The sequence below is a fragment of the Triticum aestivum genome, chromosome 7A, assembly GCF_018294505.1.
Source record: "Triticum aestivum cultivar Chinese Spring chromosome 7A, IWGSC CS RefSeq v2.1, whole genome shotgun sequence".
NCBI classification, from domain to species: Eukaryota; Viridiplantae; Streptophyta; class Magnoliopsida; order Poales; family Poaceae; genus Triticum; species Triticum aestivum.
The window spans coordinates 340,833,615-340,977,793 of NC_057812.1; positions in this window are offsets into that span (position 1 = coordinate 340,833,615).

The window sequence follows — 144,179 nt, forward strand, 5'->3', positions numbered from 1 at the left end:
TGCAATACAATGCTCAAGCTTGTGATATTCTCTTCAACGGATTGTGCCCCGAAGAATTCAACAAAATCAGCCGTCTTGAGAATGCGAAGGAAATTTGGGACACTTTGATTGATATGCACGAAGGTACTGACTCCGTCAAGGAATCCAAGTTGGATGTGCTTCAAAGCCAACTTGACAAGTACGGGATGAAGGATGGTGAAGGTGTCGCTGAAATGTACTCTAGGCTTGCTCTCATCACAAATGAGATTGCCGGCTTAGGAAGTGAAGAGATGACCGACAGATTCATCATCAAGAATATTCTAAGAGCCTTGGATGGGAAATATGATACCGTGTGCACATTGATCCAAATGATGCCCAATTACAAAGAGCTCAAGCCAACAGAGGTGATTGGAAGAATTATTGCTCATGAGATGTCACTTAAGGATAAAGAGGAACTTCACAACAAATCAAGTGGTGCCTATAAAGCCTCATGTGAAGCCCCTACATCATCAAGTGAGAAACAAGACTTCAATGAAGAATTGAGCTTAATGGTGAAGAACTTCAACAAGTTCTACAAGAGTAGAAGCAAAGATAGAAGCTTCAAGTCAAGGTCCTATAATGACAAAAGATCTTCTAGTCGAGAGCAAAACTGCTACAGTTGTGGAAGACCCGGACACTATTCCAATGAGTGTAGGGCTCCCTACAAGAGTAGAGAAGATTCTCCAAAAAGAAGAAGCAAAGAATCACCACCAAGAGAGAGGAGGAGTAGAGATGATCGTTATGAACGAAGATACTCACGGAGAAGCAAGGATTCGGAAAGGAAGGAAAAATAATCAAGGAGCTACACAAGACGAAGACATCAAGATCATGTTGGTGAATGGGTATCCGGCTCCGACTCCGACAGCCACTCCGAGAGAAGTTATCACTCCGACTCCGAAGATAGTCAAGATGAAGGTGTTGCCGGTCTAGCACTTGTGTCAACCAACTCCTACGACATATTTGACTCACCAAATGAAGGAATTGGAAGATGCTTCATGGCCAAAGGTCCTAAGGTAACACACCCCGACTATGTTGATTTCAGTAGTGATGAAGATGACTTGTTAGGTGATGATTTGCTTGTTGACAACTCTAGTGATGAATACTATGATGAAAAGTCAATTAAACATGCCAATCAAGATAAAATGAATGACAATGATAAGGAGAAGATTGAGGCTCTAACTAAAGAACTAAACACTCTTAAGTTAGCTCATGAAACTATCTTCGAAGATCATCGAGAACTTTTAAGAGCTCATGAGAAATTACGCTTTGAAAAGCTCAATCTTGAGCAAGAGCATGAGTTCTTAAAAGCAATCAATGATGATCTCCGCAAGAAAAGCTCTTCTTACATTGCCAAGCGTTTACTCTTATCCACTTACATGCCTCAAGTCAAGTCTAGTAACAAGACAAGAAAGATTCTTCCTCTAGCAGTAACAATGATCATGCTAAATCCAATATTGTTGCTTCTAGTAGTTCTCTTGATTCCACCAATGATTCTCTTAGCCAAGTTACACTTGAGCAAGAAAATAGCTTATTGAAGGGAATTATAGAGAAAGGAGTGTACAAAAGCCTTGCCGGGAGTAAGCAATTCGAGGAAATTGGGTGCAAGCAAGGAATGCACCGGAAGAATCAAGGTGTTGGTTTTGAACGAAAGTTCAATGCCAATGGAGTTGAGTGGGAAGAAGATCAATACCCCAAGACAAAGTTTGTTCCTCAACAAGAGAAGTATGATACTTCTTTCAAGGGAACACAAGCTCAAGATGATCTTCCACCACAAGACTACGAGCAAAAAGGCAAGGACAAGCTTCAAGAGGAAATTGATGCATTTGAAGAAGCTCCTAAGACCTTAGTCAAGTGGATTCCCAAGACTACTTCAAGTTCCACTTCATCAAGTACGACTACAACTCCTAGGATTCCCATCAAGATGGTGTGGATCCAAAATAAGAAGAACTAGAAGAGTTCTTAAGGGTGACTCCGCCAACATACTTCACTCTTATCATTTTGGCAATAAAAAGTGCAATCAACTTCCACATCTTGCACTAGTTCAAGGAGTCACAAACCCTCTTGTTGGTAAGACAAGGGACAAGGTAACCTAAAAGTTTTCATGGACATCATCTTGTGTGTGCATCACTCTATGTCTATGGATATCCTTGTTTGTTCCTTGTGGGACTAATCCATGTAGGTATTGAAAGTGCAATTCACTCAAATGGATAGCTCCAAGTGATCTACATCAACATTGAGCATCCACATCTTCAACATCTACATGAAGTCATCATCGACCAAAACCCAAGGTTAGTTCATCCCTCTTAGGGGGGATATCACATCTAGGGGGAGCTTTACTCTAAGACTGAGCTAAAGCAACTCTAAATATGTGTACACAACAATGCTTTATGTAAAAGTGGTAACCCTACTTAAGCTTAAACGATGAGTATGACCTATGATCAAGTGCTCTCACTTGACTCCTAAGTCAATATACTCATATACAGATGACCTTGTCATCGCAAATTGCTTGATAGATGCTAGAATTGGCTGTGCATGCCTTGCCACATATTTCATTTGCCATCTTATTGTGTGAGCATGCTGGTTGCATATTTTACTCATTCAAGGACATCCACTTGTTGTTTTGATTGTTTGGTTTTATTTTCTTTTGCCAGGTGGATGGATAAGAATGCCTAAGTACCTCCTCTAGCTATCTATGCTTTTCTCGTCTCAAACTCTATTCATGCTGCATCACAAAATTTGATCAAGTCAGATTCAAACCACTCTATGTGAGGAGCGCTCTGAGTCCCCGATTCGTCATAGACTTAAACTTCCAAAACCTCTTTATGATTCTCGGTCTGACCGATACCCCACTTTCGGTCCTACCGAGATCATTAAGTTGATCTAGGTTTTCGATCTCGGTGCAACCGATTTGAACATTTCGGTCCCACCGAGTTTCAGTAATTGCCTGCAGTTATGAATCTCGGTGCCACCGAGTTGTTCCACTCGGTCACACCGACAGGGTCGGGCTATATATAGTCACGGGCAAAATTTGGAAATTTCTCCGAACCCCTTCGCCCGCGCGATAGCCTGCTCTGCCAACGTGGTCTCCGGATCGTCTTCTCGCCGCCAGCCGCCTCCAGTCGCTGGTCTCCGTCGCCGTCAACGGGAATTCGGCCCCGCCGTTGCCGCCGTAGCGAGTCTCCATCGAACTAGGGTATGGACTCGATCACAGTGCTATTCCCCGTCCGATTCCTAGCACATTGTGTTCTTCATGATTCTTGCCACGATTGAAACACTCCTATCCAGTCAACACGCCCGTAGATTAGCTTTGATTCGAAAATTTTAGGGTTAGGTTTCCGCCGAAACCATCTCGGACCTACCGAGTTGAAAAACTCGGTCCCACCGATTTGGCTTATGCTATTGCACAAGTGAGACTCGGTCTGATCGAGAATTACTTATCGGTGTGACCGATTTTGGAACTCTATGAAACCCTAGCAGTCTCGGTGCCACCGAACTGTGACTCAGTCCTACTGAGTTCACTAGTTTAGGTTCCAAAACTGCTTCGGTATCACCGAGTTTGAAAATCGGTAGATCCGAGATGATTTCAGTGGGAAACTAAAACTAAGTTTTTGGATCATTCTTTTTGCAAAAATCTCTGCATCTTGTGATGCTCATCTATTCTACCTCATCTATAAACTATTCACAGGGTCAGAAGTCAGAGCTTGCAGCATGTCTGATCAAAGTGACAGCGAGAACATGTCAAAGCAGCAGGTGCACATGAGTGAGGGCACTAGTCCCTCCAGCTCTTCAGATGAGGGCAGCAGAAGTACCCCAAGCAATCTGCCAAAAGCCGCCACCAGACAGAAGAAGAAGAGAACTTCACACTCCGAAGATGAAGATTATGTGGCAGAGGAAGAGGCCACATCAAAGAGAGTTGAGCCAGCTCAAGGCACAAAGCCAGGTCTAAAGATCAAAAGGCCAGCAGGCAGGCAGCCTATGTCAAAGGCAAGAGCTTCAACTGACAAGCCTGCACCCAAAGAGCCAGTTGCTGCTGAGGGAAAGAAAAGAAAGGAAAGGGTCAAGAAGACCGTAGCCAGAGTGCTAGGAAAGGCTTCCATCATGGAAGAGGAAGAGGAAGAAGAGGTAGTTGCACCAGCACCCAAGGCACCCAAGCTGATGGGTGATGCCATAAGATCAGGGGCTACTACATCTAAGCCCAAAGCTGCCTCCAAGCCAAAACCAAAGAGGAATACAAGGAGACTTCCTGCAGCTGAGAAGAACAAGGCCCCAGTGCCTGAGACTGTTGCTGAAGAAGAGGATGAAGAGCAAGTTCTGAGAAAGCTCAAGCCCAAGATCCCAGACCACAACGATGCGCATCCTGTGGCTGAGGACATGAAGCTCAGGAGAGATTCAGGGCTGAGGAAGTGGAGAGAAGCAGACCCGTATGCTTCAAGGAGGAGGACTGCTATTGACTATAGGTTCCACACTAAGGAACAGCAGGACTTCTATGAGACAGTACTGCTTGATAAGAAGCCAATAGTCTGTGATATGAGATGGGTTGACTAGCAGTACATCAAGGACAATGAGGAGCACTATCCTGGAGTGCAAGACAGCTTCATAGCTTGTGGAGTAGCTGACTTTGTTGGGCAGAAGCTCACAAAGTGGAATGAGGATCTTATAATGCAGTTCTACTCCACAACACATTTTTATTCAGATGGGAGGATCACATGGATGTCTGAGGGTACAAGGTACCAATCCACAATTGCTGAGTGGGCACAGATCATTAATGCCCCAGAGGAGCATGATAATGATTTGGACATATATGCCAAGAAGAAGATGGACCATAACTCTATGTCCAATATGTACAAGGAAATTCCAAATGAAGCACTTGACGTGTTCAAATTTGGGTCTATGCATTACGTTCTGTCAGGGATGCCAACTATCAATTGGATCTTGAGGCACACCTTATTGCCCAAGTCTGGAGATCACAAGATGATCAGAGGCCATGCTATCAACTTGCTACATGTATTTGATGTGCCTCAGAAGTTCAAGGTGATGAGCCTCATAGTGGAAACTATCAAAAGGACTGCAGCAGATCAGAAGAGGAGTTGCGGACATGCCCCTCAGATCAAGGAGCTCATTAACTCCAAGATGGGCACGGGCATATATTTATTGGACAAGGAACACCTGCCCATCCGTCTAGATTTTGAGGACAATCAAGTTGTCATGACTGAGAACGAGCCATCATCTGCCCAAGCATACACAAAGAAGGAGAAGGCAAGGAAGGAGAAAGCTGCCAAGATGCCAACTCAAGAGGAGGCATCTGAGTATTTCTTGAAGACCAAACAAGAGCAGCTTGGTTACCTGATTGCATCCACCCTGCGGATTGAGCAAGGACTAGCCACCCTAACTCAAAACCAGGCAAGCCTAGAGAGAATCATGGAACAAAAGTTCTATGACTTGGATGTCAAGGTAACGGAGATTCAGTCTGCACTGGAGCAGCTCCAAGATGATATGCAGGAGAGGAGAGGCATGACTACCACTCATGCCTTTGCCAGAGTGCCACGAGGTCCGAGGTCGTCTGCCGTGCCAGTTGCTGACACAAGAGCCACCACCTCAGCACCAGCTACAGCCTCAGTTCCACCAGCTCCAGCATCCACTTCTGCTCCAACTCCAGCGTCTACTTTAGCGTCTACAGAAGCCTTCGTCCTTGGAGTGATCCGGACTCCACCACCACCAGAAGATCAAGCCTGAGCGTCGATCTAGCACTATGCATTTTCTAGGAACTTTTTGGTAACTTGTTGCCAAAGGGGGAGAAAAATGTATAGATCATAGGCTTCGAGAGAGAGAGTGTTGCTTTTCCCTCTTGCTTTATTTGGTTGTTTTTCGAACTTGTTTGATTTTGAGTGCTTGAGATACTACGTCATTATTTGTGAGACATTGATGAGCATGTGTTTGATCATAAGCTACACTTAATGCTTGCTTAATACTATTATATTATCTATCTTATGTGATCTTCACTATTCTTGGTGATGAGTTCATGTATTTAATTCTTATCATTTTAAGCGCTCCACCAAGATGTATGTGACATGGAAGAGTAACCCATGACTCTAACTCCTTGTGCATTTGCATTCCAAAGCAAATTTTAAATATGCACAAATTTAGGGGGAGCTCTTACTTATCACATACTTCTCAAAGCGACGATATATTTCATGATTATTATCAGTTGTCGAAGCTTTGATCTATATGTTGTCATCAATTACCAAAAAGGGGGAGATTGAAAGTGCAACTATGGTTTTGGTAATTCATAACAACATATAGCTCATTGAGCTAATGCTATTCCAAGATGATTATTTCAGGAAAGCTCAATGATTGGCATGGCATGGATGTGAAAGTGGAACCCTCAAAATGCTAAGGAAAAAGGATTGGCTCAAGCTCAAAAGCTCAAGACTCTTCATTTTATATTTTAGTGATCCAAGATCACATTGAGTCTTTAGGAAAAGCCAATACTATCAAGGAGGGATGAGGTGTTGCTTAATGAGCCTCTTGCTTCATGTGCTTAGTGATATGCTCCAAAAACCCTCAACTACTTTCCCATATCCACATTTGACCTAAACCCTAAGCCAAACTCGGTCCTACCGATTCTTCCTATCCGGCGCCACCGAGTTTCACTTGTCATTAGCCACTGCCAAACCCTAGCAATTCGGTTCTACCGATAGGGATCTCGGTCTCACCGAGATGGGATTGCAAACTCTCTGTTTCCCTTTCGTAACTTTTCGGTCTCACCGAAAGAGCGAATCGGTCCCACCGAGATTGCAATGTAAATTTAGTGTTTCCCCTTTGTAACTTTTCGGTCTCACCGAAAGAGAAAATCGGTCCCGCCGAGTTTGCCTGACCAACTTTCTGGTCAGCTTATTACAAAATTCGGTCTCACCGAGTTTGTGTAATCGGTCTCACCGAGATTACGTTATGCCCAAACCCTAACCATATCGGTACTACCGAGTTGCATGTCAGTCCCACCGAAAATCTCTAATGGTCACTAGGTTTACATTTTCGGTCTGACCGAGTTTGTGATTCGGTCCCATCGGGATTGGAGAACTGTGTAACGGTTGGATTTTGTGTGGAGGCTATATATACCCCTCCACCCCCTCTTCATTCGAAGAGAGAGCCATCAGAACACATACACTATTCCAACTCACATGTTCTGAGAGAGAACCACCTACTCATGTGTTGAGACGAAGAAATTCCATTCCGACCATATGAATCTTGATCTCTAGGCTCTCCAAGTTGCTTTCCACGCAAATCTTCTTTCCACCAAATCCAAATCCTATGAGAGAGAGTTGAGTGTTGGGGAGACTATCATTTGAAGCACAAGAGCAAGGAGTTCATTACCTAAACACCATTTGTTACTTCTTGGAGAGTGGTGTCTCCTAGATTGACTAGGTGTCACTTGGGAGCCTCCGACAAGATTGTGGAGTAGAACCAAGAAGTTTGTAAGGCAAGGAGATCGCCTACTTCGTGAAGATCTACCGCTAGTGAGGCAAGTCCTGTGTGGGCGATGGCCATGGTGGGATAGACAAGGTTGCTTCTTCGTGGACCCTTTGTGGGTGGTTGCTTCTTCATGGACCCTTCGTGGGTGGAGCCCTGTGTGGACTCGCGCAACCGTTACCCTTTGTGGGTGGAGCCCTCCGTGGACTCTCGCAATCGTTACCCTTTGTGGGTTGAAGTCTCCATCAACGTGGATGTAGGATAGCACCACCTATCCGAACCACGGGAAAAACATCCGTGTCTCCAATTGCGTTTGAATTCTCCAAACCCTTCCCTTTACATTTTTGCAAGTTGCATGCTTTACTTTCCGCTGCCAATATACTCTTTGCATGCTTGCTTGAATTATGTGATGATTGCTTGACTTGTCCTAAAATAGCTAAAATCTGCCAAGAACTAAAATTGGGAAAAGGTCAAGTTTTTATTTGGTAAAGTAGTCTAATCACCCCCCTCTAGACATACTTTCGATCCTACACACGGGCTTGCCAATGATCTTACCAAACACCATCATGAACTCCATAGATCGAAGCCCAACTGGCACGCCCAAATCTTGCTGAGAGGGCCCACCGCCTTGGCACCACAAGTAGCCACTTTGACAGATACCACAAGCTGGTTCAGGGGGATGGTAAAACTGGTGCACGAGGAGATCATCCTTAGACAGTCCTTGGAGGGGAAAACCACTGCATATTCATACTCTGAAAGCTGGCGTACCTGCCAGTCCTAGCCACCATCGTCCCATATTTTCAAACCATCCAGGAGGGTCTGCGGAGAAATCAACTGGCCACACACTGTGATGATGGCCGTGTTAGAGAGGGACGACGCAGCCATCACCACAGGAACATTAGCATCTAGAGCGAAGAATGAGCATCCGGGAAGACCCAAGCCAAACTGTATGAAGGAGGGCCTCTTGGTACGGTTACGGCAGTCCACATTGAGATGACCATTGGAGCGAAAAATGAGGCAGAAGGGTGTGTTAGTGCATCTAGATTGGAAGTGGTTCAGGCGGTGGCAAGCAAAACAAGTCAAGGTCGGAGAAGGGACCGAGGGAACTGGATGTTGTCGAGGAGGGGGAGGCGGTGGCGGCAGGATGCCATCGCCACGGGTCGCAGAAGGGGCACCCGAAGCCGAGGGAGGAGGACGCCGGTCCCCAGCCTGCGAAGAGGAAGAGCCAGGCCCGAAGCGCGGCCCTGAGCGAGAGGCAGCGCCCGCCACAAACGAGTGAGGGGGTGGCCGAGGCGGAGGGACCGGGCCCCTGGCCGGAGCAGGACGCGACGCCGACGAGGAGGAGCCACCACCAGCCGAAGCAGCAACGGCCTCCTACGGATCCAGCCTCGACCCCGACGCACCTCCAGATCTAGGGAGCGCCGTCCCAGATCTGGCCGCGGGGCACTCCGTCCCCGCCTCCCAATCCTCCCGCTCACCCGACAGCACGCGCACTGCCCGCTCAGATTCGAGCTTCGACCACAACACCGCCTCATAGGCCAGATCAACACCATCGCCCGACGAAGTTTCACGGGCCCTCTTGCTACCCGAAAGGGCCTTGGAGGAGGAGCCCCTAGACTTGTCCATGGTGATCACTTCAGCGAAGGAGAGGAGGAGAGGGGGTGGGGTGGAAGCGGGTCTAGAGAAGTGGCGGATAGGGTGATGCGCCCTTCGGATATCAGCGACGGAAGCAAGAAACCCTAGGAAGGGGGAGAGGCACCACGACGCACCGATAAATAGCCACAACAGGCCAGGCCAGAGAGGGCCGAATGGGCCGAAACGGGGCCGCAGGCCCGGGAAGGGGACAGACGCGAAGCAGTGGCCACAACCAGCTGCCCCGGGCCCACAGACGGGAGGGGGGGAAAAGACTCGAGGGACGATAGAACCAGGGGCCCGGGCGGCCCAGCCCGGGATGGACCAGGCGCCGCGAGGCCCATGTGCCCAACAAGGCCCACCTCGACCGCAGGGCAAACCGGATCTAGGGTCTGGCCACCAACCGCCCCTGCACCAGCCAGCGCGACAGCCGCCACCATCGCCAGCCCTGGCCGGAGAGGAAGACGACGAACAGGACCAGCGACCGGAGACGCCACATCAACCAAATCCAACATCACAGTGGATGGGGAAGGACCGAGGAGACCACGATCAGGGGAAGGAGCCGGGCCCCGACCCGCACGCCGCCGACGCCGACCAACGCACCACCACCCCGATGACCTAGAGGGAAACGACACCGGTTGGCCCCGGCCACCTAGAGCAAACTTCCGAGCGCGGCTCGCCGCAGGCACGGACGGCACCACCGGCACCACCACCGACGGAGCACACACCTCCGAATCATCATCCAACTCCACTGAGTCGCCCAGCGCCCAAAAATGCGAACCGGGGAAGGGCGTCGACGTAGAAGAGCAAGGAGAGCCAACCCAACCCGCAGAAAACGGGGGGGCGGCAGGAGAGAGGGGAAGGCGGGGGAGCCATGGGCAGCGGCAAGGGCAGGGGAGGAGGAGGGGAGCGGGAGGGGGGGCAAAGGGAGAGAAGAGAGAGGAGCCATCCTCAGTTCGATGCTGCTCAGGCGACCAGCGCAATCGCGAGCACCCTCGCCTAGTTTAAGCTCTCTTCACCTTGGTGCCGACGACGAACACCACATTCGGCCATGCTCACCATGATCGCTGCGGCGACAACTTGACAATGTCCTCACGCATGAAGTGAGGCACCCCGCGCAAGATCTGGCGAGGAGGAGGCCCTTCCTCGTGAGATCCGACAGAGCAAGGCAGCATCCAGGCCGTCGCCCTTCTCCAGCGCGGCGGAGGCTTGAACTGGCACCCCGCCCAGTCTGTCTCCTTTCTTTTGGGCCTCGAGGATGTCGTAGAAGGCTCGTGCCCCGTCGTCCACAACTCGCTACTTTTCCGGCAACTTGGAGGCCAAAGAAGTGGGGAGTGAGTGCTAAGCCTCAACACTGACACGTGACCACCAGGTGGTTAGTGATAAGTGGTCAATGCTATTCACGCTTGTAGTTGTTCATACACGCTCATAAATTGTTGGAACTAGCAAACTTAGTGAGATTGACTACCTCGTCGGAATTATTGAAGATACAAATGAAATTCTAAATTGTGTTGAAAAACTGGTCATTGAACTACAAATTGTGATTTACAAATTGACAACCTTGGTTTTTTTTTACAAAAAAGCCTTTATTGCTGCTCTATTAACTCAAATCAAACTTACATCATTTGCTAATGCATTGAGAATAAAAGTGGGAAGTGCATCCGACCACACTGTCGGTGGGTTACCCCTCCCATAGCTAGCTAACTCTTGAGCAATCATATTTGTCTCTCTAAAACAATGTTCTATAATGACCTTCCCAAAATCTTGCAGATGGCGACAATCATCTAAAATTGGTGCTGATAAATCCTCGTGTAATAATTGGAGCAACGAGCAAGGGCCTACCAACCTTACCATTAGCACCTTGAAACACTAGTATAAATGGCCGTGCGTTGCACCCAGCAAAAAAGAGGTACAACCTGCTTCATGTGCTACAAATAAAAAAACGTGTATTCCTCAAAACATAATTGAGCAATAAATAAAGTGTGTGGTTAGGCTAAAAAACATACCTTCTTCATGTGCCATTGTGCATCTTTTTTATATCTAATTTAATAAATGTTAATTATAAGGTTAAACCTGGAAATTTTCTTATTTTTATAAAAGTTAATGTTTACATAAAAATTGGAACACCTTTTAAAGAATTGTTAACATTTTTACTAAATTGGAATATTTCTCTAAAAAGAACATATTTAACAGATGTTTTTTTAGAATGGTTTTTCAATTATCCTTTTCTGTAATTGTTTTTTTGTACTATTCGGGCTTGGCCGAAACGCAAGGCTTGCCGTTCTCAGAAAAAGAAGACACTGTCGTTGCGAGATGAACTACAAGCACTGTCTCTCTTCCCGTTCCACATCTCACCATCCCTAGTAAACGAATAGTTGTCCCTTTGTATTTAATTTACCGTCGCATAATTTGCATGTTTGAAAAGCCGCCTGAATTAACTTATCTTGGATAAAGCAAATGCATTACTGGCATAGTTGGTCATCAATTACCGGCTGCTAAGGACATTATTGGCATAGTTGGTCATCAATTACATGCTGCTAAGTGAACAATTGATCAACTGAAGCAAACATGCCAGTGCACTGCATTTTTACATGCCAAAAGACTAAAAGCGTTCTCTCTCGGGTAAAGGTTTTCTATTAGAACATGGTACCCCATTCATATCGTTGTTTCTCATCCTTCTAAGTCTTGTAAATTGTGGTGGTTGGTGTTCACCTAATTACAAGTACGTCTAAACATGTGCAATGCCAAGGCGACGAACTTGACCACTTAACCGCGATTCGCGACCCTTGAGGCACAGACACCCTGTGTTCTCAAGGGTGGGTGTGTGACGCCCCGAGACCAATGCGCCCGATGTCTTCCGGTTATTCGCCGTCGTTGCCATGTCATTCGTTGGCGTGTTGCACTTTGCAATGTCATCATGTGCATTTCATCTGCATGTTTTCAAAAGTTGCATCCGTTCGGGTCTCCAAGTTCTCTCTATTGTCTGTTCCGAACCCATTCACACTCGCATGCACCCGCGACACTTTTGAAATATTATTTTATAAGTGGGATAATTTTTTTTCTTGGAATGGTATGAAAGTTGGCGTGCGGTCTTTTTTATTGTAGGTAGACCGCCTGCCAAATTTCATCGCATTTAGAGTTCATTTGTTACCCCAACGGATAACTGTAACGACATTATAGCCTGTCCAACGTCAGACATTTTCGGTCTTCGAAAACTGTTGCCGGGCCTATCTATCTTATCTCCTCTCATCCCAACCCCTTCCACATAGCCCACAAGTAGCTCACTAACCTCCCCTCCGACCGGAACCGTTGGATCGCGACTGGAGGGCTCCGAAACTCCCTCAAACCCCTAACCCTAGACCCCTGCCTATTTAAGCAGCCCCCTCTCCATTTTGAGCAGCCTAGCCTGTTGGGGATATAGCTACTGAGTTAACCCACCCAGGAGGGGCCGAGTTATACTCCTGGCGACTCACAAGACAACGCATGAAGGAATTGAAGATGGCGGTTCATGAGGATGACTTATGAAGAGCCAAAGGCCCAAAGACGGTTCAAGGCCCATAGGTATAAACCGCCATATGTATATGACGTGTATTATAAGGCAGTTGTAATTAAGTCACCAAGCCGGATACGTTTATAAGCCGGTCGGGACTCTGTAAGCCACCGGGTGTCAACCTGAGTATATAAAGGTACGATCCGGTGGCGAGTTAAGGACAACAGACAACAAACCGAGAACTAGGTCAAGCGTATTCGCTCACTTGTAATCAAGATCAAGCAATACCACCTCCAACTAGATTAGGCTTTTACATTCACCGCAAGGGGCCGAACCAGTATAAAACTCCCATGTCCTTTGTCCCGTTTAACCCCTTTAAGCTAACCTAGTGCGATGGCTCCACGACTAAGTCCTCACACTAGGACATCTGCCGTGTCAATCCCACGACAGTTGGCGCCCACCATGGGACCAGCGCACGGTGGTTTCGAGTTCTTGAAAGGCAACTTCGAAGGGATCCAGGGATACGCTGTGGGCCGGATGACAAAGAGTCGTTGCGGCAAGCTCTACATCAATGATGCAGGCTAGGGCCCCGAGGCTGGCTCAATTGAGTACGGGTACCGAGTCCCCTTCAGCGGAATCCACTTCTTCATCGGCAAGATCGGCGAGCCGGGCCCCGAGCCAGACATCTGCACCGACATCATCGAGATAGCTCAGCGTGCGAGACCCACCCGAGTTCAGCCTGCTGTGAAGTGTGCCTTCGTGGGATTCATCCATGGAGCGGAACCTGAGGATAAATCTATGTCTGGCGGTGAGACGGTCGTTTACTTGGATGGTGAGTCATCTAGGGAAACTGAATCACTATACCAGCTGCAAGATGGCTGGCTTGGGGGCTATTTCGACGGCGACAGTATTCCGGACCCATATGAGCCGCCGAACAGAGTTGCAATCTTTATGGCCGGTACGCAACTAGTGTCGAACTCCTCGACTGCGGCAACAATAATCTCCAGGTCAGTAGCGGTAACGGCTGCCGGGGCAGGAGGCCCAGAGCGCCTACCAGCTCAAGTCGTAACCGACCTGCTGGATAAGCTAACAACATTGTTGACAGTGGTTGTTAACCCGGCAGATCAAGATCAGCATAATGCGGAAATTGCGAAATTGCGTGATGAGATAGCACATGCCGAGGAGCTGAATGTGGAGAATACTAGGATGGCTGCGGAGCGGGCCACTTTGGATACTCAGGCGCAGCGGATTTAGTCGGAGTCTTTCCGGCTCATGATGGATCAGAACGCCTCGAATGAGGTCATGAGGAGGAGGCATCAGACTCGTTTGCCTTTGGTTTACGAGGCAAGGAACCTCTTTAACACGCCTGGAGCAGGGACCAGTAACCCGCCAGAGGTAAACCGGGGTGAAGCACCTGGGTTACAAGCACTGGTTCAGCCGCGTACGACAGAGCCACCATGTCTGAATATTACTCCGCCTCAATAGTGTCAACGCCGCTGGGTCATTATTCTAACCCTTTGGATAATATAATTGTTGCGGCGACATGACTGGCCGCTCTACCAGCTAAGGGTGAGTCGCTGGCGGCAATGGAGATACGACGGGCCGGAGAATTACTTCAGACGGCTTTGGCCCAACAGGCAGCTTATTCTCACAGTCATGAGAGGATCCATTCACCCCCCGCCTGAGTCGGACTTATAGCAGGCATATCGAGGAGCTAGTTGTATCAAGCAGTGGGCGGTACAATAACCCGCCCCATGGACATAACCCGGCAGACGGCGGGGCTAATGCCTAGAACGTAGTGGATCAAGGAAGAGCGCGTCGTCAGGCTGAGCTAGCGGATCAGTATGCAGCTCATTAGCATTCCCTGGCTCGTTCAACAACTTCAGTGGAGATAGGTGTGACCTTCAGGACTTTGGGTGTGCCGTGTTTGGTGCCGGCTCTGCGTAATGAGCGTTTGCCCAAGGACTTCAAGGTCCCTCGCAAAGTACCTAACTATACAACTGACATACCCCCTAAGGCATGGGTCGAGAGTTATGAGATGGCCATGGAATTGCTGGATGTTAGTGCTGTTGCGTGTGCTAAATATTTCACCATGAAGTTGGACAGAACAGCTCGCACCTGGTTGAAGGGGCTACCGGCTAACTCCAACGGGTCATGGTCCGAGTTAAAGGCACGTTTTATTCAGAATGATACATGCAAGTAGCCTATGTCAATTGTGGATCTGGATACTTGCGTCTAGGAAGAGGGCGAGTCAACAACCCGTTGGGTACGAGAGGTCTCAACTATTTTTCATTCCTTGGATCAAATCAACGCCGGCTCAGCAGTCTTGATGTTGGAGAAGAATTGTCGTTTTTTGCCCCCCAAGTAGAAGTTGGGGCGGCTCAAGCGCCACTGCAGTAATATGGGGGAGCTGATGGCAGTCCTGGTTAAGTATGCTGACTCAGGTGGTACCAAGGACCCCAAGTCTGATAATGAAAAGCCGGGGAAGGGAAAGAAGAGCAGCAACACGAGAGGGCAGCAGCATAACCCGGCGAACCAGGGAGGCAATGGACCTGGGAACGGGGGTCCCCAGACTTTCCTGCCTACGGCCCGTGGCGTGGCTAAGCCTGCAGGCCGTATGGTCCATCTTCACCAACAAAGCATCCAACTCGCGAGGCGGACGACGCAAGACCTCCTCGGGAGTAGCCTAGCTAGGCAGGCTCATGAGGAGTGGAGATATCAAGGCAGGGCAAACATCATGAGACCCTCATGACGTGAGCCATGACGCACGACACCAGGCGGGCGCCAGGCAGGCGCCAGTGCGCGCAGCGTCCTTGTTTCCTCTTTGGTGCTAAGGAGGCCAGCGCAGGAGAATGAGTACCAAGGCATGAGGCAAAGGTTGCTATATTGGTGCAACGAGACCAAGACCAGGAGGATGCCAAGACGGAGGCCATCATGGAGCCCAAGACGGCGTCACCACAGAGCTTTTGGCAGGCGAAGACCACTTTTGTAAGGATAGCTTGTACTAGCTGCCCCCCTTCGAATTAGCCCTCCATTGTTTGCTTCCTTCCCGCTCGATATTTGGGAAGAGGACCAGGGCCTATATAAGTAGGACTAGCCACCACCTTGGAGGGAGATAGAGAGAAGAGATGATGGAAGAAGAGAGAACAGAGGACGGATCATTCAGACCATCCTCACACACACCAGCTCACCGAGCTCAAGAACACCTCAACCTCAGGAGGCCGTTCTTCCCTTGTACTGTTCATCATCACCCCTAGAGGCAATCCACCACCACCACACTGGAGTAGGCTATTACACCACAACGGTGGTCCGAACCAGTATAAATCTTGTGTCTTTCTGTGTTGCGAGTTCGCCGAGTTCGTCCGCGAAATCTTAGCGAGCTAGGGCGTAGATTGGTGGGAAGGAAAGACTTCGCACGCACCCCAGTGTTCGAACCTTAAGGGTTTGCCGGAACCCCACGTCCGACATTTCGTGCGCCAGGTAGGGGTGTGCCGTAGCCTTCGTTCCATCAGTTCGTCGCTCCGTCGTCTCCACGGCGGACGCTTGCCGTGCTTGAGCTGAGCGTCGGGCTGCCCTCACCGCCCGCATCGCTCAAACGGCTCCCGTTGGCGGGCCACATCGTCGTTCTCCGTCCCTTGCCGCCAACGCTTCTACCGGCCCGGCGGGGAAGGAGCTGCAGGCGTCCTCGCTGCATCCTTCGGTGCGGCAGGATGGCCACACCGCCACTCCATCGCTGACCCCTGCCGGTTCTTCGTCTCACGCGCGCCGCGCTCCCATGGAGGCACGGGCCGTGCTCCTTGCAGCGAACGAGCTCCTGTGCTACCGCCCCATCGACGACCTCTACGAGGAGTGGCTCAAATGCATCGCCGAGCTCGTCCGCCATCCCACTCTCTGTCTCCCCCTCAACCAGCCGTGGGCGACGGGGCTCATGGTGCGCCTCCACCACCTCAGCCCCAAGATGTCTCCTTAGCACCAAGGCGCACGGCTCCGCGACGTGATCCGCCGCGCTCGGCGCCCGCGCGTCAAGTGAGAAGCTTCCAAGAAATTCCGCGGCTGTGAGAAGCTGCACCTGCGCTCCCCGTGCCACCTCGTCAAGACCGCGCACCTGCGCTCCCCGCTGGCTGCCGCGCCTTCACTCCCGAGCTGCATAGCGTCGCCTGGCCGGGCAAGTTCAAGCCGGATCTGCCTCCTCGCTATGATGGTACCGCCGACCCCGCGGAGTTCCTGCAGCTCTATGAGCTGAGCATCAAAGCGGCCAACGACGACGAAAAGGTCATGGCGAACTGGTGTCCCATGGCTCTCAAGCATGGACCTCGCTCCTGGCTCCTGAACCTGCAGCACGGCTCGATCTCCTCCTGCGACGAGATGCGCGACTGCTTGGTCGCCAACTTCCAGGGCACGCGCGACCGTCCATCGGCCGTGGGTGACCCGCGCCGCATCAGGCAGTAGCCAAGAGAGACCCTCTAGAAGTACATCCAGCGCTTTAACAACACCCGCCTCATGATCCCCAAGGTCACGGACGAGGCCATCATCTCCGCGTTCTCCGACGGTGTCCGTGACGTCAAGATGAAGGAAGAGCTCGCCATCCACGAGGAGCTCTGCACATCTCAGGAGCTGTTCAACCTGGCGAATAGGTGCACAAGAGCTGAGGAGGGGCGCCTCTCTCTCCTTGAGCTGCCAGCCGTGGGCGCGGAGGAGAAGAAGACCAAGGCCAAGGACGTAAAGCGCAAGGAGGTAGCTGTGCTCGCAGTGGAGCCCGACATCAAGCGGGGCAGAGATCAGCCCGAGTCATCCAAGAACGGCCGACCATTCTACGCCTTCCACAACCTGAACACCCACAACACCAGTGACTGTCAAGAGCTCAGAGCCATATGAGAAGGACGCTACAGTCGATGCCCTGAGCGCAACGACCGGGGCTACGGCCGCGGAGGCGGACACTGGGACGACCGTGGCCCGCGCCAGGAGTGGCGCGACCGACCTCGTGAGGACCCCTGGCAGGACCAGCCTCGTGAGGGCGCCTAGAGGGACCCGCCTCGTGAGGATCGCCCCCAGGGCAACGCCGGTCTTCCCCCGCTGCAGCCACTAAGAAGGAACGACGACCACCACCAGGACGAGGGGGCTGGGGGCTTCCAGGAGCCGCGTGCAATCGCCTGCATCTTGAGCGGCGCCTAGGCCCCAGCCTCTGAGCGCGTCTTCAAGCAGTTTGCTCATGAGGTGAATGCGGTGCTCCCCAAGCTCGAGGCCACGTGCCCACTCAGGTGGTCCCAATGCGCCATCACTTTCAGCTCGACGGATCAGCTCAGGTGCGCAGCCACCGCTGGCACCCTCCCTATGTTGTGTTCCCCAGTCATCAGCAAGGTGCAGGTCACCAAGACCCTCATCGATGGCAGCGCAGGGCTCAACGTCCTGTCCGTCCACATGTTCGACAACCTCCAAGTGCCATATGCGTAGCACCAGCCACCAAGCCTTTCTCAGGAGTGACCGACGGCTCCTCCACGCCGATAGGGCAGGTCCGCCTGCCTGTCACCTTCGGGGAGCGCAAGGACTACCGCACCGAGCTCATCGACTTCGACATCGCGCACATCCGCCTGCCGTACAATGCCATCCTCGGGTATCCAGCCCTGACCAAGTTCATGGCAGTCACTCATCACGGCTACAACATTCTCAAGATGCTAGGAAGCGGAGGAATCAGCACGGTCCCGTGTGAAGAGAGAGATGCAGTGTGCTCCCTTGAGCGCGCCTTTCAAGCCACTGCAATTGACGACCCCGATAGTAGAAGTGAAGGCCCTCTGGAGACCATCCCCAAGAAGAAGAAGCCACGCCACGTAGGACCTCAGGAGGACGACATCGCGGCAGAAGCCACGTCAGGACCGGCGCCCGCTCTAGGGGCGCCTCCCTCTGTCGCATAGGAAGGCGTGCCTGGCGCCCTCCTCAGGTAGGGCTTGGGGGCTCTTTTCTGGAGGGCCTCAGACCTTGCCAAACTCACGAGGGAGGAGCTTGGGCACCACTTGGAAGCATGCTTCACCGCACGTGACCCTCAGGAGAGCACAGGGCAAGGAGTGCCCACCACTCACGAGTTCATCACCAACACCATCCAGGAACTGCAAGAAGCAAGAGCCATGCGCGGCGACGGCCGCCCACAAGGTGCAGCTCCACATCCTAGCGAGGATGCTGGGCTGCGTGTCTGCATCGACATCCCAGGGCTCAACAGGGCCATGTCTCAGGAGCATTTCTGGCCTTCGTGTGTGGGCCGCTGCGAGGGCCCGCCGCACAGCTACGTTCGTATGCCCTTTGGCTTGCCGAGTGTGGCGTCGGCCTATCAGCACAACATGCGATGTGTCCTGGCGGCTCAGGAAGCTAGGTACCATGCCGTTCTGGAGGAGATGGAGACGGTCTTCAGGGAACCTCCCGAGCCCCCAGAGCCTCCCGAGGCTCAGGGTCCTGGCGGGTCATGAGGAGTCATTTCTCTAACGCACGCCTTTAGCTACACCAACTCTGCTTCGCCTACAGAACTAGGTGACATTTTCCAAGCTCGTTTAGCTGGGAGCGCCCCTCGGGCTGCATTATTCCCAGGCCGTGTGGGTCCGTCCCTGCGGCATGTATCCCTTTTGCTTATGTCTTCAGCTTACCTTGTTGGGGGTGCCCCTCGGGCTGCATCATCCCCATGCTGCTCGGGCCGGACCCGGTGGCATGTACCTTCCTGCATTTATCCAAGTTGATCTGCTCTCCATGCTTAACCTGCCAACTGTTGTCACCTGATCGATTGCTGCCCACCACGGGTCTGTTCATCCTATGCAATCTGCTTGCACATTAAGGGGGGCTCCTGAGCATCGCGACTCAGGAGCTCTTACTGGCTCTCCAGCCCTCACCCCCTAGCCTTGACCACAACATCGCGACCTGGCATACCAGCGGCGGCTGAGCTCGCTCGAGGGCCGGGACATGAGGACGTAGAGTTCTTGCATCTAACCGCCTTGCAGGGACATACAATCACCAAGACTCAAGACCAGGCGCAGCCCGCCTTGAGGTAGGGCCTCGTGAGTCTTGCGCTGGCTCACGAGTGCCCGGATACACCTCGCAGCCCTGCCGTGCAAGCCCCGTGTCAGGGTGGGGCTGTACACGCCCCGGGGGCTCCCCCCGGAGGGGGCCCCAATCCCACGCCCAAGTGGAAGCACCATGCTGCGTGCTGGCTGACGACACTACCGAGGAGTGGCTATGCCCATGCACAAGCGTAAGCACTATGCTCTGCGCTGGTGATAAACAACTGAGGGCGGCCCCACAGTCGTACCAACCTCAGGGAGCCCAGAGCTCAGCGCCGAGCCTCACCACAACGCCTCCCCTCGGAAGAGCCGCACGAGGGGGCTGGGCATGGGGGCTGCGCTCGGGTCACTCCCAAGCGCACGCCACCCAACCAGGTCCCCTAGACCTGGGCATCGCACGCCCCTCTCGAGGCCTCGGCGAGGGAAAGTATGGAAATTGTTTGCATGTCAAGGGGGACTCCTGAGCACCGCGACTCAGGAGCCTAACTGGTCACGTAGCCCCTCACTCCTTGGTTCGTCTTGGTCTCCGGTCGGCCCAATGGCGGTTGAGGTATGTGCGGGGCCGGGCTCTGCCGACGTAGAATATTAGTCTATCCTCACGAACTCTCCCTATATGTTGTTTGTGCGTCAAGGGGGACTCTTGAGCATCGCGACTCAAGAGCCTAACTAGTCACGTAGCCCCTCACTCCTTGGTCCGTCCTGGTCTCCGGTTGGCCCAATGGCGGTTGAGGTATGCGCGGGGCCAGGCTCTGCCGACGCAGAATGCAAAGCAAATAGGAAGGAATTCACCAAATCTCGAAGCAAATATTACAAGCATATTGTTCTCACAACACCAAATGAAAAGTCTAAACGCCTGCACGAGGCCTGATACATGTCGCAGGAATGAAATGGGAAGAGTAGCCGCAGGTCACCCCTGGATATCGCCATCGCCTGCCGAAGGTGCTCCCCCGTGGGCGACAATGTTCTCACCTTCAGCCGCAGGATCCGCGGCGTCGCCAGACAGAGGATCGGAGACAAACCCGTGGAACTTCCCCAACAAAGCCTCCACTTGACCTTCAATAGCTGCAGCGGCGGCTTCATAGTGATCTTCAGCCACAGGCTCCAGCAGCTAGTCAAGGCGGGCGTTAGGGTCGCGGAGGTATTGATGGCTGAGGACGTGAGTCAGTGCAGCTAAAGACATGACGCGAGCTTCTGTTTCCTCCATGGGACCGAGACCATCGATGACCTCCTCAAGTGCCTTCACCACGAGAGGAAGCAGCTAGGTGGGGCCGTCCTCGTCGGTGTCCAGTGATATGTCTCCAACGTATCTATAATTTTTGATTGTTCCATGCTATTATATTATCAACCATGGATGTTTTATATGCCGTTATATGCTATTTTATATGATTTTTGGGACTAACCTATTAACCTAGAGCCCAGTGCCAGTTTCTGTTTTTTCCTTGTTTTAGAGTATCGCAGAAAAGGAAAATCAAATGGAGTCCAATTGACTTGAAACTTCACGGAACTTATTTTGGAAGGAAAGCAACCTGGGAGACTTGGAGTCCGCATAAGGGAAGCAACGAGGAAGCCACGAGGCAGGAGGGCGCGCCCACCCCCTGGGCGCGTCCTCCACCCTCGTGGGCCCCTCGTGGCGCCCCTGACGTACTTCATCTGCCTATATATCTCCATATACCCTAAAAACATCCGGGAGCACAAATAGATCGGGAGTTCCGCCGCCAGAAGCCTCCGTAGCCACCGAAAGCCAATCTAGACCCGTTCTGGCACACTGCCGGAGGGGGAATCCTTCTCTGGTGGCTATCTTCATCATCCGGTGCTATCCATGACGAGGAGGGAGTAGTTCTCCCTCTGGGCTGAGGGTATGTACCAGTAGCTATGTGTTTGATCTCTCTCTCTCTCTCTCTCGTGTTCTTGAGGTGATACGATCTTGACGTATCGCGAGCTTTGCTATTATATTTGGATCCTATGATGTTTTCTCCCCCCTCTACTCTCTTGTAATTGATTGAGTTTCCCCTTCGAAGTAATCTTATCGGATGGAGTCTTTAAAGATTTGAGAACACTTGATGTATGTCTTGCCGTGCGTATCTGTGGTGACAATGGGATATCACGTGATTCACTTGATGTATGTTTTGGTGATCAACTTGCGGGTTCTGCCCATGAACCTATGCATAGGGGTTGGCACGCGTTTTCATCGTGAATCTCCGGTAGAAACTTTGGGGCACTCTTTGAGGTTCTATGTGTTGGCTGAACAGATGAATCTGAGATTGTGTGATGCATATCATATAATGATACCCATGGATACTTGAGGTGACATTGGAGTATCTAGGTGACATTAGGGTTTTGGTTGATTTGTGTGTTTAGGTGTTATTCTAGTACGAACTCTAGGTCTGTTTGTGACACTTATAGGAATAGCCCAACAGATTGATTGGAAAGAATAACTTTGAGGTGGTTTCGTACCCTACCATGGTTTCGTACCCTACCATAATCTCTTCGTTTGTTCTCCGCTATTAGTGACTTTGGAGTGACTCTTTGTCGCATGTTGAGCGATAGTTATGTGATACCGTTGCAGTACCGTTTACACTCAATTTTATCATCAGTTACCTTGCTGTTTTTATATTTTCAGATTACAAAAACCCATATCTACTATCCATATACCACTTGTATCACCATCTCTTCGCCGAACTAGTGCACCTATACAATTTACCATTGTATTGGGTGTGTTGGGGACACAAGAGACTCTTTCTTATTTGGTTGTAGGGTTGCTTGAGAGACACCATTTTCATCCTATGCCTCCTACGGATTGATAAACCTTAGGTCACCCACTTGAGGGAAATTTGCTACTGTCCTACAAACCTCTGCACTTGGAGGCCCAACAACGTCTACAAGAAGAACGTTGTGTAGTAGACATCATCCAGCAGCCTCTATAGGCCGTGCTCGTAGAGTGTCTTCAGCGCCTTGCGAGACCTCTTCTCGAGATCGGCAAAGGCCATGCGGTCTTCGGCCAAGACTCGCGCCTTGGCATTCAGATTGGCCTCCCGCGTCCCCATCTTCCGCTCCAACTCTTCCAACTGGTTGCGCTCGGCGGCTTGCTTCCTCCCCAGCTCCGCCAGCTCAGCATCACGGTTCTTGACGGCTTCCTCCCGGGCCTTCATCTCCTCCTCCTTCGCCTGGCGGCAACGTACCTCTTTGGCGTGCTTGTCACGCAGGCTCTGCCACTTGCCCTCTAGCACTTGGCAGAGGTCACGGGCGACCTTGTCGTCTTTTAGCACTGCCTCACGATCGGCTGCAGCACTGGCGGCTCCTCGCTTCTCCTCATCAGAAGCCGCAGCAGCCTGGCTCAACGCTGCATGAACCGCCAGGTCGGAGTGAAGCCAGCCAGAGGCCAGCTCTAGACGGCCGGCCAACAGGCGCGGGTCCGCGCTCAGGAGATCCACCTACAGCCGGGTCATCTCCGAAAGGGCACGCCCCAAGACAGCAGCAAGAGCAGAGGAACCAAGGAGTGGAGGTGCTGCAGAGGGAGGAAGCGGCACCATCACCAGGGCTCGGGAGACCACAGGTTTCGGAGCAGCTGGGATCTCGTCAGCTGTGCCAAGCGCCGGCACCTCTGGAACCGGCGGGGCCATGGGGGCTGACTCCACGCGGCGATGTTCTTCTTGGCCTTGCGAGGATGACCGGGCTGGGGAGATGTGGGCGCTGCTGCCTTCTTTCTCCGCGGAGGGAGGCACGGCCGCCGTACGCTCCTTCCTCTTCTTAGCCAAAGATGCCGGCCCGATCAACCAAGGGCGAGCGTCAGGAAATAACAAGTACCGGCAGGGATAAAGCAAAGCTCAAAACACCTACCGGTTCACCGCCAAGTACTCCACCTTTCGCTTATGAAGCTTGAGGCCTGACGGCATCGGGACCTGAGGGGCAGGCGTTCGGGCTCCCGCGGCGCCAGGCGGTGCGGAGGCGGAACCAGATCCAGCCCCAGGAGGCGCCGGGGTGGAGGCGGCACCACGGACCACCAGCGACGACCTACCCTTCGTCGGGATGAGGGGTTGCTCCCTCTCCCCTTGGTAGGCATCGGCTTCGGCATCATCAGGAAGGGTGCGGAGAATCTCGGCCTTTCTAAGAGGGGAGGTCTCCCCACCTCTTCTGGGGTCTTCTCCGAGTCCACCTCCTCCTCCTCCTCTCCGCGGGACTCGCCGGAAGACACCTCCACCTGTTTCTGCGCCATAGGAGCTCCTGAAAACACCGGCAGCACCAGTCCGTGCGCATCAAAGGTCGGCCTGGAGGCGACGAACTCGTCCCGGTCCATGCGTTGGATAGGGGAATGAAGGCGCTAGGTGGGTACTCCTGGTTGTCTCTGACTATGAGACGCAGGACGGCGTCCAGTTCGTCGTTAGGCAGGTCCCCCGGCCTTAGACGTGCCTTGTTTTCCCCTCCTTTAAGCTCCCAGAAGGGGCGTGCACGCCTTGAGTGGGGCAACCCGCAGTGTCAGGAACTCCCTCAAGAGCATCGCTCCCGTTATCTTGGCCGCCCTCGCATTGCCCGGCTTCAGGTCAGTCATCATCTGTCCCAACACTGACAATGCCCGTCTATCGACAAGCTCCGCCCTGGGCCACTCCTTGCCCTGCCGGGGCGCCTCCGTCGGCAACATCATGCGCGGATGGGCGAGCTTGGCATGAATCATGACCCATTTGGACCGAATATTATCGGCCCTCTTCCCGGTGCTCGAGATCGAGTTGGCCTTGCCGGATGCAACGAAGTTGGCGCATCCGGAGATGTGACCCTCACTGACACGGAGGAAGAAGAAATGGCGCAGGAGCGCCACTGACGTCATCACGCCTAGGTACGCCTCACAGTGGTAGGCGAAGATGGACATGAGGAGGACAGAGTTGGGATGGAGGTGCAACGCCTGCAGCCTGAAGTGGTCAAGGACTTCATAAAAGAAATCAGAGAAGGGAGGAACCAACCGAACATCGACGCTGCTCGAGAAGAAGGGGAAGAAGGTGCTCCCCTTAGGCTCCGGCTCGTTGGACGCAAGCCGAAGCTCCGTCTTCCCCCACTCCTTGCTCTCCCCCGCTGTCAGCAGGCACACGGAGGCGAGGCTCTTCTCCGTGACGGTGGGCTCCTCGAGAGAGGGCTCGTACCAAGCCGGTGCCGAGGAAGTCTTGACCTTGCGCGGTGCCATGAGCGGCGGATGCAGAGCAAGGCTGGGGTAGATCTGGAGGTAGCGGCGGTGAAGAGCAAGAAAGGGGATCTGGAGCGAGGCAAGGAAGAAGCAACGAAGGCAAGTGCTGCCTGCGCTAGCCTTTTTGTCAGGTCAAGCAGTTGTCGAGGAAGCGTGGGGAAGTGGAGGCGCCCATGTCCAATCAACCGCCACACGTCAATCAAGGCCACATGCTTTGGGGGCCCGCGGCGCTCCGCACTTGGCCCTTGGCTTCGCTGCGAAGCCAAGCCTGAGCACACCTTGGGCCCGGGGGCTACTGTCGGCATCCTGGGAACGGGGGTCCCTAGACTTGCCTGCCTATGGCCCGCGGCGTGGCTAAGCCTGCAGACCGTACGGCCCATCTTCACCAACAAAACATCCAAGACCCTCGCGAGGGTCCAAGCCTCGCAAGGCGGATGACGCAAGACCTCCTCGGGAGTAGCCTAGCTAGGCAGGCTCACAACGAGCGGAGATATCAAGGCGGGGCAAACCTCACGAGACCCTCGTGACGTGAGCCACATGACGCATGACACCATGCGGGTGCCAGGAAGGCGCCAGCGCACGCAACGTCCTTGTTTCCTCTTTGGTGCTAAGGAGGCCAGCGCAGGCGAAGAGTACCGAGGCATCAGGCAAAGGTTTCTATATTGGTGCAACGAGGCCAAGACCAGGAGGACGGGAAGATGGAGGTCATCGTGGAGCCCAAAACGGCGTCACCACAGAGCTTTTAGCGGGCGAAGACCACTTTTGTCAGGATAGCTTGTACTAGCTGTCCCCCTTCGAATTAGCCCGCCATTATTGGCTCCCTTCCCGCTCGATATTTGGGAAGAGGACCAGGACCTATATAAGTAGGACTAGCCACCACCATGGAGGGAGACAGAGAGAAGAGAGGACGGAAGAAGAGAGAACAGAGGACGGATCATTCAGACCATCCTCACACACACACCAGCTCGCCGAGCTCAAGAACACCTCAACCTCAGGAGGCCGTTCTTCCCTTGTACTGTTCATCATCAGCCCTAGAGGCAATCCACCACCATCACCACACTAGAGTAGGGTATTACACCACAACGGTGGCCCGAACCAGTATAAATCTTGTGTCTTTCTATGTTGCGAGTTCGTTGAGTTCGTCCGCGAGATCTTAGCGAGCTAGGGCTTAGATTGGTGGGAAGGAATGACTTCGCGCGCACCCCAGTGTTCAAACCTTAAGGGTTTGCTGGAACCCCACATCTGACAATATCTCCCACGTGTCGGAGCACGACTAAGAGGTATAACCGCATGGTAGGCATGTCGCAAGAGGGGTAATCTTTACACATCCCATGTACTGAATAAGAAAGGGATAAAGAGTTGGCTTACAATCACCACTTCACACAAATAGATAAATATATCATACATCATCAAGAATACAATCAACGTCCGACTATGGAACCAAAATAAATAAAGACAACCCCAAATGATAGATCCCCGATCGTCCCAACTAGGCACCACTATGGATCAACAGGAAATGAAACAACACAACAAACAAGATCTTCATCGAGCTCCCACCTGAGCTGGGTTGTGTCACCTACACTGGTGTCTTCGGCACCTGCAACTGTTTGGAAGTATCTGTGAGCCACGAGGACTCAGCAATCTCACACCCTCGCGATCAAGACTATTTAAGCATAAAGGTACGAAAGGATAGTGAGGTGGAGCTGCAGCAAGCACTAGCATATATGGTGGATAACTTACGCAAAAGAGAGCGAGAAGAGAAGCAAAGCACGATCGAGAAGCTATAAATGATCAAGAAGTGATCCTGAAACTACTCACGTTCAAGCATAACACAAGAACCGTGTTCACTTCCCGGAATCCGCCGGAAAGAGACCATCACGGCTACAAATGCGGTTGATGCATTTTAATTAAGTCAAGTGTCAAGTTCTCTACAACCGGATATTAATAAATTCCCATCTGCCACATAACCGCGGGCACGGCTCTTGAAAGTTTATACCCTGCAGGGGTGTCCCAACTTAGCCCATCACAATCTCTCACGGTCAACGAAGGATATTCCTTCTCCCGGGAAGACCCGATCAGTCTCGGGTTCCCGGTTACAAGACATTTCGACAATGGTAAAACAAGACCAGCAAAGCCACCCGATGTGCCGACAAATCCCGATAGGAGTCGCACATATCTCGTTCTCAGGGCACACCAGACGGGCAAGACGTCGGGTTGGCATAGACCCTGGTTGCCCAGGGGGGCGCCGAACATCGCCAGTTTGGACCAACACTCGGAGGAGCACTGGCCCGGGGTTTAAAAGAAAGATGACCCTTGAGTCTGCAGAACCCAAGGGAAAAAGGCTTAGGTGGCAAATGGTAAAACCAAGGTTGGGCCTTGCTAGAGGAGCTTTATTCAAAGCGAACTGTCAAGGGGTTCCCATAACACCCAACCACGTAAGGAACGCAAAATCAAGGAACATAACACCGGTATGACGGAAACTAGGGCGGCAAGTGTGGAACAAAACACCAGGCATAAGGCCGAGCCTTCCACCCTTTACCAAGTATATAGATGCATTAATTAAATAAGAGATATTGTGATATCCCAACAATAACCATGTTCCAACATGGAACAAACTTCATCTTCACCTGCAACTAGCAATGCTATAAGAGGGGCTGAGCAAAGCGGTAACATAGCCAAACAACGATTTGCTAGGAAAAGGTGGGTTAGAGGCTTGACATGGCAACATGGGAGGCATGATATAGCAAGTGGTAGGTAGCGTGGCATAGCAATAGAGCGAGCAACTAGCAAGCAAAGATAGAAGTGAGTTCGAGGGTATGGTCATCTTGCCTGAGATCCCACAAAAAAGAAGAACGAGTCCATGAAGAAGACAAACAGACGTAGTCGAACGGATCCTCACAACTCCGGAATGGAACCGAAGCTAACGAGAGAAGCTACCTAGAAATAAGAAAGAAACATAGTAAACAACCATCATGTAAACATGGCATGATGCACAACCAAGTATGATGCATGTCCGGTTTAAAGAAGCATTGCATGGAAAAGTGCAACGAACAATACTACAAATTAAGTGGCGCTCGATATGAAACGAGTTGCATATTGACGAAACACCACATCAATTATTTAGTTCTCTCCCGTTTAGGTACTCAACAATATTAAATGTTGGTTAGCATGGCAAGAGGTGAACCATGAGTAAAAAAACAGAGTTAGGCATTTTAAATGAGGCCGGAAACATCAAACAACAATTTCGGTAAATCCTCGTGTGCGTTTAGCAATTTAATGCAAACAACATTTTTACCCATTTTTGATGTTGTTATCATGATGCGGATGACATGTGCAAGTTTATGCATTTTTTTATTAAAAGTTGACATGAGCATATTATGAAGCATTAGTCATCGTGGCGGAAATGAAAGGGGTGCCACGGCAACGAATCCGAAAATGGTGCCACGACAACATATCGGTGTCGGTAGCTCATGCAGATACCGGGGCAAAAAGAAAAATGACATGAGTGTGTCATGCAAGATGGTGGGGTGATCCTGGTAACCGGGTTCCCACGGGTTAGCGGCAAACGAGGAGGACCAAGCAAGCATCGATTCGACCATGGTGCAAACATGGATATCTCATACAATACATCACATGCATACGGTCCACGGGTATCGTTCCGACAGTTATACCTTCCCAAAAGTGCAATTACGGTGTGGTTCGTGTCCAGTAAAGTAAGTAGGCATTCTCGCGACGTTAGTGGTACATGGACGTCGTGGAAGTGGTTGTTCACGGGTCGTTGTGGGAAGTTGTCCTTCTTGTGGCGATGGTAGTGTAAGTAGTTGTACTATCGATCCTCGGTGATGGTAGTGGTACTAGCGATCTTGGCGATGTTAGTCATTCACGTTCTTAGTCGCACAAGTTTCCGTAGATGCTCAGGGTCATGGCGAGGGACTTGACGTCCACGGGGTCTTCGGTGATGGTGTTTGTACTTGTCGAAATCCACAAAGGGGTCTTGGCGTTCTTGGCGATTCCGAAGATGGCGGTAAAGGTACTTGGCGCATCACCACATAGACGGACTTGAGGGTCATCGACGTCGGGGTACATTGGGGTCTTCAGACTTGCCGGCTTGATGTGGTCGATGTGGACGACTAGAAGGAGGTGCTCCTGGACGTCGGTGTTGCGTGTACGTTCATCGGAACGGGACTTGACGAAAACCTCGAAGATGTCCTTGGCGTCTCCCGGTTCGGTGGTTGTCGAGTCGGCATCCATGTAGTCAATCTTTCCGGTCATGATGGTCCGAAACGAAGCAACACAAGGACCTGGGTGGGTAGCAGCAAGGAGGCGATGGCAGAGCAGCGGGTCTCGGTGGCCGGCAGGACTTGCAGACGTGACAAGGGGCTCTGGGAAGACGTGGTAACTCGCAGGGCTTGTGAGGCAGAGAAGGTGAGCGGAGAGGTCAACTCGGGCGTGCGAGCTGCTCCTTCTCGATATGAAGCATAGCAGCGGTGATGGCTGTCAGCGCCGGGGCAACAATAGGCAGCGGTAGCGGACAAGCGGGGCCAGGCGGAGGTCCGGTAGGGTGTGAGGACGCGGAGGAAACCAGCGGCTTGGCGTCCATGGAGGCCCTACTGTCCAAGAGAGAGAGAGAGAGAGAGAGAGAGAGAGAGAGAGAGCTCAGGGAAGGGGACGGGATGGAGAAGAAACGAACGGGGCTGAGGAAGCGGCCTGGTGGTGCGGTGTTCGAAGCAGTGGAGGCAGGTGGTGTCGGGGATGAGGGGCGAAGGAATCGCAGGAGATAGGTGGGGGTCGAGCATGGTGCATCGCTGCTCTCTCCCTGTCTCTCTCTAACGGTGAACGCATAGGAGGGAGGAAGAGATCGAGCAGGGGAGATGGCTTCTGGCGGCAGTGAGGGAACGAGGGAAAGGGAGAGAGCAATGCGGGAGTGCTATGGTTAGGAAGGGGTCGGCTGGGCCGAGAAGTAGATGGGCCAGCGCGCGAGTTGGGAGGCCCAGCTGGGCTCTCTTCTTTGTCTAGAAAAAAATAAAAAAATAAAAAAAAACAGGGATAGGAAGAAAAGAAAGAGAGGTTAGGGGTGGATCTTGCGCGGGAGGGTATTTTCTCGGTGTCACAAAAATGAGTTTGACCCAAGAAAATTAGAAGTGGCATAAATGAAAGGTATAAATTCAAACCAAATGGGTTTGAACTCGGACTAGGTAAAAGGAAGGTCCAAAAAATGTTCGGATTTTTAGAGGAGCCTCGATAAAAGAGATAAAAAAATTGTTGCCAAGTTTTGGAGGTGAAACTTGAAGTACAAAAGGCATGGGATTATTTTTGCAAGTGTGTTGTGATAAATTCCAAATTAAATGAATATTTGATATATCTCCCTAATATCGGGAGGATGAGTTATAAAGAGAATCACCATGTGAATTCCCTTGGTTTAAATGGCCCAAAGATCCATGCAATTTAATTAGTTGAGTTTTAAAACGGGATGCATGATGACATGATGCAATGCACATGATGCAATGATGAAATGCAACGGACCAAACAAATCACACGACAAAACCCGAAAATCATGGAAGGCACCCGAAGCTCCGGTCTTGGGGCGTCACAACACTCCACCACTACGAGAGGATCTCGTCCCGAGATCTAGTGATAGCACCGGAGGAAACGGAAGAGGAAGAGGAGAGGTAAAACTAAGTTGCTTCTTTGACAAATGAGTGAAACCACGAACCTTGAGAGTTTAAACAATTTCGAGAAAAGAATACAATGGAGATGAACAAAGTTGAAAACACTCTGTTAGAAAAGGGGAACAAGGAACCTTACTAGAACCTTGTAGGTTGAAAGACATAAGAAAAGGGTGCAATGGATAAGAAGTACATGCAAGCACTCCGGTTGAGACGAGATGTATAAGGAACGATAAAGATCAATTACGACAACACTCTGGTTAAAACAAGATAGAAAAGGAAAAAAGAATGATATAGTTTGGGCAGCACTATGACTGTAAATGGAAGGAATTGAACATGAACTTGACAAGATGAGAGGATACTTGATGAAATCAACAACACAATGCCTCTGAAACTATCAAAAAATGGCACAAGGGTTAAGAAAGATTTCAGACAACAGTCTGGTTGAGAAGGGAGGCAAAACTTGAAAAGATGAGAGAACTTGAATGAAGAACACGACACTCCAGTTGAATGGATAAGCAAAAGAAAGAACATGATCTTCACAAAAATGGGATGATGGGTGAAGAGAGCAACAACACAATGCCTCCTACGGAACGAAAGAATAGAAGTTGGATCGTTGGAAAGGAAAGAATTTAGAAGAAAATGACAACTCCTGCCACAAATGAGCTTGGAAGGCACCCTTCCAAGAAGGTTATAATGGAGTTGTTGGAAAACCAACCACGAAAAAAATAAGCTTGTAGTGGGCTCATGGAAAATGTCTCCAAATTCTGAGGTGAAATTCTGCGACTAACGAAAGCAATAGATTGGATTGAGGTCAACAAGGAGACGAGAAACTTATTTCACCGGGAGGATAAATGAAGAACTTGGGTCATTTATGAGCACCATAGATAGCAACAATCCTTAGGGAAGGCTTTAGGTGAAATATAACCCAAGATAATTCCAATGAAGAGATTGGTGTATTTAAAATATCTCATTCTTGACAAGATGTGAATCATGAAACACGAACTCAAATTGTCAAGAGTGACATAAAACCACCTCAAAAGATAATATAGGAAGAACTGCACTTAGCGACGCAAGGTGAAGAATGCTTGAACTCCTCAAAATAAGACATGTGTTGAGCACCTTGTTTATTTGAGAGTATAGCTTGGCGGAACATAACTTCGAGAGAAATCTTGAGGACAATTGAAGAATGAAAGGAATCCTTAATGAACCACCATGTAACCTCCATGAAGAACTCCGGTAATAAAAGAATGATCAAATGAAACGTAAGTTGAAAGGAAGTCCGGTAGGAGCCTTGCAATGATTTAGATGGAGCTTCGTGGTGATATAATTGAGAGATCTTGGAACTCTGGGAAAAGAAAGATGAACAATTGAAACCGAGAATTTTGATGAACCTCCAGAATAAGGAGTTGAATATACTCGATGAAACAAGAGTAAGAATTACATTATGCTTATCCTTCATCAAATAAATTGATGGCACACAATGGATTTGGCATACTACTCATTCTCATTGGAAAGGATTGCGGAAAGATATAGAGCAAACTTGAGAAGGCCTTCGACGAACCACCGGTAGGATTGAAACAACAAATAAATTGATATGAAAACAAAGGAAGAGAAATCTTGAACAAACCACCGTAAGAATTGAAAATGAACGAACAAAAGATAAGGAAACACCGAGAAGAATTAGAAAAATGAATGAAGATACTTGAGAGAATTTAGACTCAAGTGAAACGAAGAGATCATGAGCTGCTTAGATCATACTCGAAAGATGCACCGGTATGATTTTGAGAACGAGAGTTGAAAGTTGGAATGAATAAATCTTCTGAAATGATGGCCTCCGGAGAATCAAACTGAAAGGACTCCTGAATTGCTCCAGATGGGTGAAAAGAATTCTCACAATCAAAAACAATTTTGAGAGGATGGCATCAAGCTAGAACCACGCATCTGTTTGAGAACGAACCAAGATTTGAGAGAAACTCTTCTTCGGTCTTCAAATGTTGAGAATGATGATGATATACACCACCATGAATTGTTGAGGCACTCCGGGATGATGAATAGAAAGGTTGAGCCAACGATGAAAAGAATTTCACAAATCTTGGAGAAATCCATATGACTGATGATAATTCATTCTTACGTCAAACATACCAATGAATTTGAGAATAACTCCAGGAAAATTAGAAGAGTCAGGTAAGATTCTGGGAAAAGACCTGTGGGTTAGGGGCCACTCAAAAGAAACATCGTTGAAAGATTTGAAAGAGAGATTGCACCGGTTGAATTAAATTGCTTGAATGAGATAACAATCTCGGAAAGGCTTAAACAAATACAGAGTGGAAGCACGAATCTTCGAGATATCTTCAGCACTCCAGAACAAATGAATAGCGAGGAGTGGATGATTAAGAGATGAACCAGCATGAGAAAGCATTTGAAACGAGGAAAAGGGATATGATCAACACCAAAAGCTTGATTTGAATCCACCGGAGAAGATAAAAGAAACGAAGAATGATGAACTTGAAGCTCCGTTAGTATCTTCCTGGGAATCACCGGATAAGAATATTGACCGAAAAGAATGGAGAGACTTCACATCAATAAGATGGATACTTGATTAAGAAATCTGAGTCCTTGAAGAAAAGGGATGGGGGGGTGGGAAACAAAGGCAGCTTGGGACGAATGAAATGAACATGGTTGAGAAGAACTGATAATTGATCTTGCTGATGTTGAAATGATCGGATCCACTTGAAGAGAAGCACACCGGTTGGAAAGAATTGACATGACAATCTCGATGATGACGAAGGATTAGCATCCACATAGAAATATGAGAACAACGCTTAGGGAAGGTATGGAATCAACACTTGACATTGAAGCAACTCAAATAGCACATCAAAAAACAAAAACAAAGGATTGACTTAGGAAATAAGCCGGAAACAAACATATGATAGATCCCATATCGTATCATGTGTCTGTTGGAAAGATATCCTACGTGATACTTGAATTCCCACTTATAAACTCCCAAAACTTTCTAGTTATGCAATCAGGTGTTGGGGATACAGGGGAAGCATAATATCTCAACCAAACTAACAATACCTACATCCAATTGTATCCATCCTTCAACACATAACAAAGAAACCTTCAGAAATCATTTACCTCAACCTTCGAAAAGCATCCGTTATACGAGTTATGGAAATACTCCCGAACTCCCACCCCAGTACTGGGTGGCGTCGAGGTTATCTCACCAACAACTACATAAAAGAGATTTTTGATGTCGGCGAACTCAGGTACTCCAGAACCGCAACGATAAAATTGTGACGATAACACCTCGGAGCTCAACTCCTCAGGACAGTGCCACAACCCCTAAATGTCAGGAGTCACCAAGAACAATGTTATCGTCACAAAACCATCGGAACGATTCCAAGATACCCGCGTGATCCTAAAAAAATTCCATGAAATTTGAGGAGAGAAGAGTCAAAACTTCTACATCAGGATGCCTCACCAGAGTGACGAAGGTACCAAGGAGTAAAAAGAATTCTACCCTTTGATATATATAATCATATGACTCAAAACATTTTTTCTAGACTCAACAATGTCAGTGATTCGATCAAGCAGGGGGCTCCTAAGTCGGGGAAGGCTCTGATTACCAACTTGTAACACCCACGATGTGGCTATATCTCCCACATGTCGGAGCACGACTTAGAGGCATAACAGCATGGTAGGCATGTCACAAGAGGGGTAATCTTTACACATCCCATGTACTGAATAAGAAAGGGATAAAGAGTTGGCTTACAATCGCCACTTCACACAATACATAAATATATCATACATCATCCAGAATACAATCAAGGTCCGACTACGGAACCAAAATAAATAAAGATAACCCCAAATGCTAGATCCCCGATCGTCCCAACTGGGCACCACTACTTATCAATAGGAAACGAAACAACACAACGAACAAGATCTTCATCAAGCTCCCACCTGAGCTGGGTTGCGTCACCTGGACTAGTGTCATCGGCACCTGCAACTGTTTGGAAGTATCTGTGAGCCACGAGGACTCAGCAATCTCACACCCTCGTGATCAAGACTATTTAAGCTTAAAGGTAGGAAAGGATAGTGAGGAGGAGCTGCAACAAGCACTAGCATATATGGTGGCTGACTTACGCAAAAGAGAGCGAGAAGAGAAGCAAAGCACGATCGAGAAGCTATAAATGATCAAGAAGTGATCCTGAAACTACTTACGTTCAAGCATAACACAAGAACCGTGTTCACTTCCCGGACTCCACTGGAAAAGGCCATCACGGCTACACACGCGGTTGATGCATTTTAATAAAGTTAAGTGTCAAGTTCTCTAGAACTAGATATTAACAAATTCCCATCTGCCACATAACCGCAGGCATGGCTCTCAAAAGTTTATACCCTGCAGGGGTGTCCCAACTTAGCCCATCACAAGCTCTCACGATCAACGAAGGATATTCCTTCTCACGGGAAGACCCGATTAGTCTCGGAATCCCGGTTACAAGACATTTTGACAATGGTAAAAGAAGACTAGCAAAGCCACCTGATGTGCCGACAAATCCCGATAGGAGTCGCACGTATCTCGTTCTCAGGGCACACCGGATGGGCAAGACGTTGGGTTGGCATAGACCCTGGTTGCCCAGGGGGAGCCGGACATCGCCCAGTTTGGACCAACACTCGGAGGAGCACTGGCCCAGGGGTTTAAAATAAAGATGACCCTTGAGTCTGCAGAACCCAAGGGAAAAAGGCTTAGGTGGCAAATGGTAAAACCAAGGTTTGGCCTTGCTGGAGGAGTTTTATTCAAAGCGAACTATCAAGGGGTTCCCATAACACCCAACCGCATAAGGAACAAAAATATCAAGGAACATAACACCGGCATGACGGAAACTAGGGTGGCAAGAGTGGAACAAAACACCAGGCATAAGGCCGAGCCTTCCACCCTTTAGCAAGTATATAGATGCATTAATTAAATAAGAGATATTGTGATATCTCAACAATTACCATGTTCCAACATGGAACAAACTTCATCTTCACCTGCAACTAGCAATGCTATAAGAGGGGCTGAGCAAAGCGGTAACATAGCCAAACAACGGTTTGCTAGGAAAAGGTGGGTTAGAGGCTTGACATGGCAACATGGGAGGCATGATATAGCAAGTGGTAGGTAGCGCGGCATAGCAATAGTGCGAGCAACTAGCAAGCAAAGATAGAAGTGATTTCGAGGGTATGGTCATCTTGCTTGAGATCCCCACAACTCCGGAACGGAACCGAAGCTAACGAGAGAAGCTACCCGGAAAGAAGCAAGCAACATAGTAAACAACCATCACATAAACATGGCATGATGAACAACCAAGTATGATGCATGTTCGGTTTAAAGAAGCATGGCATGGCAAAGTGCAGCAAACAATACTACAAATTAAGTGGAGCTCCATATGCAACGAGTTGCATATTGACGAAACACCACATCAATTATTTAGTTCTCTCCCGTTTAGGTACTCAACAATATTAAATGTTGGTTAGCATGGCAAGAGGTGAAGCATGAGTAAAAAACCACAGTTAGGCATTTTAAATGGGGCCGGAAACATCAAACAACAATTCCGGTAAATCCTCATGTGCATTTAGCAATTTAATGCAAACAACAATTTTACCCATTTTTGATGTTGTTATCATGATGCGGATGACATGTGCAAGTTTATGCATTTTTTATTAAAAGTTGACATGAGCATATTATGAAGCATTAGTCATCGTGGCAGAAGCGAAAGGGGTGCCACAGCAACGAATCCAAAAATGGTGCCACGACAACATATTGGTTCCGGTAGCTCAAGGAGATACTGGGGCAAAAGGAAAAATGACATGAGCGTGTCATGCAAGATGGTGGGGTGATCCCGGTAACCGGGTTCCCACGGGTTAGCTGCAAATGAGGAGGACCGAGCAAGCATCGATTCAACCATGGTGCAAACACTACAAAAAAATACACTTCCATGATGATACATGTTTGTCACAGTAGGTCGCATTTTCTAACAGAATCAAGATAGTCATACCTGTGCTGTCGTAGAAGTGTTCCATGACATTACCAAAATTATCATCACGGAAGTGTCCACTTCCATGACGATAAATCCCGCGTCACAGAAGTGCTTTCGTCAAGGGTGACCGACACGTGGCATCCATCGTAACGGAACATTGTTAAGCTATCGGGTCGGGTTTTGGATCCGATAACCTGTTAACAGCCCCGACCAATGGGGATTTTCCACGTGTAAAATCATCATTGGCTAGAGGAAACATGTGTCGGCTCATTGTTGGGACAGATGTCATCCACTCATTGGACAGAAGGCGCCTATGATACGTCGACATGTGGCACGGCCCAACAGAGGCCCATTCCTGTGAAAAGGCCAACCCATTTGACTTGGTCAAAAGGTGGCGGGCCGGCCCATGTAAAGCCTGTTAACGACATGTTCGCTTATAGCCCATTTACAGTCGGCTAACCCAAGGCTCGTTACGCCCTATCCGAATTAGGCCCAGTAGCGTCATCTGGGCCACCCAATATGATTCCAGCCCGTTTTCACTTCTGGCCCATGTATGGCCCATGACGTCTTTCGGCCCATATGAGGCCCTATGTAACTCTTGGCCTATTAACGGCCCGTGGTGAAACTGGCCCGTAATGAACAGTGTATCACTTTACACCCATTAACGGCCCGTGGTGAAACTGGCCCGTAATGAACAGTGTATCACTTTATACCCATTAACGGCCCGTTATTCCGTTGGGCCGTTTCCAGCCCATGTTATCTTTCGGCCTTCTCAGAGCCCATTTATTCTTGGGCTCATTTCCAGCATTCGTTTACTTACGGCCCGTTACTGTCATTTTCTGCTTGTGGGCCAAATTCAGCCCGTGGTTACAGTCGGCCCGTTTGTGGTCCGTTAATACGTTGGGCCGTTTTCATAGCGTCATCAAATACGGCCTATTAACGATGGCCCGTTATGGTCGGCCCATGAACGGACGATTCCAACTCTAGCCCGTTTACGGCCATAATGCGGTCTGTTTGGCCCATGTTTGGCCAATCGATCATACGGCCCGTATAAGGCCCATTGATGATACGGCCCGCAGAAGGCCCATTGTTTCTACGGCCCGTAGAAGGCCCATTGTTTCTACGGCCCGTAGAAGGCCCACTGTTTCTACGGCCAGTAGGAGGCCCAGTGTCACTACAGTAAATATTAGCCCATGGTTATTGTGGCCTAGTTTTAAAAAATAGGTTATTGCAGCCACTAGCTAACCGCGGAAAAAGAACTGCAATGACTACAAGCAAACAAATAAACAAGACAACAAGGAAATAAATAAGCAAGCAACTAACGCTAGGCTATCACGGCTATTACACATATTACATCCACTGGGCATCAAAGTTCGCCACCAGTGCAAATATAGGGAACAAAGCAGCATATCATATACACTGGTTGTCAAAGTTGGCGACCAGCGCAAATAAACGCCGCAGCAAAACAAATCCAGAACTGAAACCACTTCAGAAGATCTCAAGAAACAATATCCTGGGTACCCATAATGCTGGCAAGATGCTTAGCAAGCTTATTAACTTTCTCTTGTTTGGCGCTTAAATCCTCCAGCGCTTGCTGTTGCACCAGAAAATATGCATCTGAATTCTGCAGGGACTTCCTCAGTCCTTCAGCTTCCTGTCGCAGCACATCTGATCGATGTCTTTCAACTTGAAGTTGAGACTCAAGAAGACGAACTGATTCAGGCAGCGAGTTCGAAGAGCTTGTGCCAGCAGTAGTGGCCAGTAACTCGAACACTACATCAAGACAGGACTTTTGGGTTCCCTCACTGTCGTCAAGATAGTTTTTATCAGCTTTCTTGGAGACCAACAGGGATGTCTCACTATCTTGAACCTTATCTGCATTACTTCCTTTACCATTGGATAACGCGGTACTGTTCTCCAATATTTTGTCCGCATTCTAAAAGAGAAACAAGCAGACACATCACATGTTTACCATGTTGTATATGAAACTCATTTTGGTAAATGAGTTCAGTAGTAAAGTGGACAGGATAACAGCATGAAACAAACATATATCTATGTACCATGGTCACTTTATGGTCTATATCATTCTAGTTTTTGTTGCCAAATCAAGATAGAGACACAGTTCAAATAATATTTGTTCAAGACAAAGCAGAATAGACAGAATATAAGTGTGGGTAACTATAGAGCAATAACAACACTTGTAATGTGCATGACATGAGAACATAACTGTTTATTCAATTGAAACTGAAATCAACATAGAGCAGGTTACAACAGCAAACCAGTTAAAGAAACAGGTTTAAAACATACCTGTTGCGCCATTGGAGTTTCAATTCCATCCTTCAAATTTGAAAATAGTTGGTATGAGTAAATACAGTAATGCAAGAGCAAAGGAGTATGAACCATAGCTACAGAACCTGACCTGAGAACAAATCTTCTTCTCCTTTAAGCGTTGAGTTGGGATTCGGAGTGGTGGTCCTCGTGCTTTGGGCACTGCAGTTCCCTTACTAACTGCTCGTGTTTGGGTGCTCTGTGGTGGAGACGGTGCTGTGTCAACTGGAACTGGGTTACTATCTGCCGGGGTTGGGGTTAGAAGGGGTGTAGCTGGTTCTCTGTCCAACTGGGTAGGGGTACAATCTGCGAGAGTCTGGGTTATGTGTGGTGGATCTGGTCCTTGGGCAAGTACAACCGTGGTTCTATCTGCATCAACTGGTAGCACTATCTTTTCTGAAGACCGTGTTGTTACTCCCTTAGATACTGCCATCACGCTCTCCAATTCAAATGGCTGATAAACAAGAAAAGTAATTGAAAGTATAGACATTGTATGATAGACAGGTGCAATGGATAGTGGGGAATAAAAGAGGGCATGAAATAATTCATATTTATGTTGTCTAACCAAACAGGATAGCATGACACAATTTCACATATATGATGGCTAACTAAACAGGATAGCATGACACAATTTCACATTATGATGGCTAACTAAAAAAGATGGAAAGACATAGTTCAAAATATGAGACTATGTAAACAGGATGACATGACATAACTATATAATGTGTTTATTAAATAGGTTGGCATGCCATAATTCACATACATTCACGGATAGAATGCCATAATTCAAAATATGATGACTGTAAACACTAAACAGGATGAGATGATATAACTATATGATGTCTTTATTAAATGGGTTGCCATGCCATAATTCAGATAGATGATGTGTATGTACTATGTAAACATGATGGCATGATATAATTCAAATATATGATTTATATAGTAAGCAAGTAAGCAGATGGCAATCCATATATGATGTAAAAACTAAGCAATGCAAGACAACATGCATGACATGGGTAATATAACCCTGCCAAGTTTGAGCATAGACCTCAGGGGGGAAATAGGACTGGTCATCAGTCTCTGAATCCTCCTCTGAGGAGCTCTCTGTAACCAGCAAGATGTCTGCTTCAGCAGGTAGCATTGTCTGCTCTGAATACCTTGTTTTCACTCCAGATACTTCCATCACCGCTTCAAATGGCTGATGCACAGGAAGAGTAGTTGAATATACAAACGTTGTCGACAAATGGAACACGTAATACAAAAAATGATAGCATGATATAATTCACATACATGATGATTGGCTAAACAGCATGGCATTGCATAATTCACATATATAATGCCTTTGCAACAAGATAGCATTGTATAATTCACATATATAATGTCTTGCAACAAGATGGCAATGCATAATTCACATATATGGTAATTAGACACTGAACAGGTGGCATTCACACAAAGCATGTCTAAACTAATCAAATGACATAGCAATGCGAGACACCATACGCACGATATGAGCAACATAACCCTGCCAAGTTAGAGCATACACCTCGGGGGGGGGGATAGGACTGGTCATCTGTCTCTGAATCCTCCTCTGAGGAGCTATCCGTAACCAGCGAGATATGCGCTTCGTCAGATAGCATAGTCTGCTCTGAAGACCTTGTTTTCACTCCAGAATTTGCCATCACCGTGTCAAATGGCTGATGCACACGAAGAGCAGTTGAATGTACTAACATTGTTGACAAATGTAATATGTAACGAAAAAAAGGATGGCCTGATATAATTTACATATAAGATGACTGGCTAAGCAGGATGGCATTGCAAAATTCACATATATGATGCCTGGCTAAACAAGATGGCGTTGCATAATTCACATAAACGATGAATAAACTAAACAGATGGCATTCGCACAAAGGATGTCTAAACTAAGCAGATGACATATTTGATGTATAAAGTAAGCAATGCAAGACACCATATGCATGATATAACCAACATCAGCATGCCAAGTTAGAGCGAAGACCTCAGGGGGTAAATAGGAGTTGTCTTCTCCTTCTGAATCCCCCTCAGAACAGATATCTTCCTCTCGATTACAATCCGAAATGCGTGGAGGGGGGCTGCCTTTGCGCCTACCATGGAGCGACGTCTGCATGAAATTTTATTGCCACGCAAGGCTCGTCTCTTTTGCTCTACATGTTCAGTTCCATTGTTTACAATAACTGTCATGCATAGGAATAAAACATAGTGAGATTATGTAAGGAGTGCATGCAGAAATCCAGAGTGATGGTAGCAACCTGTGGATAGACCCAAAACCAATAATAGCAGGCAGATAATGGCTTCAGTTAAAAAATACAGATAATGGCTTCTTTACTGTTTGTTTCCCACCCAACATGAAACTCATAGTAGACACCGGAGATTAACCAGATAGTAGATAGATACTATTGATAGCGGCCCCGATATGTACCCCACAACCATTTAAAAACTCAAGTTTGACCATTAGTTTGGAGCTGACTCAGAGTCTAATCGGTGAACAGGACGATAAAGTAGCATGTAATATTAAGCGATGCATAACGTAAGCAGACACGAAAGAGTGCGACCTCTCTTGCGGACCCGTGTAGTCCTCGAGGTCATCTGCTCGGTTGATGATGGTAATGCAGTTTTCATGGCTGCCAGCGGCGGGGAAGAAGATCTGAGGCGGCGAAAGACAGTCTGGAGGCCGGATCCCTGCTGTGCTGGACCCTTCTGTCGTTGGAGCAGCTGAGCTGGGGTGGACGACGGCGCAGCAGGAGCGGGACAAACCACGCAAGGTTTTCTTTGACAACTATCTGTAAGAGAAGTAATTCTGTAAGGGCTCGTTTGAATTGGAGGATTCCAACAATGCAGGGATAGGAAATAGACAGGAATAGGATAGGAATGCACGTGCAAAACAGAGAATTTAAAAACACAGGATTTCTGCCAATCTGGGTGTTTGATTCACAACAATTGGAAGATCACAGGATGCAAAGAAGCATGGTGAGATTAAGTCAAACCACAAGAAAATGTACGGTTATAATGCTATTATGCTACTATCTCTTAGTCTTGTGCTTCATGAATAGGAATTTGAAAAGGAGGACAAGTGAAAATTAAAATTCCTACGTTTTTTCTTTCAAGGAGACACTAAAGGAACAAATCCGTGTGCTCAGTGGACAATATATATAACATGTAGAGTAAAAAAGAGATGCAACAAGTGTACAACCTCTTTGGCGAAGCCATGTCGATCTCAGCGTGATTGGGTTGGCCGGTGAGGATGCTCCGGCTGACTTTGCTGTCGGAGGAGGGGAAGAAGATCTTAGGCGTCTGGAGATGGAGCCCGAGGTACTGCTCCGCTGTGATGGAGGGTTTCGTCGTTGGAGCAGCTCCGGTGAGTTGTACGACGCCGAGGCTGAAGCAGGACAAGAGAGACAACGAATAACGTTAACCTGAGTGGAATTCTAATAGCATCTCCAATACATGACGTAAAATACATAACCACAAAGTGCTAGATGTAAAATACATCAGCCGCTCATCTCTGAACTTAACTGTCGAAACTGAACTTAACTGTCGAAACTGAATTTTGTCGAAACTGAATTTGCTGTCGAAACTGACGCACTAGCAAGGTGAGGCTACACGTCGGTCGACTGACTTTTCATCTCTGGTCAGTCGATTTTGCAGCCGTTGGATACGAAATCAAGGGCCTGCGGTTTCATCTTCAACCTCCACCCCCGAGAGCCGCCAGCCACCACCGGCCAAACAGCAGCCCCTCGCCGCCCGCGGCCGGCGGTGCGCCGCCCCGCCCGCCCCGAAAACACTCCCCACCGCCGGTCCGCTGCCGCCCCGGCCATCCTCTAGGCCCCCCGTGACGGCTTTTTCTCCGGCGATCCCCACGCCACCGCCCGCCAACGCCCCCACCGCCGGCGACCACCGCCCCCATCCTGAACCCTAAGATAGATAGTGGGGTACCTCTCCGGCGATCCCCCCTCCCTGCTGTGGCTGGTTCTTCCTTCACCCCGGCGAGCCCCCCCACCCCCTGAAAATCGACTGACCCAAAAGTCGATTCAGTCGACTGAAGTGTAGCTAAATCGGAGCAGCATCGCAAGCAAGAGCAAGAGCGAGAGCAGCAGCGCGAGCAAGAGCAATAGCAAGAGCAGACCAGGCAGGGGACCGAGAGCAAGAGCAGAGCAGCAGCGCGAGCGAGAGCTAAAGCAGCAGCAGCTCCTACTGATGTGGACGTCGCCGCCGAGGGAGCGACGCCGTGGAGGAAGTGGCCGGCGACGCCGCCGTGGATGGAGCCGCGCCGTGTCGGCTCGGGACCGAGCGCCGGCAGCACCGTGAGATCGAATCAAGAAGAAAATGCGGCGATTAGTGTACAACCTCTTTGGTGGCGCCGATTAGGCCGCAGCTTCATCCGAGGAAACGGTGATGATGATGCTCTTCCGGTGGTGCAGGTGAAGACGGCGGTGTGGGAATGGAGGTGGCGCGAAAGACGAGGGGAACGTCGGGGCAGCTCCTTGGAGGTGGAGGACGGGGTGGCTGAACCGGCGGGACGATGAGATCGACGACGGATCCTCATCCGGTACGGTGGATGAGGGACGTCGAGGTGTTGCTGTGGACGACGTCGTCGGGGAAGAGGCTCCGGCTGGGTGGCGGACGGAGCAGGGTGTGGGGTTTCGTCGCGGGTTTTCGCGGCCTCGGTGTACGAATGGGTGGGCGGATGGGATGGCAGTGGGGAACCATGGCTTAGAGACGCGCTTGTCCGAAATGTGGGGTAAGTTACGAAAGTACCCCCACCGATTTGAGGCGGTTCTTTCGGTTCAGGGGTACCACGGGCATTTCGCGTGTCGGGATTTCACAGGAGGTGGGAGTTTTCGCGCGCGTTGTAATTTCGGAATAGCAAGGCGCGGGTTGAGATGGAGGGAGTTGTCGGAGCACAACGAGACAAAGATATATCTTAAATATTTCGGGCTAACAAGGCGCGGGTTGAAATTTCCGGACAAGCCTAACGTGTACTGTACCAAATCAATGCGCACTACAAATGTCATTCAAAACTTTGAATTCATGTTATGTTCAATTAAAATATTTCGCTACGTGTATAATGCATGCAACCTACTACTCAAATGAACGTTTTAGTGCATTCCAAACGTATATACTACCGCTTCAATATGAACTAAATTTGAATTCGTTTCTCTATTTGAATAAGATCTACAGTAATGATTGTTGTGAAGTCAAAGCATTTGAATTCGTTTCTCTGTTTTAATAAGATCTACAATCATCATTATTGTCAAGTTAAACCATCGTTTGTGTATTATCTTCACAGCACACCACATGATTAGTCTCGAGTTACATATGAACTATGTGTACTATATGAACTCGAACTAGATTTTTTGAATCCACTTTATTTTGATTTCAAATCACATTACATTTCTAGCTCTAGCTAGATCTTCATAATCTAAACCATGTCTCATATGTATAATGTGTTTATCACATTATGTATGGTGCCCCGCCCCCTACGCCTACAAGTATTTAGATGTGAGTTGCAAACACCACACATTACCACAAATTCAAATAAAATGTGAGAATGTTCGATATATAGTATTGTTTAGATTGTTCGATATTTAGTTGTAAGCTGCAAACGCCACACATTATCACAAATTCAAATAAAATGTGAGATTGTTTGATGTATAGTATGGTTTAGATTGTTCGGCATTTAGCTGTGAGTTGCAAACGCCATGCATTATCACATTATGGTATAACATGTGCACAGCACGTGTATCACCGCTATATTCATGCATGCAATGTTTAAAACACTATGATCTCCTATTCAAATATATGAATCCGCTTTCATATCAAATTATGATCTTTGTTAGTCTCTTACACCCACACAATCCTCTAACCTTTGTAGCTACCACTAACTTTCTCTCGTGCATGCACACGCCCTCCTCGCCCTCCCCCTCCCTCGGCATTCTATACACCGGGCACATTCATTTTTTTCTTTAGGTCGTTCTCCCAGAGTCTCCACAACTCCTTTCCGACACACACCGATCGATAAACCTCTCCAGCGATGCCTGCCTACAACATACACACACACCTTCAATCTCCTCCTTTATGTGTCCTTGCCTCGTGTCTCTCATACGGTCAGACACACGTGTAAACTCTCGCCCCTCTTTTCATCGATCTCACAACCGCACACTCCTCCCCCTATCTAGCTAGTAGTTGGGCCTCTCGCACCACCTCCTAGCTCCATTCTCTCTGTCTATCCGTCTCGCTGGGCCTTATTTGCCTCTAACAAATGGACGTACACCGACCGATCTCTCGCTATACATATAGCTAGCTAGGTCCTTATAACTCGTTTTTACCCACACGTCAATCGATCTACCTCATTAGTTGTGTCTCTCCCTTCCTCCGACAAACAACAATTGATCTACCGATCTAGTTAGGTTTGCTTACCAAACACATGGTTCCCCTTCATCATCCATGGATGCGTCCCGACAGATCTATCACGCACAGGCACACACAGAAACACATCCCCACTCTTATTGATAACATTGCAGTTCCACCCTCAGTTTGTCTAGTAGGCCTCTCCCACCATCTTCGAGAAGCAACTCCATCACCCATCCAGCACTCTACCCCTCTCCCTCCCTCTCCCTCCCTCTCTCTCTCTCTCTCTCTCTCTGTCCCATCATATTTCCCGTCCTTCAGTTATGTATGGATGTCGACCGATCTCCCTCAAGACATAGCTGGGTCTCTCCTTCTCAACACATATACGAGTCGTTCTACCTCTATAGTTAGGCCTCTGCCTACCCCTCCCCCACCCCCTCCCCCCACACACACCGATACATCGAGCGCTCTAGTCATGTCTCCCTGCCACACACAAACTTGACATGTGCCCTCTAACGTTCCGGTAGGCCAGTCGCCCTATATCTTTGACTTGCACACACACACAATTTCGATGGCTCTCTTCATCGATCTCGCACCCACCCACTTGATCCTCTCTTCGACTCTATCGATAGCTATGACCCCTCCCTCTCTTCTCGTGGATTGCCCGACCCTCTATGTATGATATGGATAGGCCTCCATTTCACACACATTGCATGCAAAATTTTGTTTGAGATGTCATCGACACATATTCCCACAAATAATTCACGAAATCAACCCCCACCCACCCCACCCCAAAACAAAAAACACTCACGAACGCGGTTTGTATCTCTCACACACACCCACGTAGGTGGGGGACGTGCACGAAGAGAAGAGGTGCATGCACGGCGCACGTACTCCCGTCTCTTTCCCAACCACACCCGCGCGGGTACACGGTGGAGCTCATTTCTGTACGAAAAAGGCAGCCCACGTGGTAATTTGGCACGTGTACTGGTTGTCCACTTGGTGGAGGGAGGATCGTCTACCACGGGTGAACAAACAAATTGCGACTTGACGTGTTATGTTAAAAAAAGAGGCAAACCATGTGGGGCCTACCTTAGAGGCAAGGCTCTATACACTGGAGTACTTTTGATGTGTCCCGTCAACTCGCAGAACGAGGAGAAGCTTGCTTAGTACGCCGTCTCCCCCGTTCCTAAATATAAGTCTTTGTAGAGATTTCACCATGAACCACATGCGGATGTATATAGATGCATTTTAAGTGTAGATTCATTCATTTTGTTCCGTATGTAGTGGAATCTCTACAAAGACTTATCTACTAGTAATAGCTAGCCCCCACTACTAGGAATTCTCTATCCTCTCCTTGAGCCACATCATCAAAATTGATGTAGCCGTTAGATGAAGTAAATCAGTCCATAATAGCCGTCTGATCTAGACGTTGAGAGGCTCCGCACTAAGCCACATGCAAGCATGCAGAAATACCGTGGCACATGCATGTGAGTGGGTTTTAAATCACATCAACATGTCTGCATGCAAGCATGCACCGGTAGCATGCATGTAAGTGAGCTTTTAAGTCCCATTAACATGTCAAAAAGAAAAATATAATCCCATTATGCAGTAGGAGTTGGCTGATCTTTTTTCCTTACGTGGGATGATCTAAATGATGATGGGAGTTTATTTAGTTTGGCTACCACATTTGTCATGCGGTTATAGAGTTTTTTTAGTTCTATGAAATCGATAATTTTGCGCAGAGAGATATACCGCTGTTCCGCGGCAACGCGCGGGGACTCATCTAGTAATATTTAGGAACGGAGGGAGTACTATGTAAAGAGTTAGGTGTCGCACGGTGATAGTGTGAGGTGGGCCATGTAATCACTGAGCCTGCGTGTTTTCACTGCTCTTGCACGCCTCCGCTGTAAGAATGGAGAAAATTGTAATCTAGTAGTAGTACCTCCTTTCGCCGAAAGCGTGGGACATCCAGCAGTCCTACCACCTCAGTAATAAAGACCAATGAGCCGTCAAATCACATAGACCCAGCAGTAAGTTGGACGGACGAAGCAACCATCACTCTTGCGCCAGTGAGAGGTCGCGTCCGCTCGGCCTGGGCATGAATGCGGCACCGATTCTTTGGAGCGGCGCTGACCGTTTCGGGCGGGAAGCGCGCGCGGGCGATGGAGGGGCTTTGGGTGGGCCAGGCTGGTCAGGAGAGGGTGTGGCATCTGTCCGCATGTCCCAACCGGACATGCCCGAAAACAAGAGGATGCACCGACTCTCGCGGCTAAAATCATACACTACACAACATCTCTCTGTAGGAGTAGGTCGATCTGTCGCTCTCTCTAACACACACATGCTGTTAAACACACCACACACACACACACACACACACACACACGCACGCACCTTGGTCCCGTTGCACCTTCTAACATGAATTATTACACCTAGACGGAGGGAGTAGTAAGTATACAAGATATGGTGGCACACTGACTTAAGTCGAATACAAGTGCCCAAAATTTGTGTACATGTTATAATAAGGATTCACTTAAAATAGTACGTGAGCGAACAGAGGGATCAATTGGACAGTGTTCCCGAGCAGTAGCGAGATGTGTGAGGTAAGAAACACCTGCTGGCGCTTTTAATTTTTCTTATTAATTTGTTTGTTTCACCCTCTGACTGGTGGGACCCAACGTACTACGTGGAGAGATGTAAGGTGACTAAGGCTGCATTATTTCTACACCACTGTGGATAGTTTTACCACCAAAGCCACATGACACGATTATGATTGAAATCCCAATGACTCCCACACACACAAAAAACACGGCATGCTTGTCACACGAATGCAGGAATGTATAAAAGGTTATTTCCCTCTCGTTGAACATAACGGGAGGGTTGTGTAGCTGGTTAGCCTGTTCGCTCATCAAACTTGAGGTCTCGGGTTCGATAACTACACTTGAGCATAATTTGTGCCAGGAGGATTCTTTGACTGGTCAAAATGTTTTCTAGGGTTTGCACGCTTCACACTCTCTCTCCAGTATATATATACACGCTGGAGCCTCAGCGCTTGTAGTTGCTCTCTTCACACTCTCTCGCCCTCTCCCGCTGGAGCCTCAGCGCTTGTAGTTGCTCTCTTCACACTCTCTCGCCCTCTCCAGATCTAAACAAGACTTCGTTGGCCTCTCTCTCCCCTCACTGCTGCTCAAAGAGCCGGCAGGATCCGTCCGCCGGGAAGGGAAGGAGGCTTAACGCTGTCGCCGTCGGCGAGGGACTACCGGCGCAGCTGTTCACTTTCCACCCAGCGGCGGCGCGGGAGGGCCTCCGACCCCTTCTTCTTCGCCGTCGTCCCGTCGCCCACCGAACCACGCCCCAAGAACCTTAAGGTATAATTTACTTACTCCACATGCATTGCTCTAGCTGCATGTATACCATGAATCTAGGACGTGGTTCAAAGAGGAAAGGAGTGGGGGAAAGTAGTGGGAAAAGTTGTATATAGCATGAATCTAGGACGTGGTTCAAAGAGGAAATGAAGGGGGAAAGTTGTATAGCATGAATCTAGGACGTGGTTCAAAGAGGAAAGGAATGGGGGAAAGTAGTGGGGAAAGTTGTATCGCATAAATCTAGGACGTGGTTCAAAGAGGAAAGGAAGGGGCGAAAGTACTAGTTCAAAAAGGAAAGGAAGGGACAAGGCTGTAGAGTTTGAGCAGGACTAGATTTGCTGCGCTCACATAGGGAAAGGTGTCTAAAGATAACAAAACTGGGACCAACACAAATATGCTCCTTGGTTGTTTGTTCTTTGTTGCAACAGACTGTGCATGACCACAGTACATCGGTAGATGCACATGGTGCTGGTGCGTCCACTGTCCCGTGCAACTCATTAGCTGTTGTTAATCTAAGGCCCTGTTTGGTTAAAAACTCCCTAGTCCCTACCTGCTTGGTTCCAGGGACTAAACATGGACTAGAGGTTATTAAATGACATGCTAAAAGACCATGTTACCCCTAGTAATGAACTAATAGAGACAAGGTGCGATGCGTGGCAGGGGCAACTGTTGGAAAAAGTCCCAAAAAGACTCCCTCGGGGTCTTCTTTCTTTAGTCCCAAATGCCCACTTTTAGTCCCTAAAAGTCCCTCCTGTTTGGTTTAGATGGGACTGACACGGAGTTTTTTTAGTCCCTACACCAAAATGTCCCTGTAAGCAAACACCCTCTAATAATGCCGCTGGAAAATTGATGCAATGCCACAGTTAAAAGCAAATTACATGTTTAACGAATTTTATTGTTAATATAATCTCTATGTTAATATTAATCAATGCCACCGTTTGAGAAATGCTACTGTCTTGCTTTCTTTCCCATTTAGATAAGGTAGATGCTTCTTTTTGTTGGCTTCTGTGTCATCCACCGTTATTGACCACTATTTTTTTCCTTTGCACCTCTGTGTAAACAGGGTTATCTACTTCACCTCGTTGCCATTGTGACCTTTTGTTGCACTGCACAAAACACTTTTCGTTTTAAGAGTGTTTTGCGCAGTTCAACCAAAATGTCACACCGACAACGTTGCTTGATTGCTTGATCTTAGTGGAACTGCACAAGAGGAGATCTTACTTCCTATCTGTTAAGGCGAATTTCATTCAGATCATCTTCTTGTGAGTTGTTTGAATTCCGCATCATGAGAGGTCAATACTAGCCTTCTTTCACATGATTCTGTAGTGTGCTTTCATATCTTCCAATCTGTATGCTACTTGTACAATCTGTATGCTACTTGTACAATAATGAGAGGTCAACACTAGTTATGCTACTTGTACAATAATGTTGCTTGATTTTAGTGAACTGCACAAATGGAGACAAGACTTCCAATCTGTATGTGCACCGTAATATCCCATTGAGGTAAGATAAGGATATTTCACAACTGCTGGCTTGTATTTTGCCACATTCATCAGAAAATTAAGTTTACTACTATACTTGTGCTCCCTAATTGACATGCCAAATCTTACATTGAAGGCGAAGCTTGTCTGTTATTGAACCAAGTGATGAAGGGGAATAACAAGCGGAAGAAAAACAAAAATCAACTCCCGGTGCTATAATGAAGCACTGGAACTGTGATGACACAAGTAATGATATAGTTTTGCATCTTAATTTATTGCTATGGCTGGAACGAGCAATTGTTTTGCCACTGATTTGATGCCACTCTTAATTTAATATGTAATTATCTCTACTTGTGCAAACAGGGATCTTCTTTGAAGATACCATATATTTTAGTGAAACTGAACAAGAAGATGTTGGAAACATTAAACTAATTGAGGAGTATATAGTAAGCATGGCCACCACCGTAGATAGCAATAGATGGTTCCGGAGAAGTGCTTCATCTGTATGCTCTACACAATAAGCCTCCTGACAAAGGTTGGTACTCGCCCACTGATTTCATCCATATGATTGAGCTTTGTCATCTCTATTTGTGTTGTGCTACTGCTTAGATACTGTCATGAAAAAGTGGTATTGTCCTTGAGAAGTGCTTCATCTGTGTTGTTTTAAATATTTCCTTTCCTGTTTTTCGAGCAAACAGGGATCCGAGCATTTAGTAGTCCTCTTGTCTTTGCACAGTAGGATCATCTTCCTCTGAAGAAGAATATGGAGTACGTGAAGTGACTAGTTCCGATTATGCCAGGATGAAGAAGCCCTGTCTATCTTCTCATCAGAAGGAGCAGTTGAAGGATGGTTACATTACTCCCCACAAGACCAAACTAACTTCAGCTCAGAAGGACTGACAAATCTCCATTTTTTGCTGTGATGCGCGAGTACAATGTTGTTCTAGGATTCTTTCTGGTGAGTTCCATTTTTCTAAAAGTGTGCTCTACATGGACCATGTATGTGCCTGTTGAAACTGTCAATTCATAGTACAGTTTGCTTTATACTAATCACTTTTTTGTATTTGTGCAAACAGGGGTGCTCAGCTTGATTTCAATGGGAACTGCACAAAATGTTCATGAATACATCGAATCATTCATTTCCACCACAAGAAAGGAGGTGCCGATAAGTTCAAGGCGTTGCAACATATAAGGGCGAAATCATACAAGCTACGCGCGAATTTGGTTGATTTTGGTGGAACTGCACAAAAAGAACAGCTGGTTTATTTAGCACGAGGTGCCATGTCAATGTCCGAACTGATGGCAAACCCTGCCCATTCCACAATCGTAGGCATTTGATATTTTGGAATGGGACAACCTTGTCAAATTTTGCTCATTGATTTTAGCAAGACATGCGTTTGATATTTTCGAATGGGACGCCCTTTGCTGTCAGCAGCGTCGATCAATTTTTTCTTTATTCTTTAGTTGTGAAGTAAATATTGCCTCTGACATGTGAGTCGCTGAGATGCATAATCATCAATTGTTTTGAATGTTCTCTATGAATTGCCAGGCCTGTGTGTTTGATTGCAATGTACAGAAACGCTAGAAAGCTGATAAAACTATTTGTACTCCTTCCATTCCTTTTTACTTCGCACATTGTAAAAGTGCATACTTTTTTGTATAAGATTGGTCAAAGTAGAGATACTTTGACTGCAGACAAAACTTGTATGCAGACTAGACATGACCGAAGGGAGTACATGTGAAACTGCTGCAAACGAGGTGATCACCCTGGGAATAATGCTAGTACGTATTGTTTTGCATGTTCATTCAATGCCAATGATACAGGAATTCGAACTAATCGAAATAAATTCATTCATACACGGTCAGATTTCATATAAACATGCCGGATTTCATTACATGTCATACATTGTTCAACTAAAAAGGGGTGCGCTGGAGGTATAATTATAACCGAAGCTACCCACCTGTGTCCCGCTGAGCCGAACAGAAGCTTCAGTGACTTAACTGCAGGTGCACTTGTGTAACTCACATGTGGCCTGTTGGGCCCACGTGTCAGTCAGCAAACTACACCAACAGTTAAGTATAAGCAGCGTTCTTCTCCAGCGTAGCTCTCCGACTCCATGTCGCCGCCAAGAAGCTAACCGGCCGTCAATGGTCAACCTGCCTAGCTTGGCTTCAACCGGAGGGTAGCAGAGGTGGCCTTACTTGGACCCGAGTGGCGGCGACCTACCGTGTTCTACTCTTCCTTGTTTTCTGTGTGGCGCGGCCTCGTTGGCAGCGGGGCGGGGCCTCGGCGGAGCCAGCGATGTCCTGTGTCTCGTTTCCAGCAGGGTGGGGCCTCGGCTAAGCCAGCGATGGCCTCTCCCTCGTTGTTGGCGGGGCGGGGCCTCGGCGGAGCCGGCGGTGTCCTCTGCCTTGTTGTTGGCGCCGCGGGGCCTCGGCAGAGTAGGGCCTCGTCGACGCCAGCGGAGCGGGGACTCGTCGGAGCCGTCATTGTCCTCGGTCTCGCCAAACAGCGCCTCGCCCGCTTCATCGCCCTCTTTGCTAGCCTCTTTGTAGGCGGCCGCAGCCTCTGCCACCTGCATGCGGTACCGCCAGCACTCGAGGCGGCCCTTGCGGGCGGAGCGGTATGAGTCGAGCAGCGCCTCCTGCTCCGCCCGCTCTGTGGCGATCTGCTCCTCCGCCTGCAGGTGCTCCTGGAGGAGATGGTGGTTGTAGGCGGCGTCGGCCTGCGCCTCCTGGAACTGCTCCTCACGCATCTTCCTCACCCTGTCCATGTATTGGGCACGAGCCTCGCCGATGGTCATGGTGCAATGCACCAGCGAGGATGGCGCAGAGGAGGGGGTTGGCGTCGGATCGTCGACTACTATGTTCTCCATTGGGACGTCGTCGTCCTCCGGCTGCCTGCCGGCCAGCCGGTCGGCAGGAATGGCTACCATCTCCTTGTGGTCTATCGTCTGCCTGCCCCGAAGAGTGGTGGAGCGTGGGGAAGCCATGGTGGGCAGTAGCGGTGTGGACATGAGAAAGGGAACGTATGCGGATGACTGCGGCTACGGCCAGCGCAGCAGTTTATATAGCAATGGTGGGCGGGCGGAGGGACGGACGTGGGGCACCGGAGTAGCTGCTTCGGCAATCGCGTATCATTAATGTGGGCGACAAATGGATGGACGGACGGTACTTGTGTCGTTTGAAGGCGGAGCAATCGCCTGCACCGGGAAGCGGGGCGGGCGGCGCTGACTGTTTCGGGCGGAAAGCACGCGCGGGCGAGGAGATGACTTTACTTGGAGAGGATGACAATGGGGACCCACCAGGTCCATAGCCTCACGTACGCAAGTGCCTCCTTGTTATATATATATAACTATAATTTATTTTGCTTCCTCTTGGTTTCCTGACAACACGGTCCCACACCATTGTCAACCTATGTAGTACTCCCTCCTTTCCGGTTTATAGGGCTTATCTCAAAATTTTAGTTTTTTCCATTTTATAAGACTCAATTTGGTTGTTCCCCATCACATGTTCAGACTTCAAGGTGCATTAAATCATTCCATTCAAGTATTAAGAGAAAACTGACCAATGCATGCACTTTATGCATGCATGCATTGCAAGTAATGTATTCGTAAACATACTTTTTTGAGGAAAACAAGAGCATTAATTGGGTGCTTTTGCAAACTACAAAAAATATTCCACCACTCATCATCTACCTTAGTTGGTGAGATTTTTGAATTGCGCCTTATAAACCGGAAAGGAGGGAGTTGTCAATAAATGAGAGAATTGCACAAGAAGCGACCGACAGCTAGGACCAAGCAGCTCGAGCAGTATTTGTCTTTTTGAGGTGTGAGCACTGCAGAGTTTTTCGATGTTTAGCCCAGATATTAATTTTTCTCCTCTGAACAACAACTAAAACATCGCTGCAGGTATTAAGTGGGCGGGTTGTGGCCCGTCTAGCCCAGGCCAAATATCTAGCCCAGATATTAATTTTTTTCAAGCTGAAAATGGCTAGCCCAGCTATACTTTTTTTAGGAATACCCAGGCAAGGTCAAGTTGTTATTCTCCGCCCCGCTGGGCTGCAAATCTTTCCTAGGAGGGATGCATTAGGCTTAACAAGAAAATGGGCTTTAAGAAATAATAAATGGGATGTAATTATAAAAACTGGGCAGTAACTATAAAAAATGCACCAAACACGTGATTACTTTATAAAATATTATTTTTGGATATTGAAAATTTTAATTTCATTAATTGTTGCGAGCGCAATGTTTCGTTGGATTTTTACGTAATATAAATTTATATTGAAATTGTATTTAATCTGACTAGAAATTTCGGGATAAAAATATTTCGGATCCCATCAAAATGTGGGAAATTTTATTGAATTCTGTTTTGAACGGTTGGTTGAAATGGGCTGTACTTTTAACAAACTGTAAATGGGCTGTAGTAAATTCCATTAGAATTCAAAAATGGGCTACACATTCTTACAAATCTCAAATGGGCTATAAGTTCTCTGCCACACACTTCTGGCCTTACTAAGTTGACGCGTCCCCTAAAAAAACAGAGTTGACGTGTATGCAAGGCTTTGTCAACTTATAGTCAACACACGGTTCTAGCAGCAGTGGCCGTTGGATGTCCATCCAATGGATGCTGTGCTTCTTCTTCAATCTCGGATATTCTAGCTTCACCCGCCAAAAAAATGATTCCTCCCCCTGACATCTGGGCTCAACGTTTCGGAAGCTGGCATGTGGGCCTACTAAGTTGACGTACCAAGGGCTTTGTCAACTTAGTCAATATAAACGATTCTAGCTGCATTGACCGTAGGATGTCCATCCAACAGCCGTCGTGCTTCTTCAACCTCTGGTCTTCTTGCTCCAGCCGCCCAAAGCAGCGCCGGTCATGCCGCCCGCTCCTGCCTCCCATGGCCGGCTGTGCTGCCGCGGAGGCCTCACCTCCCCCTACTACTCCCATAGCTGGCCAGGCCATCCCTCCACTCACCCACACCCCCTGTTATTCTGCTGCGACGGCAGCGCAGCCGAACCAGTGAACGCTCGTACTCCTCTCCACGTGTGCATCCACTGTCGCGTCTTCCCCGGCTCCGCGTCGTCCCCTTCCTGGGCCTCGCCGTCGTCCACCGCCCTGGTGCTCTCGGCGCGGCGTGGTCAATGTGGTCAAGGAATGACTTCCATCGGACGTGGACTGTATGTGGACAGGCTGACAGCTGGGTCCACGGCAGCCGCAAGGAAGTGCCTCCTTATTACGTGCAAAATAATTATTCCTCCACCTGACAGCGGGGACCCACCAGACGGGCCACCGTATTTTGCAAAAAAATAATTCGCCCCCAGACTCCTGGGACCCACGAGCTACATCTTCGCACGCAAGGAAGTGCGTCCAGGAAAAAAAAGATTCGCCCCCCTGACTGCTGGGACCCACCAGCTACATCTTCGCACGCAAGGAAGTGCGTTCGAAAAAAAAACGATTTGCCCCCCCTGGGACCCACCAGCTACACCTTCGCACGCAAGGAAGTGCGTCCGGGCACAAAAGAAAAGATTCACCCCCTGACTGCTGGGACCCAGCAGCTACACCTTCGCATGCAAGGAAGTGCGTCCGGGCAAAAAAAAACAAAACGATTCGCCCCCTGACTGCTGGGACCCACCGGCTACACCTTCGCAGGAAAGGAAGTGCCTGACAGTCGAGACCCACCTGGTCGAAGCATACGTAGCGTTCTCATTCTGGTCGCGAACGTGTACGTACATACTGGTCGATGTAGAGGTGCGCACGTGTCGTAGTAGAGGCGCGCACGCGTCGTAGTAGCGGCGTGCATGTACCATGTACACGTACGTACAGCGGCCAGGGTGCAAGAAAGAAAATACGACCACGTATGTGTACATACAGGCAGGGTCTCGAACACCTACTCGCGCGTACGTACGGCCAGGGCTCGTGGTCATGGCTGGGTCGGAACGGAGAAACAGCGTCGTCGTCGTGTTCATGGGGAGGCAACGGAATGCGTTGTGTTCATGGGGAGGCAACGGAATGCATCGTGTTCATGGGGAGGCAACGAAATGCGTCGTGTTCATCGGGAGGCAACAGAACGCGTGGGAGCCAACCGGCTGGGTCAGAACGGAATGCGTGGTCGTGTTCATCGGGAGGGCTTGGACGGAACAGGTGATGGAAACGAGGCCTGGCATACCGCAAAACGGAGGAAACAGACCTCCTACATTCGAAACGGGATTCTGTTGATCGGGAGGGGTCTGGCATACCGCAAAACGGAGGAAATGGACCTCCTACGGTCGAAACATGGGTCCTGTTGATTGGAGGGGTGTGGTGTACCGCAAAACGGAGGAAACGGACCTCCTACAGTCGAAACAGGGGTCCTGTTGATCGGGAGGGGTGCGGCGTACCGCAAAACAGACGAAACGGACCTCGTACGGTCGAAACGGGGGTCCTATTCATCAGGAGGGGTGTGGCGTACCGCAAAATGGGACTCCACGAGATACTGTTCATCTCCACCGTCGACCTCCTCCAGCCTCCACGGGCTCCTGTTCATCCAGCCTCCACCGTGCGCTACTCCACCGGCTACTGTTCAACCACCCCTCTAGTGTCTACTGTTCATCCATCCCTCCACACCACTGGGTCATGTTCAACCACCCCTCCACGGGCACCCCTCCACTGTCTACTGTTCATCCAGCCCTCCACACCACGGGGTCCTGTTCATCCAGAGGCAACGCCACCACTCACTGTTCATCCAACCCCCCCCCCCACCCCCCCCTCCCGCAACACTCACTATTCATCCAATCGATCGGCTTCAGTTAGCAGGAGTAGCGAAGGAATCGCTTGATCGGGTTCAGTGAACAGCTGTCGATCGATCGCTCGGGTTCAGTAACGCATAGCCTGCAGTGCAATTGCTCGGGTTTAGTTAGAGCCCAACGCCTCGCTCGGGTTCAGTTAGAGCCAACGCCTCGCACACACGCGCGTACGTTTACGAGAGAAACGCGCATCGCTCGGCCCCCGACCTCCCACCGTAACCTGGAACTCCCCGAAATTTTCCTCGCCCTCGCTTCTACCACGGTTTTTTCCGTCATGGATGGCCCAAAGAATGTCATGCAGCTGCGTCTCCGGCCCGCCCAGGACGAAAAGCTGATTTTCTGTCATGATTTTTTGTCATAGAAGTAGGAGCCCACCACATCTATGATGATACCGGGTTTTGTCACAATTATCGTCATAGAAGTGTCATACGTATGACAGAAAAAAAATTCGTTCGGCCCAAAATGTCACGGATGTGTCTTTTTTTTGTAGTGAAACATGGGTATCTCATACAATACATCACATGCATACGGTCCACGGGCATCGTTCCGGCGGTTATACCTTCCCAAAAGTGCAATTACGGAGTGGTTCGAGTCCAGTAAAGGAAGTAGGCGTTCTCGCCATGGTAGTGGTACACGGACATCGTGGAAGTAGTTGTTCACGGGTCGTTGTGGGAAGTTGTCCTTCTCGTGGCGACGGTAGTGGAAGTAGTTGTACTATCGATCCTCGGCGATGGTAGTGGTACTAGCGATCTTGGCGACGTTAGTCATTCACATTCTTAGTCGCACAAGTTTCCGTCGATGTTCAGGGTCACAACGATGGACTTGACGTCCACGGGGTCTACGGCGACGGTGTTCGTACTTGTCGAAATCCACAAAGGGGTCTTGCCGTTCTTGGCGATTCCGAAGATGGCGGTAAAGGTACTTGGCGCATCACCACGTAGACGGACTTGAGGGTCATCGACGTCGGGGTACATTGGGGTCTTCGGACTTGCCGGGTTGATGTGGTCGGTGTGGACGGCTAGCATGAGGTGCTCGTGGACGTCGGTCTTGCGTGTACGTTCATCGGAACGAGACTTGACAAAAACCCCGAAGATTTCCTTGGCATCTCCTTGTTTGGTGGTTGTGGAGTCGGCGTCCATGTAGTCGATCTTGCCGGTCTTCATGGTCCGAAACGAAGCAACACAAGGACCTGGGTGGGCAGCAGCAAGGAGGCGATGGCAGAGCAGCGGCTCTCGGTGGCCGGCATGACTTGTAGACGTGACAATGGGCTCCGAGAAGACGTGGTAGCTCGCAGGGCTTGTGAGGCGGAGAAGGCGAGGGGAAAGTTCAACTCGGGCGTGCGAGCTGCTCCTTCTCGACACGAAGCAGAGCAGCGGTGATGGCTGTCAGCGCCGGGGCAACAACAGGCAGCGGTAGCGGACAAGCGGGGCCAGGCAGAGGTCCGGAAGGGTGTGAGGACGCGGAGGAAACCGGCGGCTTGGCGTCCATGGAGGCCTTGCTATCCAAGAGAGAGAGAGAGCGAGAGCTCAGGGAAGGGAACTGGAGAAGAAAGGAACGGGGCTGAGGAAGCGGCCTGGTGGTGGAGTGTTCGAAGCAGTGGAGGCAGGTGGCGTCGGGGATGAGGGGCGAAGGAATCGCATGCGAGAGGTGGGGGTCGAGCATGGTGCAGCGCCGCTATCTCCGTGTCTCTCCCTGACGGCGAACACACAGGAGGGAGTAAGGGATCAAGCAGGGGAGATGGCTTCTGGCGGCCGTGAGGGAACGAGGGAAAGGGAGAGAGCGATGTGGGAGTGCTAGGGTTAGGAAGGGGTCGGCTGGGCCGGGAAGTAGATGGGCCGGCGCGCGAGTTGGGAGGCCAAGCTGGGCTCTCTTCTTTGTCTAGAAAAAAGTAAAAAAAATAGGGATAGGAAGAAAAGAAAGAGTGGTTAGGGGGTGGAGCTTGCGCAGGAGGGTATTTTCTCGGTGTCACAAAAATGAGTTTGACCCATGAAAATTAGAAGTGACAGAAATGAAAGGTATAAATTCAAACTCATTTGAATTTAATTCAAATGGGTTTGAACTCAGACTAGGTTAAAGGAAGGTCCAGAAAATGTTCGGATTTTTAGAGGAGCCTCGATAAAAGAGATAAAGAATTGTTGCCAAGGTTTGGAGGTGAAACTTGAAGTAGAAAAGGCATGGGGTTATTTTTGCAAGTGTGGTGTGATAAATTCCAAATTAAATGAATATTTGATATAGCTCCCTAATATTGGGAGGATAAGTTATAAAGAGAATCACCATGTGAATTCCCTCGGTTTAAATGGCACAAAGATCCATGCAATTTATTTAGTTGAGTTTTAAAACGGGTTGCATGATGACATGATGCAATGGACATGATGCAATCATGAAATGCAACGAACCAAACAAATCACATGACAAAACCCAGAAATCATGAAAGGCACCCGAAGCTCCAGTCTTGGGGCGTCACAAAACACCAATGCATAGAATAATGGTCAGCGTCATAAGGGCAAATCGCCCCCACGGCTTGGGGGGATCAGGCTTCAGTCTTGAGCAAATGCTGAATCAACCCTGTCCAAGGCATGGTACACGTGAAATACCGTCCAATCACCTTTGGAAGGATTGTTTCATCATGAAGGAGTACAAAAATTCCAATCTCTTTCAAGACAATCATGGGCCAGGTGGCGGCTCAGGATCCGGCTCTCATGGTTCGGGTTATGGTGGTGGCGGCTCTAATTCTGGATTCCAAGGTAATCAAAGCAATCACGGCAATCAAGGCGGTTTTCATCAACAGTCTGGCCAGGGCAACCAGTAGCAACATCAGTCTGGTTATCAGAATAACCCGAAGTAGCTGAGTAGTGGGCAATACCTCTTCTTCACCACAAGTTTATGCAAGCGGGATCAGAAGCTCCATAAAAGGGCTTTGAATACCATTGAGCCGGCAATTCCCCGTTACTTGCGTTGGTCTGAGCAACCCATTGTGTGGAGTCGAGAGGATCACCCACCCCGGGTTGATAATCTGGGTAATCTGGCTTTGGTTGTGGCACCTCAGGTTGGAGGGTACAAGTTCACTAAGGTGCTCATGGATGGAGGTAGTAGCATCAATATACTTTATTATGATACTTTCCGTCGGATGGGGTTGACTGATAAAAATCTTAAGCCATCCAATACTATTTTCCATGGGGTAGTGCCTGGTAAGTTGGCGTACCCTGTAGGCAAGATTGCTTTGGAGGTCGCCTTTGGGGATGAATATGATTCCTGGGCTGAGACATTAACCTTTGAAGTGGTCAAGATTCAGAGCCCTTATCATGCTCTGTTTGGGCGGCTGGCTTATGCTAAGTTCATGGAACGGCCTTGTTATGTTTATCTGCAGCTCAAGATGCCAGGTTACAAGGGAACTATCACAGTGCATGGAAGCCGGAAGATAACTCTGGAATGTGAAGAAGGGGATGTGGCTTATGCTGACTCCGTTTGTGCCACGGAAGAATTAAAGTTCTATAAGGACAATGTTGACCCGGCTGGCATGATATCTCTTAAAAACCCAACTACAGAGCATGACCAGACGTTGAAGTTTAAATGGGCGGATGACACCAAGCTAGTTGACTTCATTCCTGGTGATTCATCTAAGCAGTTCAGCATTGGTGCTAATGTGAATCCGAAATAGGAAAGCGCGCTCATCGAGTTCATCCGTGAGAATCGGGAAATTTTTGCATGGAAGCCTTCTGACATGCCAAGTGTACCGAGGGAACTCGCTAAGCACAGTCTTAATATTGATCCAAAGTTTAAGCCGGTGAAGCAGTTTCTCCGTCGTTTTAATGAAGAGAGGCGAAAGGCCATTGGTGAAGAAGTGGCCCGGCTCTTGGTGGCCGGATTCATTGTTGAAGTTTTTCATCCTTAGTGGTTGGCTAACCCGGTGCTCGTACTTAAGAAGAACATCACTTGGCGTATGTGTGTGGATTACACGGATTTAAACAAGACTTGTCTGGCTGGTCCTTTTGCTCTCCCTCGTATTGATCAAATTATTGATGCTACGACAGGTTGTGAGCGTTTTGAGTTTTTTGGATGCTTATTCTGGTTATCATCAGATCAAGATGGCAGTTAAGCACCAGGAGAAGACAACTTTTATCACCCCCTTTGGAGCCTTCTGTTATGTGTCTATGCCTTTTGGGCTCAAAAGCTCCCAGGCGACTTACCAATGATGTGTGCAGAATTGTCTCCATACTCAGATGGGGCGCAATGTTCATGCTTATGTGGATGATATAGTGGTGAAATCCATAAAGAAGGAAACATTGAAAGACGATTTGAAGGAGACCTTTGATAACCTCCGGGTTTATAAGATGATGCTTAACCCAGCCAAATGCGTTTTTGGTGTGCCAGCAGGCAAGCTCTTTGGTTTTCTGGTTTCTAACAGAGGCATTGAAGCTAATCTGAAGAAGATCAAAGCCATTACTTCTTTGGCTAAGCCGACGTGTATCAATGATGTTCAACGTTTGGCGGGTCTTATAGCAGCTTTAAGCCGGTTCACAAGCCGGTTGGGAGAGAAGGCCATCCCTCTGTATCAGATGATGAAAAAGACAGATAATTTTGCCTGGAGTGATGCCGCTAATGCAGCATTCGAGGACCTGAAGAAGCAGCTGGCTGAGCCGCCCGTCCTTGCTGCCCTTGTTGATAAGGAGCCGTTGTTATTGTATGTGGCTGCTAATGCCCGAGCTGTCAGTGTAGCTGTTGTGGTAGAACGGAAGGAGGCAGGCAAGGACTACTCAGTTCAAAGGCTGGTTTACTACATCAGTGAGGTACTTATTGAGTCCAAGAAGAGGTATCCGCACTAGCAGAAGGTGGTATACGGGGTGTTCATGGCCAGCCGGAAGCTTAAGCAATATTTTTGGGTCATCCCATAATTATGGTTAGTTCTGCTCCTTTAGGGGATATTATTCCAAACAGAGAAGCCACAGGTCGGATAACCAAGTGGGCCATTGAGCTTGGACCTCATGGTTCGAAGTATATGCCCCGCATGGCCATCAAGTCTCAAGCACTGGTGGATTTCATCAATGACTAGACAGAGCTACAGATGCCTGAAGAAAAACCAGATAACACGTATTGGACTATTCACTTTGATGGGTCCAGGCACTTGGAGGGCTCGGGGGCTGGAGTTGTGCTGGCTCCCCTCGAGGTGATAAATTTTGTTATGTTCTACGTTTGATGTTCCCTTGCACTAACAATGCAGCTGAATATGAGGCCTTGATCCACGGTCTTCGAATAGCTAAGGAGATGAAATTAAGCCGGGTGAGGTGCTTTGGCGACTAAGATTTGGTAGCTCAACAAGTTTCTGGTACTTGGGATTCTAAGGATCCACTCATGGCGGCTTATCGTTGAGAGGTTGATGCTATTGCGGGTCATTTCAAGGGATATCAGGTTGAGCATATTGATCGAAAGAAGAACGAGGCGGCTGATGCTTTAAGCCGACTAGGATCTCAGCGTAAGCCGGTGCCACCTAATACTTTCTTAGATATTCTGCATAACCCTTCAGTCAAGTTGCCTACAGAGGAAGATCTTGCTATTCTTGACCCAGAATCGCAATTGCTGGCAGCTCTTCATGTAATTCCTGACTGGACGGTTCCATATTTGGCATATATGACCCGGGGCGAGTTCCCTAAGGATGAAACCTTGGCCCAGCAGATAACCCGGCGGTCCAAATCAATGACCATTGTCAATGGAGAGCCACATCATTGCAACGTCACAAGGGCGTTTCAACGTTGTGTTTCACCTGAAAAAGGCCATGAGATTCTGCGAGAGATTCATGAAGGAGATTGTGGTCATCATGCCGGCTCTAAATCTCTTGTGGCTAAGGCTTTTCCTCATGGATTTTATTGGCTGACGGCTCATGCTGATGCCTAAGACCTGGTCAGTAAGTGTAATGGATGTCAAAAAATTTCACGATGAGCACATGTGCCGGCTCAAGAATTGAGGATGATTCCAATTACTTGGCCATTTCCAGTCTGGGGTCTTGATATGATTGGACCTTTCAAAAGGTCCAAGGATAAAAAAGCGCACCTTCTGGTAGCAGTCGATAAATTCACAAAGTGGGTTGAGGCAGAGCCGGTCAGTAAGTGGGACGCGGCGATGGCGGTTCATTTCATTAAGAAGTTGATTTTCCGTTTTGGTTTTCCCCACAGTATCATAACTGATAATGGCACTAATCTGTCCAAGGGTGCTATGAAAGAGTTTTGTCAACATGAGCATATCCGGCTTGACGTGTCATCAGTGGCTCACCCCCAATCTAATGGTCAAGCTGAGAGAGCCAATTAAGAAATTTTGAGAGGCATCAAGCCCCGGCTTATGGTTCCTTTGCAGAGAACACCGGGTTGTTGGGTAGAAGAGTTACCATCAGTCATATGGAGTATCAATACTACCCCCAACAGATCTACGGGTTATACGCCTTTCTTCATGGTTTATGGAGCAGAAGCAGTTCTCTCAGTGACATCCATCACGACTCACCTTGCGTGGTGGCTTGTATTGAAGCTAATAATGAAAAAGCACGTCAGGATGCACTTGACCTGTTGTATGAGGAGGGTGACCTTGCGATGGCTCATTCAACGATTTACCAGCATGATTTGCGCCGCTATCATAGCCGCCGGGTTAAAACCAGAACCTTTCAGGAAGGTGATTTGGTGCTTCGGCTTATCCAAGATCAACTTGATATGCACAAGCTATCCCCGCCCTGGGAAGGACCTTTTGTGGTCATCAAGAATCTGAACAATGGGTCATACTACCTTATTGATGTTCGAGACAACAAAGACTCACGCACGTCGGAGGAGGAGACCTGCTGGCCGTGGAATATTGCTCATGTTCGGCCTTACTATACCTGAGCCACGGGCTCTTTTGATGTGCATATTTTGACAGTGTATATATTATGATAAAAATAATAAAGCCAGCATCCCTGGTAAAGCAGGGCCTCTGTCATTTTATTTCTAATAACAATGAGTCTATGGAAATTTCATATGGTCACATGGGGGCTTCCGGCTTATTGAGCGAAGCTATGATTACCCTTTGATCCGGCTTATATGCCACCTTTATAAAACACTTGGGGGCTTGCCACCCAGGGTAAAAGGCCCAAAGAGAGTATGTTGCAAAGAACAACTCAAACATAGGTGCCCATTGAGCACTGCTCAAAAATATTACTTGGGGGCTCTTTTTTCAACAGACAAGACTTTTTGTGACCCTTGTAATAGGCTTAAAAGCCAGGCTTGGAAGCCAGGTGTATTCACCTAAAAATCTGGGTTAACCTGCCTTTTTTAAGTCCTCCACTCCACCCAGGTAATCCTAGAATGACCCACCGTACTTTTGACAAGTCAATCTTATATGGACCCTGAACTTGTCAAAGTTAAAACGACGATTGGTTATGTGAGGTCTGACTTATAAGGTTTGTATGAAGTTATAACTCAGTGACTGTGCGGCCCTTGAAAGCACTTGATCTTTAGGCCTGGCAGCCTATGAAATGCCTTGTTTTATTTTGTTTTCTATTGGAAATTTTGTTTTAGGATTATCTTTTAAGACATGTTAAAAACCAAATGAGGTTTCTACTGTCACAAATATCCGGTGTTTATTAACCCGGCCTGGCTTTGGACTATAAGTTGCTAGTATATGATAAGAAAATATCCGGTGTTTATTAACCCGACCTGGCTTTGGACTATAAGTCACCAGTATACGATGATATTAAATTACTTGGAAGCTTTATGCTCTCAGGTTTGGGCTGTTACCCCTTCCGGTTTATGACATTATAAGCCGGCAGTACATGACAATTGAGAAAGAACATTATGTGTTCAAATTTTTGGGTTATCACCCTTACTGTATTGGTATAATAAGCCGACAGTATACTCAAATATCACAGGTATGATGTATTTGTTATGATTATATATGGTTATGGTTAAATCAGCCCTAGTTATGAACTGTTTTGGTCACCAGTGGTTTTATATTGGGTGTTATGACCCGTCCAGCGGTAAACCGCCAGGACACTTGCAATCTATTTGTATGCAGGAGCAAATTTAAATTGCTAATGTCATAAGCACAAAGTGTCGGATTTTAAATTGGCAGATCCATAGTATCATGCAAAGCAAAATATGCATGATGGCATAGCAGATCAAGAGTTTAAGCTAGCCTATTACAAGGCATATGATGGCCCAAAGCGTTCATCAAAGTTATCAGTACAGTAAAATATTGTAATAAGTACACTGGCTTATAATTGTTGGCAGGTTGAAGCTTCAGGATCTTCTTGCACCTCCTCTTCGTCCTCAACTCCTTGCTTATCCATTGGTTAGAAGTTAGGCGTAGCCCAGTTGATACCGGTCAATGCTCTAAACACAGCCTCATCATCAATAAGATTGGGTGGATCAATGTTAGGGGCAAATGTGTGCTTACGAATTGGAGGAATAATATCTGTTGGCTCATGAACCGGCGCGCCAATCTTCTTGTTCTCGGCATCATAAGCTGCCTAATACGTGGATAAGCTGGTTTCAATACCTAGTTTGCTTGCTAATGGACGCATAGCTCTTGCGATTTCTGCGAAGTCATCATCACTCAAGACTGATCCATCCTCTTTCACACTAGGGCATCCATTGGCCAAATCCTCCGGGTCAAGATTGGCCTGCCATGCTTTGGCCCGGCTTAAATCTCCCCGCTTTAAGTCCTCAATTCTTCTGGGCAGCACTGACAATTGATTCAAAGTGTCTTGGATAAGTGTTGAAGGAGTCTTCTTATGCATTGTCGCAGCAATGGTTCGTTGGGCACCAGTATATAGCTGTTCCACAAGAGTGTAGACAGCCTTAAGTCGGATGCGCATATCTGAGCCCAACTTAGCACTCCGAGAACCTATATCAATAAAGTTATGGGTAAGCCGGAAGACGTTTCTAATATGATTCATACAACATAAGAGGGATATGTTCTTACCAAAGATGGCCGATGACATATTATTGATCTGCTGCTTTAAACCGGATAGCTCATTAGTCACCGGTTTAAGCGTGGTTTCAGCTTCTTCTGCTCTCTTCAATAGAGCTGCCTTATCAGTTCCCCAGCCACTTTTCTCCGAGTTGAAGTTCTGTTTTAGCTACTCAATAGTCTCCAAAGCAGATTTCAGTTCAGACTTGGCCTTGGATGCTTCTGATTGCTGAGTTTTGATGTTGGCTTTAAGATCACTAAGCTGTGAGTCTTTTCAGCCAATTCCGCCCATGACATCAGTACACACAGATAAAGTTATGATCATGATTACTCTTTAAAGTCCCAAGCACAATACAAGTATTACTCTTGGCACTTGGGGGCTAATGCATGTTGTTCTTTTTAAGACAAAATTTGAAAGTCCCAAGCACAATGCAAGTATTACTCTTGGCACTTGGGGGCTAATGCATGTTGTTCTTTTTAAGACAAAATTTGAAAGTCCCATGCACAATGCAAGTATTATCCTTGGCACTTGGGGGATAATGCATATTGCTTTGTTCTCAGCCATATTTATGACCCCGACAAGTAATGTCAGCCGGCTTATAAAGCCTGCTGATTGGGTTGTTGCTTTTCAACAAGCGATAAGTATCAATTTAACATAATTGTTAAGCCGACCCTTGGAGGCTACGGATGCAATGTTTATCTTTAATATTCAGAAGTCCCGACTTAACCTAATTGTTAAGCCGACCCTTGGGGGCTACATATGCAGAGTTGAAGTATTATTATCATCAGTCTGGCTATTGAGTTTTATCTATACAACTATTGAAGTTTACCGCACATTCGATTTCGTCATGTCCATAAACTTGGCGGCTAAGGGAAATATACTTATATGAGAGGGATTGCAATATTTACCTCATAGAGTTCCTTCTTCAAATTCAGTAAGCCGACTTCGAAGTCGCGGCTGGTATATAGGTGATTCAAGTAGCCAGAGTGGAGGTCTTGGGCACTGAAATGAGTGTAGCTCTCCAGGTCCACTTTCCATTTGCTCTTATCTTCAGCAGTAAGTTCTTCTTTGGTGTCGTGCCCGGATAAGGTAGTAGGACGACCCGGATCTGTGAAACTGATACATCTCCAACGTATCTACTTTTCTAAACACTTTTTCCCTTGTTTTGGACTCTAACTTGCATGATTTGAATGGAACTAACCCGGACTGCCGCTGTTTTCAGCAGAATTGCCATGGTGTTATTTTTGTGCAGAAATAAAAGTTCTTGGAATGACCTAAAAATCAACGGAGATTATTTTTGGAATATATAAAAAATACTGAGAAAGATTCAAGCCCAGGGGGCCCACACCCTGTCCACGAGGGTGGGGGCGCGCCTACCCCCTTGGGCGCGCCCCCTGCCTCGTGGGCCCCATGGTGCTCCTCCGACCTCAACTCCAACTCTATATATTCGTGTTCGGGGAGAAAAAACCAGAGAGAAGGACTCATCGCGTTTTATGATATGGAGCCGCCGCCAAGCCCTAATCTCTCTTGTGAGGGCTGATCTGGAGTCCGTTCAGGGCTCCGGAGAGGGGAATCCGTCGCCATCGTCATCATTAACCTTCCTCCATCACCAATTTCATGATGCTCACTACCGTGCGTGAGTAATTCCATCGTAAAATGGCTAGACGGTGATGGGTTGGATGAGATTTATCATGTAATCGAGTTAGTTTTCTTAGGGTTTGATCCCTAGTATCCACTATGGTCTGAGATTGATGTTGCTATGACTTTGCTATGCTTAATGCTTGTCACTAGGGCCCGAGTGCCATGATTTCAGATCTGAACCTATTATGTTTTTATGAATATATGTGAGTTCTTGATCCTATCTTGCAAGTCTATAGTCACCTTATGTGTTATGATCCGTTAACCCCGAAGTGACAATAATCGGGATACTTACCGGTGATGACCATAGTTTGAGGAGTTCATGTATTCACTATGTTTTAATGCTTTGGTCTGGTACTCTATTAAAAGGAGTCCTTAATATCCCTTAGTTTCCAATAGGACCCCACTGCCACGGGAGGGTAGGACAAAAGATGTCTTGCAAGTTCTTTTCCATAAGCACGTATGACTATATTCGGAATACATGCCTACATTACATTGATGAACTGGAGCTAGTTCTGTGTTAGTCTATGTTATAACTATTGCATGAGGAATCACATCTGACATAATTATCCATCACTGATCCATTGCCTACGAGCTTTTCACATATTGTTCTTCGCTTATTTACTTTTCCGTTGCTACTGTTACAATCACTATAAAACCAAAACTATTACTTTTGCTACAGTTACCACTACTATCATATTACTTTGCTACTAAATACTTTGCTGCAGATATTAAGTTTCCAGTTGTGGTTGAATTGACAACTCAGCTGCTAATACTTGAGAATATTCTTTGGCCCCCCTTGTGTCAAATCAATAAATTTGGGTTGAATACTCTACCCTCGAAAACTGTTGTGATCCCCTATACTTGTGGGTTATCAAGACTATTTCCTGGCACCGTTGCCGGGGAGCATACTCTATTCTTTGAGTCACTTGGGATTTATATCTGCTAGTCACTATGGAAAACTTGAAAGATTAAAGAACCAAGATTTTTCCCTCAACTACGAGGGGAGGAAAGGAACTTCCATCTAGCTCTGCACTTGATTCACCTTCTGTTTTGAGTAAACTTGCGACACCTACACTTGTTGTTCATTCTGATATGTCGCACGTTATTGATGATGCCACTTCTGCTTTGCATGATACTTATGATGAAACTACTTCTATGCTTGATACTGTTGTGCCACTAGGTGAATTTCTTGATGAACAACTTGCTAGGGTTAGAGAGAATGAAATTATTGAAACTGATAATATTGATGAAAGTGATGATGAAGATTCTCCCCTAGATATGAATTGCATGTTGTGCCTGAGGGTTATGTTATGGATGAAGAAAATGCTAGAGATTTCTTAGCTTGCAATGATAGATATAATCTTCAGAAATTATTAGCTAAGCTTAAAGAAAAGTCTTTGAATGCTAGAATGAAATATGACCCTGCTTTTGCTACTTCACCTATCTTTATTACTGATAAGGATTATGATTTCTCTGTCGACCCTGAGTTAATTACTTTGGTTGAATCTGGTCCTTTTTATGGCTATGAATCTAAAATTGTTGTGGCACATCTTACTAAATTAAATGATATAGCCACCCTGTTCACTAATGATGAGAAAACTCGCTATTACTTTATCCTTAAGTTGTTTCCGTTCTCATTAAAGGGTGATGCTAAAACATGGTTTAATTCTCTTGATCCTGGTTGTGTGCGTAGTCCCCAGGATATGATTTACTACTTCTCTGCTAAATATTTCCCCGCTCATAAGAGACAAGCTGCCTTAAGGGAAATATATAATTTTGTGCAAATTGAAGAGGAGAGTCTCCCACAAGCTTCGGGGAGGCTTCTCCAATTACTTAATGCTTTGCCTGATCATCCTCTCAAGAAAAATGAAATACTTGATATCTTTTATAATGGACTAACCGATGGTTCCAGAGACCACCTGGATAGTTGTGTTGGTTGTCTTTTCTGGGAAAGAACTGTTGATCAAGTTGAATTGCTATTAAATAATATGTTGAGTAATGAAAATGATTGGACAATTCCTGAACCAACTCCTAAGCCAACTCTGAAGAAAAGGGGTATTCTATTTCTCAGTCCTAAAGATATGCAAGAGGCAAAGAAATCCATGAAAGAAAAAGGTATTAAAGCTGAAGATGTTAAGAATTTACCACCTATTGAAGAAAAACATGGTCTTGATAACCCGACACAGGTAGTAAAGGTAAATTTTCTCTATAGATTTGATGAAGGTGATATTCCTCGTTATAAGTTTGCTAGCCAATGCTTGGATGAGTTTGATGACTTTATGGTTAAGCAAGAAGACTTCAATGCTTGTGTTGGTAGACAATTGAAACACAATGTTGATATGCTTGAACACTTGAGCGATTATATGTCTAGAGTTAAAGGTGAACTTAAACTTATTAGTAAGCATGCTTCTATAGTTACCACTCAAGTAGAACAAGTACTTAAGGATCAGAATGATTTTCTCAATGAATTAAATAATAAGAAAAATGATAATGTTGTTAGAGTTATGACTAGAGGGGGTAAAATGACTCAGGAACCTTTGTATCCTGAGGGCCACCCTGAGAGAATTGAGCAAGATTCTCAGAGAACTAATGTTGATGCACCTAGTTCTTCTAAAGAAGAAAAAGAAAAATGATAGGACTTTGCATGCTTCTAGTGAACCTCTTGTTGACACACCTGAGAATCCCAATGATATTTCTATTTCTGATGCTAAGACACAATCTAGTAATGAACATGAACCTAGTGATAATGTTAATGATGATGTTCATCTTGATGCTCAACCTAGCAATGATAATGTTGTAGAGATTGAACCTACTGTTGATCTTGATAACCCACAATCAAATAATCAATGCTATGAAGCACGGTAAAGAAAGAGAACCATGGGTTCAGAAACCCATGCCTCTTCCTCCTAAACCATCCAAGAAAAAGGATGATGAGGTTTTGACCGCTTTGCTGAAATGATTAGACCTATCTTTTTGCATATGTGTTTGACTAATATGCTTAAAATGAATCCTTATGCTAAATACATGAAGGATATTGTTAGTAATAAAAGAAAGATACCAGAAGCTGAAATTTCCACCATGCTTGCTAATTACACTTTTAAGGGTGGAATACCAAAGAAACTTGGAGATCCAGGAGTACCAACTATACCATGCTCCATTAAAAGAAACTATGTTAAAACTGCTTTATGTGATCTTGGAGCCGGTGTTAGTGTTATGTCTCTCTCTTTATATCATAGACTTGATTTGAATAAGTTGACACCTACTGAAATATATTTGCAAATGGCTGATAAATCAACTGCTATACCTGTGGTATTTGTGAGGATGTGGCTGTTGTGGTTGCAAACGTTACTATTTTAACGGACTTTGTTATTCTTGATATTCTCAAGGACGATAGTATGTCGATTATCCTTGGTAGACCCTTTTTGAATACTGCAGGGGCAGTTATTGATTGCAACAAAGGCAATGTCACTTTTCATGTTAATGGTAATGAGCATACGGTGCACTTTCCGAGGAAACAACCTCAAGTCCACAGTATCAATTTATTGGAAAATTTTCAACAATCACTATTGGAGGTTTTGAATTTCCTCTTCCTACTGTCAAGAAAAAATATGATATTCTTATTGTTGGGGATGTGCATATCCCCGTTGAGGTAACCTAGTGTTATTCGAAATTTCTTCGGTTTCATGTTTTTCGAAATGAGTTTGTTAACAAGACCTGATCAACCTTGTTAGTGGATTCCTTTTGATGAGCATGAGATGGATGAAGTTAGAAAGCACAAACTTCTATACCCTCCTTTTACTTTCTGTTATTTATATTAAATAAAGCAAAAGTAGTATTATTTGTCTGTTTTCTGAACTATCCTTGCAATAAAAAATACCCCGAAAATAAAAGTTCTCCAAATGCCTTGAAAATGAAATATGATTTTTTCTAGAATATTTAAGAATTTTTGGCACTGAGAACACACCAGGGGGACCCACCATGTGCCCACGAGGGTGGAGGGCGCGCCCCCTTCCTTGTGGACCCCACGTGGGTCCCCTCCACTTATCCTTGCACCCACACAAAATCATCCACCAGCTCAAACCCGTGTTCTAGCTCATCTTGCTGCCATTTTCGATCTCCTTGCTCAATGCTCCATTCACAAAACTGTTTTGGGGGATTGTTCTTCGGTATGTGACTCCTCGAATGGTCCAATTAGTTTTTGTTCTAGTGCTTTATTTATTGCAATTTTTTGCTGCTTAGGTGACCCTGTTCTTGAGCTTGCATGTCAAATTTATGTGGTCAAAAGTAGTTTTAATGCATGATATAGCCTCTAGGCACTTGTAGGAGTAGTTGCTATCAATTTTCTTGAGTTTTGTTCACTTTTATTTTGAGTCACTAAAAATTTCAGATATTTTTCAGAGGAAGAAATATGTTTAGGAAAATGTACCAAGGTGGTTCCTCAAGGAAGCAAGGCCCAAGGCCCGCAATACGCGAGCCGGAGAATGAAGTACCAAGGGAGGCTCAAGTGCGGCCTTGTGAATGGCTGTTAGAGGATTTCATGGTTCGGGCAGGCATCAAGGAAGAATTTGACGCATATGTGCGTAACACTGATCTGGAGAGCTTCGAGGTAGATAAGTGCCGGCAATACCTCTACTTAACTGATTCATTTGTGATAAGGTTTAAATTTACATCATCGCGCAATTCTCACACTGTCCTATTTGATCTTTATGATAAATCTTATACCATGGACTTAGAAGATTTTAATACTGCTTGTAAACTCCCGAAGTGGGGTAGTGCTAGTGAACCTCGCAAATCTGAATTTAAAGAATTTCCTGCTAGTATCACTGTGGGGGAATCTAGAGAAATAACACAAGCTACCATAGGGAGCATTCATTTTCCTGTCATACATTATTTTGCCCTCTTCGTGGGTGGATGCATTAATGGTAAAGATGAAGCTTGCCATATGTGTGTTACAGATCTTAGTGTTCTCAAGAGTGCTGCACTAGGAGATAGACAATATAACTTGGGGGATATTGTTGCACGTAGGTTGCATCTTAATGGTTTAACTGGATATTTTTCTGGTGGAATTTATGCAACTCGTGTAGCTAAATTTCTTGGTATACCCATACGTGGGGATGACATTGAGTTGCCTCCAGCTTATCTAGATTATAAAGCTATGGTTCGTCATCAGTTTGTTGAGAGGAACGATCAGTTCCTCCAGTACCGACTAATCTTTGACAGACGGTGCACCTTCCACATTGCTCTCCCTGCTCCTGCTTTCTTTGACTTTCAGAAAAAGGGAGATATGTTATAAGCAGGGAGGAGGCGAGCGAGTATGAGAGGAGGACGGAGGCAGCTCGCCTCCAAGCTGCAGCTCATGAGGAAATTGCCGCTGCATCTCAGTACGACCCTAGCTACAACTTTGACCCGTGGTCATAGTCCAACTTAGGCCAAAAGCCTAAGCTTGGGGGAGTATATATTTCTCACTGACATTACATTTATGTTCACACACTCATGCCAGTTGTGGGTGAACATACTTTTTCATTGTGTCATCCATGCTAGTTTATTTTATTTTTAAGCTTTCTTCTTGTGTGTTTGAAAAACCTTAAGAAAAACCAAATAAAAAAATTAGTTGTAGCTTTTAGCTAGTTCACTTTTCATGCCTGTAGTAGTAGTAATTAAAAAGAAAACCCAAAAAGATTTCTCGTTCTTCTTCTGCTTGTTGGGAGCTTTCCCGTGTAAATAGTTTTGTTCCTTTCTTTTCTTTGGGGGCTCGAGAGGAGAAGACCACGATGAAAATGTTGAGTGGCTCTCATATGCATTATTCTTGATCGAACAAAGATCCCATATTACCTTGTATTCTCTCTTGAGTTGAATGCTTGCAGATTCTAGCTTAGTCCAATGCACGTGCACTATTATTATTATCCACACTATTCGGTTGTGCAAGTGAAAGGTAATAATAATGATATATGATGAACTAATTGTGATGAGGAAAGCTGGTATGAACTCGACCTCTCTTGTTTTTGTAAATATGATTAGTTCATCGTTCCTGATTCAGCCTATTATGGATGAAACATGTTTGCAATGACAATGAGAGATTATAGTTGCTTATGCCATGCTTAATTTGCTAGGAGTTTATAATGGTTTACCTTGCGTGCCAACATGCTATTAAAATGGTTGTGATGTGGTATGATAGGGTGGTGTCCTCCTTTGAATGATTCGAGTGGCTTGACTTGGCACATATTCACGCATGTAGTTGAAACAAAATCAACATAGCCTTCACAATATTTATGTTCATGGTGAATTATATCCTACTCATGCTTGCATTCAGTGTTGATTAATTTTAATGCATGTTCATGACTGTTGTCACTCTCTAGCTGGTCGCTTCCAAGTCTCTTTCTAGCCTTCACTTGTACTAAGCGGGAATACTGCTTGTGCATCCAACTCCATAAACCCCAAAGTTATTCCATATGAGTCCACCATACCTTCCTATATACGGTATCTACCTGCTGTTCCAAGTAAATTTGTATGTGCTAACCTCTAAACCTTCAAATAAACATTCTGTTTTGTATGCTCGAATAGCTCATCTATCAACTAGGGTTGTCTGTATCTTCCATGCTAGGCGGGTTATTCTCAAGAGGACTGGACTCCGCTCCTCACGAGAAAATGGCTGGTCACCGGGATGCCCAGTCCCATGCTCAAATCAAATCGAAATAATTGCAAACAAAACTCCCCCAGGATTGTTGTTAGTTGGAGGCACCCGTTGTTTCGGGCAAGCCATGGATTGATGCTTGTTGGTGGTGGGGGAGTATAAACTTTACATTCTGCTTGGGAACCGCCTATAATGTGTGTAGCATGGAAGATATCGAGATCCCTTGGTTGTTATGTTGACAATGAAAGTATACCACTCAAAATATTATTCATCTCTATTTCAAAACCAAGCTCTGGCACCTCTACAAATCCCAGCTTGCCTCTGCGAAGGGCCTATCTATTTACTTTTATGTTGGGTCATCATCCTCTTATTAAAAAGCACCAGTTGGAGAGCACCGCTGTCATTTGCATGTATTATTATTAGTTTACATTGAGTATGACTTGACTGGATCTATTTTACCATGAACTACAATTTCCAGTCAGCCCTTGATCTTCAGGGGTGCTCTGCATTTATGTTTTGCGGTCTCAGAAAGGGCTAGCGAGATACCATCTTGTTATATCATATTATGACTGTTTTGAGAAAGTGTTGTCATCCGAGATTTATTATTATTGCTCGCTAGTTGATTATTCCATTGATATGAATAAACATGAGACCTAAATGTTATTGTGAATACGGTTAGTTCATAATCTTTGCTGAAAACTGGAATGCTGGCTTTACATATTTACAACAACAAGAGCAAACAGAGTTTGTAAAAGTTTTTGTTTATTGCTTTCAGATTGTCAACTGAATTGCTTGAGGACAAGCAAAGTTTTAAGCTTGGGGGAGTTGATACGTCTCCAACGTATCTACTTTTCCAAACACTTTTGTCCTTATTGTGGACTCTAACTTGCATGATTTGAATGGAACTAACCCGGACTGACCCTATTTTCATCAGAATTGCCATGGTGTTATTTTTGTGCAGAAATTAAAGTTCTTGGAATGACCTAAAAATCAACGGAGATTATTTTTGGAATATATAAAAAATACTGGAGAAAGATTCAAGGCCAGGGGGCCCACACCCTGTCCACGAGGGTGGGGGGGCGCGCCTACCCCCCTGGGCGCACCCCCTGCCTTGTGGGCCCCCTGGTGCTCCTCTGACCTCAACTCAAACTCTATATATTCGTGTTCAGGGAGAAAAAAACTAGAGAGAAGGATTCATTGCGTTTTACGATACGGAGCCGCCGCCAAGCCCTAATCTCTCTCGGGAGGGCTGATCTAGAGTCCGTTCGGGGCTCCAAAGAGGGGAATCCTTCGCCATCGTCATCATCAACCTTCCTCCATCACCAATTTCATGATGCTCACCGCCGTGTGTCAGTAATTCCATCGTAGGCTTGTTGGACGATGATGGGTTGGATGAGACCTATCATGTAATTGAGTTAGTTTTGTTAGGGTTTGATCCCTAGTATCCATTATGTTCTGAGATTGATGTTGCTACGACTTTGCTATGCTTAATGCTTGTCACTAGGGCCCAAGTGCCATCATTTCAGATCTGAACCTATTATGTTTTCATGAATATATGTGAGTTCTTGATCCTATCTTGCAAGTCAATAGTCACCTACTATGTGTTATGATCCGGTAACCCCGAAGTGACAATAATCAGGACCACTCCCGGTGATGACCGTAGTTTGAGGAGTTCATGTATTCACTAAGTGTTAATGCTTTGGTTCGGTATTCTATTAAAAGGAGGCCTTAATATCCCTTAGTTTCCAATAGGAACCCGCTGCCACGGGAGGGTAGGACAAAAGATGTCATGCAAGTTCTTTTCCATAAGCACGTATGACTATATTCGGAATACATGGCTACATTACATTAATGAACTGGAGCTAGTTCTGTGTCACCCTATGTTATAACTGTTGCATGAGGAATTGAATCCGACATAATTGTCAATCATTGATCCATTGCCTATGAGATTTTCACATATTGTTCTTCGCTTATTTACTTTTCCGTTGCTACTGTTACAATCACTATAAAACCAAAACTATTACTTTTGCTACCATTACCACTACTATCATATTACTTTGCTACTAAATACTTTGCTGCAGATATTAAGTTTCCAGGTGTGGTTGAATTGACAACTCAGCTGCTAATACTTGAGAATATTCTTTGGCTCCCCTTGTGTCGAATCAATAAATTTGGGTTGAATACTCTACCCTCGAAAACTGTTGCAATCCCCTATACTTGTGGGTTATCAGAAACTATGGCTAGTAATGGTGACATCAGCATCTTTCTGCACCGCCGGTTTAACAGGACAGTTTGTCCTCATAGGACTTGGTGGATTAGATTAGATGGGTTATCATTCATTGGGTCAATATCGACATTATGATCCTGTGGTGGCAAATCGTTGCTGAGTTTAGCTTGGGCACTGAAAATTTAACAATAAATGAAAATCAAGAGGAGGATCAAGTATGCAAGTTGGAATAGTTGGAAATAAGCTTACCCAGGTACAGTCTTGAAAGCAGGAATATGTGTTCCTGTTGACTCGCCAGAAGAGGAATGGGAAGTCCCCTGATAGTTTGAATTAGACGGGTTAAGAGGTTGTCGAAAATAACCTGCCTTGGGGTAAAGTATGTCAGAAATATATGAGACCTCTGGACGGCGTTTGCGAGGCGGGGCGTCTGGTAAGCCGGAAGAAGTGATCACATTGCTGCTATGCCGGGTCGTGCGGCGAACTTCATGTGGTTGTTTCTTCAAAAGAATGTTTGGATCCAAGTAAGCTTACTTGACGGGTTTTCTGTGTCGGCAGAGATTCTGAGCCAGAGGAAATAATAATTACCTCAGCGTCACCTGCCCGGCTGGCCTCTGCGTCGTTGAGGGAGTCCTGGATTAGGGGGTCTCCGGACAGCCGGACTATATCCTTTGGCCAGACTGTTGGACTATGAAGATACAAGTTTGAAGACTTCGTCCCGTGTCCAGATGGGACTCTACTTGGCGTGGAAGGCAAGCTAGGCAATACAGATATGTATATCTCCTCCTTTGTAACCAACCTTGTGTAACCCTAGCCCCCTCCGGTGTCTATATAAACCGGAGGGTTTAGTCCGTAGGACAACATACAATCATACCATAGGCTAGCTTCTAGGGTTTAGCCTCTTTGATCTCGTGGTAGATCAACTCTTGTACTACTCATATTATCAAGAACAATGAAGCAGGATGTAGGGTATTACCTCCATCAAGAGGGCCTGAACCTGGGTAAACATCGTGTCCCCTGCCTCCTGTTACCATCCGCCTTAGACGCACAGTTCGGGACCCAATACCCGAGATCTGCCGGTTTTGACACCGACATTGGTGCTTTCATTGAGAGTTCCACTGTGTCATCACTATAAGGCTTGATGGCTCCTTCGATCATCGCTAGTGATGCGGTCTAGGGTGAGGCTTTCCTCCCCGGAAAGATCTTCGTATTCGGCGGCTTCACACTGCGGGCCAATTCGCTTGGCCATCTGGAGCAGATCGAAAGCTACGCCCCTGGTCATTAGGTAAGATTTGGAAACTTGAACTACACGGCCGACATCCACAGAGACTTGATCTTCGACGGATTCGAACCCATGCCGGACGCGCCGCACAATCGCGACGAGCATGACGTAACTCTGCCATCTGACAGTGTTCGGGAGAGCGCATCCGCAACTACTCCGGCAGTTAACCCGGAGCAAATCGCGCCATCCGAGAGCGGAGGGATAGACCCCGCCATGGAGGCCGCACTCTCAGTGGCGATAGAGCCAAATACTGACTTCACCCCTTACGAGAGCCGTGTCGCCGAACCACTGGATTCATCTCCGGCCACGGACTCTGAGCCGCTCACATCTGTGCCCGTAGAATCCGACTAGGCGCCTATCATGGAGTTCACCTCCGTGGATATCTTTCAGCACTCATCTTTCGGAGATGTGCTAAATTCATTAAGGTCTCTTTCCTTGTCCGGAGAACCTTGGCCGACTAGAATGGGATGTGGACGACGAAGAAATTCGCTGCCCACCCACCACCCACTTAGTAGCCACTGTCGACGACTTAATCGACATGCTCGACTTCGACTCCGAAGACATCAACGGTATGGACGACGATGCCGGACACAAATAGGAGCCACCGCCCACAGGGCGCCGGACCACCACTTCATCACATGACGTATACATGGTGGATACACCCAGAGAGGGCAATGGCGAAGAGACATCGGAGGATGCACCCTCCAAGCAACCCAAGCGCCGATATCAACGGCGCTGCTCTAAATCCCGCCATAGCAAAAACAGTGATAACAGCGCAAGAGGGAATAATAGTCCACTCGACTCTGGAAGAAAGGACAACTGCACCACCCCGGTGGCAGAAAACGATCAAGATGAAAACTGCAAACATAGTACGGATCCGACGTCCGAACACGATGACGCCAAGGATAAGCCTCATCATCCCAGAAACACACTTGGATCAAGAGAACCTCCACAGAAGGCTTATCTCCACAGTGAGGAGCCTGAAGAAACAGAAGCAAAGGCTCAAGGTAGCATGAGATACGCTCAATAGATAGTGGAACAAAGTAACAAAGTATGGTGGAAGTTACCATAAAAATAGCTATCCAAAGCGCAAGCTATTCCCAGAATTCAATGACGAGGCCTTAGAGCCTATATAGCCGAAGAATGATACGGCCAACCCGACGGATACACCACCTTGTGAAGGCGATAGAGCAGCTAACAAAGTCACGCATAAGTCAACACATGATCTACGTGAGAACTTGCGTCAAAAATCCGGCGCGACCAGATCCATCTATGGAACTAGGAAGCGCGCTACAGTACAAAACCAACACCGAACACCGCAACCGTCTGAACACCATGGCACATCCCAATACAGGGGTGCTGCACACCCCCTATGTTTCACCGATGAGGTGTTGGATCATGAATTCCCAGAGGGATTCAAACCGGTGAACATACAGGCGTACGACAGGACCATAGACCCTAGAGTCTGGATAGAGGACTTCATCCTCCATATTCATATGGCTCGTGGAGACAATCTCCATGCCATTAAATACTTGCCCCTCAAGCTTAAAGGGCTAGCTAGGCACTGGCTGAAAAGCCTCCCCAAAAACTCAATTGGAAGTTGGGAGGAGCTTGAGCACGCTTTTCGGGCTAATTTTCAAGCGACTTATGTCCGACCTCCGGATGCAGACGATTTAAGTCATATAGTCCAACAGTCCGGAGAGTCCATCCGCAAGCTTTGGAACAGGTTCCTCACCAAGAAGAACCAAATCGTCGATTGTCCGGACGCCGAAGCCTTAGCAGCTTTTAAACACAGCGTCCGAGATGAATGGCTCGCCAGACACCTCGGCCAAGAAAAACCGAGAATGATGGCAGCCCTAACAAGCCTCATGACCCGCTTTTGTGCGGGCGAGGATAGCTGGTTGGCCCGTAGCAGCACCAGCGACCCAAGCACATCCGAAGTTAGGGATGGCAATGGTAAACCATGACGCAACAAAAACAAGCGTCGAAATAAAGAAGGTAGCCCAGATAACACGGCGGTAAATGCCAGATTCAGGGGCTCCCGACCAGGTCAGTGGAAAAAGCCTTTCAAAGACAGCAGAGAAGGACAATTTGGCCTAAACAAAATTCTTGACAAACTCTGTCAGATTCACGGCACCCCAGACAAACCTGCAAATCATACCCATAGAGAATGTTGGGTCTTCAAGCAGGCCGGTAAGCTAAATGCCGAACACAAAGGGGAAGAGACACCAAGCGAAGACGAGGATGAACCTCGCCAGCAAAGTACCGGAGGACAGAAAAAGTTCCCGCCAGAGGTTAAAACCGTAAACGTGATCCATGTGACAAAGAGGAGAAGCAATCATGCACTCCGATGCACACGAGCCATAGAGCCCGTCACCCCTAGGTTCAACCCTTGGTTGGCCTGCCCGATCACTTTTGATCGTAGGGATCATGATACAAATATCCAGCACGAAGGGCTGACGGCCTTGGTGTTAGACCCAATCATAAATGGGTACCATTTCACATGAGTCCTCATGGACGGCGGCAGTGATCTAAATCTGATATATCAGGACATAGTCCGCAAAATGGGGATAAACCCGACACAAATAAACCACAATAATACTACCTTCAAGGGAGTAATACCAGGCCAAGAGGCCCGCTGTACGGACTCTCCACTACTAGAGGTGGTATTCGGTTCTCCTGATAACTTCTGAAGTGAAACATTAACTTTTCACATCACTCCATTCCGAAGTGATTATCAAGCACTACTCGGAAGGGCAGCTTTTGATCGTTTTAATCCAATACCGCATTATGCTTTTCTCAAGCTCAAGATGCCCGATCCACGTGGAATCATCACACTTAGCGGAAATACCGAACGTTTTTTACGTCGGAAGAGGACACGGCGGCTCTAACAGCCACGAACTAGACGGCCTCATCAACCAGAAAAAATGGCAGGTCGTCAAGACCATGGACACGGTTAGACGAGTCCGGCGTTCCATCACATATACATGAGACGGGTTTGATGATCAAACCCTCATAAACGGTACCAGGGGCTCCCCGCGCATAATCAGGGCCAGCCCGGCTCAACTTGACTTCTCCTGAATTTTGATAGTTCATTGATAATAACCAATTCTTCCTTTTTTGGCACGGCAACTTTCACCTAAGTTCTTTCCTTTTGAAAATGATAATTGTGCTACACCCATCAAGGACACGGCACAACGGAGACATAGGCGCAGACGTGCAGCAGGGACCCGCCCAAAGGTTTCTTTTTAGATTAAGACCCTGCGTAAACCTTTTTTATTGTCTCTTGTTGCTCATATCCTCCGGATACTCCGCACAACCAAGAAGGATGCTGGCGTTATTGGCATGTGGCCGCGCCAGGATTTTGCATGTACCTGGACACATGGGGCTTCTTATTAAGGGTATTGTTTAGCCCGGTATATGTTATAAAGACCGAACACCTTAGGGAGTGTTCGGTGTCGCAAGTTTGGCCCTATATGCATCAGCTTCGAATCATGTCTTTGGTCAAATGTTGGGTTTGCCCGGCTCCCATGTTTTGGTACCTTACGTTCCGTTATATCGGCTAAGGTAGCACTTGGAGAACTACTGCGATTGGGCCCTGGTTCATCCGGATGAGCACCTCAGTAGAGAAAGCCGAAAACTGACTGTCATGATATAGCGAGAGACTCATCAACCACTCGATGACTCATCGGAATCTTCGGGATTCCTCCGCATTAACGAAGGGCCATTTCCTGGTCATGTACATACGCGCCCCGTATTCGGACGAGCGCAGAAGTACCAGGGGCTATATAGTAGCCCCACTGTCAAACTCCTATGGCTAAGTGAAAGTGTTAAAGCAATATAGTCCGATTGCCTTGTTCGCCGCGCTATCACCTCCTTAATGGACCAAGACGTTGGATCAAGTGTGGATGTGCATTTTTCGCGAACACCCCCGCATTATATGCGTGGGGGTGGAAGCCGACGAATGCAAACTTTCAGGTTATATACATATATACATAAACGGCCGCAAAGGAGGCATCATAGTACTTTCGGGCAAAAGTATAAATACAGCCTTGATAATTCAATAAAACATTGTTTTTACAGTGGGTATACATGTCACTAGAACATAATATTCTTCGAGCACTGAGCCTCTATCAAACGAGCGCCTTCAAGAACTTCTTCAAAGTAGTGCTCGGCAGCCACTCGGCCTACGACCGAACCCTGTGTCGCAACAGTGGTGGCCTCCATCTCCGCCCAGTATGTCTTGACACGGGTAAAGGCCATCCGCTCACCCTCTATGCACGCCGATCTCTTTACAACATTGATGTGTGGCACATCACCAAGGAATTGTTGCAGTAAACTAAAGTAGATATTCGGCCTTGGCCCTCCGGGCCACAGGTGATCAACAACAGATCTCACGGCAAGTCCGGACAACCTATGGAGCTCGGCCCACTCAACCAATCGCTCATTTAACAGCAGCGGACGGACTGCAGCATGAAACTACGACCAGAACATCCTTTCCACCTCAGGACCTTTCTGATCCTTGAAGTACTCGGCCGCATCAGTAGCACTTGCAGCCAAATCCATGTTGGCGTCCGCCGAACTCCATAGCCGGTCCAGAGGAGCATACTTCGGATCTCTGAACCTAGTCCGCAACAAGAAGGGCTTCCCAGACACGATATCTGCAGCTTGATTCAGCTCCTCCTTCGCCGCTCTAATTTTGGAGTGGGCTTCCTTGGCAGCCACCAGGGCCTTCTCCAGGTCCGTCGCCTTCGCCTGGTTTTCTTCTTCAAGAAGCTGGTAACGGTCACAGCCATCTTTTAACTCTACAGCCATCTTGGCTATTTTTCCTCGCTCTCACAATGCGCGGCCTGTTCGGCCCTTAACTCTTCGGCCGCTTTTCGAGCGGCCGCATTGCTACTCCTGGCTTGCTCCTTGGCTAGGGCAAGCTCCGCCCGAAGGGTCTCCACGGTGGCAGCTCCATCTGCAGTCACACAACATATTAAAGATACTGGCATCATGCTACTATTATTATGTGACGCTCACTAGAGAAATCACTCACCCTGTGCCTCGTCAAGCCGCTTGTTGACAAGCATGATGTCGGCGTCTGCCGCATCAAGTTGCCGCTTTAGCTCGGCAAACCCATCAGTCCGGCTAGCCACAGGAGCTTCAGCCACCTGCACATAAAGGCGGTCTAGTTATTACCTGCGACTATGATCCTCTGTTTTCCGCCGTTTGCGATGACAACCAGAGTCTCAGGGCCTACTATCTGCATAGGGCACACCTAATGTATGCGGTACTATCAAAAACATACACTATTTCACGTACCTCGAAGCCTTTCAACAGACTCATAAAGGCTTCATGCAAACCGCTTTTAGCGGATGAAATCCTTTCAATTACTGTACCCATTAGCGTACGATGCGCTTCCGAGACATCCGCTTGCCCCAGAAGATCCTTCAGCATGTCCGACCGCACATTGTACGGACCCTTGTCGTCGCTCTCTTTAAGAGCCGGATACTGGGAATCCCGGGTAGCCAAAGGGTTATCCTCCGGCCTTAGTGGATCCGGAGATACCCTTGGCGATGACACTTCAAGCTCCCCCGCTTCGTGAGGCGGGGTGTCGGAGGGAGGCGTTTCGCTCTCCATCATCTCCGGAACAAGATCCCCCGAAGAAGAACTCTGTCGAGACGGGCTACGATCCAGACTGCAATTTATAAGTGCTGGTTATTGTCTTTGGAAGTAAGGTAGGATATTTCCACTATTAAACTACTTTTCTATTACTTACAACTCGGTAGAGGGTTGATCTCCGCGCGGACACTGTGCGGCAAGAATACCTTCCGAGGCAGGACCCTCTGATGAACATTTCTTCTCCCGTTTGGAAACCTTAGTTTCCGGATCTTTAGAGCTAGTCCTCTTCCTTCCCCAGGGAAAGAGAATGTCAGATTCTTCCCTTTGATTGTCCTCCCTCACGGAGGTGCTTATCCCCCCGGCTGGAATGAGTAGCGAGTGAGGCCCGCTCTCGCCCTCTTTATTCCCCCCGTCATCTTCCTTCGAGGGTGATGGATAAGGCGCCGGCTCGAGCATCTTGTCTAGTACCGGATTGTCCAAGCCCTCGGGAAGGGGGGCCGAACACCTGATCATCATCGCCTTTGTTATCCAGTCCTGGTCAAAGAGCGGCTCTTTAGAATGATGCCATGATAAATAAAAGGACAGCAGGTTCGGCATGTGATTACTTACTTGGGTAGCAGGGCGATTGCAGCTCAGGACCACGTCCTCGGTGGTGTCCGGACACTCTATTTGGGGTCCCAAGAACGATTTGTACATCTCTTCATGCGTCATGCCGAGGAAATGCTGAATAACTCGCGGTCCTTCTGGGTTGAATTCCCACATGCGGAGGGTCCGGCGTTTGCAAGGTTGGACTCAACGAACCAATACAACTGGCATTACCATAACCAGACTGAAATCTCCCTCGAAGAGATCTCGGATACGGCTCTGCAGTATTGGCACGTCCTTGGCTGGACCCCAACTCAGCCCCCTACTGATCCATGACATCAGTTGTGGGGGGGGGCCGAGCGGAAGGTGGGGCAGCTACCCACTTGGCACTTTGGGGAGCTGTGATGTAAAACCACTCCCTCTGCCACAATCCGGACACCTCTGGGAAGGAACCCTCTAGTTATGGAGCGTCAGCGATTTTTCTTATTAAAGCACCTCCGCACACTGTGTGCTGCCCCTCGATCATCTTTGGCTTCACATCGAAGGTCTTGATCCATAGGCCGAAGTGAGGGGTAACTCGGAGGAAGGCCTCACACACGACAATAAATGACGAGATGTGAAGAAGGGAATCTGGGGCCAGATCGTGAAAATCCAGCCCGTAATAGAACATAAGACCCCTAACAAATGGATCTAGAGCGAGGCCTAGTCCTCGGAGGAAGTGGGAGATGAACAAAACGCTCTCGTTGGGTTCGAGAGTGGGGACGACCTGCCCTCGGGCGGGCGGCCTATGCAGAATTTCGGCGGTCAGATATTTAGCCTCCCTCAACTTCTTGATGTCCTCCTTTGTGACGGAGCAATGCATACACCGACCTTGAAGGTTGGATCCAGACATAGTTGAAGGTCTGAAGCACCTGACCTGAGCTTTGGGTGTTAGAACTCGAGGCGGGGGGAGGATTCGATTGAGCATGGAGGGAAAAAAGAAAAAGCCTCGTCCCCTTTATAAAGAGGGAGAATATCAGGTGTCCTCCTCGTGGCCGTTTGGGACTTACCTAAGATCTAGGAGTCATACCAACAGGCACGGCTGGGTTACCCATGTTTGTATTGATGAGAATCCCGTGATAAAGGGAACACGATCTCTACTTTGACAAGACATGTCAAGAAAACCGCCTCGCGTTATGCGCGGAGCTAGTTGAGAGAAATGGTTCGAATAATGACCGGGTCATGGTGTGATGTCATGCTGTCAAAACATGTCAGCAGATTAGATTTGTGGAAATATTATCCTCTCTACAGTGGTATGTGGAACTTATTTTGCAGGGTCGGACACTGTCCTTGTATTCAAACTCTTCCATGGTGTATTCGGAAGAGGAACCCGCCTTGCAATGCCGAAGATAACACTGCGCGTCGGACTCATCTTCATTGAAGCTTGGTTCAGGGGCTACTCAGGGAGTCCTGGATTAGGGGGTCTCCAGACAGCCGGACTATATCCTTTGGCCGGACTGTTGGACTATGAAGATACAAGTTTGAAGACTTCGTCCCGTGTCCGGATGGGACTCTACTTGGCGTGGCAGGCAAGCTAGGCAATATGGATATGTATATCTCCTCCTTTGTAACTGACCTTGTGTAACCCTATCCACCTCCGGTGTCTATATAAACCGGAGGGTTTAGTCCATAGGACAACATACAATCATGCCATAGGCTAGATTCTAGGGTTTAGCCTCTTTGATCTCATGGTAGATCAACTCTTGTACTACTCATATTATCAAGAACAATCAAGGAGGACGTAGGGTATTACCTCCATCAAGAGGGCCCGAACCTGGGTAAACATCATGTCCCCTGCCTCCTGTTACCATCCGCCTTAGACGCACAGTTCTCGGCCCCTACCCAAGATCCGCCGATTTTGACACCAACAGTCATCTGATAACAATTACTGTCAATAAGATGCATGAAAAGGGAGCCAAGTGAATCAAGTTCTACCTCTGACTCATGATTGTCATCATCATCATCATCATCATCATCATCATCAATGTTTAACTCGACAGATTTGGCGGTTTTCTTTTTGGTGGGCTTCTTGTTGACCTTGTGCTTGATACGAGGTGCTTTGGCCGGCTTATCTTGCGGTTTCCTCTTCCAAAATGGGTCATCAGCCTGCTCAAAATTGGAAAGATTAGAAAAGGATATTAAAAGAATATGGATTAAGTAAGAGTTTGGGCAATTGTTATAGCTGGGGGCTGGTTGACCGTGCAGAAGGGTCACCAGTCTGATTTTGCTGCACTCTTTTACAGGCTCATTCAATAATTTTTTGGTGCCTTCGGTAACTTCTGCCTCAGATAGCTGAATATCACAATGGCACTGAGGATCTTTAACATCACCAGTATATTCGCACATTAAGCCAGAGCGATGACTTAATAGCAAGATACTTTAATACAGCCAACACCGGAAAAAATCGATGCCTATTAAGCCGTTGGCCATAAAGGCTCTGAGTTTTGAGAAAGTAGGCGCATACTTGGCCCGTTCCTTGGCATCAAGACGTTGGGGCAGCGGATGGTTGTTGTTAAGCCGGTGCTCATGGTAACACGGCAGACGATTCTCACCAACTGAGGAGGTGTCTCTAATGTTGAACCATGTTTGGTTCCAATCATTAGGGTGGCTATGAAGTTTGGCATGAGGAAAACTGACATCTTTTCTCTTCTGAATAATGACTCCACCAAGTTCTTGGCATGGTCCGTCGACAAATTCAGTCTGGCGGTTTAAATAATAGAATTCCCTGATTAAATCAACTGTGTGTTCCTCTTGAAGATAGGCTTCACAGAATACTTGAAAATTGCAAAGGTTAGACACGGAGTTGGGTTGGATGTCTTGAGGGTGCAGTTGGAGGAAATGAAGCGCATCACGAATTTTTTTTTGAGCCGGGAGGGTTGAACCCTCGATCCAAGTGATCAGTAAAAACAACTACTCCCCCATTTTTGGGTTGAGGAAGGACTTCATCACCAGGAGCTCTCTAGTGGATATCCTCCTTTTTGGCTAAGGCGCCACTGGTGACATGGTTGTTCAGATCTTCCTCGGTAACCCGGGATTTGACCCAATTGCGAGAAGTATATGTCTTAGCCATTTCTGAAAAAGGTTATGCAGGTTTAAGTTCACATGGTTGAGCCGGCTTATGGTTAAAAACAAATAATAATGAAGGAAAGAGAGGTGTTAAGCCGGAGTTTGATGGCTTAAGAGGGGACTAATGGTACCCAGTGGATTATGGTTTAATAAATTAAGCCGTCCATGTAGTCATTGGTTTACGGATCTAACGAAGGAAAAATTGCTAAGTAATGGAAAACAAGTTTCACAGATTGATGTTATAATTTTGGATCTACAGCGTTTCAGATAAATGGAGAGTATCTAGACCTAAACTACGGTGCTTGAGCAGTTCATAAGATCCAGATCGAGTCTTCTGTTTAACAGGAGATGCCTTGATAGTGAAAATAAGTACTATAAACATTACCGTGCGGGAAAGATACCAAGTTGATCTCAAAGGGGAGTGCTACAGCAAAGAACAAGGACGAACTTGATGAACTCCACTGAAACCTTAATGCGTCTATGTGGAGAGGAAGAAGCACTAACCAGGGTTGTTGAGCAGCAGAGGTACGCGGAGGAGATCTGATCCGAACATGTTGATGCAGCGGCCAATGTTGGAGCAGAGGTGAAGGTCGATGGCGGCGACGGAGTTCGCATGCTCGGGCGTCGCGAGGAAGAAGACAGACAAAAAGGCACGGGGGGGTGGGGTATAGTGAAAGAGACCCTGGGCTCTATTTATAAGGCAAATGGATAAATGGCAGGCGCGGGAATCGAGAAGACCAAAAAATGGATATGTGGCAGTATAGATGCCTCAATTTTTTGAGATTCATTAAAAGGAGGAGATACATTAAAGATTTTGACTTTGTGTAAAATTAGTAATAGGTGACGTCACGACGGGTTATGAAGATTCTAGAGGATGACGTCACGGCGAGTTACAAGTTCTCATGAAGGTAATGGAGAAGGAATTTTTCTAAGTGTTGAAGATTGATGTGAACAAGTTCAAATCAACCTGGGGCCTAATGTTGTGGATATAGCTACTGAGTTAACCTGCCCAGAGGGGCCAGGTTATACTCCTGGTGATTCACAAGACAGACCATGAAGGAATTGAAGATGGCGGTTCATGAGGATGACTTATGAAGAGCCCAAGGCCCAAAGACGGTTTAAGGCCCGTAGGTATAAACCGCCATATGTATATGACTTGTATTATAAGGCAGTTGTAATTAAGTTACCGAGCTAGATACGTTTATAAGACGGCCGGGACTCTGTAAGCCACCGGGCGTCAACCTGAGTATATAAAGGGACAACCCGGTGGCGAGTTAAGGACAACAGACAACAAACCGAGAACTAGGTCAAGCGTATTCACTCCCTGGTAATCGAGATCTAGCAATACAACCTCCAACTGGATTAGGCCTTTACCTTCACCGCAAGGGGCCGAACCAGTATAAAACTCCCGTGTCCTTTGTCTTGTTTAACCCCTTTAAGCTAACCTAGTGTGATGGCTCCATCACTAAGTCCTCACACTAGGACATCTACCGTGGCAATCCCATGACATAGCCCCTCCACCTACCTCTAGCCGCCTCCTACCTTCATTTCCGCGCCAAACCACTACCCTGCTGCCACTTGGCGCCACCCAAGCGAGCGAGCCACCACCAGCCGCCGCTTCCAACCCGTGCCGTGCTGTCATGTTGCCTACCTGCCCTCCCAGCTGCGCGGGCCTGCCGAAGCCCAGATCCGGCCCGCCGGGCCCGGATCTCGCCGCCGCCGCCCGAGTCACCCGCTGCCGCCCAGAGCGCCCAGTGCCCGACCGCGCCTCCAGGGACCTCGCCTCCACCTCGCCGCCGCCAAGCACCGGTTGCCAGAGCCTCACACCGCTGTCGTTGACATTCGCCTGCCGGACCCTGCGGCTGTCACAGCCCTAGAATTTGGTTGGAGATAGTTGCATAAGCAATCATGTCATCGTGTCTAAATCTATTTGAAAATTGAAGTGGGGATTGATAAACCCTAGCACCAAATGAAATTCAAATAGGTTCAAATGAAATCTTTCTCAATGAACCCAAAATGCCCTTTGAAAATGTTCATGATTTCTGATAAAGGTGAAAACCTCTCTCAAAAATGATGAGCATATTTCTTGGCCATTTATGGATTTTTGAATTAACCAATATTGTAGTTGAATTTGGATATATATTCTCAATATATGGAATATATCTTCAAATGTCTCTGATATAATTTATGTTCTTTTGGATTAGTCCAGAGAAGTAACATAGATTTATTCAAAATGTTTTGGCATTGTTTGAATTGAAAACACAGTGGCAAAATGAATAAATAAAAAGAAAACAGAACCGAAAAATAAAACAGAGCAGAATCTTACCTGTTTACTTGGCCTAGGAGAGAATCGGCCTAGCCCACCAGGGGCGTCGATGTCTTCTTCCACCTCTGCCAGTAGGCAGAGGCATGTCACCTGCTCGTGAACTCGCGGCCACCTCCTACTTCCACCTCCTGCTGCCTCCCCGTCCCCATTCGAGCACCACGGAGACGCCCAGCACCCCCTGCACTCTCCCCTGGACCCTTCCCCTCCCCTGCTCTCCGCGCGGCACCACCGAACACACCCGCCGCTGCTGACGAGCACCACCACAGCCACTGAGCCCCCCCTTGCCTAGCCAGCTTGTTCCCGAGGTCCGCCATGCCTTGAAGCCCCTCTAAGCCAAAGATGGAGACCCTAGAAGCCCTGCAGCGTCGCCACCATCGCCGTCTTCATCCTCTACCCTGAAGGCTATCGTCGTCGATTCACCGGCCACGGGACATCCTCGAGCTCGCCGTCCGTAACAGAAGATCCGCTGTGAGCCCTGCAGTCTTTTCCCCCTCCTTCTTTTGTCGCGCTCGCCCTCTAGCCACTGCCCCGCAAGCTCCCGAGCGCCGCTGGCCGCCATGGTCGGCCAGCCCCGTGCTCCCGACCTCCCCCCGCTCTCCCAAGCAGCACCAACGTGCTCACCCTGTCCCCGGGAAGTGAATGTGTCGCGCCTCTCACTCCAGCCAGCGCTAAAACAACGTGCCTGCTCGAGGCCGAGCTGCAGCCGCCGCGGAACTCGATGCCGTCGATGATTCTGGCCACCACGGCGACTACTTCCACCACCAACCGATGCGCCTCGATGCGTTGCGTCCGTAAAACCTAGCCACGTGAGCTCCCATCGCCGGAAATAGCCGGGAGGGCAACTCCGGCGTCCTCGGATAGCACCGGCGGCTAAACGCCGTTTAGCTGATGTGGCGTGGTTATGAGGGACTAACTACTCCCCCACTTAATTAACCCCTAGGGTCACCGATAGTGGGCCCCAATACATGTTAATTAGTTAGTTAAGTTTAATTAAGTCCTGTTAGACACTGTTACACTGACACACGGATCCCACGGGTCATATTTGACCTGGACCGCCTTGTTGAACCGTTGACATCACAGTGACCTCATGTTGACACAGTAATTCTTTTCTGGAATTTAAATAAATCTTAAATGGTTTATTTATTTGAGAAAATTTTATAAACTTCTAAAAATCATAGAAAATAAACCATAACTCCAAATGAAATAATTTATACATGAAAAATTATCAGAAAAATTCAATCTATCCATCTGTACCTTTTCCATGCATGTTAGAACAACTTATGGCTTCTGTTTAGGACAAATCAAATGAATGGCATTTGAATAATCACATATGGAGTTTGAATTTGAACCTTGTGTTCAAACCAACTCCATTTAAATCGTTGCTAGCTGCATTAGCTCAAATCACAGCATTTTGCCATGTCACATTCATGCATCATATTGTTTCATTGCATTTATTGTGTTTCCTCTCTATTGCCGGTAATTGTCCCCCATCAGTAGACGTTGTTCCGGCAATGAGTTCGATGACACCGATGAAGAGCTATACTATCTTCAGAAGTGCAAGGCAAGCAAAAACCCCTTGTTCATTCTGATACAATCCCACTCTCTCGCTCCTGCTCTCTTTTACTGCATTAGGACAACACCGATTCAACTGATACATGCTCTGGTAGTTGAACCCCTTTTCCTCTGCATGACCTGTCATTGCCACAGTAGATAGATGAAACCCACTAGCATGAGTTGGAGTTGTTTGAGCCCTGATGCGCCTACTCATTCATGCTTGTTTGTCATGCCTGCTACTGTTTAGAGTTAAGTCAGGTCTGATTCATCGGGGATGAATTGGAGGTGTGTGAACATGTCCTACTATTGAGAGCTAAGTGTGTGAACATGATTTGGTAAAGGTATCGATGAGAGGCCATGTAGGAGTACATGGTGGGTTGTTTCATTGAAGCCGTCCTTAGGAACTGAGTTCTGTGTTTGTGATCCATGAACAGCTACTACCATGCAATGGGCCCGAAATCAATGGACCCTCTCGACTTATTAACTGACCTTGCCCTCTGTCCAGGAGTTGCAACTAGTTTCTGGTGTTTGTGGGATATGTGTTGGAGGCCATGCGTAGCGCTGACCCTAGGGGTGGGCTATGGTGCGGTAGATACACCGTGGCCGGGTATGCCGGGCGCCCGTTTGGTGTCGCGGAACCCTATACACGTCGTTTGGGGTCGTGAGCGAAACCCCGGCCGGATATCCTCACGGATGGAACCCAAATAGGCGATAAACCTAGACTAGAGACTTGTGTGGTTAGTCAGGTCATGGTCGACTCCCTCGCCAGGCTTCCGCTTGAAGGTTGCCGAGATACACAACGTGTACATGGTGGTAAGTGGCGAGAGCGTGTGTGAAGAACTACACCCCTGCAGGGTTATAAATGATCTATTTGAATAGCCGCGTCCGTGGTAAAGGACCTCTGGGTTTCCTATACAGTTTATAGACAAGTGAAAGTGGATACCCTAAAATGCGCAAGATAAGCGTCAGTGCTATGGATGGCGTTCTCATAGGGAGACGGGAGCAGATCCATAGTGGTGTATTGAAATGGTGAATATGTGGACTCGTGTGTGCCACCTCAAAAGAGTTACTTGCAGTAGTAGTTCAGGTTAGCCACTGAGTCAAAGCTGGCTTGCTGCAGTTAAACCCCACCATCCCTTTGTTGATAATGATGCATATGTAGTTAGTTCTGATGTAAGTCTTGCTGGGTACATTTGTACTCACGTTTGCTTAATTTATGTTTTTGCAGTGAGACTTCAGTCTCGCTAGTAGTTCTGTGTGGACTTCGACGTTTATCTTGATACCTCAGCTACGATCTTGTGCCCTCGGTAGGATCTGGTAGATAGTCAGGCTTCTCAGCCTTTTTTCATTTGTAGATGTCTGTACTTAGACATGTTAAGCTTCCGCATGTGCTTTCACTTGTATGCTCTGAATGTTGGGTCATGAGACCCATGTTTGTAATATCTCGCTCCTCGGAGCCTATTGAATAAATACTTTAAGTCATAGAGTTATGTTGTGATGCCATGTTGTGTTTGCACATATCGAGCATATTGTGTGTATGATTTGAAATGCTTGGTATGTGTGGGATCCAACAACCTAGTTGTTTATCCTTGGTAGCCTCTCTTACCGGGAAATGTCTCCTAGTGCTTCCAGTGAGCCATGGTAGCTTTCTACTGCTCTGGAACACTTAGGCTGACCGACATGTGTCCTTCTTCGTTCCTGTGTCTATCCCTTCGGGGAAATGTCACGCGGTGTCTCCAGAGTCCTGTTAGCCCAGCTGCTACAGCCCGGATTCACTCGCTGATGACCGACACGTTCGTTGCTGGGTCATGTATGCATGTCCCTATAATTTAGTGCCACTTTGGGTTCACGACTAGTGATGTCGGCCAGGGTTCTTTGTCATATGGATGCTAGCGACACTATCATATACGTGAACCAAAAGGCGCACATGGTCCCGGGCCAGGTAAGGTGGCACCCGTGGGAATACTGTGCGTGAGGCCGCAAAGTGATATGATGTGTTACATGCTAGATCAGTGTGACTTAGGATCGGGGTCCTGACAGCGGCCGGCCCGCGCTGCCTGCAGCCAGACCCCGCCGAAGACACCTGCTGCTCCCGAGGTGGCCTCGAGTTCGTCCGCCGTTGCCGGAGCTCCTCCGGCCCCGACGCGCCCGGATCCACCCTTCTCTGCCCGAATCCGACCTTCATCCATTGTCCCCGGCAATCTCCCGCTCTGGATCCGCCTCGCATGACCTCATCGGGGCCCTGACGGCGCTGCCGGCCGTGCCTTCCCCGATCCAGGCGGGATCAAGGAGGAGGACGCCCAGCTCTTGCCTCGCCTGCTAGCGTGGGCCACCGCACGCCCGAACAGCCCACCTCCACGGCGGCCCGCTTGGCCTCTTCCTCACCGAGCCGGCCCATGGGCCCAATGTGAGCACTCCCAGCCAATCCCTTGCCCTGGGCGCTAATTGCTATGTTACGCTCGCTTCTTCTGTTTTTTTTCCACCAAGTCCCTAAGATTTTTACATCATACATGCATCTTGTGTACCTTGTAACTTTCTGCATGTTTATACTATGGTGATGTTCTTGATATGCAAATGTTATGCTCTCTATGTCTACGTGATGGTAGTGGGTGCATTCATATTAGAGTTCATCTTGTCATGTTATTCTCTGTTGCAAAAGTGCATATTGCTGTCAAGTGCTAAAAACTGTTATAACTTGCCCTTTTGTTATTTTTGCGTGATTTAATGCAAACATCATATGAGGATCTTGCCAATATATGTTTGGTGCATTTTCATGTCCTCTTGCTTGTAGTATTTATTTCATGCCATGATAGGTCCTCCTGTGAGTGCCATGAGCTTGCAAAGTGGCCTACTCACTGTTTGCTATTTTCAAAGACTTAGTAAATTATGCTAGTCTGAATCTGTTATATAGTGATGCCATGTTGAATTGTTGCTACCATCAAATCTTTGCATGATCGGGAGATGTTCAGTAATCATGTTTTGAAGACCACGTTATGATCTATACATCCATGCCCTTGTTTGAATTTATAGACTAATGTAGCTTGTTTTTTTCATGCTCTCAAATTGCTTAAAAATATAACTGTCAGTCTGTTAACAACATGTTCCATTTGGCAAAGCTCATTATAATAAATCTATGCATCATACCGAGTTATTCCCGTGGAGGAAGTTGGAGTATGACATGTCTACTACATGCCCATGTGCTTTGCATAATTATTAAAATTTCTATGCTTGCTGTTATGTGCCTCCAAATTCAACATCATAATGTTCCTGGTTGAATTCCCAGATTTTCTCCAAGTCCGAGAATCTGCTATTTCATGTTTGCATCATGTCTTGAATAATGCCATGACCTTGTTGCTACTATGTATATGCCATGTTGCATTATTTGAGATCCATGTTATGTACTAGCATGCTATGCCTTTTTATGCCATGTTGTTGTACTGTAGCATCATTGTTTCATGCCTCTAACATGCCATCATATTAACTTTTCTCATGTATATGCCCAGTTTTTCGCAGTCATGAATCTTTAACAGAACATTGCATTTTGCATTGATCATAGTTAATAAACCATGATGCTTATTAACCTTATTAGTAAAGATGTATTGAAGCATGTCGTCTCTACTTTAAGTGAATATCAAGTTTGTGCCCATTGACTTATTGTAGCATGCTGTTTTGATGGTTGCAAAGTGCCTAGTTGGTGTTTAGGAAGATTGTTGTTATATCTTGTTTTGAGTGTATGTTGAACAGTTGCTCCATTTTGTGCATGCTTTATATGAAACTTGCTTGGTTTTGCATGTAGTTTCATCATGTCATGTTGCATCCTTGATTTGAGAATATGTGCTTGATGTTTGCATGCATTTTGCATCAATACCATGTTTAACTTGTTTTGCTCATATCTTCTAAGATGTAGCTCCGAATTAAATGAACTTTATATGTAACTTGATTATAAAAACATGTAGATCATCATGGTGCACTTTAACTTGCTATTTAACAACTTGAACATAATGTGTTATTCAGATTTGGAACCATTTCAAAATTTGCATATGGGGAGCTTATAGAATTGTTATGTGTTGTTTCCGACCTCATTTAAACTTGCTTTGATGTGGGCGTCTTGTATGCATCATCTCTTGCCATGAGTAGCATCATGTAGCCTTGTCATGTGATAACCCACAAGTATAGGGGATCGGCACATTTTTCGAGGGTAGAGTATTCAACCCAAATTTATTGATTCGACACAAGTGGAGCCAAAGAATATTCTCAAGTATTAACAATTGAGTTGTCAATTCAACTGCACCTGAGAGACTTAATATCTGCATCAAAGCATTTAGTAGAAAAGTAATATGGAAGTAGCGGTAACAGTGGCAAAAGTAACAGTAGTAGTTTTTTAGTGATTGTAACAGTGGCAACGGAAAAGTAACTAAGCAGAGATCAATATGTGAAAAGCTCATAGGCAATGGATCAGTGATGGATAATTATGTTGGATGCGATTCCTCATGCAACAATTATAACATAGGCTGACACAGAACTAGCCCCAGTTCATCAATGTAATGTAGGCATGTATTCCGAATATAGTCATACGTGCTTATGGAAAAGAACATGCATGGCATCTCTTGTCCTACCCTCCCATGGCAGCGGGCTCCTATTGGAAACTAAGGGATATTAAGGCCTCCTTTTAATAGGGTACCGGACCAAAGCATTAACACTTAGTGAATACATGAACTCCTCAAACTACGGTCATCACCGGGAGTGGTCCCGATTTTTGCCACTTTGGGGTTGCCGGATCATAACACATAGTAGGTGACTATTGACTTGCAAAATAGGTCACATATATTCATGAAAACATAATAGGTTCAGATCTGAAATCATGGCACTCGGGCCCTAGTGACAAGCATTAAGCATAGCAAAGTCATAGCAACATAAATCTTAGAACATAATGGATACTATGGATCAAACCCTAACAAAACTAACTCGATTACATGATAAATCTCATCCAACCCATCATCGTCTAGCAACCCTACGATGGAATTACTCATGTACGATGGAGGATCATGAAATTGGTGATGGAGGAAGGATGATGATGACAATGGGGACGGATTACCCTCTCCGGAGCCCCATACAGACTCCAGATCATCCCTCCCGAGAGAGATTAGGGCTTGGCGGCGGCTCCGTATCGTAAAACACAATGAATCCTTCTCTTTGATTTTTTTTCTCCCTGAACATGAATATATAGAGTTGGAGTTGATGTCGGTGGAGCCTCAGGAGGCCCACGAGGTAGGGGGCGCGCCCCAGGGGGGCGCCATGCACCCTCATGGACAGGGTGGGCCCCTAGTGTTGATTCTTTCGCCGGTATTTTTTATAAATTCCATAACATGTCTCTGTAAATTTCCAAGTCATTCCGAGAACTTTTTTTTTCTGCACAAAATAACACCATGTCAATTATGCTAAAAACAGCGTCAGTCCGGGTTAGTTCCATTAACAAGGTCAAAAGTGTTTGGAAAAGTAGATACGTTGGAGACGTATCAACTCCCCCAAGCTTAAACCTTTGCTTGTTCTCAAGCAATTCAGTTGACAAATTGAAAGTGATAAATAAAAACTTTTACAAACTCTGTTTGATCTTGTTATTGCAAATATGAAAAGCCAGCATTCAAGTTTTCAGCAAAGATTATGAACTAACCATATTCACAATAACATTTAGGTCTCATGTTTACTCATATCAATGGCATAATCACTAGCAAGCAATAATAATAAATCTTGGATGACAACACTTTCTCAAAACAATCATAATATGATATAACAAGATGGTATCTCGCTAGCCCTTTCTAAGACCACAGAACATAAATGCAGAGCACCCCTGAAGATCAAGGACTGACTAAACATTGTAATTCATGGTATCAGTCATAGTCATACTCAATGTAAATTAATAGTAATGCATGCACATGATAGTGGTGCTCTCCAACTGGTGCTTCTTAATAACAGGACAGTGACTCAACATAAAAGTAAATAGATAGGCCCTTCGCAGAGTGAAGCAGGGATTGGTAGAGGTGCCAGAGCTCGAGTGTTGAAACATAGATAAATAATATTTTGAGTGGCATACTTTCATTGTCAACATAACAACCAAGAGATCTCGATATCTTCCATGCTACACACATTATAGGTGGTTCCCAAACAGAATGGTAAAGTTTATAGTCCCCCACCACCAACAAACATCAATCCATGGCTTGTCCGAAACAACGGGTGCCTCCAACTAACAACAATCCTGGGGGAGTTTTGTTTGCAATTATTTTAATTTAAGCATGGGACTGGGCATCCCGGTTACCAGCCATTTTCTCGTGAATGATGAGCGGAGTCCACTCATCTTGAGAATAACCCACCTAGCATGGAACATATAGACATGAGCTATTCGAGCATACAAAACAGAATTTCATTTAAAGGTTTAGAGTTTGGCACATACAAATTTACTTGGAATGGCAGGTAGATACCTCTTATAGGAAGGTATGGTGGACTCATATGGAATAACTTTGGGGTTTATGGAAGTGGATGCACAAGCAGTATTCCCGCTTAGTACAAGTGAAGGCTAGAAAGAGACTGGGAAGCGACCAACTAGAGAGCGACAACAATCATGAACATGCATTAAAATTAATCAACACTGAGTGCAAGCATGAGTAGGATATAATTCACCATGAACATAAATATTGTGGAGGCTATGTTGATTTTGTTTCAACTACATGCATGAACATGTGCCAAGTCAAGCCACTCGAATCGTTCAAAGGAGGATACCACCCTATCATACCACATCACAACCATTTTAATAGCATGTTGGCACGCAAGGTAAACCATTATAAACTCCTAGCTAATTAAGCATGGCATGAGCAACTATAATCTCTAATTGTCATTGCAAACATATTTCACTCATAATAGGATGAATCAAGAACGATGAACTAATCATATTTACAAAAACAAGATAGGTTGAGTTCATACCAGCTTCTCTCATCTCAATCGATCCATCATATATCGTCATTATTGTGTTTCACTTGCACGACCGAACAGTGTGGATAATAATTATAGTGCACGTGCATTGGACTAAGCTGGAATCTGCAAGCATTTAATACAAGGGAGAAGACAAGGTAACATGGGCTCTTGGTTAGATCAACAATAATGCATATGAGAGCCACTCAACATTTTCATCGTGGTCTTCTCCTCTCAACCCACAAAGAACAAGAAAAGAAATAAAACTATTTACAAGGGAAATCTCCCAACAAGCAAAAGAAGAACGAGAAATATTTTTGGGTTTTCTTTTAATTACTACTTCTACAAGCATGGAAAGTAAACTAGCTAAAAGCTACAACTAATTTTTTTGGTTTTTATTAAGGTTTTTCAAATACACAAGAAGGAGGCTTAAAAAAGGAATTAAACTAGCCTGGATAGTACAATCAAAAAGTATGAGCACTGACAACTAGAATGAGTGTGTGAACATGAATGTAATGTCGGTGAAAATACATACTCCCCCAAGCTTAGGCTTTTGGCCTAAGTTGGTCTATGGCCATTGATCAAAGCTCATCTCTCCGGTGTACTGAGGAGGGTCCTCAGGGTGCCACTGGTTGGCGATCTCCTCCGGATCCCACTGATAAATAGACTGATGATAAGGATCAAGTGGTGGTTCTGGCTCAGGCTCTGGGACTTGTGTCAGCCTCCAGTATGCATAAATGGCTTCGGGTAAGATGAGGTACGTGCCTGAAAGTATGTTAAACAGAGAGGGTGCAGGCAAGGTAATAATCTCAAAGAGTTTTATCAAATATCAATTTATACTTAATAATCTTCTTCTTATCTTTAACAATAAAATCATGTGCTACCAGACTCTTATAATCTAGAAAAATAGGGGGCAGCAACTTTTCCTCTTTCTCACAATGTCTAATAGGTATCCCAAAGTATTTAGCAAGGCATGAAGCAAAGATGCCTCCGAAGATGGGGCCCTTTGTTTGGTTCAAATTTAATCGTTTAGCAACAATAGCGCCTAAGCTGAAAGTAGTATCACGAAACAAAGCATGGTGCAATATGACAATGTCAGGAGCACTAAGTTTCCACTGTTCCCGCAACCAATTAAGCATCTACTAGCAAATATCGCAAAGTAATATAGAACAGGAAAATGTATACTGGTAATTCTTGCATCTGAAATTTTCCTAGTTTCTCCAACAGAAATTCTATCAATAAACCCATCCACATCGCTATGATGTGGTTCCTTGATGCTGCCCTCAAAGGGTATCTTGCAGACCCAACAAAAATCAAGAAGTGACATCTCCTTAACCTCGTCATATAAATGAAACTCCACTGAAGGTGGTGATTTCTTAGCATGGAAATAAAAATTTTGCACGAAAATATTAGTGAGTAGAAGATACTGTTCGCATTGGTCGCGGAGGAAGTTGGTGAGGCCTGCATTCTTAGCCAAATAATAAAAGTCATCGTAAATCCCGGCTGCTATCAAGAACTCATCACATGACCATTCGCACGGCCGAACCTCCACAGTGCGAGGAAGATTGTATTTGGGATTTTTATTCTCCTCATCCTGCTTATCCTTCAAGCTTCGGCTCGAGAAGCCTCTCAATAATCTCTTCAACATTTTCTCCCTCTGAAAATTTCTGAAATTTGTAGTGACTCAAAATAAAAGTGAACTAAACTCATCAAGATTGATAGCATCTACTCCTACAAGTGCCTAGAGGCCATATCATGCATTAAAACTACTTTGGACCATATAAATTTGGCATGCAAGCTCAAGAATAGGGTCACCTTAGAAGCAAAAATTTGCAATAAATAAAGCACTAGAACAAAAACTAATTGGACCATTGTAGGAGTCACATACCGAAGAACAATCCCCCAAAGCGGTTTTGTGAGTGGAGCTTTGACCAAGGATATCGAAAACGGCAGCTACATTAGCTAGAACACGAGTTTGAGCTATGGGAGGATTTTTTCTGGAGGAAGACGAAGTTTGTGGGTGCTGGAATAAGTGGAGGGGTCCACGAGGCAGGGGGCGCGCCCCAGGGGGTGGGCGCTGATACGTCTCCAACGTATCTATAATTTTTGATTGCTCCATGCTATATTATCTACTGTTTTGGACTATATTGGGCTTTATTTTCCACTTTTATATTATTTTTGGGACTAACCTATTAACCGGAGGCCCAGCCCAGAATTGCTGTTTTTTTGCCTATTTCAGTGTTTCGGATAAATGGAATATCAAACGGAGTCCAAACGGAATAAAATCTTCGGAAACGTGATTTTCTCACCGAACATGATCCAGGAGACTTGTACCCTACTGCAAGGGATCAATGAGGTGGTCACGTGGGTGGGGGCGCCCCCCTAGGGCACGTCCCCCTGCCTCGTGGGCCCCTCGGTGCTCCACCGACGTACTCCTTCCTCCTATATATACACATGTACCCCCAAACGATCAGAACAGGAGCCAAAAACCTAATTCCACCGCCACAACTTTCTGTATCCATGAGATCCCATCTTGGGGCCTATTCCGGAGCTCCACCGGAAGAGGGCCGTCATCACAGAGGGCTTGTACATCATCATAGCCCCTCCGATGAACTGTGAGTAGTTTACCTCAGACCTTCGGGTCCATAGTTAGTAGCTAGATGGCTTCTTCTCTCTCTTTGAATCTCAATACAAAGTTCTCCCCCTCTCTTGTGGAGATCTATTCGATGTAATCTTCTTTTTGCGGTGTGTTTGTTGAGATCGATGAATTGTGGGTTTATGATCAAGTCTATCTATGAATAATATTTGAATCTTCTCTGAATTATTTTATGCATGATTGGTTATCTTTGTAAGTCTCTTCGAATTATCCGTTTTGTTTGGCCAACTAGATTGGTAGTTCTTGCCATGGGAGAAGTGCTTAGCTTTGGGTTCGATCTTGCGGTGTCCTTATCCAGTGATTGAAGGGGCAGCAAGGCACGTATTGTATCGTTGCCATCGAGGATAACAAGATGGGGTTTATTTCATATTGCATGAATTTATCTCTCTACATCATGTCATCTTGCTTAAGTCGTTACTCTGTTTTTAACTTAATACTCTAGATGCATGCTGGATAGTGGTCGATGAGTGGAGTAATAGTAGTAGATGCAGAATCGTTTCGATCTACTTGTCACGGACGTGATGCCTATATACATGATCATGCCTAGATATTCTCATAATTATGCACAATTCTATCAATTGCTCAACAGTAATTTGTTCACCCACCATAGAATACTTATGCTCTTGAGAGAAGCCACTAGTGAAACCTATGGCCCCCGGGTCTATTCTCATCATATCAATCTCCATCACTTTTATATTGTTTTGCTATTTACTTTGCCTTTACTTTTTTACTTTGCATCTTTATATCAAAAATACCAAAAATATTTTATCTATCAGATCTCACTCTCGTAAGTGACCGTGAAGGGCTTGACAACCCCTAATCGTGTTCGTTGTGAGTAGCTATCGCTTTGTGCAGGTACGAGAGACTTGAGCGTGGGCTCCTACTGGATTGATACCTTGGTTATCAAAAACTGAGGGAAATACAAACGCTACTCTGCTACATCATCCCTTCCTCTTCGGGGAAAACCAACGCAAGCTCAAGATGTAGCAAGAAGGATTTCTGGCGCCGCTGCCGGGGAGTCTACGCAAAAAGTCAATATACCAATTACCCATCACAATCCCTAGCTCTCTCATTACATTATTTGCCATTTGCCTCTCGTTTTCCTCTCCCCCCAATTCACCCTTGCCGTTTTATTCGACCTCTCTCTCTCTATCCTCCTGTGACGCCCCCGATTCAATCGTACACTAATCATACACGCAAACGTGTACGATCAAGATCAGGGACTCATGGGAAGATATCACAACACAACTCTACAAATAAAAATAAGTCATACAAGCATCATATTACAAGCCATGGGCCTCGAGGGCTCAAATACAAGAGCTCGATCATAGACGAGTCAGCGGAAGCAACAATATCTGAGTACAGACATAAGTTAAACAAGTTTGCCTTAAGAAGGCTAGCACAAACTAGGATACAGATCGAAAGAGGCGCAGGCCTCCTGCCTGGGATCCTCCTAAACTACTCATGGTCATCATCAGCGGGTTGCACGTAGTACTAGGCACCTCCTGAGTAGTAGTAGTCGTTGTCGACGGTGGCGTCTGGCTCCTAGGCTCCAATGTCTGGTCGCAGCAATCGGGTATAGAGAGGGGGAAAAGAGGGAGCAAAGCAACTGTGAGTACTCATCCAAAGTACTCGCAAGCAAGGAGCTACACTACATATGTATGCATTGGTATCAAATGCAATAAGGGTATCATATGTGGACTGAACTATGGAATGCCGGAATAAGAGGGGGATAGCTAGTCCTATCGAAGACTACGCTTCTGGTAACCTCCATCTTGCAGCAGGAGAAGAGAGTAGATGATAAGTTCACCAAGTAGCATTGCATAGCATAATCCTAACCGATGATCCTCCCCTCATCACCCTGTGAGAGAGCGATCACCGGTTGTATCTGGCACTTGGAAGGGTGTGTTTTATTAAGTATCCGGTTCTAGTTGTCATAAGGTCAAGGTACAACTCCAAGTCGTCATGTTACCGAAGAACACGGCTATTCGAATAGATTAACTTCCCTGCAGGGGTGCACCACATAACCCAACACGCTCGATCCCATTTGGCCGGACACACTTTCCTAGGTCATGCCCGGTGAGGGAGTCCTGTATTAGGGGGTGTTCGAGTAGCCGGACTATACCTTCAGCCGGACTCCAGGACTATGAAGATACAAGATTGAAGACTTCGTCCCGTGTCCGGATGGGACTTTCCTTGGCGCGGAAGGCAAGTTTGGCGATGCGGATATTCAAGATCTCCTACCATTGTAACCGACTCTATGTAACCCTAACCCTATCCGATGTCTATATAAACCGGAGGGTTGTAATCTGTAGGCAATCAACTCCATATACAACAATCATACCATAGGCTAGCTTCTAGGGTTTAGCCTCCTTGATCTCGTGGTAGATCTACTCTTGTACTACCCATATCATCGATATTAATCAAGCATGATGTAGGGTTTTACCTCCCTCAAGAGGGCCCGAACCTGGGTAAAACATCATGTTCCCTGCCTCCTGTTACCATCCGGCCTAGACGCACAGTTCGGGACCCACTACCCGAGATCCGCCGGTTTTGACACCGACATTGGTGCTTTCATTGAGAGTTCCTTTGTGCCATCACAATCAGGAAGGATGCCTCCTCCCGTCTTTAAAGACGGCATCGTTGCTAAGGGATCCTTGGCTATCGGCCAAACTCTCCGGCTAGGTGGTTTCCTCATGACCGCCTGTTCGGCTATTGCGCCGACGGTGACCTCTCGGGTCATCAAAAGCAACCTACACGTTGGCTCGGAGCTCGTCGAGCAGCTAGATCCAATGGAGCTCTCTTCCATAAACGAGCTCTTGGATCGCATCGCCGCCCTGGGAGTCGCTACGGATTACGACCAGGTTGGGCTTAAACCCGATCTAAGAGAAATTAACTCTCCCCAAGTCACCCACCACGTTGCCGTGGTAGAGGCGCAGTGCGGCGACCCTTCATCTATTTTAAGGACTAGCTACGTCCGAATTCCCGACTCCTCCAAGCCGGATACCCACGGAGAGGAGGATGTAACTCAAGACCTGAGCTTAGGATCAGGCAACGGGCTAGATTCGTTGGACAACATCCAAGAATCCGAACTTCAGAGTTTGGAAACTCTTCGGCCTCCAAATCTTGGATTGGGTGAGGTTTCAGATTCAACGACACCCGCCCACCCGAACATAAGCGATCTCTCCCAAATCAGGCAGAGGCCCGAGGAAACAGTACATCATTACTGGGCCAGATTCCTCCTGGTTATGAACAGGATAAAGGATTGCCGCGAGGGAGACGCAATCTCAATTTTCTGCAGTAATTGCACGGACGAGGGAATCCTTAACGCCGTAAGTCGTCGTGATATTACACGCTTCGCTGACTTGGCGTCCATAGTACAAAAATACTGTGCGATGGAAAGCGCCTGGAAAACCGAAATAAAATTTTGGGATAATCCGGCCTTGAATAGTAATCCCGTCCGAACTAAGAGGGTGCATCATCATAGGACACCCGGGATAAACACCAAAAAGCCAAAACCCTCTACAGGGCATGGAACCGTACTGGAAAGGTGGCTTGATGGACCCTGTAGAATCCACAGTACAGAGGACGCCACACCAACTCACAGCCTTAGAGCATGTTGGATACTCCGGCAGGTGGCCAAAATTGGCGAGGACCTCTTAATTCTGGAGGCCGCAGAAAGCCAGCCCGAGGACACCAGTACCGTTCTCACAGTCTTCGAGACTTTCGCATCAAACAGTATGCGAAAAAGAACACTCCGCAGCCTCGCCGAAGTCTATCAAGTTGCAACAATAAATCCATGGAGCGACACTGCTATTACCTTCAACGCAAGTGATGAACCTAGATTCCGAACAGCCCGAGCACCAGCCGCACTGGTCCTCAGTCCCATAGTGGACGGCTTTCGCCTCACCAAGGTGCTCATGGATGGAGGCAGCGGACTGAACCTCATTTATGAGGAAACCCTTCAAAAAATGGAAATAGATAGGAACCGCATCGACCGAAGCAGCACAACATTTAGAGGAATAATCCCCAGTCAGGAAGCGCGCTGCACAGGAAAAATCACACTAGATGTGGTGTTCGGCACGTCGGATAATTACAGGTCCGAAGAAGTCACGTTTCAGGTGGCCCCGTTCAAAAGCGGATATCACGCTTTACTGGGACGGGAAGCATTCTCAATCTTCCAAGCAATACCCCATTACGGGTACATGAAGCTTAAGATGCCCGGGCCAAACGGAATTATCACTCTAGCTAGTGATCCAGACATAGCACTCCGCGCCAAAAACAAGACGGCCGCATTAGCCCTTGAGGCACTATCCGAAGCCTTAGCGGCCGAGGAACTGACTGCGCTGCGCTCCACGGTTAACAGGGATGATGTGATACTCGATAAGAGATCCAAATCCACATCCTTCAAGCCAGGTGACGAAATAGTCAAATTCCAGGTCCATCCAACGGACCCCAATAAAATAGCTTCCATCGGGGCACGACTGAACCCTGATGTAGACGCCGCATTGCGAGAGTTCCTATGAGAGAACTGGGACATTTTCGCCTGGCACCCTTCAGACATGCCAGGGATCCCACGCAGGCTAGCCGAACACAGCTTAAATATCCTAAAAGGATTCAAACCTGTCAAACAAGCCCTTCGGTGTTTTTCCGAACCCAAGAGACAGGCTATGGGAGAGGAGCTAGCCAAGCTATTGGAGGCCGGATTCATTAGAGACATAAAACATCTGGACTGGCTAGCAAACTTGGTGATGGTACCAAAGAAGGACAAATCCTGGCGCCTGTGTGTCGATTTTAAAGACCTCAACAAGGCTTGCCCAAAGGATCCCTTCCCCCTCCCCCGTATCGATCAAATTATCGATGCCACCGTAGGACACGACTTGTTGTGTTTCCTCGACGCATACTCCGGATACCATCAAATCAAGATGGCAGAATCAGACCAAGCCGCAACAGCATTCATCACACCATACGGCCCATTCTGCTTCAACACAATGCCCTTCGGGCTGAAAAACGCCGGCGCAACATATCAGCGCATGATCCAGACATGTCTGGCAAATCAGATCGGCAAAACAGTGGAGGCGTATGTTGATGATGTGGTCGTCATATCAAGACATGTCGAATCTCTAGTAGACGACTTGAGGCTTACATTCGATAACCTCCGAAAATATGACGTCAAGCTCAACCTGGAAAAATGCGTCTTCGGCGTTCTAGCCGGAAAGCTCTTGGGCTTCATTGTATCCGGTAGAGGAATTTAAGCAAATCCAGCCAAGATCCGAGCTTTGTCACAATTGGATATCCCAAAGGACCTCAAACAAATACAAAAATTAACCGGATGCGTGGTGGCTTTAAGCCGCTTCATCTCCCGCTTGGGAGAAAAGGCACTACCCCTCTATCGCCTCCTTCGGCGCACCGAACACTTCGAGTGGACGGAGGCCGCCACGGCCGGACTTGATGAAATAAAAGCCATATTGGCAACAAACCCAGTCTTGGCCGCACCGAACACCGGCGAACCAATGTTATTATACATTGCAGCAACACATCAAGTTGTCAGCGCAGTGCTCGTTGTCGAGCGGGAAATGGATGGACACAAATTCCCCCTTCAAAGGCCGGTCTACTACGTATCCATTGTCCTCACTCCATGCAAATCACGGTACCCGCATTATCAAAAGATTGCATACGCGGTATTCATGGCATCCCGGAAGCTACGACACTACTTTCAAGAGTGTTCCATAACAGTAGCCTCGGAAGTACCACTCAACAATATTATCAACAACCGCGACGCAATGGGCCGGATTGCAAAATGGGCCATCGAGCTTCTCCCGTTCGATATAACCTATAAGCCACGGCGAGCTATTAAATCGCAAGTTTTAGCCGACTTCGTTGCAGAATGGACGGAGGCCGAGCTCCCTAAAGAGTACGGCACATATTCAAACTGGATTGTGCATTTCGACGGCTCCAAAATGTTGGCCGGACTGGGGGCTGGCGTCGTCCTGATGTCCCCCACAAGAGACACAGTCCAATATGTGCTCCAAATCATGTACATGGATTCCAACAATGCAGCCCAATATGAGGCCCTCCTACATGGTCTCCGGATAGCAGTATCCATGGGTATCCAGCGCCTAGAGGTACGCGGGGATTCAAACCTCGCGATATCCCAAATAAATGGAGACTTCAACGCCAAGGACCCAAAAATGGCAGCTTACCGCAACGCCGTCCTAAAAATGTCAGCTCGGTTCGAACGGCTGGAGTTTCACCATATAGCCCGAGAAAACAATCAAGCAGCGGGCGTCCGAGAACGCATCGGAGCAAAACGCGACGTAGTCCCCCCCAACATCTTTTTGGAAAGATTGTTCAAGCCATCCGTAGCATGGGAGGGGGAACCCACAAATAACAGCCCGGACCCAGCCGCACCACTCGACGCCGAACAATCTGACACAATTGGAGGCTCTGCCAATGAAATTACACCTTCAGCCCACGTAATAATAGAGGTCATCGCTCCATGGACAGAACCATTCCTAGCCTACCTTACTAGGCAGGAATCCCGGAGGACCAAAACAAGGCCCGTTGCATAGTGCGGTGATCTAAAGCCTATAGAGTCCATGAGGGAGAGCTTTATAAGAAAAGCACTACCGGAGTCCTTCAAAGGTGCATCTCCGAAGAGGAAGGGCGGAACCTTCTGGCTGAAATTCATGCCGGACTCAGTGGTCACCACGCCGCTGCTCGGTCCCTTGTTAGCAAGGCTTTCCTTACAGGCTTTTATTGGCCGATGGCCCGGGCAGACGCTCAGGACCTAGTCCAACGATGCGCTGGTTGCCAACTTTTTGCCAACCAAAGCCATATGCCACCCACCGCACTCCAAACTATACCCATCACCTGGCCTTTTGCAGTCTGGGGGCTTGACATGGTCAGACTCCTTAAAGGTGGGACAGATAGGAAAAAATACTTACTGGTCATGGTGGATAAATTCACCAAATGGATAGAAGCCAAGCCTGTTAAAACGGCCGAATCCGGACCTATGATATACTTCATATCCGGGGTTGTACACCGTTATGGCGTCCCCCACAGCATCATAACCGATAACGGTACAAACTTTACCGCTGACGAGGTAAAACTCTGGTGCAAAAACATGGGCATCAAGCTCGATTATGCTTCCGTCTATCACCCACAAACCAACGGCCAGGTCGAACGTGCAAATGGTCTTATCATGAGCGGCATTAAACCCAGACTGATGTGGTCCCTCAAGGAATCTAACACGCACTGGGTAGAGGAGCTCGACTTCGTGCTATGGGGGCTGCGGACCACGCCATATCGCACCAACGGATACACACCATTTTTATGGTGTACGGCACAGAGGCGGTTCCCCTGCGACATAATTCATGACTCACCTAGAGTGCGCATGTACGAAGAAAGAGAAGCCGAGCTTGATCGGCAGGACAACTTGGAAGCCCTGGAGGAGGAGCGTGACGTGGCAAAAGCCCGTTCCGCATTTTATCAACAGCAGGCCCGAAGATATCAAAGCAGAGAAGTACGGGCAAAAAATTACAATGTTGGCAAACTAGTTCTACGCCTGCCGGATAAGAAAAAGGACAAACTCAAGCCCAAGTGGGAAGGTCCATTCATAATCGACCAAGTCCTGACTGGCGGGGCGTACCGCCTGCGAGATGCGTCGGATAACCGACTCGAGCCGAACCCGTGGAACGCCACCCGTCTCCGAAAATTCTATGCCTAGCGCCGGACTCTATGTTCGTCTCCTTCCTCTGTCCATTTTTTGCATTTTTCTGTCTTACATTTCTCTCCTTCCCCTCCTTTCTTTTATAGCCCTTAAAGGCTCATCTAGTGACGCGCCACTCGCACTCATTAAACCTGGGGGCTTCTTTAACAGAAGCTTATTTATACGGGCTTCACGCCCAACACATGCGTCAAACTTCCACATGTACCTTTTTCTTCACCATTATATGCATCGATATGACTTAAGTTTTGGCCAAGCTGGGTTGCCTGGCTCCTGTGCTTACCCCTACGTTCCCGATTGTTCGGCTAGGCGGTAAAGGGAGCACCTCTGCGATTGTTACTGCCGGGTCAGCTAGATGTGTACCTCAGACTGGGTGAAGCCAAAAGCTAGCGTTCTTAGGGGAATATTCGGTCGGTGAGATAAAAGATGATCTTTTTACTCATTTTATGCGCCACCAGATGCTTTTTCTGCGTCTTTTTACGCAGTCCGGACATGCACTTTAGGGCATGCCTCCCAGCGAAAGGAACCCCTAACGGAACTATTCTCTCTGGAAGATGTTTCTTACTAACCATGTAATATAACATAACTAGTTGGGCACTTGTCTGATAAAGCACTAATGACCCCTACGCCTGGTCTCCACGCATACCACGGTTCTTATATAACCGCTATGGTATTCGGACACACTCCGGACCGTCAGGTCCGGAGGTTGAAGCGAAAAGGTCGGCAACGACAAACGATCTACAATCCGGCTAGAAGGCATTACACATGTCAATTCAAAATTACACAGTCATTCTGACTGATTGTATTCCTCTTCTATACCATCTAACAGGCTGTCTAATTTACAGTCCTGCTGGGAATACTTCGCAGCCAACTCTACTTGGCCGTATACTAAGCTTACAGGGATCTCCTTCCCGTCAGGCCCCACTTGTCCGACCTCGGCCATGTGGTTTGGGTCAGACTTCGTAAAACGGGTCTTCACCATGGCCCAGGCCTCCCTAGCGCCTTGTCGGCAGGCCGATATCTTCCACAAACTGAAGCTCCGCCGAGCTCCCTTCAGCTTCTCCGCAAGCTCTCCAAGGTCCTCTGGCACGGAGTGGGCAGGCCATAAGGCTTGGGCAATATCCTGCATCGCCTGCCGAATTCGCTTGTGCAGTTGCAAGAGTTGGGGAAGAAGGTCACCCGTAGAACCGGGCATCTCCTCTACAGGACGACCTGTGAGCATACCTACAGACATTACTCTGTTAGTCGACTTCCTCGCCGAACTCTTTTTTCAAAGTTCGTTCAAGCACTTACTAAAAATGCCGCATCGAAGCCGCTGATTCTCCTTTGTGGAGTCCGACAGCTGGCCACGAACATCTTTAAGTTCGACGTCCAGCTTGGTGTTGGCATCCTGAAGATCATTCTTCTCTCGCCTCACCTTTGTCAACCTACTCTCACCGGCCTTTAGCCGGCGTAAGAGTTGTTGCTTGTCCGGATCGAGTTCGGCGCCATCTGCAATATGATTTGTCAGATTTGCACCCACACCGCACAATACTAATCTTTCGAAGTGTATCTTACCTGAGGGGGTCTCTTTGGGCTCCCCTGCTGCGGCTAGTGCGGCCTCTAGTTGGGCCTTGCACTTTTCCAGCTCCTGGGGCAGTACGACATTCTTCTCCGTAAGAAGCTGCATATTAAATGATCCTTAAATCAGTTGCTCTAACTGCTTCAAGTCTCGGGGGCTACTGGCATATATATATATATATATATATATATATATATATATATATATATATATGTATATATATATATATATATATATATGTATATATATATATATAACCAAAATTTTCTTACCCGTATGTCTTTTACATACTGCTCCGCGGCTCTGGCTAAACCATTTTGAGCGGCACGGAGGTACGCATCTCCCGAATTAAAGGCATCTAAAGCCTCTTGGGAGAAACAAGCGTCGCGTAGAATTGTCCGGCGACGCCTGTGGTTCATGGCACTCTCCACTTTAGAATTTGTGGCAGACAGCCTGTCCGCATCCTCTGTTGGAGGAGCGTCCGGTGCGCGCCTTGTGCTCGCCTCCACTTCCTGGCCAGACATTGGAGCCTAGCTGGTGGAGGCGCGACTGGCAACCTCTCCAAATGTAGTCCGGCGAGGCCTCTTCGTTCTGAAGATAGCACGAACGTTAATATGCCCTGACAGAATATCTCCAGGGAAACAGAGCACTATACCTTTGCACCGGCATCTCAGTCCGAAATTCATTCCTTTTTACCCCACGGGGCCCTGCGGCCCCTCGTTGGCTAGCCGCCGCAGGTTCGGCCTCCTGCCTCGGAAATCTCCCCTGCAAAACATGGCTGTCGTCAGAAACACCGGGCTACGTGAGGGTGGAATCTCTTTCAAGGGAACAAGACCCCAGTTTCTGTCACCTGGGAGGCCGGGATTAACCCTGGGTAATCCGCCGTAATGGCTACCAAGGTATTGTCCTTGCTTAGCTGATGGAACACCCCGTCGATAAGCTCCACCGATATGTCCGGATCCTCTTCGGAGTTTGGATTGAGGGACCGTTCTGGGTCCTCGGGCTGTGGAGGGCGGCTTCTTATATCCTTTACCTCCTGTTGCAGTTCCTGCATTGAAGTTGTTAGACTACCTATCTAACCATGGGAGTATAAAACAAACGGGCAAGCGCAATTGTTCACTTACCCAACTTGGAGGATCGTACATACTGAATCCGGCCCGCGGGTTGACGCGGAGGAATTCCTCCTTTTCTCCCTTGTAGAAAGAGGATAAGATCTGTACTAAGGCGGTGGCTGAGGCCGGCCCCTTATGACTGTAACGTGTGGCGTCATCCTCCCCATTGAAATCCCACATGGGGTGGCCTCTATATTGAAGCGGCTGCACCCCCCGCATAATGCATGTGGCCATGACTCCAATCATGGTTAGTCCGGAATGAGCCAACAGTATTATTCGGCCCATCAGGTAAAGGACGTCTCTCTCGCTTTCTCTCTGAGAGCTCCGCAGACGCCAGCTCAAGCGTTTCTTCAATGGAGCAATGTTGAACTCAGGGAGACCGACCCGGATAGGGTCCGGTAGCAGGACGTCATCTATATAAAACCATTCTGAAGGCCAGTCCTCGGACGCCTTCTTTGGGGTTCCGGATAGGTATCCGGTCCCGGCGATGCGCCATACTTCGGCTCCGCCCACTTGGTATATAGACCCCTTTTGAGAACGGAGCACCAGGCAGAATGACCTCTTCCACAGCGCGAAATTAGCCTCAATGCCTAAAAATAGCTCGCAAAGGGCGACGAAACCCACAATATGCAATACGGAGGCGGGCGTGAGATTGTGCAGCTGGAGGCCGTAGAACTCCAGAAGCCCGTGAAGAAATGGATGAATTGGAAATCCCAGTCCCCTTATTAGATAGGGAACGAGGCACACCCGCTCTACTTTAGAAGGATTGGGGGTGCTCTCCGCTTGTTTTCCGCCATTGTAGGTGGCGAGACCGGCTCGGACCAGGACCATGTATGCCTGAGGGAGAAATCCCATGGCCTGAAGCGACACTAACTCGCTATGCAGGATGGTGCAACTCTCCCAGTCCCCGGGCTTGGGACCGGAGGGGCGAGGGGAGGAGCTGCGACGGTTGGTCATGTTGGAATGGACCTTTGCTGGAAGCGCTCTGATGATAACTCGCGGAAAGGAGAAGATGTGGTTTGGACCTAAATCCCCATCCCGTTAAATAGGCGGCTCGTTTATATGGCTAGGGGTGTGGATGTAAAAACGCCCCGGCTTTTCGCATTCGTTTGACACGTGGAAGACGGCCATTATTGGGCGTGGAAGCGAGGAACACTACATTACAAAAATCGGACATTATTCCTACAGGTACACAAGATTTGAAGAAGAACCCGCCTTGCAATGCCGAACAATCTGCGCGCCGGGCTCATCGTCATTGAAGCCTGGTTCGGGGGCTACTGAGGGAGTCCTGGATTAGGGGGTGTTCGGGTAGCCGGACTATACCTTCAACCGGACTCCAGGACTATGAAGATACAAGATTGAAGACTTCGTCCCGGATGGGACTTTCCTTGGCGCAGAAGGCAAGTTTCGCGATGCGGATATTCAAGATCTCCTACCATTGTAACCGACTCTATGTAACCCTAACCCTATCCGGTGTCTATATAAACCAGAGGGTTGTAGTCCGTAGGCAATCAACTCCATATACAACAATCATACCATAGGCTAGCTTCTAGGGTCTAGCCTCCTTGATCTCGTGGTAGATCTACTCTTGTACTACCCATATCATCAATATTAATCAAGCAGGACGTAGGGTTTTACCTCCATCAAGAGGGCCCGAACCTGGGTAAAACATCGTGTTCCCTGGCTCCTGTTACCATCCGGCCTAGACGCACAGTTTGGGACCCACTACCCGAGATCCACCGGTTTTGACACCGACACCCGGCCTCGAAAGATCAACACGTCGCAGCCCTACCTAGGCACAACAGAGAGGTCAGCACGCCGGTCTAAATCCTATGGCGTAGGGGTCTAGTCCCATCGCCCATTGCACACCTGCACGTTGCATACGCGGCCGGAGAGCAGACCTAGCAACCTCCATTACAAAGGAAGTTGCGTCACGTGGTCCAACCCGGCGCGCACCGCTCAGTCGCTGACGTCACAAAGGCTTCGGCTGATACCACGACGTCGAGTGCCCATAACTGTCCACGCATAGATGGTTAGTGCGTATAGGCCAGTAGCCAGATTCAGATCAAATACCAAGATCTCGTTAAGCGTGTTATTCTGAAATAACCACGGATGCCAACCAGGGCCAGGCCCACCTCTCTCCTAGGTGGTCTCAACCTGCCCTGTCGCTTCACAACAAAGTAACCGTCGAGGACCGTCGGGAACTCAGGCCCACCACTACCTGGATGGAGCCACCTGCCCCTTCAGCCCCCATCTCCAAATAGTATCACCGGTAATGTAAAAGTGTAAAGTATATAGTATATGCCCGTGATCACCTCCCGAAGTGATCACGGCCCAGTAGTATAGCATGGCAGACAGACAAGAGTGTAGGGCCACTGATGGAACACTAGCATCCTATACTAAGCATTTAGGATTGACGGTAAAGGTAACAACAGTAGTATCAAGGACAGGCTATGCATCAAGATAGGATAACGGAAAGCAGTAACATGCTACACTACTCTAATGCAAGCAGTAGAAAGAGAGTAGGCAATATCTGGTGATCAAGGGGGGGGGGGGTTGCCTGGTTGCTCTGGCAAGAGAGAGGGGTCGTCAACACCATAGTCGAACTGGGGGTTGCCGGCAGTCTCGGGGTCTACCAGAAAGAAGTAACGGAGGGGGAACACAATAAATAACAGTGCAATCAAAGCATCACAAGGCATAACATGACAATACGCGGTGCTAGGGGTGCCCTAACGCGGTATGAGGTGGTACCGACAAAGGGGGGAAACCTCTGGGAAAGTATTCCCGATGTTTCGCGTTATCGGACAGATGAACCGGAGGGGGAAAGTTGTGTGTTTGATATGCTAGGGGTGTGTGGCGGACGAACGGGCTGCGTATCCGGATTCGTCTCGTCGTTCTGAGCAACTTTCATGTACAAAGTTTTCCCAACCGAGCTACGGTTTATTTTATATTAATTTTAAAAGTTTTAATCAATTCTGGAATTTTAAATTAATTCAAAAATAAAAAGGGGAATTTCTAAATGCACACAGAAGTGTACACAGCAGTGGCTTGTGAGGCTGACAGTGGGACCCAGTTGACTGCCAAGTCAGCAGTCAAGTGGTCAACTTTGACTGGTCAAAGGTCCAGCAGGGACCCGCCGGTCAGTGACTAGGCTAGTCCAGTCAGTAGTTTGACTTGGTCAAACTGGACAGCGGGCCCACCTGTCATTGGCTAATATTTAATAGAGTTTTATTTGCAATTTTAATTAACAAAGAAGACCCACATGTCATACACTACTTAGGGGGGGGGGAGTTTGTGCATTAATCTGGATTAGGCCCTAACTAAAAGAAAGGCCAGGGGCCATGTGGGAGAGAATCGGCCGGCTCTGCCCGCGGCTGAGCACGAGCAGCAGAAGCAGCGGGTACCCGGCGGCGGCGGCCGGAGCGCGGGCCGGCAGGAGCGGCGTGCAACGGCGGCGGCCGTCGGACGAGCAGGGCATGCCCCGGGCGAGCGGGCGCGAGGTTGCATCCAGAAACGCGCGGGCGGCGCAGTCGTGGCGCAAACGGCCAGGCACGAGCGCGGCGGCCGAGGGCTCGCGGGAGGGCGGCAGCGGAGCCCCAGGGAGCACACGGGCGGCCAGGATGCAGGGCCAGGGCGACGCACGCACGGTCGGAGCAAGCAGTGGGGAGGGGGGGGTCCGGGCGCAACAGGCGCGGGTGAGCACTAGTAGCAGCAAACATCAGCGCAACAGATGAGCGGAAGCAGGCAGAAGCGCGCGGGGCACTCGTGGCGAGCGACTGAGGGGCGCGCCCCGAGGCGGACGTGGGCGTGAGGGCACATGGTAGGCGCACACGGGTGTGCAGGTGAGCATAGGGGCGGGGTCTGGTGTGGCCGCGACCAGGAGCAGGCGACCGCGTGCGCGGACATGGTGCTTGGACCATGGCAGCCACGGTGATTGTAGGCGATTACGGTGCCGGATGGATCCAGAAAAATGGGGGAATCGGCAGAGGACCTCACAGTGGTTCGAAGGATTCTGGCGATGTGGGGCGACGCAATCCGGTGGTGGAAGGCTCCGCGGCTCATTCCGGACGTGTGGATGGCGACGAAGAGGTGCTGCAGAGTCACTGGATTCCCTCCCGTGGCACGGGGAGGTGCCGGAGCATGCGTCTGGCGACGACACAATGCGGTGATGGTCGGGCTTGCGCGGGGAGGCAAGCGACGAGGCAGGGAAGGAGGGGAACGGGGCGGCTAGGGTTTGTCAATGTGTCGAGGGGGACCTTATAGACCGTCGAGGAGCCATGGATGCACAGCGCATGGACGATCCGTCCATGGACGCACAAGCAACGGCCAGCACTCCCCTGTGAACAGGGGTTGAAGATGGGGAGTTCGTGGGCTGGGCCTGGTGGCCTGGATGCCTGGTTGGGCCGTACCGAACGGCCCAGGGGAAAGAGGGGTTTGGATTTTCTTTGGTTTGCTTTGTTTGTACTTTTTCTTTTATGTTTTCTTTTATTTCTTTAATACTTTATAATTTTATAAAAAGCAAGACCCACACCTAAAATAGAGTTACAATTCCAACTACTGTCTCAAAAAGTTTTACCCCTGAACAAAATAGTTTAGTATTTTATGAAATTCAAAAGGCATTTATTTAATTGTTTTAGCTACTATTTTATTCATTTTAGATTATTTAAGCATTTTATAAAAGTGTGGTTTCTTGACCACAATTACCTATGCATTATTTGGCATTACCCGAACATTTTAGTTTTAATATTTGAAAACTTTCATCGTCCGACTTTAATTCAAATTTAATTTGAATCGTTTTTGAACCATCGCGAGATCGACAATAGTAACCGTGGTGACATGGCGCCATTAGCAGGGATTTACTATAGCTTAATTATCCGGGCGTCACAATTCTCCTCCACTACAAGAAATCTCGTCCCGAGATTTAAGAGGTGAAGAAAGGGGGAAGTTCTAGTTACGAAAATCTATCGAGTCTTCTCGGTCTTGGTTGCTCTTCCCGAAGTAGTTGATCCCTTTTGGTGATGTCTTTATTTCTCTGCTCCAGGTCATCATGATGAAGTGGCCATCCTTCATTTGGAGTCTTCATCATACTAATGAAAGAATAAGGGGGTATACCGGAAGAATGGACCTCTACAGGCTAAACTATCTGGTAGACAACAACGAGGAAGGTGGCGGAAAGTAACTCTCGAATTCAAATTTAAGACAATATCGAGAGCAAAGTAAGAAGGTGCAAAGTAGAAGTTTCAAGCGCATAGATAATCGTTCGTTGCTTGAAACGAAGTGTGAAAGGGGTTTAGAGCAATGGGAATAAGTATTGCGTCTGATACCAGATTTGATGATCTCATCGGAAGGTGGCTCGTGAATTACATACGAGGCCACGCGTGAGGAATAACTTTGGGAACAGGGGGTGTACATGAGAGCCAGGTTTTAATCCTGTGGAACTGTGGGTTATGGGCCCACCATGTGGGTTAAAAGTAGGAAGGGCGGTGACATCTTGCACGATTATGTAAGCAAGGCATGTCAGAGGATAGTCTGTCAGTTATGTTGGCAACAACATCGGTACCAAGGGCGAGGGACGAAGAGAACGATTTTCCCGCTTGTCGAAACGAGGCGGACCAATAGGCAAAGTTCTCGTCCATCGGTGGCTACCGGAATGTCATCAACAATAGTAACAGGGTCTTACTGACAGAGTTGTACACCGAGGTGTTTACGTAAATAGGAGATTATTGCTGCTTAGATCATATAGATCACAAGAAACGTTAAACCAACCAATGGAAAGGAAAATACAATTATCAGATTAAACTGAACAATGGAAAGGAAAATGTGTTTAAACACATACTTCAAGGGTATATCCTTCCCAAGGTCAAGCAGAGCATGGTATCCATGACAGGATAGAAAGTAGAAAACCATTTAGGTAAGGGGAGAGGAATTTCATGTCATTACCCAAACAACGGTGTTTGAATACTTGATAAAGAAAATTTAGCATTCTGCTTCAAATGCTCTTATTGATGGTCGAGTAGCACAGACATGCTTCGAGATAGCATTGACATGGTCTTCAAGCAAAGGTTAGTCTTTGGGTACACGAAAGATTCATCAGGAACAATTGGTAGAATAAGTCTTACAATTTTCCCATGGAAGAGTGTTTAACCTGGCTAAAAAGGAAAACTATAACAATAGAGCCTCCGGCCAGATGTGCTAGGCATGACATCACCATACCAGGTCATAAAAGACCAATGTTATAACTATTGGAATTATGTTCCAACCATCATATCCGACCGAGATTCAGATCTGATTGGGGTCGGGATACCTCAGACGCAGGATGCCTCAGAAGAAAAGGTGCAAAACAAATTGACGAGACGACATTGTAAGATTCTCAGGAATTATAACTATGGAAGCCAGTTCTGAAACAAGATTTCATCATTAAATCAAGGAGAGGTGAGGAGGTGGTTGATTTACTCAGCGACAATTCATTGAGATTTTCAAAAGATGGATTTCCACACTTATGTGAACAAGGGGATAACATTTGTCGGATCAAATGATATAATGATGCATGTTAGAGGAAAAACATACACAATTAAACATTGGCTGAAAGGTGCACCCGAAATATGGGCTTAGGTAGTACGATCAATGTTAGAATGGTGATTTGATAATCAATGACCTAAGGATGTAATGTTAACCATTAACTCCAAAGCAATAGGGTTGATAGAAGAGCAGAATCCAAACAGCACCGTTCACCTGTTGGTATCCCGTTTAGAAACAACACAAGAAAGAATGGTGATGGTGAGAAGTATCACTATACCAAGAATTCTTAAGAGGTGGAGCAATTCTCACAACATTCTTGACATAAAAGATGGGAATACTCCAAGGTAAAGAAGAACATATGTTGGATAGCAAGGGATTCAAGATTCAATCCAAAACATGAACAAATTTGTGTTGGAGGGAGGGTAATAACATTGTCGATGATAAAACGAACCATCGGCGGGCAAGGATAGTATTTCTCATCAAGAATTCGATATATATATAGGAAGAACTCAGAATGTTGATGATCATGGCACATTTGTCGAGAGATTTCATGAAGATGTTATCAGTCAGCGATGACATCAAGTCAAAGGAATGATGAAGCGAAAGGTTATTGGAACCAAGGGTATGACACAAACTCGAAATCAAGTTTGTTGTTCAAGGAGAAATGATATGACAAGGAAGATCGATGTAAGGTTAGCTCATCATCAAAAATTGTGCTCCGGGAAGAAGGACCAGGTAGCACCGCTAAAATTTAGCACAATAATGATATAGCCAAGCAGGCTAGGAATGATGTGATCGAGTTCAAACTCGTAAGTAATGAAGGTTACCAAGAGTTGTTTAATTGCGGTGCAGACTCAAGTCGGTTTCGGTGTCTTTGAGTGTTTAATAACTCAGAGCCCGTGAAAAATTGGAATCAATGAGAATGTAGCACTAGATGAAGAACTCATAAGAAGTTATGCAGTTTCGTGATAATCTCGAGATACCAGGGGGCAATACTCGATGAAAGATCAAAGTAAGGTTGGACTAGTGTATTGATCCACAGAAGACAAGTGTTTAAACTTGTCCAAGAAATGGGATCAAAGAAGAACATATGGTCGAAGCCACAATTGCAAAGGATCAATTCACTAATACCAAAGGATATTATATCAAGGAAATAGTTATTATTACAAGAACCTTCCATGATAGGATCTACATCGTGTCCATAGGCATGAACACAAAGTTCAAGGTCGACTCCCACTTCTCCAATGCATAACCTTTCATTCACTTCTCATTTTTGAAGAAGCTGTAGTGTTGAAATTTTATCAGGTAAAATACCAGAAGAGTAGGACTCATGAAAACTTTCAAGTTCACACATAGTTAGGAAGGCATGGGTTCAAGCCATTGGGGCTTCTTAGAACATATACCACGAACTTCAGGAGTAAATAAGACAAGCTCAAAAGTAGAGCATGCTTGACAAAGCAGAGGATACAATTTACCAAAGGCATTATATACCCGTGGAAAGGCTCACAAGGTTATTGAATATGAAGGACGATGTCAGATGAAATCCAACAATGGATCGGGCGATCCACAACGGAGCTGATGTAAGTATCGGTACTCAATCAGAGGAAGAAAGAATGCAAGGACGTCAGATTATAGAACATCTGAATAATTCGATGCTTAGATAACAAAGGAATTATGATTTCCAAAACGAAGGATCAGAAGGAGACGCACTGATCAAGGATGGATAAACTTAATTGACTAGAGGCACAATCGATGACAAATAGTTTGGTCGAGAACCAGCTCATGTTCAAAATGACGTCTGAGCCAGAAAGATAATTTAGAAGGGTCGATTGATGATTGTGTGCATTCGCACACATGTTGAATCAATAGGATCAAAATGACAGTGTCAAAAGATACTAGTGAATATTGCTAGTGATATGGGAGCATCCATAATGTAAGCTTACAAGTATTTGTAGAGCAATAGTTCAAAGAGGGTGCTCAGAAGGTCGGATAGTATTTCAGAGTATCTTATGAAGCATACAAACAACTAGGGATGAACGGATACTCAATAAGTGCGAGGAATGTTCAATAGGGGTATTCATGTGGTAAAGAACTGCAAGGCAGTAAGCTTAAAGGATTTTCGGAACAACGAAGAGCTATTTAGGGCATCTTGTAATAACAAGAGCAACTGAGAATGAAGGTATGGATGTCAATTGTAGGTAGTTGTCCATAAGGGTATATCGGTGGTAGGGGATTGTAAAGTCGGTGGGCACAAGGGTCTCGGGAAAACCTCGGAGAGTATCTTCGGAATCTTCTGGTGTAGCAAGCGATCATCTGAAGTGAGGGGCTCTCCGGGAGAAAGTGTTTTCGAGAACCTAAAGTTAGATTTTAGAAAATCATTTAACCCGAATAGAAGAGAGATCAGAATCCCAGAGTAAGGATCGAGGAGTAAAAGATCCTAATACCACCCAATGGCAACGTGGGCCCATGGGCCGCACAGCCATGTTAGTAAAACAGTTTTCACTGACTAGACTTGACTTCGGCCAAGGAGTGTGGAAGGGGATTCCTACAGGCAGTCAGCTCTGATACCAACTTGTGACGCCCCCAATTCAATCGTACACTAATCATACACGCAAATGTGTACGATCAAGATCAGGGACTCACGGGAAGATATCATAACACAACTCTACAAATAAAAATAAGTCATACAAGCATCGTATTACAAGCCAGGGGCCTTGAGGGCTCGAATACAAGAGCTCGATCATAGACGAGTCAGCGGAAGCAACAATATCTGAGTAGAGACATAAGTTAAACAAGTTCGCCTTAAGAAGGCTAGCACAAACTGGGAGATAGATCGAAAGAGGCGCATGCCTCCTGCCTGGGATCCTCCTAAACTACTCCTGGCCGTCATCAGCGGGCTGCACGTAGTAGTAGGCACCTCCCGAGTAGTAGTAGTAGTCGTCGACGGTGGCGTCTGGCTCCTAGGCTCCAACGTCTGGTTGCAGCAATCGGGTATAGAGAGGGGCAAAAGAGGGAGCAAAGCAACCGTGAGTACTCATCCAAAGTACTCGCAAGCAAGGAGCTACACTACATATGTATGCATTGGTATCAAATGGAATAAGGGTATCATATGTGGAATGAACTGCGGAATGCCGGAATAAGAGGGGGATAGCTAGTCCTATCGAAGACTACGCTTCTGGTAACCTCCATCTTGCAGCAGGAGAAGAGAGTAGATGATAAGTTCACCAAGTAGCATTGCATAGCATAATCCTAACCGATGATCCTCCCCTCGTCGCCCTGCGAGAGAGCGATCACCGGTTGTATCTGGCACTTGGAAGGGTGTGTTTTATTAAGTATCCGGTTCTAGTTGTCATAAGGTCAAGGTACAACTCCAAGTCGTCCTGTTACCGAAGATCATGACTATTCGAATAGATTAACTTCCCTACAAGGGTGCACCACATAACCAACACGCTCGATCCCATTTGGCCGGACACACTTTCCTGGGTCATGCCCGGCCTCGAAAGATCAACACGTCGCAGCCCTACCTAGGCACAACAGATAGGTCAGCACGCCGGTCTAAATCCTATGGCGCAGGGGTCTGGGCCCATCGCCCATTGCACACCTGCACGTTGCGTACGCGGCCGGAGAGCAGACCTAGCAACTTGCATTACAAAGGAAGTTGCGTTACGCGGTCCAACCCGGCGCCCGCCGCTCAGTCGCTGATGTCATGAAGGCTTCGGCTGATACCATGACGTCGAGTACCCATCACTGTCCCCGCATAGATGGTTAGTGCATATAGGCCAGTAGCCAGACTCAGATCAAATACCAAGATCTCGTTAAGCGTGTTATTCTGAAATAACCACGGACGCCAACCAGGGCCAGGCCCACCTCTCTCCTAGGTGGTCTCAACCTGCCCTGTTGCTCCGCCACAAAGTAACCATCAGGGGCCGTCGGGAACTCAGGCCCGCCACTACCTGGATGGAGCCACCTGCCCCTTCAGCCCCCATCTCCAAACAGTATCACCGGTAATGTAACAGTGTAAAGTATATAGTATATGCCCGTGATCACCTCCCGACGTGATCACAGCCAAGTAGTATAGCATGGCACACGGACAAGAGTGTAGGGCCACTGATGGACCACTAGCATCCTATACTAAGCATTTAGGATTGCAGGTAAAGGTAACAACAGTAGTATCAAGGACAGGCTATTCATCAAGATAGGATAACGGAAAGCAGTAACATGCTACACTACTCTAATGCAAGTAGTAGAAAGAGAGTAGGCGATATCTGGTGATTAAGGGGGGGGGGGTTAACTGGTTGCTCTGGCAAGAGAAAGGGGTCGTCAACACCGTAGTCGAACTGGGGGTCGCCGGCAGTCTCGGGGTCTACCGGAAAGAAGTAACGGAGGGGGAACACAATAAATAACAGTGCAATCAAAGCATCACAAGGCATAATATGACAATACGCGGTGCTAGGGGTGCCCTAACGCGGTATGAGGTGGTACCGACAAAGGGGGAAACCTCTGGGAAATTATTCCCGGTGTTTCGCGTTATCGGACAGATGAACCGGAGGGGGAAAGTTGTGTGTTTGATATGCTAGGGGTGTGTGGCGGACGAATGGGCTGCGTAACCGGATTCGTCTCGTCGTTCTGAGCAATTTTCATGTATAAAGTTTTTCCAACCGAGCTACGGTTTATTTTATATTAATTTTAAAAGTTTTAATCAAATTCTTGAATTTTAAATTAATTCAAAAATAAAAAGGGGAATTGCTAAATGCACACAAAAGTGTACACAGCAGTGGCTTGTGAGGCTGACAGTGGGACCCAGTTGACTGCCAAGTCAGCAGTCAACTGGTCAACTTTGACTGGTCAAAGGTCCAGCAGGGACCCGCCGGTCAGTGACTAGGCTAGTCCAGTCAGCAGTTTGACTTGGTCAAACTGGACAGCGGGCCCACCTGTCATTGGCTGATATTTAACAGAGTTTTATTTGCAATTTTAATTAACAAAGAAGACCCACATGTCATACACTACTTAGGGGGGGAGTCTGTGCATTAATCTGGATTAGGCCCTAACTAAAAGAAAGGCCAGGGGCCATGTGGGAGAGAACCGGCCGGCTCTGCCCGCGGCTGAGCACGGGCAACAGAAACAGCGGGTACCCGGCGTCGGCGGCCGGAGCGTGGGCCGGCAGGAGCAGCATGCAACGGCGGCGGCCGTCGGACGAGCAGGGCATTCCCCGAGCGAGCGGGCGTGAGGTTGCGGCCAGAGGCGCGCGGGCGGCGCCGTCGTGGCGCAAACGGCCAGGCGCGAGCGCGGCGGCCGAGGGCTCGCGGGAGGACGGCAGCGGAGCCCCAGGGAGTGCACGGGCAGCCAGGATGCGGGGCCAGGGCGACGCACGCGCGTTCGGAGCAAGCAGTGGGAGGGGGGGTCCGGGCGCAACAGGCGCGGGTGAGCACTGGTAGCAGCAAACAACAACGCAACAGATGAGCGGCAGCAGGCAGAAGCGCGCGGGGCACTCGTGGCGAGCGGCTGAGGGGCGCGCCCTGGGGCGGACGTGGGCGTGAGGGCGCATGGTAGGCGCGCACGGGTGTGCAGGTGAGCGCAGGAGGCGGGGTGCTGGTGTGGCCGCGACCAGGAGCAGGCGACCGCGCGCGCGGACGTGGTGCTCGGACCATGGCGGCCATGGTGATTATAGGCGATTACGGTGCCGGATCGATCCAGAAAAATGGAGGAATCGGCAGAGGACCTCACAGCGGTTCGAACGGAGTTGACAACAAGCCCGGGGACGGCCGAGGAGGCGTCAGAGCAGCGAGACGAGGCGGCGACCGTGGAGGATTCCGGCGATGTGGGGCGACGCGACCGGCGGTGGAAGGATCCGCGGCTCACTCCGGATGTGTGGACGGCGACGAAGAGGCACTGCGGAGTCACTGGATTCCCTCCCATGGCACGGGGAGGTGCCGGAGCACGCGTCTGGCGACGACGGGACGCGGTGATGGTCGGGCTTGCGCAGGGAGGCAAGCGACGGGGCGGGGAAGGAGGGGAACAGCGCGGCTAGGGTTTGTCAATGTGTCGAGGGGGATCTTATAGACCGTCGAGGATCCATGGATGCATGGCGCGTGGACGATCCGTCCATGGACGCACAAGCAACGGCCAGCACTCCCCTGATGAACAGGGGTTGAAGATGGGGAGTTCGTGGGCTGGGCCTGGTGGCCTGGATGCCTGGTTGGGACGTACCGAACGGCCCAGGGGAAAGAGGGGTTTGGTTTTCTTTTGTTTTGCTTTATTTGTACTTTTTCTTTTCTGTTTTCTTTTATTTCTTTAATACTTTATAATTTTAAAAAAAGCAAGACCCACACCTAAAATAGAGTTACAATTCCAACTAGTGTCTCAAAAAGTTTTACCCCTGAACAAAATAGTTTAGTATTTTATAAAATTCAAAAGGCATTTATTTAATTGTTTCAGCTACTGTTTTATTCATTTTAGATTATTTAAGCATTTTATAAAAGTGTGGTTTCTCGACCACAATTACCTATGCATTATTTGGCATTACTCGAACATTTTAGTTTTAATATTTGAAAACTTTCATCGTTTGACTTTAATTCAAATTTAATTTGAATTGTTTTTGAACCATCGCGAGATCGACAACAGTAACCGTGGTGACGTGGCGCCATTAGCAGGGATTTACTGCAGCTTAATTATCCGGGCGTCACACCTCCCTCTCTATTTGCTTCTTTTGTCCGCTTGCTTTTTGTTTGCTCGTATGGTTGGAATAGTTGTTTATTTATTACTAAGCAGAGAACCTAAGATCTATGGATCCTCATCTGTTTGCCAATGTTTTTAAGGGATCCAATTATGATGAACCAATTCCTAGTGATTTGGATGCACTAGATTATCTTTATAAGCTTTTGCCTGAAATCCGTAAGTCTGAAAATCATGAAGAAGTGCTTTATGAAGTGACTCATGATAGATCTTTGAATAAAAAGCATGATTTTATTTATAAATTCTCTTGATGTCAATTGTGCTAATAAGATGCAAAACCCTAAGCTTGGGGATGCTAGTTTTGCTATGTCCACTACTTGTTACAATGATTATGATTGGGGTGATTCTTCTTATGATCTTGAAAATTTATTTAAACCCCATGATGTATATGAGATTGATAATAGTGTTTGCAATATTATTGAAAGTGGGTTTGGAAGAGTGTCAACTTTAGATCCCACATATTTGGAGAATGTTCAATCTTATGAAAATCTTGATAAAAGTGGGTTTGGAGAAGTCATGACTTTAGTTAATGTTAATCCCACTATTTTGGAAGAATGTCAACTTTGCATGCATGTGGATCATGTTAAAAATATTGTATGTGATAGATATTTTGTTGAATTTGCTTATGATCCTACATGTAATTACTATGAGAGAGGAAAATTTGGCTGTAGAAATCTTCATGTTACTAAATTACCTCTTGTTATGTTGAGATTGCTATTGGTTCTTTCCGCTTCCTTGCATATGCTAGTTTTTGCTTGCCTTGACAATTTGTTTTCCTATAAGATGACTATGCATAGGAATTATGTTAGACTTAGATGTGTTTGTCACATGTTTTATGATGCCCTCTTTGTGCTTCAATTCTTGACTTTCATGTGAGCATCATTAAAATTATCAATGCCTAGCTAAGAAGGCTTTAAAGAAAAGCGCTTATTGGGAGATAACCCAATATTTTTCCTGGCTGTTATTTAATAAATAAATTATTTAGCCTCTGTTTTGGTTGTGTTTTTTGTGTTTAATTAGTGTTTGTGCCAAGTAGAACCGTTGGGAAGACTTGGGGAAAGTCTTGTTGAACTTGCTGTAAAAAACAGAAACTTTAGCGCTCACGAGAACTGCTGTCATTTTTATTTAAGAGTGATATTTAGTTAATTCTTTTTGAATATGATTAATAGATAAATTCCTCACGTCCAGCAATTTATTTTAGAATTTTTGGGGTTCCAGATTTTGCGCTAGCTATAGATTACTACAGACTGTTCTGTTTTTGACAGATTCTGTTTTTCGTGTGTTGTTTGCTTATTTTGATGAATCTATGGCTAGTAAAATAGTTTATAATCCATAAAGAAGTTGGAATACAGTAGGTTTAACTCCAATATAAATAAAGAATGAGTTCATTACAGTACCTTTAAGTGGTCTTTTGTTTTCTTTTGCTAACGGAGCTCACGAGTTTTCTATTTTGAGTTTTGTATTGTGAAGTTTTCAAGTTTTGGGTGAATTCTTTTGATGGATCATGGAACAAGGAGTGGCAAGAGCCTAAGATTGGGGATGCCCATGGAACCCCCAAGATAATCCAAGGACACCAAAAAGTCAAAGCTTGGGGATGCCCCGGAAGGCATCCCCTCTTTCGTCCACTTCCATCGGTAATTTACTTGGAGCTATATTTTTATTCACCAACATGATATGTGTTTTGCTTGGAGCATCTTGTATTATTTGTGTCTTTGTTTGTTAGTATGCCACAATCATCCTTTCTGTACACACCTTTTGAGAGAACCATACATCAATTAAAATTTGATAGAATACTCTATGTGCTCCACTTATATCTTTTGAGCTAGATAATGTTCATCTATGTTCTTCACTTATATCCTTTGAGCTAGATAGTTTTGCTCTATGTGCTTCACTTATATCTTTTGAGCTAGATAATTTTGCTCTATGTTCTTCACTTAGATCTTTTAGAGCACGGTGTTGGATTCGTTTTAAAGAAACTATTGATCTCTCATGCTTCACTTAAATTAATTTGATAGTCTCTTAATAGCATGGTAATTTGCCTAATAATAATATGCTTGGTATTCAAGATTTGTGAAACTTTCTTTTGAGTGTGTTGAATACTAAAAAAAGATTGAAGCATGATACTTGTTTTGAGATATGGAGGTGATAATATTAAAGTCATGCTAGTTGAGTAGTTGTGAATTTAAAGAATACTTGTGTTGAAGTTTGCGATTCCCGTAGCATGCACGTATGGTGAACCGTTATGTGATGAAGTCGGAGCATGATTTATTTATTGATTATCTTCCTTATGAGTGGTGGTCGGGGACGAGCGATGGTCTTTTCCTACCAATCTATCCCCCTAGGAGCATGCGCGTAATACTTTGCTTTGATAACTTCTAAATTTTTGCAATAAGTATATGAGTTCTTTATGACTAATGTTGAGTCCATGGATTATACGCACTCTCACCCTTCCACCCTTGCTAGCATCTCTAATACCGTGCACCTTTCACCGGTATCATACACCTACCATATACCTTCCTCAAAACAGCCACCATACCTACCTATTATGGCATTTCCATAGCCATTCTGAGATATATTGACATGCAACTTTCCACCATCTAGTTCATCATGACACATACATCATTGTCATATTGCTTAGCATGATCATGTAGTTGACATAGTATTTGTGGCAAAGCCACCATTCATAATTTTTTCATACTTGTCACTCTTGATTCATTGCATATCCCGGTACACCGCCGGAGGCATTCATATAGAGTCATACTTTGTTTTAGTATCGAGTTGTAATCATTGAGTTGTAAATAAATAGAAGTGTGATGATCATCATTCAATAGAGCATTGTCCCAAAAAAAGAAGAGAAAGGCCAAAGAAAAAAAGAAGGCCCAAAAAAATATAAATAAATAAAAAAGGGGCAATGCTACTATCCTTTTTTTCCACACTTGTGCTTCAAAGTAGCACCATGATATAGCAAGTCTCATATATTGTGCTTCAAAGTAGCACCATGTTCTTCATATAGAGAGTCTCATATATTGTCACTTTCATATACTAGTGGGAATTTTACATTATAGAACTTGGGCTTGTATATTCCAATGATGGGCTTCCTCAAATTGCCCTAGGTCTTCGTGAGCAAGCAAGTTGGATGCACACCCACTAGTTTCTTTTGATGAGCTTTCACACATTTATAGCTCTAGTGCATCCATTGCATGGCAATCCCTACTCACTCACATTGATATTTATTGATGGGCATCTCCATAGCCCGTTGATACGCCTAGTTGATGTGAGACTATCTTCTCCTTTTTGTCTTCTCCACAACCACCATTCTATTCCACCTATAGTGCTATATCCATGGCTCACGCTCATGTATTGCGTGAAGATTGAAAAAGTTTTGAAAAAGTTAGAGTATGAAACAATTGCTTGGCTTGTCATCGGGGTTGTGCATGATTTAAATATTTTGTGTGGGGAAGATGGAGCATAGCCAGACTATATGATTTTGTAGGGATAACTTTCTTTGGCCATGTTATTTTGAGAAGACATAATTGCTTTGTTAGTATGCTTGAAGTATTATTATTTTCTATGTCAATATAAACTTTTGTCTTGAATCTTTCTAATCTGAATATTCATACCACAATTAAGAAGATTTGCATTGAAATTATGCCAAGTAGCACTCCGCATCAAAAATTCTTTTTTTATCATTTACCTACTCGAGGACGAGTAGGAATTAAGCTTCGGGATGCCTGATACGTCTCCAACGTATCTATAATTTTTGATTGCTCCATGCTATATTATCTACTATTTTGGACTATATTGGGCTTTATTTTCCACTTTTATATTATTTTTGGGACTAACCTATTAATCGGAGGCCCAGCCCAGAATTGCTGTTTTTGCCTATTTCAGTGTTTCAGATAAACAGAATATCAAACGGAGTCCAAACGGAATAAAATCTTCGGAAACGTGATTTTCTCACCGAACGTGATCCAGGAGACTTGGACCCTACTGCAAGGGATCAAAGAGGTGGTCATGAGGGTGGGGGCGCCCCCCTAGGGCGCGCGCCCTGCCTCGTGGGCCCCTCGATGCTCCACCGACGTACTCCTTCCTCCTATATATACACACGAACCCCCAAACGATCAGAACAGGAGCCAAAAACCTAATTCCACCGCCGCAACTTTCTGTATCCACGAGATCCCATCTTGGGGCCTGTTCCGGAGCTCCGCCGGAAGAGGGCCGTCATCACGAAGGGCTTCTACATCATCATAGCCCCTCCGATGAAGTGTGAGTAGTTTACCTCAGACCTTCGGGTCCATAGTTAGTAGCTAGATGGCTTCTTCTCTCTCTTTGAATCTCAATACAAAGTTCCCCCCTCTCTTGTGGAGACCTATTCGATGTAATCTTCTTTTTGCGGTGTGTTTGTTGAGATCGATGAATTGTGGGTTTATGATCAAGTCTATCTATGAAAAATATTTGAATCTTCTCTGAATTCTTTTATGCATGATTGGTTATCTTTGTGAGTCTCTTCGAATTATCCATTTGGTTTGGCCAACTAGATTGGTAGTTCTTGCCATGGGAGAAGTGCTTAGCTTTGGGTTCGATCTTGCGGTGTCCTTATCCAGTGATTGAAGGGGCAGCAAGGCACGTATTGTATCATTGCCATCGAGGATAACAAGATGGGGTTTATTTCATATTGCATGAATTTATCTCTCTACATCATGTCATCTTGCTTAAGGCTTTACTCTGTTTTTTACTTAATACTCTAGATGCATGCTGGATAGCGGTCGATGAGTGGAGTAATAGTAGTAGATGCAGAATCGTTTTGATCTACTTGTCACGGACGTGATGCCTATATACATGATCATGCCTAGATATTCTCATAATTATGCACAATTCTATCAATTGCTCAACAGTAATTTGTTCACCCACCATAGAATACATATGCTCTTGAGAGAAGCCACTAGTGAAACCTATGTCCCCCGGGTCTATTCTCATCATATCAATCTCCATCACTTTTATATTGTTTTGCTATTTACTTTGCCTTTACTTTTTTACTTTGCATCTTTATATCAAAAATACCAAAAAAAAATTATCTATCAGATCTCACTCTCGTAAGTGACCGTGAAGGGCTTGACAACCCCTAATCACGTTGGTTGCGAGTAGCTATCGCTTTGTGCAGGTACGAGGGACTTGAGCGTGGGCTCCTACTGGATTGATACCTTGGTTCTCAAAAACTGAGGGAAATACTTACGCTACTCTGCTGCATCATCCCTTCCTCTTCGGGGAAAACCAAAGCAAGCTCAAGATGTAGCAGGCGCACCCTGGACCCTCGTGGCCAGATGGTGGTTCCCCCTCGTGTGTTCTCAGTGCCAGTAATTCTAAAATATTCTACAAAAATTCATATATGATTTTCAGGACATTTGGAGAACTTTTATTTTTGGGGTATTTTTATTGCAAGGATAATTCAGAAAACAGACAGAAAATACTATTTTGCTTTATTTAATCTAAATAACAGAAAGTAAAAGGAGGGTATAGAGAGTTGTGCTTTCTAACTTCATCCATCTCATCCTCATCAAAAGGAATCCACTCACAAGGTTGATCAAGTCTTGTTAACAAACTCTTTCTGAATATCATGAAACCGGAGAATTTTTGAATAACACTACCTCAACGGGGATATGTATGTCCCCAACAATAAGAATATCATATTTCTTCTTGACAGTAGGATGAGGAAATTCAAAACCTCCAATAGTGATTGTTGAAATTGTTCCAATAGAATTGATACCGTTGACTTGAGGCTGTTTCCTCAGAAAGTGCACCGTATGCTCATTACCATTAACATGAAAAGTGACATTGCCTTTGTTGCAATCAATAACAGCCCCTACAGTACTCAAAAAGGGTCTACCAAGGATAATCGACATACTATCATCCTCGGGAATATCGATAATAACAAAGTCCGTTAAAATAGTAACATTTGCAACCACCACTGGCACATCCTCGCAAATACCGACGGGTATAGAGTTGATTTATCGGCCATTTGCAAAGATATTTCAGTAGGTGTCCACTTATTAAAATAAAGTCTATGATATAAAGAGAGAGGCATAACACTAACACCAGCTCCAAGATCAAATAAAGCAGTTTTACATAGTTTCTTTTAATGGAGCATGGTATAGTTGGTACTCCTGGATCTCCTAATTTCTTTGGTATTCTACCTTTAAAAGTATAATTGGCAAGCATGGTGGAAATTTTAGCTTCCGGCATCTTTCTTTTATCTGTAACAATATCTTTCGTATACTTAGCATAAGGATTCATTTTAAGCATATTAGTCAAGTGCATGTGCAAAAAGATAGGTCTGATCATTTCAGCAAAGCGTTCAAAATCCTCATCATCCTTTTTCTTGGATGGTTTAGGGGGGAAAAGGCATGGGTTTCTGAACCCATGGTTTTCTTTCTTTACCGTGCTTCCTAGCAACAAAGTCTCTCTTTTCTTTCTTTACCGTGCTTCCTAGCAACAAAGTCTCTCTTATCATAACGTTGATTCTTTGATTGTGGGTTATCAAGATCAACAACAGGTTCAATCTCTACATCATTGTTATTGCTAGGTTGAGCATCAACATGAACTTCATCATTAACATTATCACTAGGTTCATGTTCATTACCAGACTGTGTTTCAGCATCAGAAATAGAAATATCATTGGAATTCTCAGGTGTGTCAACAACAGGTTCACTAGAAGCATGCAGATTCCTATCATTTTTCTTTTTCTTCTTTTTAGAAGGACTAGGTGCATCAACATTAGTTCTCTGAGAATCTTGCTCAACTCTCTTAGGGTGGCCCTCAGGATACAAAGGTTCCTCAGTCATTTTACCCCCTCTAGTCACAACTCTAACAGCATTATCATTTTTCTTATTATTTAATTCATTGAGCAAATCATCATGTGCTTTAAGCACTTGTTCTACTTGAGTGGTAACCATAGAAGCATGTTTAATAATAAGTTTAAGTTCACCTTTAACTCTAGACATATAATCACTCAAGTGTTCAATCATCTAAGCATTACGTTTCAATTGTCTACCAACATAAGCATTAAAGTTTTCTTGTTTAACAATAAAATTATCAAACTCATCCAAGCATTGGCTAGCAAACTTAGTAGATGAGATTTCACCCTTATCAAATCTATAGAGAGAATTTACCTTTACCACCTGTGTCGGGTTATCACGACCATGTATCTCTTCAATAGGTGGTAAATTCTTAACATCTTCAGCTTTAATACCCTTTTCTTTCATAGATTTCTTTGCCTCTTGCATATCTTCAGGACTGAGAAATAGAATACCCCTTTTCTTCGGAGTTGGCTTAGGAGTTGGCTCAGGAAGTGTCCAATCATTAACATTACTCAACATACTATTCAATAGCAATTCAGCTTGATCAACAGTTCTTTCCCTGAAAATACAACCAGCACAACTATCCAGGTGGTCTCTAGAAGCATCGATTAGTCCATTATGAAATATATCAAGTACTTCATTTTTCTTGAGAGGATGATCAGGCAAAGCATTAAGTAATCAGAGAAGCCTCCCCCAAGCTTGTGGGAGACTCTCTTCTTCAATTTGCACAAAATTATATATTCCCTTAAGGCAGCTTGTTTCTTATGAGCGGGGAAATATTTAGCAGAGAAGTAATAAATCATATCCTGGGGACTACACACACAACCAAGATCAAGAGAATTAAGCCATATTTTAGCATCACCCTTTAGTGAGAACGGAAATAACTTAAGGATATAGTAGTAACGATTTTTTCCTCATTAGTGAATAGGGTGGCTATAGCATTCAATTTAGTAAGATGTGCCACAACAGTTTCAGATTCATAGCCATAAAAAGGATCAGATTCAACCAAATTAATTAACTTAAGATCGATAGAGAATTCATAATCCTTAGCAGAAATACAAATAGGTGAAGTAGCAAAAGCAGGGTCATATTTCATTCTAGCATTCAAAGACTTCTCTTTCAGCTTAGCTAACAGTTTCTTAAGATCATATCTATCTTTGCAAGCTAAAAGATATCTAGTAGTTTCTTCATCCATAACATAACCCTCAGGCACATCAAGCAATACACATCTAGGGGGAGAATCTTCATCATCACTTTCATCAATATTATTAGTTTCAATAATTTCATTCTCCCTAACCCTAGCAAGTTGTTCATCAAGAAATTCACCTAATGGCACAATATTATCAAGCATAGAAGTAGTTTCATCATAAGCATCATGCATAGAATAAGTGTCATCATCAATAACATGCGACATATCAGAATCAATAGCGGGAGTAAGTGTCGCAATTTTACTCAAAACAGAAGGTGAATCAAGTGCAAAGCTAGATGGCAGTTCCTTACCTCCCCTTGTAGTTGAGGGAAAAATCTTGGTTCTTTCATCTTTCAAGTTCCTCATAGTGATCAACAGATATAAATCCCAAGTGATTCAATGAATAGAGCTATGCTCCCCGACAACGGCGCCAGAAAATAGTCTAGATAACCCACAAATATAGGGGATTGCAACAGTTTTCGAGGGTAGAGTATTCAACCCAAATTTATTCATTCGACACAAGGGGAGCCAAAGAATATTCTCATGTATTAACAGTTGAGTTGTAAATTTGACCACACCTGAAAGACTTAATATCTACAGCAAAGTATTTAGTAGCAAAGTAATATGGAAGTAGCGGTAACGGCGGCAAAAGTAACAGTTGTAGTTTTTGTAGTTATTGTAACAGTGGCAACAGAAAAGTAACTAAGCAGAGATCAATATGTGAAAAGCTCATCGGCAATGGATCAGTGATGGATAATTATGTCGGATGCGATTCCTCATGCAACAGTTATAACATAGGGTGTCACAGAACTAGCTCCATTTCATCAATGTAATGTAGGCATGTATTCCGAATATAGTCATACATGCTTATGGAAAAGAACTTGCATGACATCTTTTGTCCTACCCTCCCGTGGCAGCGGGGTCCTATTGGAAATTAAGGGATATTAAGGCCTCCTTTTAATAGATTACCAAACCAAAGCATTAACACTTAGTGAATACATGAACTCCTCAAACTACAGTCATCACCGGGAGTGGTCCCAATTTTTGTCACTTCGGGGTTACCGGATCATAACACATAGTAGGTGACTATTGACTTGCAAAATAGGATCAAGAACTCACATATATTCATGAAAATATAATAGGTTCAGATCTAAAATCATGGCACTCGGGCCCTAGTGACAAGCATTAAGCATAGCAAAGTCATAGCAACATAAATCTTAGAACACAATGGATACTAGGGATCAAACCCTAACAAAACTAACTGGATTACATGATAAATCTCATCCAACCCATCACCGTCCAGCAACCCTATGATGGAATTACTCACGCACGGTGGTGAGCATCATGAAATTGGTGATGTAGGAAGGTTGATGATGATGATGGCGATAGATTCCCCTCCCCGGAGCCCCGAACGGACTCCAGATCAGCCCTCCCTAGAGTGATTAGGGCTTGGCGGTGGCTCCGTATCATAAAACGTGATGAATCCTCCTCTTTGTTTTTTTCTCCCCGAACGTGAATATATAGAGTTGGAGTTGACGTCGGTGGAGCCTTAGGGGGCCCACGAGGCAGGGCGGCGCGCCCCAGAGGGGCACGCCCTGCACCATCGTGGATAGGGTGTGGGCCCACTGGTGTTGATTCTTTCGCTAGTATTTTTTATAAATTCCAAAACGTGCCTCCGTAAATTTCCAGGTCATTCCGAGAACCTTTTTTTCTGCACAAAAATAACACCATGGCAATTCTGCTGAGAACAGCGTCAGTCTGGGTTAGTTCCATTCAAATAATGCAAGTTAGAGTCCAAAACAAGGTCAAACGTGTTTGGAAAAGTAGATACATTGGAGACGTATCATCATGCATCATACTTTGTTGGGCATCATGTCATGTTTATGTGTTGTGCGTTTACCATGTTGTTTGCTTCTTTCCGCTTGTGCTTCTTCTCGTTAAGTTCCTGTTTCGTTGTGATAGTGAGGATTCATTCGACTACGCTTGGTTCGTCTATGCCCATTCATCTTCTTCATGGAATCGTTCTTCTTCCTAGCGGGATTTCAGGCAAGATGACCGCCACCTTGGATCTCACTACTATCTTTGCTTTGCTAGTTGTCTTGATGCTATCACTATGTCATGCTACCTACCACTTGTTTATCAAGCCTCTCAACCATGTTAGCCTCTAACCTTTTCCACCATCCCAGCAAACCATTGTGTGGCTATGTTACCTCTTTGCTCAGCCCCTCTTATAGCGTTGCTAGTTGCAGGTGCAGTTGCAGGTTGTTCCATGTTGGGACATGGATATTTTGGGATATCACAATATCTCTTATTTAATTAATGCATCTATATACTTGGTAAAGGGTGGAAGTCTTGGCCTTTTGCCTGGTGTTTTGTTCCACACTTGCTGCCCTAGTTTCCGTCATATCGGTGTTATGTTCCTTGATTTTGCATCCCTAACACGGTCGGGGTTTATGAGGACCCCTTGATAGTTCGCTTTGAATAAAACTCTTCTAGCAAGGCCCAACTTTGGTTTTACCATTTGCCTTATAACAACTAAAACTTGCATAGGGAGTAATTAACCGAGGATTCTTAATCAACAACCTGGGCCAGTGCTCCTCATGAGTGTTGGTCCAAACCGGGCAACCTACGGGGCCACCACGAGGAAACTTGAGGTCTAGTTTTACTCGTAGCTTGACCCATCCAATCGTGGCCTAAGACGAGATACGCGCGGGTGCTATCAGGGTGTCGGCATGTCGGGAGGTCTTGCTGGTTTTGTTTTACCATTGTCGAAATGTCTTGTGAATCAGGATTCCGAGCTTGATCGGGTTGTTTTGGGAGGAGGATTTTCCTCCGTTGATCGTGAGAGCTTGTCATGGGCTAAGTTGGGACACCCCTGCAGGGTTTGATCTTTCGAAAGTCATGCCCGCGGTTAAGTTGTAGATGGGAGTTTTTAATATCCGGTTGTAGAAAACTTTGCACCAGATCTGAAATAAAATACACCAACCGTGTGTGTAACCGTGATTGTCTCTTTTCGATGAAGTTCGGGAACATAACATGGTTGGGTTATGTTTGAACATAAGTAGTTCAGGATCACTTCTTGATCATTACTAGTTTGCGACTGTTGTGTAGTTTCTCATCTTATTCTTGTACTCGTAAGTTAGCCACCATACAATGCTTAGTGTTGCTGCAACCCCACCACTTATCCATTCCATACCCATTAAGCTTTGCTAGTCTTGATACCCATGGCAGTGGGATTGATGAGTCCTCCTGGCTCACAGATTACTACAACAATAGTTGCAGGTACATGTAATGCGATGATCTGACATGAGAGCGATGTTTACTTGTTTTGGAGTTCTCCTTCTGCTTCTTCCTTGATCAGGGGATAGGCTCCTGGTCGACAGCCTGGGCTAGCAGGGTGGATGTCATTCTTGTTTTTCGTTTCTCTTCATATGTAGTTGGATGCCGATCTTCTGTATGATGTTTTCTATGTATTGATGTATTCTTGTGGGATTTGTATGCCCTTTGCATGTATCCCCAACTATTATGTAATGGTACGATGTTGTCAGGACCCCGATTCCAAGTCACATCGATCTAGCTGGTAACACCTCATATCACTTTGCAGCCTCACGCACGGTATTCCCACGGGTGTCGCCTTACCATGGCCCAGGACCATTTGCACCCTTTGTCTCACGTATATGATAGTGTCGCTAGCATCCATATGACAGAGAACCCGGGCCGACATGGCTAGTCATGAACCCAAAGCAGCACCAACCTATGGGGACATGCATACATGAATCACATCGAGCATGTCGGTCAGCAGCGTGTGAATCTGGGCTGTAGCACTGGGCTAATAGGACTCTGGGAACCCGGGCTGTAGCAGGCTAGGCAGGACTCCAGATGTCACCGCGTGACATTTCCCCGAAGGGACAAATATAGGAATGAAGTGAAACACATGCCGACCAGCCAAGTGTCCTGAGCAGTAGTGCTAGGCTAGCAGGACTCTGGTGAACCGGACTGTAGCGGACTACTATGGCTCATGGAAGCACTAGACTACATTTCCCCATAAGAGAGGCTGCCAAGGACAAACAACTAGATTGTCGGATCCCACACATACCAAGCATTTCAATCATACACACAATATGCCCGATATGTGTAAATACAACATCGCATCACAACATAACCCTATGACTCAAGTATTTATTCATTAGGCTCCGAGGAGCGAGAAATTACAAACATGGGTCTCCTGAACCAACAATCATAGCATACAAATCAAAGCACATGCGGAAGCTTAACATGTCTGAGTACAGACATCTACAAATGAAAAAGGCTAAGAAGCCTGACTATCTACCAGATCCTGCCGAGGGCACAAGATCGTAGCTGAGGTATCAAGCTAACCGTCGAAGTCCACACGGAACTACTAGCGAGACGGATGTCTCTCTGCAAAACATAGAATAGGCAAACGTGAGTACAAATGTACCCAGCAAGACTTACATCAGAACTAACTACATATGCATTGTTACTAACAAAGGGGTAGTGGAGTTTAACTGCAGCAAGCCAGCTTTGACTCAGTGGCTAACCTGAACTACGACTACAAGCAACTCTTTTGAGGTGGCGCACACAAGTCCACATATTCACCATACCAATACACCACTATGGATCCGCTCCCGTCTCCCTACGAGAAGGCCATCCATAGCACTCACGCTTATCTTGCGAGTTGTAGAGTATCCACTTCAAGTTATCTATGAACTGTATAGGGAACCAAGCACTCCTTTACCACGGACGCGGCTTTTCGAATAGATGATGTTAACCCTGCAGGGATGTACTTCTTCATACACGCTCTCACCACTAACCGTCGTTTACATGACATGTACTCGGCAACCTTCAAGCGGAAGCCCAACGAGGGTGTCGGCCATGGCCTACCTAACACTCAAGTCTCTAGTCCAGGTTTATCACCTATCCAGGTTCCATCCGCAGGGAGTCCGGCCGAGGTTTCCACATACGGCCTTGAACGATGTGTACAGGGTTTCGAGACACCAAACGGGCACCCGGTATACCCGGCCATGGTGTATCTACCGCATCATAGCCCACCCCTAGGGTCAGCGCTACGCACGGCCGCCAACACATATCCTATAAACACCAGAAACTAGTTGCAACTCCTGGACAGAGGACTAGGGTGGTTAAGAAGCCGAGAGGGTCAATTAAGGATCCCAATGCATGGTAGTAACTTATTCTTAAATCACACATACAGATCTCGGTGCTTAAGGATGATTCCAATGAAACAACCCACCATGTACTCCTACATGGACTTTCATCATTACCTTTACCGAATCGTGTTCAACACACTTAGCTCACACACAGTAGGACATGTTCACAACTTTCCAATTCATCCCCGATGAATCAGACCTGACACAACTCAAAGCAATAGCAGGCATGACAAACAAGCATGAATGAGTAGGCACATCAAGGCTCAAACAACTCCTACTCATGCTGGTGGGTTTCATCTATTTACTGTGGCAATGACAGGTCATGCAGAGGATAAGGGGTTCAACTACCGCAACCAGTAACAGATGAATCATTATTGTCCTAATGTAGTAAAAGAGAGCAGGAGTGAGAGAGTGGGATTGTATCAGAATGAAAAGGGTTTTTTGCTTGCCTGGCACTTCCGAAGATGATATAGCTCTTCATCGGTGTCATTGATCACATCGTCGAAACATACGTCTTCAGAGGGGGAACAATCACCGGCAAACACAGAAAGAATACAATCAATGCAATGCACAATATGATGCATGATCATGACATGTCGATATGATGTGTTTTGAGCTAATGCAACTAAAACCAGGGTGGTTTGAGCTTATTTGAATCAAAGATTCAAATACAAGCCTAAATTATGAACTCATATAAGTGCATTATCATGTTTCATCTAAACAGCAAGGTTAGGTTGCTCTAACATGCATAAAACAAGTACAGATGGATAGATTCGATTTTTCTGATCATTTTTCATATATAATTTGTTCCATTTGGAGTTACGGTTGATTTTATATGATTTTTAGAAGTCTATAACATTTTCTGAAATAAATAAACCATTTAGATTTATTTGAATTTCAGAAAAGGGTTTACTGCGTCAGCACTAGGTCACGCTGACCTTAGCAGGTCAACAGGCCCGGTCCAGGTCAAACCTAACCTGTGGGACCCGCGTGTCCGTGTCACATCTAATTAACAGTGCCTGTTAGTGCTAAGTAGGTGATTAACTAAACTAATCTAGGTGTGGGCCCACATGTCAGTGGCTCATCTAGTTAACTAAGTTAATTAACACTAATTACCTAATACTAATTAAATAGGGGCCTGGGCCCACTGGTCAGCGACTGTAGTAACTAACCTAACTAGTTAATTAGTGCTAACTAGAGTAATTAGTCGGGCGGGGCCCGTAAGTCAGTGAGAGAGAGGGGGAGGTCAAACCGGGCAGTGGGGTCAACCCACGCCGGTCAACGGGTCAGCGGTCGCTGACGTTTAGCCGCTGGCGAGTCCAGACGCGACGGAGGGCTTCGGAAAACACCCACAGGGCTCGGTTTTGGACGCGGTTTGTGGCTACGGAAAGCTGAGAGTCTCGCACATCCAACGGAGGCAACAACTCGCGCCAGAGTGTACTAAATCGATGGCGGCGACAACTTTTGCGGCTGCCGGAGTTTGGGCAACGACGGGTTCGGCACTATGGTGCATGGGAGGAGGAGCTGGCGGGCGCTTCGGGCTCCTGGAGATGCGCTGAGCACGGCGGTGTGCTTGGCTTTGAGCCACTGTGGCTCTAGCCACGATGGCGACGAGGCACGACGGCGGTGAGCTCTGGCCATGGTGGAAGACGGAGCTAGGGGACGGGAACGGAGGGGGCGAGCAAAGGAGAAGCACTAGGAGCTCACAGCGGATCCGTAGGGATGGTTAGCGAGCTCATGGACGCTCGGGAGGCGGCGAATCGACGATGATCTTCGGTGGCCGACGAGGGAAATGGCGACGGTGGCAGTGTTGTGACGTGTCCGGGGCCTCGTGGGTCGTCGATGAGGTCAGGGACGTTGAGACGGAGCTCGCAGGCACGGCGAGGGGCCGAGGGGGAGGCGGTGGCCACGGCAGCAGCAAGCGGCGGCGACGGCAGCGTCCAGAGGAGGGGGGAGATATGTTGCCATGCAACTTTCCACCATTCCGTTTATTATGACATGCATCATCATTATCATATTGCTTTGCATGGTCATGTAGTTGACATCGTATTTGTGGCCAAGCCACCGTTCATAATTTTTCATACATGTCACTCTTGATTCATCGCAATCCCGGTACACCACCAGAGGCATTCATATAGAGTCATATCTTGTTCTAGTATCGAGTTGTAATCTTTGAGTTGTAAATAAATAGAAGTGTGATGATCATCATTAATAGAGCATTGTCCCAAAAAAAGAGAAAGGCCAAAAAGGCCAGAAAAAGAGAAAGGCCAAAAAAGGCCAAATAAAAAAATACAAAAGGGACAATGCTACTATCCTTTTTTCCACACTTGTGCTTCAAAGTAGCACCATGATCTTCATGATAGAGACTCTCTTGTTTTGTCACTTTCATATATTTCATTATAAAAATTGTCTTGTGTATTCCAACAATGGGCTTCCTCAAATGCCCTAGGTCTTCGTGAGCAAGCAAGTTGGATGCACACCCACTTAGTTTCTTTTGTTGAGCTTTCATACATTTATAGCTCTAGTGCATCCGTTGCATGGCAATCCCTACTCCTTGCATTGACATCAATTGATGGGAATCTCCCTAGCCCATTGATTAGCCGCGTCGATGTGAGACTTTCTCCTTTTTGTCTTCTCCACATAACCCCCTCATTATATTCTATTCCACCCATAGTGCTATATCCATGGCTCATGCTCATGTATTGCGTGAAAGTTGAAAAAAGTTTGAGATTACTAAAGTATGAAACAATTGCTTGGATTGTCATCGGGGTTGTGCATGATGAGAGCATTCTTGTGTGACAAAAATGGATCATGACCAAACTATATGATTTTGTAGGGATGGACTTTCTTTGGCCACGTTATTTTGAGAAGACATGATTTCTTAGTTAGTATGCTTGAAGTATTATTATTTTTATGTCAATATTAAACTTTTGTCTTGAATCTTATGGATCTGAACATTCATGCTAAAATGAAGAGAATTACTTAAAGAAATATGTTAGGTAGCATTCCACATCAAAAATTCTGTTTTTATCATTTACCTACTCGAGGACGAGAAGGAATTAAGCCTGGGGATGCTGATGCGTCTCCAACGTATCTATAATTTTTGATTGTTCCATGCTATTATATTATCTGTTTTGGATATTTATAGGCTTTATTATGCACTTTTATATTATTTTTGGGACTAACCTATTAACCCAGAGCCTAGTGCCAGTTTCTGTTTTTTCCCTTGTTTTAGAGTATCGCAGAAAAGGAAAATCAAACGGAGTCCAATTGACCTGAAACTTCACGGAACTTACTTTTGGACCAGAAGAAGCCCACAGAGTATCAGAGTTGGACCAGGAGAGTCCCGGGCAGCCCACGAGGGTGGGGGGGGGGTGTTCCCCCCTGCCTCGTGGATAGCCCGGAGGTCCACCGACATACTTCTTCCTCCCATACATACCCATATACCCTAAAAACTTCGGGGAGCACAATAGATCGGGATTTCCGCTGCCAGAAGCCTCCGTAGCCACCGAAAACCAATCTAGACCCGTTCCGGCACCCTGCCAGAGGTGGCAATCCCTCTCCCGTGGCCATCTTCATCATCCCGATTCTCTCCATGACGAGGAGGGAGTAGTTCTCCCTCGGGGCTAAGGGTATGTATCAGTAGTTATGTGTTTGATCTCTCTCTCTCTCTCTCATGTTCTTGAGGTGATACGATCTTGATGTATCGCGAGCTTTGCTATTATATTTGGATCTTATGATGTTTCTCCCCCTCTACTCTCTTGTAATGGATTGAGTTTTCCCTTTGAAGTTATCTTATCGGATTGAGTCTTTAAGGATTTGAGAACACTTGATGTATGTCTTGCATGGGATACCTGTGGTGACAATGGGGTATTCTATTGATCCACTTGATGTATGTTTTGGTGATCAACTTGCGGGTTCCGTGACCTTGGGAATGTATGCATAGGGGTTGGCACATGTTTTCGTCTTGACTCTCCAGTAGAAACTTTGGGGCACTCTTTGAGGTTCTATGTGTTGGTTGAATAGATGAATCTGAGATTGTGTGATGCATATTGTATAATCATGCCCACGGATAATTGAGGTGATATTGGAGTATCTTGGTGACATTAGGGTTTTGGTTGATTTGTGTCTTAAGGTGTTATTCTAGTATGAACTCTAGCGTTGTTTGTGACACTTATAGGAATTGCCCAATGGATTGATTGGAAAGAATAACTTTGAGGTGGTTTCGTACCCTACCATAATCCCTTCGTTCATTCTCCGCTATTAGTGACTTTGGAGTGACTCTTTGTTGCATGTTGAGGGATAGTTATATGATCCAATTATGTTATTATTGTTGAGGGAACTTGCACTAGTGAAAGTATGAACCCTATACCTTGTTTCAACACATTGCAATACCGTTTACGCTCACTTTTATCATTAGTTACCTAGCTGTTTTTATATTTTCAGATTACAAAAACCTTTATCTACCATCCATATAGCACTTGTATCACCATCTCTTCGCCGAACTAGTGCACCTATACAATTTACCATTGTATTGGGTGTGTGGGGGACACAAGAGACTCTTTGTTATTTGGTTGCAGGGTTGCTTGAGAGAGACCATCTTCATCCTACGCCTCCCACAGATTGATAAACCTTAGGTCGTCCACTTGAGGGAAATTTGCTACTGTCCTACAAACCTCTGCACTTGGAGGACCAACAACATCTACAAGAAGAAGGTTGTGTAGTAGACATCAGCTATCACTAAAAAACACATCTGTGACATTTTGGGTCGAACGATTTTTTTCCTGTTATGCTTACGACACTTCTATGATGATAATTGTGACAAAACCCGGTATTATCATAGATGTGGTGGGCTCCTACTTCTATGACAAAAAATGGGCTTTTCGTCCTGGGCGGGCCAGAGACGCAGCTGTATGACATTCTTTGGGCCATCCATGACGGAAAAACCAATGGTAGAAGCGAGGGCAAGGAAAATAATAGGGAGTTCCCGGTTACGGTGGGTGGTCGGGGCTGAGCGATGCACGGAGGTTTGCATGTTTCTCTCGTAAACCTACGCGCGTGTGTGTGAGGCATTGCGCTCTAACTGAACCCGAGCGAGGCGTTCGCCTACTGAACCCGCGCGATTGCAATGTAGGGTACGCGTTACTGAACCCGAGCGATCGATCCCTTGCTGTTAAGTGAACCTGATCGAGCGATTCCTTTGCTACTACTGCCAACTGAAGTTGATCGAACCTGCTGCCTCTTGATGAATAGTGAGTGTTGTTGGGGGGGTGGATGAACAGTTCCTGGTGGGGGTTGGATGAACAGGACCCTGTGGTAGTAGAGGCAGTTGCCGCTGGATGAACAGGACCCCGATCTATCGAGCCGGTTGGGGGTGGATGAACAGGATCCCATGGAGGGCTGGATGAACAGGACCCCGTGGAGGGGTGGTTGAATAGTAGTCGATGGAGGGATGGATGAACAGTAGCCCGTGGATGGGTGGTTGAACAGTAGCCTGTGGAGGAGCGGTGGAGGATGGATGAATAGGAGCCCGTGGATGAACAGACGTAGGTGGAGGCTGGAGGAGGTCAACGGTGGATGAACAGTAGCTCATGGAGGCTGGAGCAGGTCAACGGTGGAGATGAGCAGTAGCCTGTGGAGTACCGTTTGCGGTATGCCACACCCCTCCCGATGAACAGGATCCCCCATTTTGACCATAACGTTCCAACACAAGTCTGTTTCCTCCGTTTTGTGGTATGCCGCAGTCCTCCCAATCAACATGACCCTGTTTCGACTGTAGGCACTCGAACACAAGTCCGTTTCCTCTATTTTGCAGTACGCCGGACCCCTCCCGATGAATAGGATCCCATTTCGACCGTGACCAGTCGAATAGAAGGCTGTTTCCTCCGTTCTGCGATACGCCATGCCTTGTTTCGATTGGCTATTCCGTCCAAGCCGGTTGGCTCCCGATGAACACGACGCAGTTTCTCCGTTCTGACCCAGTCAGTTGGCTACCGATGAATAGGACGCTGTCGCTGCCTCTCCATGTACACGAGCCCTGGCCGTATGTATGCACGAGTAGGCGTTCGAGACCCTGCCCGTATGTACGTATGAGGTCGTATTTACTTTCTTGCATCCCAGCTGTACGTACATGTACATGATATTAACGGGACTGCGTGACATGCTACGCGCGCACCTCTTCTACGACATGTGCGCGCCTAACACGTGCCCTACCATACTCGTCCATGGTTCATCGTGGTAGTAGAGGCAGTTGTCGCTGGATGAACAGGACCCCGATCTATCGAGCCGGTTGGGGTGGATGAACAGGACCCCGTGGAGGGCTGGATGAACAGGACCCCATGGAGGGGTGGTTGAACTGTAGTCGATGGAGGGATGGATGAACAGTAGCCCGTGGATGGGTGGTTGAATAGTAGCCTGTGGAGGAGCGGTGGAGGATGGATGAACAGGAGCCCGTGGATGAATAGTCGCAGGTGGAGGCTGGAGGAGGTCGACGGTGGATGAACAGTAGCCCATGGAGGCTGGAGCAGGTTGACGGTGGAGATGAACAGTAGCCCATTGAGTCCCATTTGCGGTACGCCACACCCCTCCCGATGAACAGGATCCCCCATTTCAACCGTAGCATTCCAACACAAGTCTGTTTCCTCCGTTTTGCGGTACGCTGCACTCCTCCCAATCAACAAGACCCTGTTTCGACCGTAGGCACTCGAACACAAGTCTGTTTCCTCTGTTTTGCGGTACGCCAGACCCCTCCCGATGAACAGGATCCCGTTTCGACCGTGGCCAGTCGAACAGAAGGTCGTTTCCTCCGTTCTGCGGTACGCCATGCCTCGTTTTGATCAGCTATTCTGTCCAAGCCGGTTGGTTCCCGATGAACACGACGCAGTTTCTCCGTTCTGACCCAGTCGGTTGGCTGCCGATGAATAGGACGTTGTCGCTGCCTCTCCATGTACA